We start from the raw sequence: 144,179 nt of genomic DNA on the forward strand, positions 1-144,179 counted from the left end.
TTTTTTCCAAACACTCGACCTTTATTATAAGACATCTATCCAATGGGTTTCCTTTACAGATTATCATGTACTGGGAGTGACGAACCTCATAGCAGACCATTTGTTCTAGCTGTATCGTGTTATTCCTATCAAACGGTCGCATCATTCACAAGTTTTCTGATGGGTATGCTTTTTTTGAGAACTTACGACTTCTTTTCTCGTCAATAATGAGTTTCGTGAGTGGATCAGTATAGAGGGAGCTAGAAAACAGGAAGTTGATGTCGCTATCCTGTTGAGAGGTTTATTACTGCACAATGACATAAATCACGATAAATCACATGATTTGACCACGGAGTTGCATAAAAGCTAGTGTTGTGGAAATATTCAAGGCAGTTTCCCAGAGAAAATAGAATATCTGTTTGAAATGGTAAGTATTTGTTGGAAAGAAATTTTCACGTAGGAAAAAATGTTACAATGTAACTCTCCAAAACCAGCATTCTTACGAACTAACTAGCAGAAGATAATAGAATGGGGTTCCCATTTCCACTTCTTTATTTGGCACTTTCGTTTTATGATATGTTAAAAACTTCCTTTCCTGATTTTATTTTAACGTTTTTCATGCTGATAATTAGTTATTTTTCCCTTTATTAAACTATACTGACAAACACCACACCAGCATTAATTATAAAATACAATGTGATAACTGCCACGACTTCTATATTAGAAAAACAAGTAGAAAAATGGAAACCAGATTCAAAGAACATAAAAAGTCACCTTCACACGTTTTCGAACACTGCAAGTCAAATAAACACAACATAACCATAAAAAACACTCAAATACTAAATAAAGAAACAAACATAAACAAACGCAAAATTAAAGAAGCCTTACTTATACAACAACTCAAGCCCAAATTAAACCAATATAAAGGGACACCTTTATACCTATATTAATAAATATAATCAAACATGAAGCACGCCATCTGCGTTCCTACACTCAATTACACAACCACCTTCAAACATGTGGTCAGCTACCGGCCAGTTACCCTTTGAGAACCTGACGATGACAGAAGAAAGTCGAAACGTTGTTTGCTCCTCTATTAGTACTTTCTCTACCCATACCAGCCGTTTTTAAATATATAAATAAGTTTCTAAATATTTAATATGTGTGTGATCTTACCTGATTCATCCAATATTAAAATACGATTTCACAGAAACTGAGCAAGAAAACAATTCTACTTTTTCTGAAATATTTAAATTGATCATGCTGATAATTTAATACCATCACATTTTATATTTTGTAAGTAGTATAGAAAGGATTTAGCCCCCCGCTGGTACAGCGGTAAGTCCACGGATTTAAAACGTTTAACTCAGGAGTTCGATTTCTCTCGGTAGATTCAGCAGATAGCCAGATTTGACTTTGCTATAAGAAAACACACATATAAAGGATTTAGAATGTTATATTAAAATAATTTTGATTGGTTTGTTTTGAATTTCGCGCAAAGCTACTCGAGCGCTAGCCATCCATAATTTAGCAGTTTAAAACTAGAGGGAAAGCAACTAGTCATCACTACTCATTTACCAACGAATAGTGGGATTGACCATCACATTATAACTCCCCTACAGCTTAAAGGCCGAGCATGTTTGGTGCGACGGGGATGCAAACCCACGACCCTGAGATTTCGAATTGAGTGCCTAAACCACGTGGCCTTGTCGGGCCAAATAATTTTGAATAACCAAATCAACATCTCGAATGACAACCATAGTTGCAGTGATACAGCAGCACAAAGCAACATTTCAACATCATTCGGCATTTCGTGTATAGTTGTGATGTCACCAAGGTTTCGTCACACTTGGGACAGTATGTGATGTCCATGAAAAATAATCATATACATGGATTATGAAGATGTGTTAATATTATGGACTTTTAAAGATAGAGATAGCCCTTAAACTTAGTTGAATTGAGAAACAAAGCAACATTCATCAACTTGGAACAAAATAATAATTATTAAACTTATTTCTATATCAACTATTACACTGACTTCCAGTTAGTAATTATCACTTGATGTTTTATACGATGGATATTACCTTCAGTTATATCAATACTATGTGTTTTTTGACAATTTCAACAACCTTCACTAATACCACATTTGTCTGACATGGCCGAATGAATAGAAGCGCTACACTCCCAGTCTGAAAGTCGCGGTTTTAGTCCCCGTTCCACAAAACATGCTTGCTCTTTCAGCTATTGAGGCGTTATAAATTGATGGTCAGTCCCACTATTCGTTAGTAAAAGAGCAGCCCAAGGGTAGCTACGTTAGTGACGGAGAGCGCAGATAACCTTCGTGTAGCTTTTAGCGAAATTCAAACTAAACCAAACCAATTAACACTATGTCATTGGTATACCTTATTCTTGAAGGGGTTTACTTGATTTTCATTTCAATATACTTTCTTTACTGTGATAATATCGCGTTTACGAAATTCATAACAATAACAGTCTCGCTTCAGTCACACTGACACCTAGAGAGGTGACCTGACTGAAAAAAACTAGTTTATCTATCTGCCATTTTGAATGTAAACACGACGACTTCCTGTAAAGTTTACTCTGTACAGTAAAACTCTGTGTTTATAGTTTTGACCGAAGATGTAAAATGCTACTATACATATTTGTATTTTATAGACCATATAGTAAAGTTTTTAAATAATGATTTTATCCAAATATTCATATTTTTCATGAAACAAGCGCCACCTACAGGCTACTAAATATACTTACAGATAATATAATGTGTTTCTACGTATTTGGATATATGTGTAATCAATAGCAGTTTAATATGTTATAATGATTTAACAGTGACAATTTATAGCAAAAGTTATATTTTAACATTAGTGAAGTACTGATCTTGTTAAAAACATATGGACCAACATGGTTATTAAATTACCAGTAGTTCACATATTAGCCAAAAGTTTGTGTATTAATAATATATGTCAGATACTAGCCTATACTATATATATATGTATGTATTCATACTTGTGGGCTGGGATGGAGTATTATTTGAAGTGGGCTTGGTTGAGGTTGTATCAAAAACTCTTTCCTGTTCAAGCCCATAGCTGATGCTTTTGTGGTTCTATTATTAATATTCATGACGAACGTATCTTCACAAATAACTCAATACATTTAGGTGAGCAATAATTACTTCAAATATTCAGTAAATAACCTGAGGGTCGTGGGTTCGAATACCTGTCCCGCCAAACATGCTCGTCATTTCAGCCGTTGGGGTGTTATGATGTGACGGTTAATAACAATAATAACAACGATTATAGTCCAGATAATTGTAAAGAGGTCGTTTTATTTTAATAACGTTTTGCCTATCTGGGTCATACGTATATAACACTATAAGACACTTATTTATTCTAAAGATAACTACGAAATTAACTGTAACAGTAACCCCATCTACTGTTTAGTATTTAAAGTATTAAGAGGTTTTGGTTAATTATATTACCAAAACGTATAAATATTGTTCCATTTTCATTGATAATCATAAAGTTTTTACTTTAAATAAACATTATAATCAGCGTGGAAATATCTTATTGTCGAAGTACTTCTGTTCTTTGGTATAGACATTAAACAAGTGATTAGGGCGAGACTACTTTTTGTGTAAATGTGACTGTTGCAGGACCATTATAACTGTCAGTGTGACTAGTGTGGTTATATTATGTAATCATAACTGGTGTGAAACATTTTTAGTGTCAAAATAACTGTTGCAAAACTACTGAGGGGGACCAACGTGACTAGTAAAAGACTATGATGGTTATCGGTATAAGTAACAGTATTATATTCGTCAATGTGACTGGTTTGATTATTTTAAGGGTTTCAATCCCACTATTCATTGGTAAAAGTTCGGGTTAGTTAGTTAGTTATCACCATTAGATTCCATCTAGGAATATAGGGCAGCAATCGCTTGCGGATTCTTCAACAGGTATTTAAGTGAGGAGGTTGTTAGCCCACTGCACCGAGCCGTCCCTTATTTAGCAGTGTAAGACTAGAGGGAAGGCAGCTAGTCATCACCACCCACCGCCAACTCTTGGGCTACTCTTTTACCAACGAATAGTGGGATTGACCGTAACATTATAACGCCCCCACGGCTGGGAGGGCGAGCATGTTTGGCGCGACGCGGGCGCGAACCCGCGACCCTCGGATTACGAGTCGCACGCCTTTCGCGCTTGGCCATGCCAGGCCAAAAGTTCGGGTGGGTGGTGATAACTAGCTGCCTTCCCTCTCGTCTTACACTACTAAATTATGGACGGCTAGCGCAGATAGTCCTCGTGTAGCTTTGCATGAAATTCCAAAAACAAACAAACCTTGCAGACACAGCTGAGACCTACGTCATTTACACAACGAGCCATCCGAGCTCGCCTGTCAAGTCTAACCAAGACAATTCCAAAACTATAGGAGGGGGTTAATATGAACAATTTTACAGATATTTATTGAAATCTCAGCAAAGTGTTCATGGGATCCCTTAGGGTGGGGTGAAGAAGAAATATACAATTGGATAAAAGATTTGGGCTCACTGTCCCTGAAAACTTATTTTAATATGTCCATAATTCGTGGGTAATCTATCAGAGACGTTTTAACCTCTCTTTCTAGAAGGTTCTCTTCCTCCATCCTCTGGCAGCTTCAGAAGAGTAGAAGGAATTTAATGAAGAGGTATGAACAAAAGCTACGAGATTAATTAATGTAGGATAATAATAATAAAGTTTGTTTGAAGTGTCGCACAAAGCTACTCTAGGGCTAGCTGTCTATAATTTACTAAAGTTAGCAATGAATCATTAGAAACCTTGACCTGAACGTACGTTACACATTACGTTTAGTTTGTATTATATTTTAGGTTTTCTTTACGTTATACGTTAAATTTACTTTAAGTTATATGTCGTGTTTAATTTCTGTATTATTGTTACTGGAAATTTTGGTTTGGTATGTTTGGAATTTCGCACAAAGCTACTCGAGGGCTATCTGCGCTAGCCGTCCCTAATTCAGTGTAAGACTAGAAGGAAGGCAGCTAGTCATCACCATCCACCGCCAACTCTCGGACTACTCTTATCAATGAATAGTGAGATTGACCATCACTGTATAACACCCCCACGGTTGAAAAGGTGAGCATGTTTGCTGTGACAGGGATTTGAATCCGCAATCCTCAGATTACGAGTTAAGCATCTTAACCACCTGGCCATGCCGGGCCTACCATGAAGAAGGAACAAAGTTATTACAATATTGGTATTACTTATTGGTAGTATTGTTCCAAAACATGTATTCATAAGCAATTCATATATTTTCAAGCTTAAAAACTGATCATACTACACAAGAATAATCCTCAATGCTGATTCAATGGTTTGACAAAAGCTGCAATTTTAAACGTTCCGGAAAATTATTTCACTTGAAAAGATTTATTCAGAAGCATGAATATTTAAAATATATGAAATTGACTTCAAGAAAGATTTTTCTTTTGTTTCTCTGTCAGTATTTTTTTTATTATTGGTTTTAATGTCTTGTGTTTAACGCCTTAAAGATACAACGTTGTCTTCCTATGTTATTGATCTACAACATCTTGGATCTACTTCAGTCTACAAAACCTTTAATGTACTTTGTCTAAAACTAGTCACGTATTTTCCTTCAAGAATGTTCGATCCTTGATCTGTGCTAACCTTGTTAAATTTTCTACACGAAATTTTCACGCCGCCTGGCGGTACACTTCTTCACCCTGTCTTTCAAAAAAAAAAAAAATATTATCACATCTGCAGTAAATTGTATTGTTCATAACATACAAAAATCTATATTAATGGATTAATTTATGGATTATAAAACCTTAATGACTGAATATCTCATAAATTAACATTTCACACAGCTTTATAATTTATTGTATATTAAAACGTTTTCAATCATAAATCACGATAATGGTTTATAATAGGGTTCGCAAGAAACTGCGCAAAACCCTAATGGAACTTTCGAGCAATAATCACCTTAAACAGTACAGATTTAATTCAACACTTTAGAACCTCTACTGTTGACTGCTGAGGCTCTACACATTACAATGTTATTATTATTATTTTTCTCTTACCAGCCGACGATGAAAATTGCTTTGTACATTACCCAAACCATTCACAGAACACTAAATAACGTATCGCTAAGGTCGTAGGGGTATTGAAAAGTCGAATGATTTCTTTCTAATTTTACAACATCGTAATTCTAACATAAGCGATGTTTTCATTATCCTTAAAGTTAGCTTTCTTACTGATATCTAGTGTTCCTTTGTAAAACTTAAGTATAGGGCGAAACAGTAATTCCTAACCAGTTTATAGATGAACATTAAATTGTTCGATTGTTTAAAGTCAAGTAGAAAGATTTTAGTTTGTTTCAGTTGTTTTAAATTTCGCCCAAAACTACACGAGGACTAGCCGTCCTTAATTTAGCACTCTAAGACTAGAGGGAAAACAGCTAGTCATCACCACCCACCGCCAACTCTTGGGCTACTCTTTTACCAGCGAATAGTAGGATTGACTGTATTATTATAACGCCCCCACGGCTTAAAGGACGAGCACGTTTGGTGCGACGGGGAGGTTAAACAATTGTAATAATGAGCTCTTTTCACTAGATTTGGGGGTTACAGGGAAAACTGTACTCTCAACTCCAGAGAAACACTCCATGTTTTACCACTGACCCCTGCAGGTAATATTTCACAGAGAAGAGAGTAGCTTGAACATGGATTAGATACGAGGCTATGATTAAAAAATACAACAAAATTAAACTATAAAATACAACTATATTGTTTAGTCATCAAAGTTATCGAAGCAAAAGAAGACCTAATTTTTCTTAAATTACGTAAATACATTTTAGTTTTTCCTACACGCCTTCGATACTCAATCAGTAACAGTCAAATAGAGATTCAAAGCAAATAAATTGTACGTTAGAAAGAATTTACATAAACTCTCCATCATAATCAAACTCAATAACAATAGAAAATTACTGTGTAGAAACTATTGACAGAATGCTATTTTGAATATGTCCTATAAAGCTTTATGGATACGAAATAACTGTGACTAACAAAGTTGTAAAGTTTTACAAGTAGTTGTATGTAATGTATAAATGACCAAACACCTGGATCACAAAGCTGACTAAACAAAATCATTGTAACTAACAACGTTGAAAAGTGTTATAAGTAACTGTATGTAATGTATAAATTACGAGAGATTTAGATCACAAATTTGACTAAACAAAATCATTGTGGCTAACAATGTTGTGAAGCGTTACAAGTAACTGTGTGCAATATATAAATTACTAAAGACCTTGGTCTCAAAGTTGATATCATAGCAAGAGTTTTAAGACACGGATACTCGGTAATTAATCCTTACACAACTACACGTTAAATGATTTGACAGTTCATTTAATTTTAAAAGCAGAACAGTAGACTTTGACATTTCGTGTCATCTGTTTTTTAAATAAAAATATATTGTTTTAATTATTTGATGTGTCTTTGTATACATATTTTTAATAAATTTGCTACAAAAATAAGATTTCATTAAAAATACGCTTTATATTCAAATAAATATTGCCCATATATTTAACTAGCATATTTATATAACTAAGGTTTGTGGCTATTAATGTAATTACAAGAACCTTTCTGTAATCCTTTCTGTTCTTGATAGGTTTCTCCTACTTTCTTTGGTGTGGTCATACCATGAATGAAGTATTAGTATAAGTTTATTATAATAAAATACACACTGTTGATAAGTATTGTTATGACGTGTTGATACCAGTGAATATTAAAACTCTCAAATTACTGAGGGGTGAAAACGAAATCGTTAACTATTATGAATATAAAAAAATGTTTGTTTGTTTTGTGAAATATGCCAGTTAAAATATAAAGGTTGAAAGTTTGTTTATTTGTTTTTCTTATAGCAAAGCCATATCGGGTTACCTGTTCAGCACACCGAGGTGAATCGAACGCCTGATTTTAGCGTTGTAAATCCCGAGGCATACCGCTGTACTAGCGGGGGGCAGGGTGAAAGTGCATACGAATAAACTTATTCTTGTCCACTGGGTCTGTTTATTTAATATTTTAATTTTTACTTTAGTTTTTTATTTTAACAATAAACATTAAGTGACAGGTGACATAAGAACATCTAACTTAACGTAAGTGTATCTGTCTTAGGAGTGTGTGTGTGAAACAGAAATCACTCAAATGATTGATGGGATTTGAAAACAAAACCCAGTTGTAGAAGTAATGTTTCACCAGCTATGAATACAAATAGTGTTTCTATGTTAGTGTCCTAAATATGCCTTTAATGATGAAAAGAACACAGGCTGTATGTACACCCTCTGACATGGAAAAAGAAAACCATGCGAATCTATTCAATATCTCTTTAGCCGATCTATATTTAGCAAACACTGAGATTATGAAATATATGCATTTTAGCTTTAAAATAACTTCATACCTCCTGAACCAATTCTAATTTATTAAACTGTATTTAACCGGAGGAGTTAAATGAGAAACAAACAAACTTCGCTCAGATTACAGTAGGATTTACAACACTTTAGTGAAACTGATAACATAAGATTGGGCTTTGTTTGATTAACATCACTAGTTGGTTAACCCTGCCACCACTTTAGTATGGCTCGTTATCCAAGGATTAATAGCGCTCTTATATGTGATGTATACAACGCGGTATATGTTGTTATGATGTATACAACGCGGTATATGTTGTTATGATGTATACAACGCAGTATATGTTGTTGTGATGTATACAACGCAGTATATGTTGTTGTGATGTATACAACACAGTATATGTTGTTGTGATGTATACAACGCAGTATATGTTGTTGTGATGTATACAACGCAGTATATGTTGTTTACGGAACACGTACAATCCGGTTATTCTGATAATTTTTACAGTTAAATATTAACAACAATTATGTAAGAAGTCTAACTAACCATACAAATACTTATTACTGGAGGTCCTATCAAGCTGACAAGTGAAGAACAGCCTTAACTGGTGACTCTTTTAAAGTTGGTCTGTCATGACATAGTGGTTAGGTCACCCAACATTCTCGTCCATTCAATCTTGAGAGTGTTACAGTGTTATAACCTTATCTACTTATATTAAACACAGCCTCATCTACATGTACAGCCTATCTACGTATAAAGTACAGTCTTATGTACATATAAAGAAAAGCTTTATCTGCATGTAAAGATAAACCCCATCTACATGTAAAGTACAGTCTTATCTCATGAAAAGAACAGCCTTACCTACATCTAAGGTACAGCTTTATCTACATATAAAGTACAGTCTTATATACATATAAAGAACAGCCTTATATACATGTAAAAATAAACCCTATCTACATGTAAAGTACAGTCTTATCTCATGAAAAGAACAGCCTTACCTATATCTAAAATACAGCTTTATCTACATATAAAGTACAGTCTTATATATATATAAAGAACAGCCTTATCTACATGTAAAGATAAACCCCATCTACATGTAAAGTACAGTCTTATCTCATGAAAGAACAGCCTTACCTACATCTAAGGTACAGCTTTATCTACATATAAAGTACAGTCTTATATACATATAAAGAACAGCCTTATATACATGTAAAAATAAACCCTATCTACATGTAAAGTACAGTCTTATCTCATGAAAAGAACAGCCTTACCTATATCTAAAATACAGCTTTATCTACATATAAAGTACAGTCTTATATATATATAAAGAACAGCCTTATCTACATGTAAAGATAAACCCCATCTACATGTAAAGTACAGTCTTATCTCATGAAAAGAACAGCCTTACCTACATCTAAGGTACAGCTTTATCTACATATAAAGTACAGTCTTATATACATATAAAGAACAGCCTTATATACATGTAAAATAAACCCTATCTACATGTAAAGTACAGTCTTATCTCATGAAAAGAACAGCCTTACCTATATCTAAAATACAGCTTTATCTACATATAAAGTACAGTCTTATATATATATAAAGAACAGCCTTATCTACATGTAAAGTACAGCCTTATCTACATGTAAAGTACAGCCTTATCCAAGAAAAATGTTGCAGTTCTTTGTTATGTTTATGAAAAATGAGCATAGTTATAACTGGTCTCAACTTTCCTTCATCCTTGTTTGAAAAGTTGTCTTATATTTTTAATAAATGAAAAATAAACTAACTTTACCAGTTGATGCCAAATGGTTAAGTTATATGGCTTACCTTGTTTTAGAAAAAAATTAAACTTTTAAGACTTTTTTCGTTAAACTTTCATTTCACAAAGTGTTTCATACAAAATTGAACGCCCGCCATGGCCAGGTGGTTAAAGCACTTGACTCGTAATTTGATGTTCGCGGGATCGAATCCCTGTCACACCTAACATACTCGGCCTTTTAGCCGTCAGGACGTTATAATGTTACGGTCAATCCCACTCTTCTTTGGTAAAAGAGTAGCCCAAGAGTTGGCGGTGAGTACTGATGACTAGCTGTCTTTCCTCCAGTCTTAATACTGCTAAATTAGGCACGGCTAGCGCAGTTAGCCCTCGTGTAGCTTTGTGCGGAATTCAAAACAAACAAAACCATATAACATTTAAATACTTGTGAGCCGTTTGTTAAAGTCTCTGTTCATAAGCGTTTTCCATTCAACAATAAGCTATAAATACAATCATCTAGAGTAGGGTACATTCATGTCTAAATTATTTCTTCTCATCAGAATATATTTTTTCGTTATATGACGTATTTGATGCTGTATACAGTAAACGTAACTTAGGTTGTTACCAGAAACGAATTTTTATACAGCAAGACAACATGATGATTGTTAAATTTTTTTTAAGAGTTTGTGGCTTTTATTACACTATGTAACACAAATTTTGTTCCTGAATAGTGTGTGTTATTTCTTAATTTCTTACGTTGTAAAAGTATAGAAAATGGCCATTATTCACTTCAAACTTTGCTTTTGTGACCCGGATAATGAAATTTAGAAATTAACCTATTTTCTATGTAAAAAGGGGCAAATTTGCACATTTTCATTTACATCAGGTCTGAATAAAACAACATATGAATCAAGGTTTACATATATTTATACTAAAGTTATATAAAAATGAACAAACATGTTTAGAAGTGAGTAGTTTTTCGAGATTTGCGACTGTAATTTAAATCACTTTCATGTATCAGCCCCCAAATATAGTTTCCTATCATGTTTTCATTATACGCTTCTTGGTAGCGGCGTTTGAAGTTCAGTATATCTTAGAGAAAGCACTCGCCTTGCTCCTCTGAGTGTGCTCCCATGTTCTCCTTGAATTTATCAAGATGAGCGTCAAGGATGTGGACTTTCAGGGACATCCTGTAGCCCATTTTGCTGTAGTTCTTCACAAGAATCTCAACCATTTCCACATAATTTTTGGTCTTGTGATTGCCCAAGAAGCCCAGAACTAATGCGACAAAGCTGCTCTAAGCTTTTTTTTTCTTTTCTCCTGAGCTTCTTGGGTAATTCTGTGCCTTAACACGTGTAACATCACATACTCTGAGTTTGTAACGTTATTACATATATGTCTCTTTAAAATTAAAATAAAATATCTCTGTTGCGTTTCATGTTTTAAAGAGTATATTATTATGGAAAGTATTAGAAAGTTCTAAAACGTTCTTGAAAATTCTTGTAAGTTCGAGAAAATTCGATATCAGCTACTCAGCACTGAATCTACCTGGAATGTTCTGGAAAATGGGTAAATTTGAAAATTTCATTACCCAGGTTACAAAAGCAAAGTTTGAAGAGAAAAATAGGTCTTTTCCATTTACTCTAGGCATAAGCAATTGGGAAATAACACTTTCTGCCCAGGAACAAGAAAAAGTAAAAATTTTGTTACATAGTGTTATTAATAAATGGCGTTCGTTAAACTGATAAACGCATATTTTGTCGTAAAACTATGCATAATAAAACCACGTAAATCTTTACACGATGCAACAACAAACAAAATTTTTTTTGTTAACCTGAAGATGACCTACGGAGGTCAAAACGTTGTTCAGTACGTTATTTTAATTAAAGTTTTAATACCATATCAGCCCTATTGAGAATACATTTTTACTTCAAGTGGGTTCCTCGTCATCAAGAGACAAAATTTCTTTGACTAATTCTTCATCCCAGGACGGTAAATGGTGAAAAGGGAACATTGACTTATAATAAAAACAGATGAACAAAATATAAATTTTTACGGTTTAACGTAGCACTATTAAGCTATCATTCACTGGCTTGAGCTAGTTAATTGTATTGATGCATATTTCCTGTACGTTTATTGAAGTTCATACAAAGCTATTCAAGGGCAATATGAACTAGCTGTCACCAGTTTTGAAGTAATGGGTTAGCGAGAAGGCACAAACTAATTTTATTAATTATTTAACTTTTAATCATAATAGATGAATACATTTAATAATTAAAAAGACAACAAATCGACTTCTTAAATAATTCAAAGTTTACTGCAAAATATAATACGTTTGAATTTAAAGTTGAAAGTTCATTTTGACTTCTTAGATATTTTTTATTTCGTATGTTTCAAATTTAGAGCTAAACTTCATGAGTTATCCGAACTGATAAACTAAAAGGAATCTATGGAGCTTTGTAGAATGGACGGCAACTGCCTGTTGTGGAGACACATGTGTAGAGGACGACGTTTCGAAAGTCTTCCGCCTTTTCGTCTTGAAAGTTGCCATCCATTCTACAACCCCACAACAGGCAGTTGCCATCCATTCTACAAAGTTCCATTATGAATACTCTGCCTAAACAATCTATCAGAGAACAGAAGGAATGTAGTCAATGAACAGCCACGTATGATGACCAATGATGTCTGGTACATAAGTATAGTGAAAATTGCAGCGGGAAATAGAACTAAACAACATTACCTGATCATGTTCCAACCAAGACTTATCGGAACTACTAGTAATAGGCATAAGTACCACACAGCTAGCTAACGTTGAAAAGATACGAACCCCTACTTAAGACTTCTTAAGGATGTATTTCCCTCGTCCCAATCTCTGTGTACTACACCCCCAGTCTCACCAGTATTACGAAGCACTAACAGCGCTTACAAGCAAAATTATTCATCGTTTACTTGAGTCTCACAGTGTAAAGTTTTTGTTTTTTTGGAATTTCGCGCAAAGCTACACGAGGGCTATCTGCGCTAGCCGTCCCTAATTTAGCAGTGTAAGACTATAGGGAAGGCAGCTAGTCATCTCCTCCCACCACCAACTCTTGGGCTACTCTTTTACCAACGAACAGTTGGATTGACCGTCACATTATAACGTCTCCATGGCTGAAAGGGCGAGCATGTTTGGTGCGACGGAGATTCGAACCCGCGACCCTCAGACTACGAGTCGAACGTCTTAGCCTACCTGGCCATTCCGGGCTTACATTGTAAAGACCATGCATCCTGCTACTTTCCTTTTTAAACAGATATTCCAGCTCCACAACAACACCTCATACATAGTGTTATCAGGTGACTGCCTGAAATGTGCTTTGCGGAACAATCGTGGTGGAAAGGTGCTGTACAGCCACAACCGAAAAAATTAGTTTCCCTAACGTTTCGTAAGGAATAAACATCTGAGGCCTCTTAAGATCTGTGGACATTAGCCTAACCAGAAAATGTAGCGATTGGTTTGAAAATAACTCAAAAAAAAGCCACTCAGTTCTTGTTTGAAAACCACAGTAGATGATCACCTATCATCAAAACTACACCGTAGTTCATACACCACACATGGTAAAAGGGGATGGTTGAGAATTCATCATCCCACTGAATAACAACATTTAAAACATAAGGCTGGTGGAGCACGGGAGAACAACAGTAAAAACCGTGAGTAAACAGGCCACCATTGATTTGCAGGCTGATACTTTATACATTTTATAATAGCTATTCCGCAGACAGATGACATAAATCAAAGAAACTGAATGATCAGACCATAACCTGGAAATATATGCCCATCCACTCAGGGGTAAAGCAACACGAAGAAACTAACGAGCTTGCATCAAATCCGGTTCAACTCTATATAACAAATACCGAGGAATGCAGCAGTATCGAAGATAGATTGACAGAAATATTGCTGAATTCAAACAGAATATTGACTTTTATGGCTATTCAGTGGCTTTCAGTGACATAGAATGATGGCTGCAAAGTTTTATGTGTTTTTTTTTTTTGTATGATATGATTTAAAGTATATAATATTTAGAAAAATGGTAAGTTTGTTATTTTAATTATTGACCAATAATTGTTTAAAGAGCAACACGTGATGATCCCCTGAACAGTGACATCTATTCTTTACAACCGCTGATGACGTAATTAAAACGACATTATCATTATTGTTTGCGCATACGTGATCATCTTTGACACAAGTTTAAGACCGCATAAATCTTTGTTTTTTTGCTATTTTGAATTTCGCGCAAAGCTACTCGAGGGCTATCTGTGCTAGCCGTCCCTAATTTAGTAGTGTAAAACTATAGGGAAGGCAGCTAGTCATCACCACCCACCGCCAACTCTTGGGTTACTCTTTTACCAACGAATAGTGGGATTGACCGTTACATTATAACGCCCCCACGGCTGAAAGGGCGAGCATGTTTGGTGCCACCGGGATTCGAACCCGCAACCCTCGGATTACGAGGCAAACGCCTTAACACGCTTGGCCATGCTGGGCCCTCGCATAAATCTACGCATAAGTTTCAAAATGATTCATGAAATTTTAATAGAAACAGTAAATAATTCATTTATTATTTTAGTTGTAGTAATTAATTAAAAGATTGTTTGTTTTGAATTTCGCACAAAGCAACTCGAGAGCTATCTGTGCTAGCCGTCCCTAATTTAGCAGTGTAAGACTAGAAGGAAGGTAGCTAGTCATCACCACCCACCGCCAACTCTTGAACTACTCTTTTACCAACGAATAATGGGATTGACCGTCACATTATAACGCCCCCACGGCTGAAATGGCGAGCATGTTTGGTGCCACCGGGATTCGAACCCGCAACCCTCGGATTACGAGGCAAACGCCTTAACACGCTTGGCCATGCTGGGCCCTCGCATAAATCTACGCATAAGTTTCAAAATGATTCATGAAATTTTAATAGAAACAGTAAATAATTCATTTATTATTTTAGTTGTAGTAATTAATTAAAAGATTGTTTGTTTTGATTTGCTTGTTTGTTTTGAATTTCGCACAAAGCAACTCGAGAGCTATCTGTGCTAGCCGTCCCTAATTTAGCAGTGTAAGACTAGAAGGAAGGTAGCTAGTCATCACCACCCACCGCCAACTCTTGAACTACTCTTTTACCAACGAATAATGGGATTGACCGTCACATTATAACGCCCCCACGGCTGAAATGGCGAGCATGTTTGGTGCGACCGGGATTCGTACCCGCAACCCTCAGAGTACGAGTCGAACGCCTTAACACGCTTGGCCATGCCGGACCTAATTAAAGATAAATCACATAAAAGTGAAATAGTATGTTTTTTTTGTATAATTAACATGATTATTTGTGCTTTTAAAGATATTTCAGACAATTAGTATGTTCTGTGAGTCATTGTAATAAATCCTGATGGAAATATTTGTGCAAATAAAGCCTTTGTCGTATTAGATAGATCAAAGCTGGCCACGGTCGATGCTTTTAAATCTACGTCTAACATACAGCAACAATGTTTTTATAAATGAAACGATTAAAGTAATCTCACAAATGTAAGTAGAGCCTTTTGTTCTAAGCCGACTAATGGTATTAGTAATACAGTCATACATAATTAGTGTATTGTATGGCTGTATAATAGGAACTGACAATGGTTCATCATTGATAATTACATTTTAGAAACATACAGCTTAAGTGAATACAAGAATGAGATTGACAGTGAACCATCTATTTTAAATATATTGTACATATATTTACATAGACAGCGACAGTGTATTATATTTGACTTTTATTTTCGTAGAAGTTTTCCTATAAACATTAAATATATTGTAAATATATATATATATTTATTGTATATATATTGCATATACATATATGTAAATATATATATATTCACAATATGTTATAATAAACTTTTATTTTAGTAAGTTTCCTTTAAATATAAATGTCGTAAGTTTGAGTATAATTTTCACTTTGTTCTAAGTGGACTGAAACCCTCTGGATGTTTTCGTAATAATCTGAGCTGAATAATAAATTAATCATTTTAACCTTACGTAAAAAAATTCAGTAATTAAAGCATAATATAAATATGTAGAGTTCATTATTAAATATATTATGTATTATAATTACAGTATAACTGTTTGTTTGTTTTTGTTTTTGGAATTTCGCACAAAGCTACTCGAGGGCTATCTGTGTTAGCCGTCCCTAATTTAGCAGTGTAAGACTAGAGGGAAGGCAGCTAGTCATCACCACCCACCGCCAACTCTTGGGTTACTCTTTTACCAACGAATAGTGGGATTAACCGTCACATTATACGCCCCCACGGCTGGGAGGGCGAGCATGTTTAGCGCGACGCGGGCTCGAACCCGCGACCCTCGGATTACGAGTCGCACGCCTTACGCGCTTGGCCATGCCAGGCCCCAGTATAACTCATAATATCAGTAATTTGGAAAAATTAATATTAATATTTTAAAAGTGTTATAGTATCTGATTTTAAGTATGTATATGCCAAACACTGAATTGTATAGTTCATGTTACCTAAAACTTTAATTACTTGGTACCTGGAATAACTAGCCAATTATTGTGTAATATAGATTTGGTAATCCTATGATTTTTCTCATTTTGTACATTTTCAAAACCAAGATGTTTGTGGTACGTCAGACTGTTATGCTTTATTCGTAAGAACTCTGCTCTGTTTCTAATTGCAACACAATACTTACATAGTCTTAATATAGCTAATTTTAAGTCTGCATAACTTTTGAAAAATGTAGAATGGAATATACGATGTTCTTTACAATGTGACTAAGGAGCAAAGGTCATTAAATGAAATATCTCACAGCCTACAATGAATGTGTGACCACCCTCAAAACAGTCTTTTCTTGACGACAGTGTCCACAGTTATTGTAGCTGACAGATTGTATGCGTGCGATTTTCTGGTAGTGTCTTAACTTTAGACAATCTAAGTAAAAGTACTAAATAATGGGCTTAATAATTTGTCCGTGTGTATGGGTTAATGATACCGTTACTTCCAACGGCCCGGCATGGCCAAGCGTGTTAAGGCGCGCGATTCGTAATCTGAGGGTCGCGGGTTCGAATCCCGTCGAAAACATGCACGCAATTTCAGCCGTGGGTATGTTATAATGTGACGGTCAATCCCACTATTCGTTGGTAAAAGAATAGCCCAAGTGGTGGCGGTGGGTGGTGATGACTAGCTACCTGCCCTCTAGTCATACACTGCTTAATTAGAGACGGCTAGCACAGATAGCCCTCGAGTATCTTTGCGCGAAATTCAAAACAACCAATTACTTCCAAGCTCTATATTTAATGTGGTGTCGCAGTTATGAGATATCGATTCATTAGTTTTATGAACTTAGAAACATGTCGAAATCTGAATGGTATGTTTAGTGAGAGACAGTCTGAAAGTTCTGTTATTTTAATTATCAGTGATCGTTAAATCTATCATTTATCTGTAAGGCGATCGTTAGTTAGTTATGATTTGTGAAACAGTATCCTACATTGTATGAAAGAAACTATGAACAAGTTTTGTGTCCAATTGGAGATGGTCAATGATTAGTTAGACAATAGATGAATACAGTAAATCAATCATTTATTATTATTAGTAGATACTATAAATTTTAACGTAAGTACACCTAGACGTTGACAATAACTCATCCTGTCACAGTTTATTGGTGTATAAAGTAAAATCAATAAGTTTTATTTCACAATAAACGTTTTATTGACGATGAAAAATTGTGTATAGAATAAAATTAATAAGTTTTATTGATGAGGAAAAACTGTGTGTGGTGTCAAATTAATAAGTTTTATTGATGATAAAAAGTGCATATAGTGTCAAATTAATAAGTTTTATTGATGATAAAAAGTGCATATAGTGTCAAATTAATAAGTTTTATTGATGATAAAAAAGTGCATATAGTGTCAAATTAATATATTTTATTGTATGATGAGATTGAGTGATATAGTGTCAAATTAATAAGTTTTATTGATGATAAAAAAGTGCATATAGTGTCAAATTAATAAGTTTTATTGATGATGAAAAACTGTGTGTGGTGTCAAATTAATAAGTTTTATTGATGATGAAAAACTGTGTGTGGTGTCAAATTAATAAGTTTTATTGATGATAAAAAGTGCATATAGTGTCAAATTAATAAGTTTTATTGATGATAAAAAGTGCATATAGTGTCAAATTAATAAGTTTTATTGATGACGAAAAACTGTGTGTGGTGTCAAATTAATAAGTTTTATTGATGATAAAAAGTGCATATAGTGTCAAATTAATAAGTTTTATTGATGATAAAAAAGTGCATATAGTGTCAAATTAATAATTTTTATTGATGATGAAAAAGTGCATATAGTGTCAAATTAATAAGTTTTATTGATGATAAAAAAGTGCATATAGTGTCAAATTAATAAGTTTTATTGATGATAAAAAACTGTGTGTGGTGTCAAATTAATAAGTTTTATTGATGATAAAAAGTGCATATAGTGTCAAATTAATAAGTTTTATTGATGATGAAAAACTGTGTGTGGTGTCAAATTAATAAGTTTTATTGATGATGAAAAACTGTGTGTGGTGTCAAATTAATAAGTTTTATTGATGATAAAAAAGTGCATATAGTGTCAAATTAATAAGTTTTATTGATGATGAAAAGGTGCATATAGTGTCAAATTAATAAGTTTTATTGATGATAAAAAAGTGCATATAGTGTCAAATTAATAAGTTTTATTGATGATGAAAAACTGTGTATAGTGTCAAAGTAATAAGTTTTATTGATGATGAAAAACTGTGTATAGTGTCAAATTAATAAGTTTTATTGATGATAAAAAAGTGCATATAGTGTCAAATTAATGTTTTATTGATGATGAAAAAGTGCATATAGTATCAAATTAATAAGTTTTATTGATGATAAAAAACTGTGTATAGTGTCAAATTAGTAAAAGCATAGGTTTAATTATAGTATGATATTACCCTTTTTAGAGTGATTTAAACCTGTTTTCATATATTGTATGTGCATGGTAAAAAATTATATAATTGCAATTATGTTACATTAAATATCATGTAATTGAAAACACTTTTGATAATTAAAAGGGTTAGTTTTACTTAAGTTATCGTCCTTTCACAACAGGGAATATAATTAACTGGTGAATTAATGTTAGTCCTTTTTGGGAATAATTAATAAAAAATAAGTGGAACTTAATGACATCACGAGACATGTATTGCACGAGTCATAGCCACCTACAAACAAGTTCGAAGATTCGAGTTAGGATGATTTAATTATTAATGAACTGGCAGTTACTCTCCTTTTTATGACAATTTAGTTATAAATGGTTTAATTATCGAGTTCCCCGCCGGTACAGCGGTAAGTCTATGGATTTACAACGCCAAAATCAGGGGTTCGATTTCCTTCTGTGGACTCTGCAGATAACCTGATGTGGCTTTGCTATGACAAAACACACCCTTTAATTATCGAATTTGTTTGTGTTTGTTTTTTAAATTTCGCGCAAAGCTACTCGAGGGCTATCTGCGCTAGCCGTCCCTAATTTAGCAGTGTAAGATTAGAGGGAAGGCAGCTTGTCATCACCACCCACCGCCAACTCTTGGGCTACTCTTTTACCAACGAATAGTGGGACTGACCGTCACATTACAACGCTCCTAGTCGTCACCACCCACCGCCCTCTTGGCTAATTTTTTACCAACGAATAGTGGGATTTATCGTAACATTATAACGCCCCACGGCTGAAAGGGCAAGCATGTTTTGGATGACCGGGATTCGAGACCGCGACCCTCGGATTACGAGTCGAACGCCTTAACACGCTTGGCCATGCCGGGCCTTATCAAATTAGTGAATAATCATATTCGCGTTGAGACATGCGTAGTATGAATCATGTTTACCTAGGAATATGTCCTCTACTTTTGGTAGGATGAATTTCATTATTAATAAGTGAATTAACATTCACTGTCCTTTTCACGATTGAATAATTACTGTCCTTTTTCGTATATATTAATTATAAATGAATTGGTGATGTGCATACTTTCTCTGCTAATTTAATTAGTTAATTATATTCTTTTGAGACGTGTATTGTTTAAGTAATGGCAGCATAGCAACGCGTCTCTGACGATCCGCCTTCTGGCGACAACTGTTGGAACCATGACATCTTTGATGACATCGCTCTCCCTCTCCAGAAGCAGCCAATCAGCATAAAGCGGCATCCTTTGGACAGTAAAGTGCCAATCTATTAGAACTACACATGGATTATTTGTGCTCTTCTCACCCGGGAATCAAAACCCGATTTTTAACGTTATAAGTTCTAAGACTTGCAACTAGCCACCGGTAGGGGGCTATAGAGGTGTAAATTGTACTTTCCAAGCAACTTTATGGTTTGCTGAATTTCTTACGAAGCTACTAGAGAGCTATCTGCGCCAGTCATCCTTAATTATTAAATTATAGACTTGAAGACTGCCACTTAACATCACCAATCACCAACAATTGAACTATTCTAATCGAATAATAGAATTTACCGTCATGTTATAACGCTCCCACAACTGAAAGAATGAGCACATTCTTTGATGGGATTCAAAGTTTCTACTTTATTTATTAGTGTTTGATAATAAATTTACTCAGAAAGTTGTAAATAAAACATACTGATTTTTTTTACGCACAGGATTATCTGGAAAATAGTGTCAAACTGTTACTTCATAGTAGTCCCTATTGACAAAGTTGGATATGACAAACTGGGAACTTATTTTAGACACAGCGCCATCCTTTCAGAACGATTGGTTAAATAAAAGATTTGATACCAATTACGAACCCGTTGCACATATAGAGGTCGCAATTACTTTGGAATATCATTTTACTTTTTGGCATCCAAGATCGTAATATTATGATTAATTTGTGTTCTAATCTTCGTAAGTAACAACGTAACAAGAGTTTATTTAATTAGCTATACTTTATACATTAAAAGGTTTGTTGTATGTGTTGATCTAAGTACCTTGCTTTGGTCGGAAAATAATGTTCTGATAAAGAAGTCACACGTCGTGAAAAATAGTGATTATACAGAAGTGTACAGGTTTTGAAACTGCATTACCAAAAACATGCAGTGTAACACTGCACGTAAAATAGACTACATATTAAGTTTCTTATGGTCGTTTTCATTTTTCGCGAGTTTTTAAAATGATCAACTCGGAGAGAGAGACTAATAAAAGGAAGGGGTGTTGTTATGATAAAAGGCTTCTTATGTTTGTTCTGAATTTCGAGCAAAGCTACACGAGGCCTACCAGCGTTAGCCGTCCTTAATTTAGCAATGAAGGCAACTAGTCATCACCACCCACTGCCAACTCTTGGGCTACTCTTTTACCAACGAATAGTGGGATTGACCGTCACATTATAACGCCCCCACAGCTGAAAGGGCGAGCATGTTTGGTGTTTTACTGGGATTCGAACCTGAGACCCTCAGATTACGAGTTGCGTGCCTTAACCACCTGGCCATGCCGGGCTGTACTTGTGTAAGCAATTTCCCACCAGTTTTGTTGTAAATACGAAACTGACAACAATTTTCTGTTAAAACGTTATTTTATTTAAATGACAAAAAAAAAACGTCTCTCACTGGAGCACCTTCCGAAGTCGAGACATACAATAATGACTATTTCCTATCGTTCTCTCTTATTAATGAGAACATTTATAATAATACATGAGGTGAGCATTTATAGAAGTCAAGGCAGTCTGAAAACGGAATCAAGAGACGCGTGTATTTACACAGTAAGAGCCTTAACTAGCGATATACATGCAGATACAATGTATAAACAGGAAAAATTCACTCTCGACCAAGAGGAAAGTTTAAGAATATAACAAATGGTTAAACATCGCGTGAAGAATAACTTAAAATCAAATTTATTTAATTAACGTTCATTAAAATTACTAAGTAAGGAATATCATATTGAAATCCACGTAATCACATCCTCCCATTGCTATCCATTAAAACCCGTACTCTGGAAAAACAAAACAAAAAACATTATCACATTTCGTCTTTTCCACACACGTTATCAGTTCTGTACAGAAAATTTTATCAACAAATTAACAAAAATGAATGCGAAGACATCTACAGTAACGTACTATATCCATTTATGATACCTACCATATTTACGTGTCCACTATTATTTTAAAACATGCACGTTCTAAACGAAGACTGAAGTTAAAGTTCAAAATACTCTTTATGGTCCATGTGTGAAAAAAATTCAATTATAAGTGAGAAATATTATTCACTATTCAATGAAATCGCTTAGGAACAATAGGTACAAATAGAACAAGAGAAAACAGTATCAGTATTTTTGTTTACTGGATATATTTAACCACTTCATAAATACGTTTATATTAACAAAAACAGCGAGTTATCGAAAGCATACACTACAGTATAAAAACATTCTACTAACGTGAAATACATTGTCAAATTACTAGTTATTTTACTTCCTGCATATCCAAACAGTCATTATTTATCTTATTTTAAATTACACACGAAAGCAACTAGGTTAATCATAAACTCACATCTTATTCACAAACCACCAGCTATTTTCTCTGCCGATATTTAAAAGAATATTCTTTATTAATTAACAAATTATGTTTGTTCTATTAAATGTTTCCTTTTTGAATGAAGGTTTCTAATTTTCAAACAAAGGCTGAGATCAAATTGTATTATTCTCTGTACTCGTTCATAAATATTGATACCTTGAACCCACGACTTCCACTAACAAACTACACTATCCTTTACGAGGAAACTACTGGGAGAACAACCAGCATTATAATTTATGCAGTTCTGGGGCACTTATGAATTTATATTTACAATTGCTACTCGCAAAATACGCTCAACAAGTCCGTAATAATAATAACAATAAAGAAAAAAAACATTCGATAAGTTGTTTTTGAGTAGGACTTAAACAACTAATTTCATACTTTCATATTCTATGAAACGTTTTAGATGTATCTGACTATTAAGAAAAGAACACCTGTGTGGAACGTTGTAGAAATGGACAGCGCGTCTTCTGACTTAAGGAACGTCGTCCGACCACGAGTTATATAAACAACTATCAACTTTAATCACCTTTGAACTATCTTTGATGTTATTTTATTAACAAAAACTAAATAAATAAATAAAACAAATAATTTGTATAAAGAAATATGTTTATCATGGAACTGGTCTTTTTACTCAAAAATCAAATATCTTTAAATTTTAGTTTTTTTTTTATTTTGTATTTTGTTTATCATGGAATTGGACTAGTCAAAAACAAATTTTTAATTCTAGTTTGATTTTTTAATCTTTATATAGAAAATTTTACCATGGAATTGGACTGGTCAAAAATCAAATATTTGTAATTCTAGTTTGATTTTTTAATCTGTATAAATAAAATGTTTGTCATGGAATTGGTCTCTTTACTCAAAAATCAAATATATTTAAACTCTTGTTCATTTTTAAACCCCTTCAGACTTCTTTAATCATTTAACACAAAAATCAAATGTAACGAATTTGTATAACGGTATTAGATATTCAAACTTCGGAAGGAAATGAAAAAAAAAAGAACATCTTAATTATGACAAAAACAATTAGTATAATTACAAAAACGTTTTAACTACAGCAAAAAAATAAGTGTAATGAAAAACACGTTTTGATTACAGTAAAAAAACAATTTATACAATTCGGTTTAATCCGTGTGTGTTTTAGAATTCAAGTACACATTGAATATCCTAAGCCAAACATAAGAGTAAACTTATGAAATATTTTTGAAACCGTACATGTGAAAACTTGTTCCAACACATCAAATAGAGACCACTTATGAATATATTATTACTTATCTAAACAATTTTACGGTTCAGAAAGTTTGGAAAACTGTCAGGTGTTATAAAGGAATTTTTTAATAATAAAAACCACAACATTCTAAAATTCTTACATTGAAAACTTATTTTGTATTTTAGGATAAAATAAAAGAAATCACTTCTAAGACTAGAGAAGGCTAAGTATATTTATGTTCCAAAAATGCTTTACATAAAATGCAAGGAACATCAGGGAAACTCTTCGTACGATACAAGTATCTAAAGGGATTGTTAATTTATGAACTTGCACATTTTTGATGGCATGGAACACTTTAGTTGTAAAGGTAATAAAAAGTATTTCAGGCTCTAATTAGTTTCTTAGTGTAAGTTTTATGTGAGACTCAGTTCCATTCCATCTCAAACAACTTTAAATATCAGTTATAGGAAGCATATAAAATAAAATAATGTATTTTTATTTTGTATTTATGTCAAAGCATATACCCACCGCCAACTCTTGAGCTATTTTTTTTACCAACAAATAGTGGGATTGACTGTCACATTATAATGCACCAATAATTAAAGTGCAATGAATGTTCGTGGTATCTCCATGGATTCTAAATCAGTTCAGTATCTTCTACACCCAGAGCTCTTTCATAGGGCTGGCATGCATCCTACCCTACGGCTCATGAAGAAATACTGTAAATTGGTATCCAAATTTAAACTATCTTTTATTTAATTATCACAATTTTTTTCAAAACTGTTCCACTTCCAGAAAGTAGTGTTCAAGTTAAATTCACCAAATATGTACGTTCATGTAATAGAAATATTAATCATTCTCTGAAGGTATTCTTCTTTGTTTTGTACTTCTCTTACTGCCTCTCAGTGGAACGTGATGGTTACTAGTCCTGTAGCAACCTCTGTATTATAATTTCATATTAATAAACCTGCAGGTAAATGTTACTAAGAAACAACGAGGTTAATATTTGAAACTAAAAATTAATTTTCTTCCTAAATATTCAGAAGAAACCCTCAAGGATACATCAATTGCAAACTATCTGTGCAAAAAGAAATATTTAGATGAAATGTCAACTATAAATCCATTATACTACTAAAAATCTACTACTCGAAAGTTCTAAAGTTCTGCTACATTTGATATAAATATTTAAAATCGTGACAATTAGCAAATAGTTTTTTTATAATTTTTTTATGAAGGTGATTAGGGAAATACCTCCCACATAAATACATTTTTCACAAGGTGACTTGTGAATAAAATTGAAATATACAGTGTAAAATCAAAGTATATGGAAATCAATCACTGTGAGGACATCATTACATGACTGTTAGCTGATTAAAATTAAGACCTACATTTACAAAAGCTATCAGGAACATGTCATTCCAATCACGTTAATTTTATCAGAAAAAAAAAGGTGTAAACACACATGTTAAACGAATCAACCTTCCACAAATAAAAGTTTGATACTTACAGACATGTACTGACATACACAAATGTGGACATGGACATTTTGACAGGATTGGAATGAAACACAAAGTATTTAAACATTGGAAAAGTGGTAAAGCATCACACATTATGTTAGTATGAAGACATCTAATAACCAACATGAATCTCTTCTATTCTCTAGTTTCATTACTTGACTTGTAACAGGCCACTGCTATCATCTGACATTTTATATAAATTATTATTATTTTCCAGTTGATGCACTACTGGAGTTCTGCACATTACAGTGATAACACAATGAAAACAGTCCACACAATTAAACAAATATACTTTCGCTAGTCACAACTTCTTCTCTTGTAAACTTCAATATGACTTACTGATTGGTTGCACACTTGTACATCCCCTTAATTCTAAAAGAAAAGGACAATATATTTACCACACACTGCTACTTTCATTTTTATAGCAAATTTTCACACAATTCTGAGAAATTAGATTCTGTGAAAAAGAACAATCACTGGGTCTAAGAAAATTTCAAATTCCACCAAAAAAATAATTTGTTCAAATACAAGTTAAAGCAAAGTTATCTTACGAATCTTTAATTAGATCAAAAATATTAAAGTTAAACTTCAGTGATGAAGACAAAAAAATTTTACATTTGACACAGACAATCATAAACACATGTATAGATTAAGATTTCATTTACCACTGGAATCTTTAAACATGTTTTGAAATGTATTTTATCACACATTTTATCATCTATTTCATTCAGACTCAGATGTTCTTCAGTGGTTACCACTGTCAATTTCTCATGTCTTTTCCTTCCAGGATTCACGTTAATTAGATTTCACAGAGATCACTGAATCAAAATTACTTTGGTTTTATCAAATATTTTCATTACATAGAACTAATGCCTTTATATTTTTATATATTACTGAATAATATATTGTACAAAATAATAAACAAATGTACTTTACTTTCAAGAGAAGTTAGATTGTGTAAAGGTATTATTTTATATCTGAAAACTATTTTAAATATTTAATACTGAAAACGTAATAAGAGATAAATTGGGCTTTAGAAAAAAAATTGTATAAAAAGTACCACCTCAAATAAATAAATAAAGATAATAATCCAATTAGACTGAAAAGTATGACAATAAATTACATTGTTGATTTTCACGTAAGTATAAAATACAAAAAGAAAACAAACTGTTTAATGGTAAATAAACAGTGAGCTGAAGCCTTTTTTCTACACTGATTTTAGTTCTTATTTAATCAGATAGGAGAATGAAATAGAAACTAATATGTAAAACCTGAGGTACCTACTCAAATAACTTGGAACTTGGTCAGGAGATCACACTTACTTTCAATTAACATACTAAAACTGAGATTAGATATAACAATTTTACCACTCTTCCCAAAAGATATATCAATTATGTCTTTCAAAATAAACTAAAACATACAAAATTTCTGTATACGATGAGTATTTAAAAAAAAACAAAAAAAACGAGAAAAACATTCTACACAATTTTACACAGCTTATACAGAAAGATTATTTAGTATCAGTAACTTAAAAACAAAGTTAAAAATCATAAAATAATTTATATTAACCGAGTTAAACATAAGCATATTCTACTGACGTTTTCAATAAGTCAACTTATTTAAAAGATGTAATCACACAAATCCTTCTGTCACTCATAAATTTACTTGCCAAAGGCTCATACGTATTTCGTATGCACTACTTTATTCTTATAAGAACAGTTTTAGGTATCGGCACAGCTCTATCTCTAAACAAAGCTTCACCTCAAGGTACAATATCTCTAATACATTCTAGCTACCACTCCTACCTACACAGATAATTAAGTTTTATAACAACTTTCATACACTACTTTCAAAAAGTTGGACGAATTTCTTCACTCGATTGAACCATACATCATCATCACAGTTTATGTGGAGAAAATAAAATTTCATACAAAAATCTAACAAGTCAAATGACAAAGGATACTGTTTGAACAGTGAGGGTTAAAGGCAGTTATGACATCTAGCATCCTGATTATCACTGTAATGGTGACTTCTAGATTACATTCACTGTGTGTCCAGGATGCTTCTGTCCTCTGTGAGCGAAGTGGTGGTTTTTGTCACCACGGCGATGTTGTTCATAATCTCTCAAGTCTCGCATCTCTCTCATTTCACAAGGTTGAATACTGGCCTCCTTTCTGTGCATTGGCATTCTCTCACTCGATTCGTACTCATTGTAGTAATGATCAGCATCATGTGCCCATTTTTGTTCCTTGAGATCCATACAGTTTTGATGATTACCTCGTGGAGCATAGGAAACATGATAACCATTGCTCCTTTGGCTTCCTGATGCAAGATGGTTATCTCTGAAGTTTTTGGTACCATAATACTTGGTCTGTACTTGATCCAAGTCTGAAGAAACCAGCTACACCGAATAATTAAAATTTGTGAAAATGCTGTGAGGACTATAATGGGACATTCCAACACAATTTCCACCATAATATGCAAGACATAAATTAAAACAATTTCAAAAATTTTAGATGTTATAATGTAAATTAAATATATTGTAAACCAAAAAAAACTAATAGAAGTGAATGTCATTTGAATTTTTTTTTTTAATAAGCATTCAATAGATATAAGGAAAAACAAGTGAAAAATAAAATAAGTTTTTATGAATTTAACAATTCAAAACACTTTAGCTTCAACTTGTTAAACAGGTACAGTAATATTTAACTGGATAACTGTTTGTTCTATGAAACATTCCATTACCTTTACAGTTAATAAGTATTGTTTTTCTTACCATAAAACTGCTCAATGATCTACCACTAAGGAGAATCATACACTAACTTCTAGCACTGTATGTAAGTAAAATAATCAATGACCTTATCCCATAAAATGGTACGTTGTTTAAAACTAAATATTTATGGAAAAAAAGGTGTGAATAGTATAAACAATTTTAAAATGTCAAAAATAATAAATATATTCTATAATGTTTGGACTAATTAATACTTTTACATTAGAAAATACATTCTTTAAATTTTGATGTTTTTTTGTCCAATATAAAGGAATATATATGACCTTCCGTTTAACTGGTTACAATTCATTTTATATATTAATTAACAAACAGAATTTGCAACAAATCACTAGTTAATACTATAACTACCAACATACGATATCACTATTAATTTATACTGCAGACTTCAACAGGTTACACATGTGTGCCTTCAGTTCAAATGCAGTTGTTATAAAAAAAACATCAAAACTTGGATAAATTTTTCATACAACAATCATAGGAAATTAATTTAAAAGAAGAACTTGTAACATGAAAACAGAAATTTTGTTTGCAAATAAAACAATTAACATGTTTTTAAAAACTTAGTTTAAAAACAATACTGAACTTCCTGAAGCTTATCTGTCACAATCATTTGTTACAACTTAAATAAGTGTTTGAAAAAAAATTTGTTTTATCCACAATGAGAAACATCTTTGGATGCTGTGCTCCTAAGATTACTGATAAATGAAGAACATTCACATTTTCAAAGTTTTCAATCAACACAGTAAGTTTGCAACTGTCTGTCTTTAAAACAAAGAAAAAACAACTTACTTCTTCTGATGGTTGTGAGTGTAGCTTGTCAGCTTGTGTTCTGTCAGCTCCTCTAGTATCACTTTCCACTCCAGCAGTGTGTTTAGGTGATGGGAATGGTTTCTGGATGGTGGTGGATGGTGGATGGGTAGTTTGCCAATAGGCTTCAAGATACTCGTAGAGATGTTCACATGCTTCTTCCAACTGATTCTCATCAAGTATCAAATCAAACATTTCCTAAAAGTCAAAGAATGAGACAGAACATCAAATACTGAACTGTCCTGTAACCAATACTAAGTAATAAAATATCTGTTTGGTGGCCATCATTAGTTATACTTACCATCAATTTAGCCTCTTACTAGTTATTGCAAACTGCATAATAGTACTAAGTATGTTACAGCATTACACAATTAGTTATATTAATTTCTGTTAATTATTTTGTTATAATTATCATTGTGGTCACTTTCCATTTTAACCTTATTATTACAGTTGTGTTTCTTGTATCTTATCATCACCTAGACATCTTGGTTACTTCTCAGAACTTTTATTATTACTTCCAACTGTCCAATGTGAATGGACAGTCTGTTTAGGGGATAGCTAAAGTTTGATTAACAGTGTTGACCACAGATCATAACAAGATTAGTAGATTATTTTTCATTTTCATTATGTGCAAGTTTTATTTTAATTAAATAATTAATATTTTAATTACATATTGCATGATTCTAATATTCCTCAGGTTTTGCTGTACTATTTGTACCACCCAACCTACTATGTATTCTATATTTAAACAGTAATTTATTATCACATGTTAAACGACTTGAAAGTTTAACAGCATTGACAGTGACAAGTCTTCATTGGTGACTACACAAGTTTCTCAAAGGACTGGAAATAGTAAGATGCATGAAAAAAGTTTGTGCTTTATAAATTGTATTATTTTGTTTCTTAATATTAGTATATTTAACAGTGTTGATTAAAATGTTTAATATTTTCCTTACTAAAAGGATCAGTTGAAATTAACTCTGTATATTAGCTTATTTTCAGAAATATTATTGAAGTATTACAGCCAAATGTTTCCATACTAATCACACACTTGAGTAACAGAATGTGACCCAGAAATGTGTACAATCCATTTTTAATGTGATGAAACTCTACAAAAAAGAAATATATACATAATTCATGAACCACCTGAACAGACAATATATGGCAATTAAATTTGTGCTAGAAAATGAATACCATGATCACTATGACATATACAAATTATATATCACAAGAATGGTTATTCAAGCCCACAAGTACTGTTTCAACACCTTGACTGCTCAAGTAAGTCTACAACCAGTCTCCAACACAAATATTTAAACAAGGTTTGTTTTTTAAATCTGAAGCTTTCTCGTGAGATTTTCATGTCTGTCTTTATCCTTTTGTTTTATTTCATGGTGGCTACGAAATAAATGGAACAGTGAAACTGTAAGAAGCAAAACAGAAACACTTAAGACACTTTCTTATTGAGTCAAACCAGCAAAGAAGGTAGAAAAAGTTTTAAATTTCCTTGTTAAAAAATTCAAATCATTAAGTCCAGATAAAGCTGAAATTATTAGACAGCACATTCTAACAAAAACAAACAAGTTAAAATCCCAGGTCTTGCCATCAAGGAGCATAAAGTTTAGGAACAACAAGGGACCCACTGATCTATCCTCTAAACCAAATTAAAACTACAAAAAGAAATGTTAAATCTAGCCCTTATCACTCATATAGTTGTCACCTTTAGTCTTAAGTCCACTTAAATTTATTGTTTTCACAATATTTAAAAGAAGCTCATTCCAGGAGCCAATTACCTTTAAGAAAAATAAAACTTTCTCAGCTGTAGATGACTCCTACCTTGCCAAAATTTATATTTGTATCCCCTGAAGTAGCAGTTAAAGACATTATATCAGGCATGTGTTTAACACTAAGGTGGACTGTAGTCACATGTCAACTTTTCAGTTGTACAAAATAATTATACCATTGCTTAACAACAAATTACAGATACAAATTACATTAGATGTAACAGAGAATTTACAGGTAAGAATGTAACATTATTTAAAAGGTGTTTTAAAAGCACAACTTATAAAACCTCATTAACAATATAATAATAGTCCACTAAAAATTCTACAAAATGGTAAGTTTTTCAAAAAATAATTAAGTACTTACAGAAGGGCATTGCAATAATTTATCAGCTGCTACCATCTGCACATTCAGATATCGACTCTGTGATTTTCCTCGAGACTTTATCAGTCGTTGTAGCACCTATAAATTACATTTGTGGGCAAGCATATTTTAATATAAAAAAGTAATTAGATTACATTATGATTAAAATAACAAAAATGAATCACACATATCTATCAAACAGTACATAAAATATCAAACAACAGTTATGAAAGCATAATTAAGGAAGCAATTGAGCTATTTAAGAATTTTTTTCAGCACATGTACTCTATTCTCAGGAACTTATTAATATAAGGAAGTATCTCACAACAAATTGTCTAATATTCCTCACACGAAAAATGCTTCTATCAGCAAGATATGCATTTCTTACTTTAGATATAATTTCCTTACAACTTTAACATATAATATCAATAGTAACAATGGCATTTATTCATACAATCTTATCATAATGACTTTGAAAGATTTTATATATTTGAATAATTCTATGTTATACATATGTAAAAACGGCTCATTTGGGTTGAGAAAATATTTTACGTAGAGTGGGTTTTCTACAAGTGGGTTTTCTCGACATCACTGAATTCTATGTTATGTTTTTATTAAACCCTACACAAATTGAACATGCATAGTCTAAAAATAATTAAGACAAGAATATTCCTTATAGGAGAAAAAAAGGTTGCAACAAGCAAAAAAAACAGGTTACTTTATAAACCGGTAAAAACGGACAAACTAAAGTTTAAATTCACTACTATGATTGAAAAGTTCAAGAACTGCAGAAGATTGAGAGTTATATCAGTGGGAAATAAGGAAATAAAAAAACTATATGGAAGAAAAGCTGGCTGAATGTGTAAAAATTACTACTAAAGATTTCTTTGAATACACAAGGAACAAGTAAAACATTAGGATGGGAGTGGGAAAATAAGTCCTTTACTCAGACCTTATGTAAATGAAAATGTGCAAATTTGCCCATTTTTATATAGAAAATAGGTTAATTTCTAAATTTCATTATCCAGGTCACAAAAGCAAAGTTTGAAGGGAATAATGGCCAGTTTCTGTACTTTTACAACATAAGCAATTAAGAAAGAACACATACTATCCAGGAACAAGATTTGTGTTACATAGTGTAATGATTACTATTATTAGAGTGTTCTCATGCCAAATTTCTGTAACAACTGATTTCTATTACCATTTAAATATACTTCTTACTACGTTTTGAATAACACTACCTCACCTCAATTTATTAAAAGCTTTTATTTTTCCCTTGGATATATTGTATTTTACTTTCTTATAACATACACATAATATTTTTTATTTTCTTACACAGCAAACCTAATTCGAAATTGATTCACCCCATAATAATTTAAAGTCTATTCAACAAAGTAAGTAAAGTATTTGAATACAGTAATAGGTTTACCATTAATGTTTAAAAATATATTAATGTTAATGTTAGTTTACACACTTTTTAATTAGGTTTTAACTGGTTTTACTTTCAAACATCTTTTAAATTTAAATTTATTACTTTTCAAAGTGTTTTTATTCTGGAGAACAGTTAATGATAAAACAAACCAGTTAAAATATTCAATACATGATGAAAAAGTTGTTAAAAAATTCAAAAACATTTTCTTAGAAACACACATCTTGAAGTAAAATTACTTTGAATTATATATAGTTTACACACCCACACACTTACATATGCACACAAACACATTTGCGTAAAAACAGAAATAATATATATATATAAATACACATACACAAACATCTATACATGGTTATACTTGAAACAATTCAAACCAATTTTAGTAAAGCTACAGATTAATTGGACTGTACTAATATAAATATGACGACTGTAATTTGTCTTCATGAAATTTAATACATAACAATTACAGCTTTTTGCAACTCCGTTACTTTGTGATAATTAATCATACACATTATGACATTAACGTCTATCACTTCTGTGCCTGTGCAGACTCAACAGTTAATGTTATAAGATATACTGGTTTTATGAAATCCTGTTAGCACACTTTGAATAGAACTGTAGGTCATACGAGAGATTTTGTTTCTATTCCACTGCATACTGCTTTCAAGCAATTCAAACTCATTTTAATATACATCTATCATGCAATATCTAACTTTGACTAACCTTTGTAGGATTATTATGAAATTTAAAAGCATTCGCTCTATTTATGTAAAAAAAACAAAAAAGTATTTCTGGTTTTTTTTAGTCACCTTCCTTGCATAAATAACAAAATTTTAACTTAAAATCTCAGACACCTCAAAAAATGAGCTCAAGTAACTTGACCATCTTACAAGCTGAAAAGATCCTCTAACAAAAACCTCAAGTATGTATATTTTTCAGAAAACAAAGAATCTGCTTTTAACATTTTGGCCACAAGTGACCTTCAACAAATGAACCACTGAATGCAAGACTTCCATGAAAGATAGCAAAGTTTTCATAGCTTTTTCTTTGGGGTACTGCCAAGAATTAATTGCAAGAATGAAATTACATGTAGGTCGCTAGAGCTAAATGTTAGGCTTAGGTCAATATGTGAGGATGAGGAGATTGGCCTAATGGGCTTGTGGGATCAATTTAATGGAAAAAGTAAGATATTTCGAATGAATGATTTACATATAAATAAGGTAAGGACTTGCTTGTTTAATAGGACTATTAACTGAGCTGTAAAAGGAAGTTTTAAATTTGGACTAGACAGTGGTGAAGGCAAGGATAACTGCAAAATATACAAGATGTATAAAAAGTTTAGCATAGGAAATGAGCTTAGAAGCAATTCAGAAAGTAGGCTTAGTTGTCATTGTTATAAAGCTAGAATTGTAAGAAATAAATTGCTGGTAAGAATAAACAATTTTGAAATAATGGGAATAATGTAAACATGGTTAAATGTAGATGATTTTGATGACTTTTAAGATTCTGAATTGGATATTTAATAAAGATAGAATAGAGGGGAGGAGTGACTTAAGTAAAATGTCTGTTACATCCAATTGATGTTGAGGATAATATCAAAAAACAATAGCAAAGAGACTGAATCCATACGAGTTTCTTTTATCAGATAAGGGCTTTTAGTATGAATTTGTTACAGATCATCAGATGATGACGATGAAATATTGGAGAAACTTTACAGAGAGATTAAAACTTCAACTGTTAATGAAGTCATAATTATGGGCGATTTTAATTTTAGACATTGAGAAATACTAGAGTCGAACTACTATGGAGAAAGGTTTCTGGAAACTGTTCAGAATGGATTTCTTCAACATTTGGTCAAGAAACCTACCTGATATAATGCAATACAGAAATAGTTGAGAGGATGGAAATAGGGGAACATCTAGTTACAAGTGATCACTGCCCAATTAAATTAGATGTTTTGCTACATATGGAGACAAGGAATAATGATATTTTAGTTACAACTTTTGAAGGATACAACAAAAATTGTTTGTTGTGAACTGGGTAGCTGAGTTATTTTGAGATACTGATCATTTAATCAAGATAAGCATATTCCTTAGGAAGAAAATGGAAGTTGCAAGTAAAAAACAGATTGGCCCACAAAGAGTTTAAGAGATAAAATTAAAGAAAAGCATCATAAATTTAAGAATTTTAAACTTACTGTTTTATCAGAGAATTAGAAGGTCAAGAAAGTCGATGGAACAGGAATACAAGACATCAAAATCAATGTGAAAAAAAAAAGGTTGGTTGAAAAATGCAAAAATTAATAGTAAGAATTTCTTTACATACAAAATGTTAGGATGGGGGAAGCTCATATCTGATAATTATGAGATGGCTCGGTTGTTAACTTCTGCTTTTTCTTCAGTTTTTACTACAGATGATTTAGGCTGTATTCTACATCTTGAACAGTTTACAGATGGAAACAAAACAGAACAGACATTACAATAATACTGAAGTGGTTAAGAAAAACTGGGATGTTTAAAGAACAATAAGGCTCCTGGGACAGATAATATATCCCCAAGGATTTTGAAGGAGGTTAAAGATTAGATATGCAAGTCACTTGCTACTGTTTGTGTGTGTGTGTGCGTGTGTTTATTAATAACAAGTAGGTGCCAGTGAATTGGAAGTTAGCTAATATAACTCTTCTTTTCAAGGTAAGTGAAACACTGTCCCAGTAATCATAAATCCATTAGTCTCACATCAGTTGTGGGAAAAGGTTTGAAAAGTCTATTAAAAGATGCTTTGAAAAGTCATTTAACAAAGTTTACAACTTTACTGAATAGTCAACATGGTTTCACTTGGGAAAAAACCTTGCATTACAGATCTTTTTACATTGTTATAAAAGGATACTGCTTGTGTAGATGAGGGTAAGGATATAAATTTGATGTATCTGGATTAGAAGATGGTATTTGGCAAGGTATAAAGTATCTTTATAAGTGTTGAAGATAAATTAACTTATTGGATAAAAGAGTGGCTACATAGAAGAAAACAGACATTTATAAATGGAGTTCAGAGTAGTTCACTTCAGGGTTTAGTCTTAGGACCCATGTTCTTTTCCATTTAAATTAATGATATAGATGAAGGGACAGTCAATAAATTACACAAGTGTGCTGATGTTAAGGTCTTGGGTGTTGCTAGCTGTGACAATGATCATGTATGTGGGTTATAATAATTTAAACTGTAAGTTTAGTTTTGATAGGAATAACCTTAACATGTTATGAAAAAAAGGGAACTTGGTGTAATAGCTGATCACTCTCTTAAACCACCTAACTTGTGTGCTGTTACTAATGTTAGGGTAAATAAGATTTTATGTTGTATCTAACAAAAACTGTATACAAATCTAAAGAGTATAAAAAATTAATTGTATGGGTCATTTATTAATTAAGCCACAAGAGAAATATTAAATTCAATCTTAGAAAGGACATTGAATAGTTGTAAAAGGTTCAAAGAAGGGTTACTAGAATGGTGCCTATGATGGAGGGGCTGCCATACAAGTAGAAGATCTCCATTTTATTTTTCTCTTGAGAAAAGACGAGTTGGAGGGAATCCAACAGAAGTGTTTAAAACTGTTAAAGGAACTGATAGTGTTATTGCACAATATTTTGTCACAGTAAATGGTTAGAATGATAGGACTAAACAACACATAAATTTTGATATGGTAGAAATCATCTTCAGCAAAGACAATTCTATTTTTCCAACATGGGTTTTGTCGTTTGGAACAGGTTGCTTGCAGGTGTTGTGGAAGTAGTAAATTTAAGTGAGCTTAAGACAGAACTTTATAACTATATGAATAATAAGGGCTGATTTTGAGGTTGTTATTGTTTTGTTGTTGTTGTTTTTAATAGTTTTAGTTTAGTTTAATGGATGGCACAAAAGGCCCATTCTTTTCCCTAAGCATTGCTATATTATGCTGTTAAACACATGACTGCTTTAAATGCAAATATTTTTTCACAAACTATAATGCATTCTAGGAAGCTTATGCTATATGAAATATATAAAAACTCACCTTATGTGAAGATATTTTCACATAAACTACGATAGGTGCTAGTGATGTTTTTAGTAGCTGAGATGGATGATTAATTGTGTCACAATCGAGCAGAACTATCTGTAATGTCCTGGCTAGTTCAAATATCCTTTCTATCTCACCTTGTACTTCAGCTGTGAAATATAAACAATTTGAAGTATATTTTACACTACTTAATTCTGAAGAAAGATAAGCAAGTAATTAGAAAATTAATAACAAATGTTACCTGCAAAAAGTCATGATAAACAAATATGCAAACATTACATACCTTATTTTACATATTTTCTCAATACTTGTCAATTTTAAAATTGATCAATTCAGTCAAACTGAGAGCTCCCTAAAATCTCCATTTCTGAAGCCCTTTTAAAATTTAATATCTTCTTCTGTTCGTATTCTATGTAAGGGTGAATGAACTACAAGAGAGACTTCAAACTGCTGGGGTTTAAAATTTAAATAAGAGATACACATACAAGTTTCTTCATTTGTAGTTAAGCACAAAACTGTACAAAATGGGCTATCCATAAAGTGCTCTCTGTGGGTATCAAAACTACTTGAGACAGTCCAATGGGTGATCACAAAACCCTATTTAAAAGTATACCATCCCAATTTATTTAACCAGGTATAGAATAGATGGGCAGCTATTTGCTTCTGCTTCACCCATGAAGTCCATGGGTGGTATGGTCCAGAACAGACAAGTTTGTAAAGCAAACACTACAAGGTTATTCACCTTCAAGCACTCTTGTGAAACACCCTATCTCTATGGTAAGCACTGCTAAACCATGGAATGGAAAGTGTAAGTCAATATGGCTGTAGAGCAGAGATTTTCAATTGCAAAATATCTGGCCAGGCACCACTCTCCCCAGAACAAGACCCACATAATGAAAGTAAAAAGGATAGGCCTCTGAGATAAAACAAAGCATTAATATAGATTTGCTCAATCTTATAGTTGCACCAAACCTTGAGGAACAGCCACAGGTGAAGGCAAAAACCCAAGAAAGCTGAAACTGCAATGCGGCATAAACAATAGAAGATGAATGTGTTAGGTATGGTCCACATACCTGATTGCAAGATTTCCTCCAATGGCCAACAAAGAAAAAAAGTGAAGGGAAGTGGAGGGGTCAGATTTAATGAGAAGTTGCTCTGAACAAATTCCCGTGGGAAGAGGACAATGAGAAATAAACCAAATGGATCAAACAACAAATTGAAGTGGTGAGTGTAGAAGGGGATATATGTGGATGGAGAAGACTGCCATGTGATTAAAAGTGAGGAATGGGAACCACAGAAGGAAGCTGTGCAGGCAATATAGTAACAAAGGGTATGAGGATGGTGGTAGATGTGAAAGATACAGGAAAGGGAAATATGTTAAAAGAAGGAGCTACCCTCACAGACACCAAAATGTTTGGGAGGAAGGAATGATCCAGGTAAAGATAGATATTGTGGTCAAGTGTGCATGTAACATTGATGATAAACAACTTAAACCATCATCAACCATAGGCCAAGAGGAAAAAGAAGAATGCTTTAAGGGATATGGGAAACATAGAACATCAGGAAAGAGGTTCAAACTGAAGTAAAAGAATAGAGGACCACATTAACATACCAGTCTAGAAGAATGGGTTATCAGGAATGATGACAAATACAGAAGGAAAGGATTAATATAGCAATAACAGGTGAAGCAAAGGCTCTACTATAACAAGAAAGATGACAGGTATGGAACAAGGCTACCCAATAACCCAAAATCAAAGTGATCAATGAACCATGATAGAAAAGTCACATCAAAAGTCAGACACCATTCACTTCTGTTCATATACCTACATGGAAGGACATACGGACAAAGCTATGCATTTGGAGAAACCTTATCTCCATGCCAAGAACCACACAAAAGCCAGGTATGAAGGCAAAGAATGTTAACTATGAAATGTAGAACCAGTGACTGAGATTGACAAAGGAGGGTAGGGAATATGGAAGGGGTGGAGGAGGGAATAATTGAAGTTGATGTAAACAAGGAAACAAAGAGTGAGCTAGCCAACAGCTATAAGACACAATATGGAGTGATATGGATTAGGGAACCACCAAATGACACAAATGGATAGGAAGATAAATATATTTGAATTTATGGGACTAATCTTGACTGAAGGCATCAATAACTAAAGACTGAGAATGAGAGACCAAGGACCAAAAGAGGAGTAATTTGTATTTCAGAGTGGTAGCAAATGCATAGATATGAGGAAACCCTACCTATTGCAAAACCAGTGGAAAACGAAAAGATCAACAAACCAATCTGTCAAATAAATCTTGTTGGAGCAAGAAAGACAATCTACCATAAATGGAAAGCACCCAAATTATACAAATGTGGTGCATGCAGATGCAGAGGAGATAGTATGTATGAAAACAGATTTCGACCAGGTGCCATCTCAGTGTTTGATAAATATGCCACCACCGTTGAACTGTTCAAATGAATCAGTGTCTTGGTAGAGGTAAGAAGTAATCCAAAGATCAATGGATGGCTAGAAGCTTGAGGACATTGATGTGTATGGGCTGCTTGTCAAAAAACCAATGAACCAAAGCTTCCTCATGATCAATCCATGCACCCCAGTCTTGAAGGGATGTGTATACAAACAGATGTAAATTTGGATGAAGAGGAAGAAGTGAGATGCTTACTCTTGCCCAATCACCAAAGCAGATCATCCACTAGGGAAGGAGGAAGTGTAACAAAAGCAGATCATCCACTAGGGAAGGAGGACCTTCTTCGTCTGACCTCTTTCTTTGTGAACCTGACGATGACGAAGAAGCTCTTCTATGCCAAACGAGCATATAAATTCTCAACAAGTGGGTTTCTCGACATCACTGAGTAAGATTCCATTTTCATGCAAATTCCAGTATATGGGATGCAAATGTGCATAACCTAGGGAGACAAGCAGTATCATGAAAAATCACATCCATGAAAATAATAGAACCTTACTTAGAAGTGAGAGAGGCATGGCAAACTACAACTCCATGGAATAAAGTCAAAGAAGATAAGGTTGAGACTGACCAAGGTAAGTGTTGGAAAGATATCTAAATGGACAAAGTATTGGGTAGGATAGAGGTAGGCCTTCTCCTTTATGATTAAACTTACCCACCCAAGCAGCCCCTTGAAAAAAAAAGTTGACAAGTATGGCTGACTAACTCCTGTTCAGAATGGGCTAGAGAAAGTCAGTTGTCCATATAATAATGAAAATGCACCCTTATGGTATTAAGATGAATAGCAAAAACCCTGGGCATCCTGGGAAGAAAACAAAAGGTGCAAAACTGAGCCCAAAGTATAGGGCATGTAATATATACAAAACCCGTGATGGATGAATTGTAAATATGGATGGAACTGTTCTGAGATGGGAATGCGCAGGTAAGTATTGGCAATGTCCAACTTGGTCATCCAGAAACCTGGATAAAATGCCCACCAGAGGGTAAGATAGAACCACTTTTTCAAAGTGACTGAAAAAAAACAAAATCAACAAGAATCCTCTAGTCCCAGTTTTCTTGGAAACAACAAATAATCAGAAGTAAACACAAGGCAACTGATGGGGAACAGGTCTGATAGCCTGTTTAGTGAGGAGGTCCTGAACAACCACTGGCAGATGATGACAAACAATAGGTTACTGAGATGGAAGGAAGGAAGTGAGCACTGGAGACAGGGGACGTGTAACAAGAAATAGGATCTCAAATCCTTCCAACAAAATTTGAAGAACCCAACTATCATTGATGAAAGAGCAATACTGATGAAGAAATGCCACAAGTCAAGCTCCTACTGGACCATAGCCCACCAGGTAATCACCAGTATTGTTGGTGACATGGCATATGTCATGAAGGAAAACAATGAGCAGCACACTGAGAAAGAGGGAAAGATAAGGGTTGTGAAGATAAAGGCAGAGATGCCAACTTTTTCAAATAACTGAGCATAATGATTGTAGACAGAGCCCTTTATAATTTGCAGCTACTAGGCCTGGCCAATGTCTCTAAGCAGTTTATTATTATATTATTATTATAACTATTATTATTTATTACTGCTATAGATTGGTCATTTGTGACTGTGTTTTGTGTATTTAATAAATAAATTTAAAAAAAATTATTTTGGAATTATGTCTTATTTAGTTCAGAGTAATAAACATACTGGTAAAACACTGAACATGCACAAACAGTAAGCAGAAAAACAGAAAAAAATGTACAAACTAGTTTATATCATATTTATGACACTTATTGTAATAGTTTTGCAGCTGTTGAAACCTTTACTTTCATGAGAAAGTCTCTGGATGGTTGGAAGTTATAACAACATTGTCCATTTAACTGCATACACATCTTGTGTGTTATAATACTACTCACAGCTGAGGTGCTCAAGTTTGGTCTGAACTTGCTTTTGTTTTCAGTCACTAAATTAAATATCCTTTCACTGTCAGCATGGAAGATTGTAAGAATTCCAAGCATGACCCTACACAGAATGTCATAATTCTGGTTGCCATTTCCATCCTTAACTGTAGACAGCTGAACCCAAAACTTGTCAGCATTCAACTGAAGGACAGTTTCTGAGAAAGTATCAAATTTGATAGTTCAAATATTGCCCTTCCAACTTGTCAATAGTGTTGTGCTCATGTGTATTGACAAGGACAGGATACTTGTCTGTGAAGAAGTGAAGAGAAGAGAAATCTTTGCTGACTTTCAGTTTTGGATCAGCAACCTCTGCATAAATCAAAAGTCCATCATTTAGAGGGAAATGTTTCTTCATGTTATTTGTAGCTGCAACATAGTATTTCTTGATATTTGTGTAGAAGCTGATCAGGTCCAGGTCCTTTTCATATTTAACAATGTATTCCTCGACAGCATTTCCAATAGTAACTGCCTCATCAGATTTGTGTAAGGATTCATTGTTGTAGTCAAGTTCAGTGATGTTGTCTTCAAGATATTCTGGCTTGATGTATCTGACAAGTATATTTTTAACTTGTGTAATCAGAGTTCTATGTATAATGTGTATGCAAGGTTCTTCTCTTTGCAATATCAAATTGGCTTGCTCAAACAGAGTAATTTCAGACTGAAGAAAATGACAAAATAACAAGTTCATTTTGTTGTCCAAGAAAACTGTTAACTTATCTAACTTGCTCTGTGCATAACTTTTCTTGGTTACTTCCTTGCTAGCTTTCGTTTTCTTCTCTATTTTCATTGATTGTTTCTTCTTTAGTTCAAGGTCAGATTGCCTAAACATATATTGAGTTATATCAAATGTTTCTTTGTCTGCTTTTGGAAACTGTTGTCTTGTGTCCCTGTGTGGCTGAGAGGATGTCTTGACAGTGTGTTCCTATGTGGCTGAGAGGATATCCTGACTGTATCCCTGCCCTGTGTGGCTGAGAGGATATTCTGACTATTAAGCCTGATTGAGCTACATGTTTAGATCCTTTTGAATCTAGTTTTTCCTTTTCACAGTGAAAATACTTCAATGGCTTCCACATGTCCAATATTCTGTTGAGGCACACCCCAAGTGATAGCCATCTTGTGTTTACAAGTTGTAGAATTTTTCTTGTTTCTTTGCCATACAATCCTTGAAACTCTTTGAAATGTTCTTTTCTGCTAGCACTTTTTTCCAGAAAATAGTAGATATCTGTCAATATATCAGAAACTGGGGAGGGCAGTTCTCTGGAAGCTTTCTGGGCAGCAATATTCATGAGGTGACAAGCACAGCCCATGAAGTAAATGCTAGGCTGTCATCTTGAGATGTGTTCCATCACACCTTTACCTATACTAGACATAACTAAGACAGTTTTCCCATGCAATTTTCCTCTTTGTCAGTTCATGATCCAAAAGCTTGAAAATATTCTCTCCCATTGAAGCTTCTTTCCATTTCACCATTGTCAAAAGAGAACAGACACTTTTTCCAAGTAAAGGGTCAAAATATCGTAAAATCACTAAATACAGTTTTGAGTCATCCATGTCTGTCAATTCACTTGTGGCTAAACTGTAAACACTGTTAGTAAGTATGCTTGACATTTTGTCATCTTCACAACCCAACATTTGTAAAATGGCTGTAGTTTTGGTTCTAGCACAGCCATATTTTTTCATTATATCAGAGTCTGGGAACATGTTTCTGAATATATGTCCTGCATGATCGGCTACAGGTAGGGATAAATTATGAGCAATGACAAATTGCGTGAACATTACTTCTGCATTTATGGTTTCATATTCTGAATTCTTACTCATAAATGTTGTTATCTGCAGCGTTTTTGTCTTCACCTTAGCCTTTTGTTTGTGAGATGCTGATTTTGTATGTCTGGAACAAACGTTTATCCCACCATGCACCACAGAAAAATCAATGTGACAAACTGTACAAAACGCATGACTGTCACTGACTTTTGATGCAATGACCAGATATTTTGCACTATACTCTTTCCTAAATTTTTGATTTACAGTTTTAGTCCTTTTATATTTGCCAGAAACAAGACAATCTGGTGAACAAGGCCTCGTTTAACTGAGAAGCATACTGTTCAACATGGACCCAACTGTCAGTAGGGGGTGGACCAAATAAGGTTGAGAAGAATCTTCATGTAGTAAAGATGGACTTGGGTCTCAAGAAATAGAGGAAAGGAATAAAATACCAAGAGGCATGCTAATGTTATTGTTTAACTGGAAAGCATACTGTTCACCATGCACCCAACTTTCAGTAGGGGGTGGACAAAATTGGGTCGAGAAGAATCTTCATGTAGTAAAGATGAACTTGGGTCTTAAGAAATAGGGGCAAAGAATAAAATACCATATACCTAAGATATGCAGTCCAGAAACCATGGAGGACCAACCTGAATCCTCAAGATTGAGAAAGCACTGCAAAATCAGAAGGAAAGAGATGATCAAAGTCGTCATTAGTCTGAGCAAGTTCAACATGTTCAAAAGAAAGCAGGGCAATGTCTAGAGATAGAAACTGACCCATGTATTGTTCAATCTTCTTGTGAACAAACACAGACAAATCTCTCATCCAGTTGCCCACAACTGATATCTGAGATAAAGACCTCTCAACATGGAGACACCCAAAGTAATGTTATTGACTTTGGAACTTGTGCTTCAAGAAAACTGAGTAGTGTATAAAGTAAAACCTCTTCTTGAAGAAACTATCTAAAACTGAAATAAAAAAAAGGTCAAAAAAGAAAAAAATATCTGAGTAAAAGCACTGCCAAGCTTTGAAGTGATGATTTAGTAGAGGTGCATAATGGGAGTTGCATGCATCATGAGAGTTACTACTGGTGGAGGGGTGACATGTGCTGATTTACATGAGGCATGTTGGAATCACTTGATACTAGTAAGAGGAAGCAAAATGCTTGTAGCATGCACAGAGAAAGGTCTGCATTCAGAGTGCAGCAATGAAGGAAAATAGCTAATTGTCTGAGAATAACTGTATCAGAAGCAATTACTTTACTGAGAACATTAGGAGGGAAGTCCTTATATAAAACTGAAATCTAAAGTTGTCACTTTTTTTCGAAACAAATAACGAAACTCAATTTTATTTACAAAGGTAGTATCTTTTAAAGTACCTAGCTTTAGGCATTAATCATGAAGGTAATTCCATGGAACATAAAGTCCAATTTCTTACAAATTACAGAAGTTTAGAAGTCAGTCTGTCTTTTTAACATAAACATTTAGAAATGACAACTTGTCATCAACTTTGTTGTGAATAAAAAGTTTTACCATGTACAACTGATAAAAACTTGACATTTTAAATCTATAGCATTACCTCAACAGAATATAAACATTTAAAGGAACTTATTTTGAAATTATGCTAAAGAATTTTTCTAAGAATTTTTTTTGCTGAAGATAAAACTACACAAATATTTTTATTAAAACTTAAAAAGAAATTTGAAAAATCACACATCCAAGTTTCAATTTATTTCAAGAACAACTAGTTATGCTAGTTATTCTCTGATAACATATATGTTTTAGCTTCACGATGACACATACTAGTTTAATATGAAATTACCTAAACTTATTGATCGATTATTTGCCTTCTCCAAGATTGCTCTTTTAGATGGGTTGTTTAAAAGAGACCGCTTGGATAATGATATGTCAACAGTAACTCTAGTGATGATTATTCTGAAAAAAACATAGTAAATAGTTGCGTTTTATTTGACAATCAACAATTATAACAGGTAAATTAAACCAAAATGTCTTTCACTTTCAGATCATAATAAACACAACTGTGACTGATAGAAAAGGAGGTTATAAAAAAGCAAACACAATTAGTTTGGTTCTTTGCAAACTATATATAATAAATTTGATATTACTTTTTCTAATTTAAGTAATTAGCTTCTCTGTTATAAAAAATAGTTTTATCTACAGTTTATCATTCACTTCTACATTTATCGCAACACGAAAAAAATCACATTACACTTTTTATTCATCTTTAATTTTTTAGAATGTATCAACATTCTTAAGTCATGTTAGGTTACTTCATAAAGAAAAGTTATTGCATATTCACTTCCAATTTAACAGGAAGGTAGACTATTTAAGCATAAGGTAAAAACTTTCAATGAAGGAAGTTTATGCTTTGACAGCAAACCTGAAGACGACAGACAAACGTTCTGTTGAAACATGTATTATGTTCCACTATCAATAAGTTTTTCTTATACTTATCAATCATTGGCTGCCTACCTATTATTATATTAGTGTAATGTGATTCCTTTCTCAAGTAGTTTTACCATGTTATGTGTTAAAAAAATTACTGCTTTAAAAAAAAATTAAGAAAGTTTCAATATTTTGATTCTCATTTGCACTTCAGTAACAATTTCAAAATAACTTTAGTTCACTCTGTTCAATATAAAATATATATAACTGTACATATAAACTACTTTAACCCTTTCACAATGGGTCAGGGTTCAAAGCCTATGTCATCATGTTTGTTGACTTGCATTGAAAATTTTATTTAACTTCTATTTCATGAATATATGTCAATAAGCTTGGAATCAAATTGTAGATTATAATATTTTAACATTATACATGAATTATTTTTAAAAGTAGATATTAAAGGAAGACACCTAAATATAAATTTTAATGAGTCACATGGTATGTTCAATGCAGTGTTGTTTAAAATTAGATGTTTGTATGTCAAAATACTGTCTATAATTTTCCACAAATTAGGAACTCATATTATTAATATTGACAAACTGGAATATAAAATAAAAACCTCATGACTTTTCATTTTGCTGAGATATGGCTTATTTGCAGAATCAAAGAATGTTTTGAAATTATCCCTTATGTACTCTTACTATAGCATATGACATATGAATAACCAATCAACAGCTTAGAATGTCCCAATGGTTTTATCAGCCATTTTTATCTTTGAAAATGGTTCAACATTCTTTCAATCCAAGTCTTCGAGGAGGTAAGTCGTGTCTTTAGTCTGCTCAAAGATTCATATTTTTTAAAATCTAAATAAATATTAATTAGTAAGCTTAATAAATTATTGTGGAATTCTATGACATCATTGTAGTTATTTGTGATTTTTTGGTCATTCAACTGTATATATAAAACGTAAATAAAATTTTGTTTGATATTCTCCATGTGCAAAATTTTAAAAGGCTTAGCAACCTATGTCCAGCAGGAACCACGTTCAAAGATTATAGTGAGAAGAGATAATTGTTTGCTTTACTCTTTTATTTATTGTTTTATATTTTCAGAAAAAAAGACAAGTTTAACAGTTTATTTCTATGTAATAATAATCTACACACACACACTATATATATGTATAATAACTGAAATGTGACTGCATATTACAAAATACTTGTCCACTAAAACACAGCTAAGACAAGGAAGAGCAAAAGTCAATTTTATGTTACTTGATATGTAACATGAGTGGAAGTTATGTAATGTTAGTTAGGCATGGCTGGAAAGCCAATATAATAAAAAAATAAATAAATATATAATGTTATGAGACTTGAGCTACTTAGGCTAAACATCTGTATTTTCGTGTTATAATATGTAGTCATCGTAGCACAAACAAAACATGATATATATTTATTTCCCAATTCTTTTACAATAGCAATGAAATTGTTCAAGAGACAGACCCCACATAATTAAAGTACAGAAAATATCAAAATATAAAGTCTTCCTAAAAACAAACATTTGAAATGTATTTAGTACATATTAGAAATCACACAAATAATAATTTAATAATAATTAATGTGTGCAGATGTGTAGATGAACTCATGCATATTATACCAAGCCTGTTACAAAAGAGTTAATTAGTACATCGTTTGTTTTTTTTTAACTGCAGTCTGTTACTAAAGTCATAACTACACAGGCTCACCTACCTTCCTTCTAGCTTATGTTTTAGATAATCAAAGAGAGCTTTCTGCATCATGTCTGTAACCTCATAGCCTTTAAGGGATGGGCCCACAAGGACTACTGGTCGCATTGAAGGCACTACATCATACGGGGGAACACTCTCAGACTGGAAAGTACAAGTGTTATTTGTCATGAAATATTCAAGTATTATCTACTCAATAAAATAAATGTTACTTGAAGGAACTAACATATTTAAGTAAATGAGAGACAGTCTCACTGATAAGTTTTTGTTACCTCCTATGACTTCAATAATTTAATTTCAATTGACTTAGGCTGGTGACGTTTCACACCCAGTAACACAACACTTTCAAACCGTTTTGTTGTTTACAGACAAATATTTGTAACTGAGAAACTAAGTCAGTGTTTTAAATCAGGAAACTGGATGGTAATTATTAGTCAATTCAGACTAGCAAGAAGAGTTTTGTGAATTTGATTGTGACCCTAGTTGCATTTCTTGAACTACTTTCTACATGACTCAAAGCTACAAGGGCTACCATATTAATTGGAAGTTATTGTAATTCAGTGGATCTCTGTTAACACGTCTCAGTTTAGCTAGTGAAATTCTATTTTGTTAATAGAAAAACAGAACAATTTTTTCAATACAAATTAACTCTCACTGTCTGATTTTGTAAAAAATACAAACAGAATCAAGAAATGGCATTGACCCACTAACAGCCCCTCCCCCTGTGGACCATTTAGCAGGGACTATTTACATGTAGGATTGCTACATGTATAACAATTCTCTTATTTCATGGGTAAAGTATCTTTCTTAATTGTACAGAGCAACTATACAAAAGAATCCTTTCCTCTTCCTTGTTTTAAATCTTGGTAACATGAAAAGTTTCACAGCTATTAGAAAAGATATAACTCACTGTAGCTTGCTTAAAAAGGTAGGATAACACTTTTTGGAGGCCTTGAAATGTTACTGCATTTCTTTTACCTTCAAAACATAATTTCAGTCATTTTCATATTCTAAAAATCGAAACAGGTTCCTTTGAGGAACATCATTTAATACCTTACAGTACCAGATATCTGATTGAATAATTCCAGTTTTAAAAATGCAAGTAAATGCAAAATAAAAATTGTAGACTTGTGACCAGTATATTCAGATGAAAATAAAATGAATATATAATATAAACCAGGAATTCACTCCATCGTATTCTAGATTTTGAAATAGGTATTCTTTCAATACATGTTCTAAAACTGTATACACAATTCACCCTAAAGTAAATATTGCAATTATTAAATAAAATTAGAAAAAAACAATATAATTTACAATAATTATTTATAATACTAAAAGTATCTGAAAAAACAACAACAATCAGTTAACACTAAAATGTGTTATTTACATATTGTTGTGTAGCCTATTTTGTGGAAGGGAATAACTTTAACAGTGTTATGAAGGAAAGGGATCTTGGAATAACAGTCAATTACTGTCTAAAGTCATCCAAGTAGTGTGCTATTGTTAGTGGTAGGGCAAATAGGATTTTAGGTTGTATCTACATAAATACTGAATACAAGTTTAAAGGTTATAATTTCATTATATAGGTCACTGTTTAGGCCACATTTGGAATACTGTGTTCAATGTTGAGATTCTTACCTTAAGAAAGACAATGAATTGATGGAAACGTTTCAGAGGAGGATTATGAGAATGGTACTGGATGGAGGGGCTGTCATATGAAAAGATACTGAAATCTCTTAAATTGTTTTCTCTTGAAAAACGAACAGTTAGGGGGGATCTGACTGAGTTGTTTAAGATTGTAAATGGAATTGATAGTGTTAATATATCACCTTTTTTTTTCGTATTTAGTTTTGCAAATAGTGGGACATGACTGAAGCTTAACAAGATAGAAGTAATCTTCAGCAAAGACAGTTTCATTTTTCTGACACAGTGATTGGCCTCTGGAATGGGTTGCCTTTAAATGTTGTGGAGGCAGTAAATTTAAGTATGTTAAAGAAAAAGTTTGTCAATTATATTAATGCTAAGGACTGGTTTTAAGATTTTTTATTTATACTTTTAATGATTTTAGTTTAAAGAATGGAACAGCCAAGATAGACCAAAATGTTATATTGAAAATATTTATTGACTAACTTAGAAATATTGTTTTAATAATAAAGTAGGATGTTAGGTATGCCATTAAGATCTAACAATATATTAGTATTAAACTTTCTGTAAAGTAGTAAAAGCCTTAATTTACAAACCCTTTTGAAAAAAGGCTTTTTCTTCTCTTTAGCTGGAGGTGTTGTAACGATTGATTTGCCCAGTTTAGCAGTGTTGATATTGTCACTGTCTTCACCAAGGTTAGCATCAAGTCCATTCTGATCAACATCAAAACCTGAATGGATAAATTTAACTATTAATAAGTTAGTGTCTAATTTTAAATTTGTATATCACAAGATATTACATGGAAGTCCCATAGCACAGAGAATGTTATCCAGACTCCTAAGTTAGAAGTATATCTTTGTGGTCAGATTTGCAAGATTCTGTAATTAGTAACACAGGACTAGATAACATGATATGTGCAACCTCAAAACAATCCTAGATCGATACAGTGAACTCAACTATTTGTAAGGAGAAACTTACTACAACTGCAATACCTGCCTAATGTTAAACACTTAAGGGAGTACTGATCCTTAAAACTGCACAAATTTACATACTGAGGAAGCTGTTGAACATTTTTCATGATCTTCAAGTTCAGTTCAACACAAATGTATAATGTTCCAATCTCTAAAAATACACTTTCAGTAATATATGTCATATGCATAATTAACATGGTAAGTATAAAGAAATACATAACAAACTGTTTTAACAAATTAACAGCACTTAGGAATGATAAAAACGTGAAAATTGATACACATGCTCGTTGCAAGTTCTTTACCAATTGTCTTGTTACAAATCTAATTACCACTGATAAAGACATTAATTAAAATTGATTGCCCATAGCTCATTAATATTTCAAAATATTTGTATCAAAGATTTTAATTCAAGCTATGAGGATGTTCACAAAAAGAATGTATATCAATTTTAACATCTGTATCATTCCTAAATAAAATTATGGTGTATATGATATATATATATATATATATATGACTGAATTATATTTTAAAAAAATCTTAATATTACAAATGTGGTATGTTTGGTTAATCAAAAATATTTACATGTAACATCAATTTTGTACAATGATCCTTCAAATACGTTTATTTAACTAAAATAGTCAAATTTCAGTTTCCACAGTTAAATGACAGCTACTCAGGTAACTAATGTTTATTTTTAAATAGATGAAACTTATCTACAGTAGTTCATGGCTAAATTTTACATGTACTCAACATATTTTCTTAGATAATACACACAATCAGCATTTAGTTTGGTTTCTTCAACAAACAGTGGCAAATACCTGTAAAATTGGAGGACTGATAATGAACTTTTATCAATTTAAAGTGATGCCTTATGAGTAAGGCTTTAGAAGGAGCAACTTAATGTTCCAAGGCTTATACTGATGATGTTGTAGTGTTTAGACCAATATTTGAACATCTGAAATACCTTGAATTGGTTCTCTACAAGCTTCTTACAGTTAATCTTATAGAGAAAAATTACTAAAAATAGCTTTGTTAACCAGAAGCCTCACATTTAAGATTTAAACTTACTTCTGAGGAAATATGCACAAATTGTATTAAAGTGACGGTTAAAAAGACTTACCAATTCCAAAGAACTGTATATTTACTGTGATCACTGATCATGCTGTCTTAAAATGGTTAAAAACAGTTCAAAAGTTAACTGGTGGATGATATGTTGGCCCTTAAAGTTACAAAACTTAACATTTAAAGTACTGCACAGAAAAAAAACAAAAAAACATTTACCTGGTACCTATCTATACATCCTACTTTCCCAGAAGAAATTCCAGATTTGGTTATCAGAAAGCTATTACCTAAATTTATTGCCTGTGTCAACGTCAGTACTAGAGGACGTTTGGCTACTAGAGAAGATACAATTGACCAGTATAAGCACATTTACTTCTACCTGTAAATGGGACAGTTTCAGATGATTCCACTGTATTAACAGAAATTGTAAATAAATTCAAACACTATATGTTGAATGGCAATGTACTTTATTACACAGAAAGGGTTGCCAGCAGTGGTGAATGCAAACTAATTATTCCCAGAACAATGAGACCACAGATGTTAAGAGAAATGTACAACAATCCTAAAGCTGGTCATGTACAGGTGTTAGAAAACCCATAGAAAACAAAGTATTCAAATGTGGTTATTGGGCTGATATTGTGTTATCACTTCTGTCAAACCACTAAAAATGATCAGAAATGGCCAACAGGATTTTTGCAAAGCACTAAACTAATGGAACTTCATGAAATAAGCATAGATATCAGAGGATTTTAACAATTCCTGGAAGTGGATATAGGATATTTGTTGGTTGTAACAGAGTATTTCACTAAATGGGTTGCGTTATATCCTTTTAAACAAACTACTAAGGTGATAGTGAAAACAACTATAATATGAATGCTTCTGTACATATCATATTCTAGCTGTTTGAAAAGTTTTGTTTAGGATTTCTGTGGTTGTTAAAGTGTTATAAATTCTTATTTTTTGTTTGCCCCTGGCAGTTGCAATATTTTGTTAGAACTGTTTCACTATTTCAGCAGACATGAAGCTAAAACACTTGTCTAAGATGTAATACAAGCACTCGCAGGGATTACCAGCACCTGCAAGCATGGAAAGAAAGAGCAAATTTCATGATGTCCAGGTTTCTGATAACTGGCACTGATTCCATCAATGTTGAAAACTAATTGAGTAGCTACAAGTCAACAGGAGAAAACAAACAATTGCCTTTACCTCCAAGTTTTCAAAACATTGTATTTGATCCCTAGTCTTCTACAAGCAAAGATATGTAGGATTTTTGTTCATCAAAAATAATTAACTACAATAAATGATTAATGAAACTTCAAAATAGTTATAATACAACTAACAAACTGCAGTAACAACAAGAATTTTCATCAATGCATAACAGAGTGATATAAATCCTTTTCCTTTATATCAACTTTTAATTAATGCACTAACTTTATGCCAGAAAATAAATACATTAAAAGATAACCATTATTAAAGCAAGCAAAATATACAAATAAGTACTTAGATCAGGAGATATTTCATACTAATTAATGAACGGAAAATGATACACTGGGAAACCTGTCCACTTGTGTCACATGTTTGTATAATAAAAGGTTGTTTTGTCTCTTCGGGCTTACTGGATAATTGGAGTGAATACCCATGAGTAATTTAAGTCTGCACCATCACAGAGAAGAGATGGGAGAATGCAGGTACCCAAAGTATCACACTTACTTTAATTTTCCTGCAAAGAATATTTAAAATAAAAATATTAATCAGAAACCAGATTTTTTTTTGTCAAAGTGATACTAAAATCTGGACTAAGAGGACCTCAAGAATTTATAATTCCAGGCTTAGCTAAGAATTTAAAGATTTTCTGAGATATCTTGAAATGGTATGGTGATCTAATTAGATCAATTCACAAGGCTTAGTGTTCAATTAACAATGTTGATGTTGTATTCCTTAAGTTTCTGGAACCACCTTGATACATAACATTCTGGATTGTAGATGACCTGTGTGAAATGTAAAACTTGGTCCACATAGGCAAGGATGTGAATGATTTAAACTCAAACACTTAGTTGTTGTTTCAAGGATATTAGTTCTTAGAGAATTGTGCAATATCTCCACTGCATCATTCATTGCTTTACTATAATATGTAATAACATTATTTGCACAGCACTGCTCCCACTCATAACTACTACCATTTGTAACCACTATAACCGAATGTTCTAAAGTGGAATAATGTAAGTTAGTAAAGTAAGTAGTCAGTTTGCACTCCAATTGTTAAACGACTTTTCACACTCATCAGTTCAACAAAACATGTTTGATTTGTTCAATAGTTTGTGTAGAGGGCAAGCTAAATCAGATAACTATTTTACAATGGCAACAGTAAGTGTAAAGTCCAAGAAATCCTCTTGCATCATGCAAGTTTTATAATGTTGACCAATTCTAAACAGATTCAGTCTTGGTTGACTGTGTAGATGCTCCATCTCCATTGACTACGTGTTCTGGGAAACTCACCTGTTCATCAAACAACTCACATTTTTTGAAATTCAGCTGAAGTTTCTGTTCCCTCAATCACTCCATTAGTTTTCTTAGTCAGTTATAAACATCATTAAAGTTCTTCCATTGTGCAGTTATATCATATTAGTAGATAAATATAAACTCTACATTTCATTAGTTTTTCTAATTTACCAAATTATTACCAAATCTCATCAACTTACATTAAAGTTCTTCAAGTGTACAATTATATCAGTATATATATGAATATAAATTCCACATTGTATTAGTCTTTCAAATTTACCAAACGTTTTATGTAATCTAAATAACAGATTGTCAAATCTCATCAACTTGCATTTCCCAGCTTTCAATACTCAGATCCATTGTTAAAAACTATCCTGACCCAGATAAAGCAACAAAAGTAGAATAAGTCCTTATAAATGGGTATATGATTGCACCACATCCTAGTCACTAAATTTAAGGTTGTTCATATTAAGTGCTTGTTTGAGTAGTTTACTAATAAAGTGGTGTTTTAACTGCCATTCTTGTTATTACTGGAAGCATAATCTCAATCAATTACACATTATTTTCTGTAGAAAATCTTCCTACGACGAGGTTCATTTCCAACTTCGATCTTGGTGGAACTCCACAACTCCTTCCCATTTGCACCAATCCATCGTTTTGCTTCCTTTCTATATAGGCAATGTTCCACTTCTCATTATCAGATAGGGTTGAACAATAGTAACTGTAGAACCAATGTTGACCAAAATGTTGCAAGGCTTCCTATCAATCAATTCATTAGTTTGTGAACTGATTTCTTCACATAATGTATCTCAAGTCAAAGAGATACAGTGTTTTCAGCCAAATTTCACAATTTACATCTAGCTAATTCTTGTTTTACAATGTTTGGTTAGCTTTCTCCTGCCCCTTTAGCCCAGTATATCATCTCCTTGATTTATGGTTTGGGTCTAATTCACATATCTTCATCCACTATTGCATCTACTTGTTGTATACCAACAAATTGACCACTTGCTGTGAAACACACGGATAAGGTAAGGAGGCAAGTTTTTCACAATACCTTATACATATTAATTTCTTGTTTTTCTTCTTACTCTGTTCCTAAACTTTGTTTTATAAACTTCCTTCTAATGTAATACTTAATTTGACCTTCAGTAGTGTATGAAGTTTGGTAAACATTGGATCATAAAGCCTTCAAAAATTCCTCTTTTGGCATAATTTTCAGTTTCATATATAAGTTTGGTTGATTTTCATTAATTTTATAATCAAAATTCCTTATGTAGAGTAAAATAAAATTAATTACTTGACGTTTGCAACATCTCTATGTTCTGCAGTCTTGTTAAGCTCAAAAATCCAATAGTACATAGAAATGTTACAGTTCTTTTATACTATATAGATCAGGACACTTATTGTAGTTGTTGTACCTGGTGATGCCAGGTTAACCTGGTGAAATGATGTAACTGTGTATCTGAGAAGATAAATTTTAAATAAAAATTATTCTTTACTACTTTAAGATTATGCACATATGTTTATATTTCTTCTGAAGCAATAAAACTTGAAGTTTATTCAAATAACACTTGGTGTAATTGTCTCTTAGATACAGATTATGTGCAATTTTGAAAGACAAAAAAATTAGATTATCACATAAAAACTGAGGCCTAACTGAGATATGAAGACAGGCCTGGAATGTGATAGTTTGAACTCTTAAAAAACTGCCTTACAATGAATAGTTTAATTGGAAGTTTCAATTCCAAGTCAAGGAAGTGTAGAAATGGGTTAAAATAGAATGTATGCTGTGTGTCTGTGTGAGGTAGATATACTGAAAGCTCCAAGTAACAGTAATAAAATCATCATCTCCTACCTGGAGTTGGAGGTGTTGAGCCACGAGAATTTGAAGGTTTTGAATTTGTGAGTACATCATTCACCATACTACCCAAGTTTCCTGATGAACTAGGCCTACTTTAGTGTATTTAAAAAAAAAAAAAAAGATAATTTTATATATACACATTAATAATAAGTTACTGAAATATCCAAACAAGTATAATTATTTATAAAATTTAAGAAGAACCACTTAAGTATTTCAACTAAAATAACAATTTCAAAAATTATTACTACCTATTGTGCACATTACCACACTTAAATGTCCAGTGCATAAATTTAAATATTTGTTACTTTAAGATTATGCATATATCATGTTTATGTCTCTTCTGAAGCAACAAAACTTAGACATTTATTCAAACATCATATACTGTTAGTACCTTTAAGAAACAGATTACGTGCACTGTTACAATTAATAACAGTGCTGTGAATGAATGTTACTTCATTTAAAACGGTAAAAAAAGCTCATTTTGCGTTATTCAACTTCAATATATGTTATTCATCACAGATTCATTATTCACATATGTAGTTTAAGTGGGTTAAAATTATATAACCTTGATGGCAAAAATGGACAAAATATCTAATGCTAGAAACTGTAAACAGACAAACATCCTATTATATTGCATAAATTCAGAAAATACTCAATCCTACTATACATATTTGGCATTTTTAAAATAACATTACTTTTTAATGATCTTGTGTTCTTCTCTCTTCTAAAAAAAATAGGCTTAATTAAAAAAATTAAGTAATTTTAAGACAGTAACAAGTGAAATAAATAAATCAAAATTTATTATTCTCTAAACCACTGAAAACAAAACCATCAACCTCTAATAATTAAACACATTATCAATGTCAGGACTTTTATGGAATTATAATTTACGATTCTTGAAGGCTCCAACGAAATCAACTACTTTACTCAATCAAAAATAGTCTACATTTTGGAGTATGAACTTCAATCAGTTTTAAAATCTACATGCGTTACGATTGTAAATGACATGCTTTCATATATATTTAAATAACACCATTGTTCACAAATTAACTCTTTACAATGGAAGATCCTCTATATCCAACTAAAATGAATTGTGTAAAATATTGTTGGAAAAGTGTGAAAAGTTCTCTAACATTATAATTATAGCTATGATTGATCAATCACTGGTCCTTCATAAATAATTATTAAATTACTTTGGTTCACATATTCCTCATATCATACAGTTTACATTGTTACTTACATTCCATTCTATTTTGAACTGACAGTGGCCAGTACTATATATGCAAAACAATTCATTCATTAAAAATTTTAAAAAGATTCATACATGATTAACCTATTTCAAAATTTCTTTTAAGCACATTACTATAAAAAAACAAGCTCTAAACTACAGACCTAGTATAGAGTTTACCAGTGCGAGAGTGAGAATGCTGTATCCTCAGGTTTTCTAGTTTTGCGGGACTTGGAATGAATCCAATATCACATCCTTCCTTAACAAGCCTTCCAATCCACCAGTCATCATTGTATTTCTGTAATAATCAAAAATAAGTTACTTAAATATCATAAAATATGAAATATCTTTACTAAATCTTAATATTTAGTGTCATAAAACTCCCTCTAGTGTAAAAAATTATTTCTGCTAAAGTAAACCCAGCAACATAAAAAACTGGGCCATATACTTACTAACACATGCATCACACCAACCAATATAACTTGCATACAACTCTATCAAATACGGGTGGAGTAAATCATTATGGTTTGATCTCTTCAAACACTCGCTAAGACATACTATGTGGTTAAAGATGGTTGATATACTTCTGTGCATATTTCTTTGAAATTAAACACTTACTTCTTTAATGTGAAGAAAATTTTTAACATCAAAAGATATTGCACATCCATGCACAGGGCTATCATCGTCCAGAGTTCCGTCGTAAGCAACATTAGTACGAACAGCAAATGTTACTGGCTTTGTCTGTGGAGAATGATTAAAATTTCTTAATTCTAGATATTTTGTTCTCAGAAACAATATTTAAAATAAGAAACTATGTAAATAAAAAACGTCTTTTTTAAATGTAAAATAGTTTCTGGGGTACTTAAAGAAATGAAACAAAAACTTAGCCTCAAGTATATTTTTACTTAAATCAAAATAGTAGCCTCCAGATCTGGTGAGGATCTCTCAGTTCATTGTGCAAGTTTCTCTCAAAATTTCAAAATTAAACAAATTCGTTCACTTCCTCCTATTAACGTTGTAAATGACTTTGCAATATTTCTACTTTAAATCAACAAATAAAAGTTTAGTTTCCTTTAAGAATTAAGATAGCACTTAATTTATATAGCCAGCTATAACTTATTGTCTATTCTTTACCTTTGCCTTTTCAAGCTTTCTAAGAGCTTGCTTCTCTGTCTCTCGGCGAAGCGCTTCTCTCTCCTCATCGAGGGACAGGTCTGAAGATGGTTGACTATAGTTTGAATCTGCAGATCCCTAAGTGAGAGCAAATGTAACATGCATTTTTTATGTTTGGTATTTAGAAAAATTCCAGTTTCTAACTGAACCTGTCCAGAATATCATTATACTTTATTTTGCATGCATGAGTATAAAAACTTTCTTCCCCCAACTTAATATTTTAAGATTCCTCTTGGTCACTTTTTAATTAGTATTTACATTTCTTTCTTCGTTAATTTAACCTTTAATTTGTTTTTCAGAAATACAGTTTCAACTAGTAAAACTCTCACCATCAGGAACATGTTTTGTGTGTATTCAGTATTAATTAATTATTTGAATAAAGTGGCTAATAAAACACAAGAAAAAGGTTAAGAAGGTCATAAAACTATAATCATTTTATACAAATAACAAAACAAGAGATCAAACACGTTACAAAAATGCCAACTGTTAAATATATAGATGAAATGAAAAATTATATACGAGTCCACGAGATCAATGATGTTTTAAAGTATAACTCTTACTTTGAAAATGACAACTTCATATATTTAATTTCATTAAAGATATAAAAAATAAATGCCATATAGTGTGTTTGATAATTTCAAAATAAGCGTTTTGTTGCTGTTGCTTACAACTTACTGGCTCTTAAGTTATTTTTCAAACGAATTAACTAATGCTGAGCAAAAGTGAAACTATCACCTCATCCTGGAACCAGCATGGCCAGATGGGTTAAGACGTTCGACTCGTAATCTGAGGGTCGTGGGTTCGAAACCCCGTCACATCAAACATGCTTGCCCTTTCATCCGTGGGTGCGTTATAATGTTACGATCAATCTTACTATTCGTTGGTAAAAGATTAGCTCATGATGATTAGCGGCCTTCCCTCTAGTTTTACACTGCTAAATAATAGGAACGGCTAGCGCAGATAGCTCTCGTGTAGCTTTGCGCGAAATCCAAAACAAACTGAACATCTCTTAGTGAGGAGCGAGTTCAGCTACATATATTAAAATCTAATCTCTGACCTCTCGATCTCCAGTAGTACAAGTTAGTTACTAGACCCCAAACGGTCAATGTCTACAACTACCTGGGTAGTAAGCACTTGAATTAACTTGTATTCACCCTCAATTTTCATTATTTAAAAAAAAAAAAAAAACTGTTTAGTCGTGGTTTACGCTTTTAGAGAAAGCTCTTTTTCATTGAATAAAATCAGGTTTTTCACAGAAATACTCTCATACGCTGCATCTACAAAAAAAAAAAAAAAAAAGCTTTAAAATAGGGTATTACTTAATTATGTACTATTACCGTTAAAGGTTTGTTTTAGATTTTGCAATACAGAAAGAAACAAACTGGGTAAATTCTACTAGTACACATCGTCACCGACTACCAGAACTTATTTACCAAAGTGGTACATACCAGCACCAGAACATATTTAACTTGTTTCGCCGTTGTTTCATGTTTCCATATAAATAGGCCCGGCATGGCCAAGCGCGTTGGCCCGGCATGGCCTAGCGCGTAAGGCGTGCGACTCGTAATCCGAGGGTCGCGGGTTCGCGCCCCCGTCGCGCTAAACATGCTCGCCCTCCCAGCCGTGGGGGTGTATAATGTGACGGTCAATCCCACTATTCGTTGGTAAAAGAGTAGCCCAAGAGTTGGCGGTGGGTGGTTATGACTAGCTGCCTTCTCTCTACTCTTACACTGCTAAATTAGGGACGGCTAGCACAGATAGCCCTCGAGTAGCTTTGTGCGAAATTCCAAAACAAACAAACAAACAAACAAGCCAAGCGCGTTAAAAAAAAAAACAAAAAAAACATCTCATCTTAAATCAAATATATTGTCCTGACTAGAAATGTTTCACCCAAATACCATTTAGGCCTCTAGAGGAGATGTGATGAGCGTCCCTATGCCCCCCACCCACCCACAAAAGAATCATGCCACTGGTACAAATCTTTTTTCTACAATCGCTGGTGTCCAATGCAATGACCTGTGTGACTTGTGTTCTACAGTGCAAATCCACTTCAGGGGCTTTTTTTTTACGCAATACAAAGAAGTCATTTTTCTTCTCGCCTTGTGTGTGTGTGTGTGTGTGTGTGTGTGTGTGTGTGTGTGTGTGTGTGTGCGCGCGCGCGCACTCTTTCAAAGCCTATCAGACACGTACGGACGATGACTTGAGTACCTGGCAAATCGAAGGTGTAAAAGTCCAAATGAAATGTTTGTGAATGTGACAGCATCAATAAGAAGGTTCCGAGTCAAAAGCACATATTCAGCATTCAGTGGTGATAAATTCCGGTCAATCACGCTCAGAATAAACTTCAGCCCAACAGAGTTACTTCAAATAGCGAAGTATTGTTCTTTTCACGCAGAAAAGAAAAAGGATAATTAGACTCGGGCATACCAGTTTATTTACGTAATATAAACATGTATCAGTTTAAACATTCAAGTACTCGTATACTTTGTCTAATGTGACGACATACTTCAATTTGTCACATGCCAGACTGTTTGTGCAGCTCCCAAGAGTTGATCTTTCGTTTACTTTGGGTAATTATAAAGCTCGTGAACTCAATACTTGTACGTTTTTTAAGACCTGCACCTTTGTAAGTTATTTTCTTTACATCAGAGGGAGGTTTTTACTTTAGGTACAACGACTGCTGCATTCTTGAGTTATTTTCAGGTGACAAGCTGTTTAATATGTTACATATTTTAAATTTAAATATTTGTTTATTAGAGAGCATATAGTGTTATAATTTGGAAAATTGGTTTAGCGAGTAGAAGGCGAGTACAACACATATACGAAAACAGTGAAGGAGTGAATTCATAAGTACTTAATGAGTAAATGAGTATTCAAAGATTGATTCAGTTCAGTGTCAGTAGCAAGAATCATTTGAGCTAATCAGTTAATCAATTAACCGAAGAATTATACAAGTTCATGAGACTGATTTGAATTTCACGCAATGCTAAATGAGAATCTGTGCCACTGTCTCTAATTTAGCAATGAAAGACAAGAGGGAAAGCAACTAGTCATCACCATCCACAGCCAACTCGTAGGCTATTCTTTTACCAACGAATACTTATATTAGCATTAGCCATCATATAATAACGCCCCCACAGCTAAAAGGCCGAGTATGTTTGGTGGGACAGAGATTCGAGCCCATAACTCGCAGATTGCGGGTCGAGCATCCTAACCACCCGCCATACTAGCCCCAAGATCATAAGCTCCATTATTATCAGAAATTCTGTTGAAACGTTGTTTTTAAACCTAGGCTGTAAGAAACCTTACTGGTAAAACAAATTAATTCGTTATTGTACGTACACTGAACTTGGCATCCTTTTACAGCATTGGCATCAGAAGTAGGGATATTTTGGCGAAAATAGAGTAAAACTTGGATTAACGTTTAAAATGACAACCTAAACAACATAGGCAATCTTACCTATTGGGTAAACTGGGCAATTGCCCTAGGTCCCACACATGGAAGAGCTTCTGGTGTTATGCCTTTTAATTAATGTACTCCTGAGTTTTCTAATCATTATGGAGCCCCTTTTACTAAATTCTCGCCCGGGGCTCCAGGATGACTAAGACCATCCCTGCTAGTGACGAAGTGAGATCGTAACTTTACTAGAAATAATGAAACGATTAAAAGTAGGTAAAGAAGAAAAGAAGCGTTTGTGTGTTTTCTTATAGCAAAGCCACATCGGGCTATCTGCTGAGTCCACTGAGGGGAATCGGCCCCTGATTTTAGCATTGTAAATCCTTAGACTTACCACTGTACCAGTGGAGGACAAAAAGAGGCAGAAAAGTAAGATAGCAAAAGAAGAAATAGAAAATTTGAAAAAGATCAATAGAAAAGTGGCCGAAAATTAGAAGAACGAGACATAAAACAGATTATTTATGATAAGTTTACATAAAGGAACCCAAAAGAAATTTATAGAAAATTAAAAGTTTGGTTTTTGAATTTCGCTCACAGCTACACAAGGGCTAATTTAGCAGCGCAAGACTTGAGAGAAGGCAGCTAGTCATCACTACCCACCGTCAACTCTTAGGGTACTCTTTTACCAACGAATAGTGGGACTGACCGCACATTATAACGCCCCCACAGCTGAAAGGGCGAACATGTTCGGTTTGATGGTGATTTGAGCCCGCGATCCTCAGATTACAAGTCGAGCACCTTAACTACCTGGCCATGCCGGACGTTGAAAACGAAAAGATTAAGAGACGGAAATTTAAAAATGAAGTTAAAGGAAAGAGGCATTATTCAATTTAAAGAACAAGTAAAAACAAAAATATTACTGGAGAGAAAATCAACGGAGTAATTAAAATATGTATAGAGGGAATACAATAACTATTTACAAATAGGCATAAAAAATACGTCTGCAACATATAAAAATAGTATAATACCGAGATCAAAGACGCAGAAAAGAACATCAATGAATAAACCTATTGGGAAAAATAACGGTTAATGTAAAAATGTGCAAACAATTCTAATATGAAACATCATTTTAACTAGTAAACATAGAGCAGAAAGTGTTTGTTTTACAACTGTTATAACTACTATTGTGCCATATGTAAACGCGGGAACATTCCTGAACTATTCTAACTACGTCACTGTCATTTACATTTCCAGATTTAACTGATAACTTCAGTAATATTACCCCAAGGGAAAACCAATGGACTATAATGGGAAGGAGTCATGTGAAGAATATCGGGCTCTGTGCTAAATAATTTACAGGGTGAATCGGAGGAACAGTGAACTATTCATCTACACCAATGCAAAGTTCTGAAGTCGGGCATGAAGGACAGAACAGACCTAAGCCAAACTTGTGAACGCTTTAGAAAGGCATACTCAATTATCTTACACACATACTCTGTGAGACACAAAGGATTTATTGCCATGTTATTAATTTGAATATGACATAACAGATGAGTGTATGAAAACTACACAAAGTAGATGTGCCTTTTAAAGAAAGCTCTCCACTTTACAATCTCATCTGAATCCATTGAAATGTTTATAGTGTTAATGCTCATAAGACTGTATTCCATAATGACATTGGTATGTTTGTACAATTCCAGTTGCAGTAAAGGGCGAACGCCAAGGTGTTGGGAATGGTTATACGGTATGACTTGCGGAACCCAGAAGTCATCATGACCATCTTTTGAGGTAAAATGGTAGGGAAAAAAGTGAGCTAAGTAGCATTAGTTTATAGCAATGTTTTATTTATGTATTAAGATTGTTTAATGGACCTCACTACAAGGATGGTGTTGTAAGTTTTATCTTTTTAATATTGCATTTCAGATCTTTCTTTGCTAGATGGCATATGATGTTATAATGTTGAAAATTGACATAATAAGTAAAGATCAAGTAGGGTACAAATACGAATAAAGTAAAAAGTGGATCAAGTAACAGTTAATGGATTCATGAGCATTCAATGAGTGATGCAGTCCAGATTTCGAATAGCAATTACTGTGTCTATTCTGTCTCGCGATTGATTAGCCAAGGAATTATAAAAGTAAGTAACGTTAATTCTCGGAATTTCTGTTAAACACTGATTGTGAGATTAGAACTACAACCTGAAGCAAATATTACTGACAAAATAAATTAAGTCATTATTATTACGTGCATTAAACTTTGAGTTACTTTTACTATATCCAAAAGAATCCATCGAATGGTAGAAAATGTTTCAAAGATATTACTTTACTATAGTTATTTCCCTGGAGGATTATTTTAAATTATTTAGCAAAATAATGGAAATTCTAGAGCAAATAATGATAATATTTTATTTTACTTCTTTTACATTTATTTAACTTTGAAGACTTGTACACTTCCATAAATTTGCCTAATTTTCAGTTCAGAAAAATGTGAAAAAGGTGCGTCTTAAATTCGAAGTAATACGGCATGATGTGTTTACCTTTTTTTAAAATCTGTATGTATTTATCAAAATATCAACAGCGGATATCCACAGGTCAGTTAAGCAAACTGGATAAATCTTTCATTGATCGTCTAAGCCATGTAAGGGTCAGCTCCACTGATGTGATAAATTGGTAGCCAGTAGAGGGAAAAGTTGCCATTTTAGAATTTTTTGGATTGTTATACCGAAAATATTAGCGACCTTTTCATCATATTATTGGTATATATACACATAATATATCGTAGCCAATATTTTTAATGGTCGGTTTTCTCACTTAGGAATTTAATAGGGAGATTTTTCGTCGCGTCAGTTATTTGTAAACCTTGTCAATCTCTAGTATTAAGTATTGTCGTACTTAATAATACGCCCAACGTTGGCATAATTGTCGTAAGAATATTTTATTCACATCGTAAAGGTAGAATATAAAAAGTCCTATTATCATAACTCTCCCCATTTGCAAGAAAAATAGGAGATGTACAGTGTTTCCCCAGAGGCTGTTCAGTATTTCGTACAGATGAGAAATGTCGATTTCCAGTATTTCATACTTTTAAAACCGATGTAAAATAGTTCCAACTCATTTCTAGATCTACACATTTTACGGGCTTTGATGCTTCTCTCTACGTGTTTCACACGTTCCCTGGAGAATATTTTTATTAAAGGTTAAATGTGCATTCCTTATTTACGAATAGAATTTGAACAGAACTATGTATGGACTAGCTGTTTACGTGCTTCCATTACTTATTTATTATTATTCACTACAAAATTGATCTCGAAATACAAACTACATTGCCTCCTAGTGTTTTTAACACAGATATGATTGAAGTTTTAAATCAGTGTAATATTTTGTTAATTACGTTATAGATTTTAACTAAAATAATGGCATAAATAAACGTAAAATCTTAAATGCACGCATGTTTCTCGTCAGAAAACGAATCGAGTCCGTACAGTATGGGAATACTTGTATACATGTTAAGAATATCTTCACGATATGTTTCTTTCATATACATTGATTTAGCATCATTGAAAGAAACGTTAGTGTCATAATTCTAGATTACTTTCGCTACAATATAGAAATATGCATGTGCAACCGCGTAATTTGTTTAGTTTGTTGTTCAGAAATAACAAACACTAATGAAAACAAAAAAATATTGCCCCTCACAACTAAACAACATCCCTAGCTTAAACTAGAAGAAATAATTTTGAAGCTTTTATTAAAGAAATGATGGTTACATATAAAGGTACGAAAAATATTCACCCGGATGTTAAACTCTGATCTACCGTCTTGTTTCAATCAAACCTACCAGACCTTCCGCTAACGCCACAGAACATTTATCGTGACAGCATCAATAAATATATTTTAAAAGCACTAATGTATAGATAAACTAAAACACCGTAACGTAGAAGTGAGGACCTAGATATATTAAAACAGTTGTATTATCTAAACAAAGAAATTATGGTAATAAGAGAGGTTCTTAACGGCAGCAACTATGTCTCGCAGTGGTTCAGTGGACAGATATTCAAAGAATAATTCCAAATCATCGTAAATAAAAGTTGCTTAACGAATCAGCATTAAGTAAACGATGACGTAGCAGCTAAGTGAAGAAAGTGTAGTACCAATCAGGTTATTTCATGGTATAACATAGAACAATCCCATTCATTTGCAAACAAATATATGAAGCTTCTTAGATCAAACATCTAATACTCTAGAACCACCTATAACATAATTGTTGCAGCCTTCTACAGTATATCTTCCCGTCTATGGGTATTTGTAGTTATATAGCTGTTACTTAAATCCTGATAGAGCTTTGTCTTTACATTTGACAGGACGAGTACAACTATATTTTGTCTTATTTTTTAATCAGCCTGGCAATTGTCATGAACTAAATAGTATTTGTCCCCCATTCTTACACTCAATACAAATCGTTTACTGCACATCGCAGTTTTACCTTAGCTAATTATTTTACGCTTATGGATTTGTAGCTTGGTAACTTACGTTCCAGTGACTGTAAATATTACTGCATTTGGTTTCTCACGGATTATTTGTAATTTTATGCTTATTAAACTGTCAATTTAATTGTTAACAACTAACGTATAAGAACTATTTCTTTTAAACTGTATTAACCACTGGATTTTCGGTCTTGTCTGGCTTTATGGCCACGTTGTTACTTGACTGTTACCTAGGAAACGTCAAATGAAAGTTGTGTATCAAACATAAAAAATATTTATACAAGATAGCTTAACCTCCTGAATATTTCCTGAATGGTAGTGATACTTTAATAAAGTTCAAAATAATTTTACGTTTTAACACATTTTTGAAGTACTTTCTCTCACTATAATAATACATTAAGGTTACGATGCGCTTTTAATCTGTCAGTGCTTCAACTGAATTCCCAAACGTTTTAGGCCCGGCATGGCCAGGTGGGTTAAGGCGTTGACTCGTGATCCGAGGGTCGCGGGTTCGAATCCCCGTCACACCAAACATGCTCGCCCTTTCAGCCGTGGGGGCGTTATAATGTGACGGTCAATCGCACTATTCGTTGGTAAAAGAATAGCGCAAGAGTTGGCGGTGGGTGGTGATGACTGGTTGCCTTTCCTCTTGTCTTACACTGCAAAATTAGGGAAGGCTAGCGCAGATAGCCCTAGTTTAGCTTTGCGCGAAATTCAAAACAAACCAAAAAACCCAAACGTTTTATATCGTTCAACACCAATTTACATCAATCTGTCTCAAACCATTAATTCTTTTAATTATAAACGTTCATTTTTTACAGCAATGTACAACTCTTAACATCAACTTACTTAAATGGAGTTTGGAACATTTTTACAAACTTCACTTTCGAAAAAATGTGGACCTTTTGACTATAACTTAAACTATTTGTAAACACCAGCAACGGATTCATGAAGGAGAAACCGAAGTTTAATAATAAAGAAGACGATTGGCAAAACATGCATCTTATTCAAGTTTTAACGTTTCAAAATAACTTATTTCGTCATCCACAAAACCTGAAAAATTATGTTAAAAGATTATTATTATTGAAATTATAACATAATCATTAGTTTACTTAGTTATTAGGAAAAGCGTAAGTGGATGGAAAAAACAATGTTTATATATTAGTTTGTTATAAAACTTAAAAATAAGCCGAAACAAAAATAAATTAAACAAAAAACCCTGGACTAATTATAAAGATCCCACCCAGGGTACAAAGTATTATGTAGGATTATAAGATGTACCCTAGGTTTTGGAGGTGGCTAAATAAATAGCATCCACATTGCAGTGGGGATACACCGTCTATCAGTCTTAATCTCCATTCATCAGTCTCGCATAAGAAATGAAAAGCAGCAATAAATATAGGAATAAGGAGAGCGAGATGTGGGTGCTGAGTCCCACAACGTCTCGCACCTATATCACCCTTCACTGCCTGCAGATAATTTTGGGAAGATAACTGCTCTCCAAATTAAAGAGAAAAATAATTGAAATAAAAATAAGAAAATAAAGTACTACCATTTGAGGGTAAGTAAGTTCAAAACTTATCTTTTGAAGTTATCATTCCAGCCCTAATATAGTAGAAAGGCACTAATTGACAGCACAGCAAACGAACTATACCAGCATGAAGCGTCAAATCCAGCTATCCAAACAAACTAGTACAGCTCCCAACTACCATCCACTCACCAAGTCTACTGTGACTATTATGTTCAAAACAAGCCTTTACATGCGGCAAGGTGTACATCTGTATAAAGTAGTGGCAAGCTGTTAAATTACCTATTACCTAATAACTATTTTTAGTTATGAATAAGGTCATTTAACAACTTGGCACTATTTTATGTTTCTATCCTATTTAATTTAGATAACTAGTATAGTTATTCACTGGGCTACCAGTTAGTGCCTTTCTACCACAATGGGGCTGGAATGCTAACTTCAAGAGGTAAGTTACAACTTATTTACCCCAAATACCTTATTTTTCTTCTTTAATTTGGAGAGCAGTCACCTTCCTAAAACTGTATACAGACAGAAGGGTGATATAGATGTGGGCTTAAGCACCCACATCTCGCTCTTCTAATTTCTATTGCTACTCGTATTTCTCATGTGAGACCGGCGAATGCAGGTTAAGACTGATAGGCGATGTACTCCCACTGCAATGTGGGTCCTACTTCTTCAGCCACCTCCAAAACTAGGACACATTTTATAATTCCACATTATAACTTGTACCCTGGAATCTTTTCAATTAATGCAACAATTTTATGTTTAATTTATCCTTGTCTTGGCTTGTTTTATAGGTTATAACAAACTCATATAATTAGTCAGAGGTTTGTATTTGCTGTTTCTAAGGCAGTCCTTCCTTGTGATTTTGTTTACTCAACTTCATTAAACTATATTTTCACTCAAATATATTTTACATGTGCAGTAATAAAACTACTATAATCAGCTCTCTTGGCTAAATTATAGTTTCACAATGTCATTAGTTAAAGCTGTTACACTTAACTTCATAAAGATTGAACAGTGCGACATAGTCAACAAATCACATACGTACTTCTGACAGAGATTTGGACTTGCCGTTTTTTAAAGCAGTCCTTCATTTTGATTTTGTTTTAATTTACTTAAGTCCATCAGTATTAATGTTCTATAAATATGTATATTACATAGTGGCTGAGTTGTGTGAAATTTGGAACTATTTTAGACCCAAAGTTCTTGATGTTGGAACAAGTTATTTCAAAACATTTGTAAAAAGTTTACAGTTTTTCAGAAGACTTGAAATATTCAGCTGCTTTGGACTTTTGTTTTAATAGAGTTTCAAACTCATATGTTGTATAATCTTTCTCTCAGCATTTTTTAAAGTCGTATACTTTCTTCAAAACAGTTTAATTAGAGCATCTAAGTTACCAAGATATAAAATCCATTCAAAACCGAGATGTCTTGCTCTAAGAAAATAGTGATATTTTGTAAATCAAATGTTTTATTTGTTGTTGCTTTTTCAAAATAGAAAGTGAAGGAAAAAAAAGTGTAAGAGAACAATACTGCAGGAAGAAATTAAACTGACGGAAATATCTGATAGTTGGAAACGAAAGGCGTAGTATAAAAAAAAAACGAAAAAAGAGAAAAGAAGAGAGAAGCTTACCAGAACCGTGTACTTGGACATAACAGAACACTGGGGCCAAACTGGAAGACCGACACTGCTCAGTCACGCACCAGGCATGCAATGAAAGGTAAGCACAAACTTGTAAGTTCCTCTGGAGAACAAAACAATTGCTTTCTATAAAATTGCGTTTTCTTTCCCTTTAGTAGTACGTTCAGGTCTTGACAACATCTTGAAGGGTAAGTATTTAAGACAAGTGTTACATTAGCTTCTCGCATGCATTAAACATTGTCACGTTCTCAAAATAAAGTACATCACTCCGGCACATAGAATGTACTTAGTACAGTTTATGAAGTTTACTTTTTCATATTTTAACCATATTTAAAACATAAAATGTTCGTTCAAGCTCTAGAACAAAGAAATGGAATGGTTTTAAAAATAATATATTAATGATTATGAAACTTTAGATACATAAGGAAATGGTTAATATCATAAATTTCAAAGTTGGATTATTTATAATAAAAGATGAATATCCTCCATAATAATAATATATAAATGGAAATTTTGATATTAATACTAGACTAAATACATGAAGATAATTATAATATATAATATCATAAGCACAGGTAATCAAACTAAATTTACAAGCAAAAAATACACACACCAATATATTTTTATCATACACGACAGAGAATTATTATATTTGCGTGGATCTAGAACAGTTCAGTACACAACTGCTGGAAATACTACTTTCGTTGGAAATGCCGTGAGATAAGAAAACAATGGCTGAAAAGACAAATAAATTATTAGTCATTTTTCTCACTTCGAATGTTTGCCACCTCGAAGTAAGCTTTCATTACAAATACTTCAGCTCAAGAAGCGGTTTTCAATTAAAAGTAAAAAGTGCCCCCTGTGTTTCATGAAATTTAAAATAACTGTAATAATCGACATAAATACAATGGTACTGTCAGCTTTCTGTTGTACGTCCATATAACTACTTCGCATAAAGTGGATGGATCTTCACAAAATTTGACATGAAAATTTGTTGGGTCTCAGTAAAGATACATACGTAATTTCGGTTTCACATTTAGCAGTTTTTATGGGCGTTTTAGGGTGTGTTTTTTTCACAAATACACATCAGGGAAGCAATTTTACATTTCCTAAGACGACCTTTTACTACTCATGTATTTACATAACTTCCCTCCAGAGAACGAATACTCTAGCTAGTATAGAATAATTTATCTGAGAGGTTCTCCAACAGCGTCTTTATTTTCTATCATTTTTCTAGTTGTTTTATCATAACTTTAATGGTTTTTAGGTTAACCTTCTAACAAAGCTATATTTCTTACTCTAGAGTTCACTGAGAAAGCAATTACCAAAATCATAACTAAAAAAAAACAAACCTGTTTCTCTTTGTTAATTTGTTGAATTTAGCGCAAAATTACACGAAGGCTGTTTTAGCCTTTAAATTTCAACTAATAGACTAGGCCTAAGAGAACGCCGCTAGTCAACAGCATTTACCACTAACTTTTTGGACACTTAAATTGATTAGTTGGGTTTATCAACCTATTTATAATACTCAGTACTTTCCTATTCTGAAAATGCGTGCTCACCTTACTATCTAAATGTGAACACACACTTCATTTCAATGGATGTAAATATACCTCAGTAGACATTTAATAAAACAATACATTAAAAGCTTAAAGTAGACTCATAATTTTCGGTGTCTGAAGCGATCACAATTATTTTGTATTATCCTGGAACTTCTGTATTTAAAAAAGCGTTATTATGGTAAAGATACCAGTCTGACTTGTCTTCTAGTCTTTCAAGGCCCTAAAAGATTGTTGCGCGATATTCAGACAACAAGACTCCCTCAAATCTCCAGTTTGGAGCGCTCTTTCAAACTTGTTCCCTCAAAACATTTGACATTTTTCTACTTACATTAAATATTTGTCTTTTAAAAACACATTTAAAAACTTTGTTTGAAATTATTTCTTTATAAAGGGAATTTCTTTGCGTAAATATCTGCGTACATTTATAGCATTGCATATTAGCTAAAATTCAATATGTCCACGTATATTGCGCGCACGGTCTTTCTAACAGCTGATAGGCCCTTTTGTAGGGAGTGGTGTATTATGATGACTAGTGTTACCATTACTAATTAATAGCATTATATAAGAAACAAACAAAGGGTTAACTTATGACCACCTTTAATTTGTATACATGTTTTTAAACAATGCCCTTTAGATAAAGCACAGCAGAGTGAATGTATTTTAATGTTATTGTTAATGCATTGGTCAGTTTTAATTGCATTAATTATGACACTTTTAAATGTCAAACTATGCCCGAAGGCAACATTCGTACTGAAAATGTCACCTGAAAAATACTGTTCTCTCATATGGTGCGCACTTTATGTTTGAGCCCGAATATATTAGAGAAATTCGCGCTCTGTACAGGGGTATTTGCAGTATTTTCAAAATATATTTGTCTCCTAATCCAGGAATATGTACGATTATAAATTCGTATCGTAAATTTAATCTATTGAACTCATATTAGCTTTTAATACAGGAGACCTCGAACGTCGTGTGTGTTCTCCAACACTACTAATACATTTTCTATAGCATTCGTAAAATCAAACAATTTATAAGTAAGGATACCAATACTTATAGGATGGCTACTTTTGTCGTTCCAAAAAGTCTAAAAACAAATTATGTTTTACTATGAAAAAAAAGATTTGTTGTATTCAATCATTTTCTTAGAGAACACTTTGAACTAAGGGGTATAAACTACAAACAATCAAAAAGGCATTTAATATAGTAATTTTATCAAATCTTATTACACTTATAATTTCATTTCTGTGATTGTAAGCCAAGTCCGCGAGTGTAGCAGAAAAACATTACATTAGTTTCTAAATATTCGATTTATCTTAAAAGTCGCAGAATCAGTTTTATTGCTATCCTCAGTTGATTTTGAAACAAACTGAGAAATTCGTGGAATCTACTTGTTGTTTTTGTTAACGATACATAAATAGTATCTTTCACAATATATAGCTTAAATTGCAGACAGGCCAAGGTCCCTTTATATGCCACATTGTTTACAACTGTTGGCCAGAGGAAGGACGACAGGTCAGCAGCATCCATCGCCTAAACAGCTACACTTAACCCAATAGTGAGATTGACAGTCATTTCTATAACGCTTCCACGTCTCGAATCCTCTCCTCACTGAGCATGCTCGTCCTTTCAGCCGCAGGAGTGTTATAATGTTACGATCAATCTTACTATTCGTTGGTAAAAAATTAGTTCATGATGATTAGCTGCCTTCCCCTAGTTTTACACTGCTAAATAATAGGAACGGCTAGCGCAGATAGCTCTCGTGTAGCTTTGCGCGAAGTTCGAAACAAACTAAACATCTCTAAGTGAGGTGCGAGGTCAGCTACATATATTAAAATCTAATCTCCGATCTTCCGATCTCCAGTACTACAAGTTAGTTACTAGACCCCAAACGGTCAATGTCTACAACTACCTGGGTAGTAAGCACTTGAATCAACTTGTATTCACCCTCAATTTTCATTATTTTAAAGAAAAACTGTTTAGTCGTGGTTTACGCTTTTGGAGAAAGCTCTTTTTCATTGAATAAAATCAGGTTTTTAACAGAAATACTCTTATACGCTGCATCTACAAAAAAAAAAAAAAAGCTTTAAAATAGGGTATTACTTAATTATGTACTATTACCGTTAAAGGTTTGTTTTAGATTTTGCAATACAGAAGAAACAAACTGGGTAAATTATACTAGTACACATCGTCACCGACTACCAGAACATATTTATCAAAGTGGTACATACCAGCACCAGAACATATTTAACTTGTTTCGCCGTTGTTTCATGTTTCCATATAAATAAGTTTTTCTTTCTGAAAATCAATTTCACTTCTGTCATCTGAGTACGTCTAATTTTTATGTTTTAAGAATTTCACTCCTGGAAACAAGTATATCATTGTGAAATTCTTAGATATATCGTTCAACGAATAGCATAGTTCAGCGAACAAATGGAGAAATAATTTGAATATGAATCAAAGTGCAATTGTCATATTACTAAATTAATTAGCTCATAATTAAAATGAGATTAGGTAACCCTGATTTAATTAGTTTAATAGCAAATTCGTTGAAAAATAAAAATTGAATGATTGGCACAATTAACTAAATATTAGAAGCACGACTGTGAAAATATTTATTGTGGATTTCGTTTCGATAAACTAGGTGATCGATTTCAATTAAAAATTAATTGGTTGCCCTAATTGATACCTGAAACTAAATTTAAATAGTCTATGTTTTCACACTGTTACCAAAATAAATAGAATTTTCTAACCAATTACTAGTAAAAGGTAATGAATGGTTTGTTTGTTTTTAATTTCGCTAGCCGTCCCTAATTTAGCAGTGTAAGACGAAAGGGAAGTCAGCTCGTCATCACCACCCACCGCCAACTCTTGGGTTACCCTTTTACCAACGAATAGTAGGATTGACCGTCACATTATAACGCCTTAAAGGCTGAAAGGGAGAGCATGTTTGGTGTGAAGAGGATTCGAACCCGCGAGCCTCAGATTACGTGTCGAGTGTCTTAACCATCGAAAGATAATTAAAGTATATAGATTTGTGAAAGTATTGTGTTACATTTCACAAATAATGAAATAAGTTTTAAGTATTACGTTTTGTTGTGTGTTTTTTTCATGAAACAGCAGCTCAACAAACAAAGGTTTCAAGATTATATTAAAAAAAAAACATAACGTAATTTGGTGAAAGGGTAATTTTAAGAAGTTTAACATAATTTCATACAAAATTAAATTTAATCATCAAATGGGAAGAAATTTGGCGTTTAAAATCAATAGTTCGAACGTGGGTAGAGATGAACATGCTATAAGAAAAGTCGTCATCAACTTACTTATTCAACTTTACGTAATACACTGAAAAATAAAGATTTGTCAGGACTTGCAATATTACGGATACAACAAGGCAAAATTCGTTGTTATAAATTAGTCAGTCATCATTCAGTTCAGTATTAATAAACTTCTAACCATAGAAAGCCACATAAATAGATTAGAACTAAACATTAACCCAGCAATTAATGTAGATATTTCAATATTCCGGTCGCACAAGTAAATAGAAGTGTCTTAAAATAAAATATTCTAATGATTAGAATGTATTGATTCATTCGTTGGGTACACTCGCTCTTTTCACTGTCAAGCAAATATGGCATATGCCAATCGGTCACGTGATTGAAATTGCAAATGACTGGTCATTAAGTTCATATCTAGTAGTCTCTGGTCATGTCTTAATTTTCGCTCTGAAGTGAATCATAGAGTTTAGAGTATTCTAAACTGATTATGACCCATGGTTAGGCCTCACAGAAAGCACTTGAATGTTTAAATATAGTGGAGACAAGAGAATCATTCGACAAAGGGAAGCCATCCAATCACAGTAGGCTTTTGGTATTATTAGAAAAACGTGGAACCGCTTCCAGACCAATGCTACAGTTTTCGGACACCTGGACAAAGCAGACAATTATCCACAACACATGCAGATGACAGCTATCTTTCAATTCTTGTTCGTTGCTATCGTAGGGTGCCTGCTCCAAGATCAGTTCAGATGTTCGCAGACGCAAAATAGACGTCATTTCAGTGAATATATGGTTAGAAACAGTCTTCAGAGAGGTAGTCTGCACGACAAATGCCCAACAAGACTCGCTGTTCTCACAGCAAGGCACATGCAGCTCGCATACAACGATGCTAAAAACATGTCCACTGAGTCAAAGACAAAGGGATCGTTTTTTCTTAACGAACTGTATTTTTACTTTACAGCCACACAACAAGTATGTACTTATTTGGAGGGAATCTGATCCGAGATCAAACTGCACTTTCATAGTTATACACCAATGGGAAAATTGTGGTATAGATTTGTAACAGTACCATTAATACCACACATTGTAGTGACTATCGTATAAGACTAATTGATGATAATGGCTGCTCCTACACTTGTGATAAAACGATCGACACATTATCTTCAGAAGTTGTTAAACAAAGTGACTAGTACTAAACATCAAGCATTTAGGTAATGCTATAAAGAGACATTAGTTATCTCATAACAAATTACTCCAGACATTGAAGGTACTCTTGGAATGGAGCTTATCAATATTTTAATTTTAACCTTGTAGAACTTGTGCTAAGGTACCCTTCATGGCAGTAATAAACATTCTACATACAAGTGATTCCCAAACTGAAGTCCGTGGATCTTTTCAGTGAAATGTCCGTAGATGTGAAAATATTATATTTAATTGTATTAAAATTCCCCTGACACTTAATTTTACAGTATTTCTAAAGATAACTTGACTTGCTACTATAATTATCATTACCACTTTATTTATGATTGAGCTTCTCTCAAGTCCCAAATTGTGATGGATTGGTTTGTTTTTGAATTTCGCGCAAAGTTACACAAGAGCTATCTGCGATAGCCGTCCCTAATTTAGTAGTGTAAGACTAAAGGGAAGGCGGTTAGTCATCACCACCACCCACTGCCAATTCTTGGGCTATTCTTTTACTAACGAAGAGTGGGATTGACCGTCACATAATAACGCCCCCACAGCTGAAAGGGTCAGCATATTTGGTCTGGCTGTCGTTCAGAAACTATGCTACAAAAAACTATTGGAGTAGTGTGGTATTTTAATTTTAGAAATGTGTATACTTTGAATTAAAAAGTGTTTTTTTTCAAGATAATAATTAGAAAATTATGTATTATGAAAATATTAATTACAAATTTGAGAATAGCCTGCACCGTTTTAAATTGTTATTGATCTGTGGGTCCAACGTTCGTGTCCCGTTACTCTTAGAGATATATAAATAATCTCGCTCTGTAATTTGAAGGCGTTGAGTGCGTCAACCAAATCCAACTGCTCACTCAGACTTAGTCACAGGTGGTGTCAAATAGTTCCCTTCCCTCTAGAGTAACAGTCCAAAATTACGGATGGCTAGCAGAGATAGTCTTCGAGTAGCTCCGAGCAAAACTCAAACAAATAATCAGCAAATGCATTATGAAATTTTTAATGTAAACAATAATTACTTTAATGAATTTTTGTTTGTATACGAAATAGTCTGTGCTCTGCCCACAACGGATAACGAAACCTCGTATCTAGAGTTTTAAGCCCACAGACATACTGTTGTGCCACTGGGAGGCGTGAACTTTTTCCATGCAAACAATAAATGATACAACAGATGGTCCTTACAATCTCTGACTAATTACCTCGTTTTTTAAGCCTTTCTAACATCTACTATTATAAAACATTACCGTGAAGAAACATCGTTTTTAAGAACGTGCTAGATATAACCCATAAGTCGTTCATATGTGAATAGGCATCTTAAGACAACATAAAACAGATACACAGTTATTCTTATGTAGGCATGTTTCAATGAATATCTTTGTCAAGGTCGTTGTTGCCATGATTACCTTCTTTTCGTAATGAATTACAAAATTATAGAAGGATAGAATAGAACTTAGAGAGCGCTGCTGTTTTTCTAGGTCTTCATTGTGGACTAAAATATCATTAAAATATTATTTTTGGAATATAAAGTTAAAATGTATCTATATAAAGCTGCTTTATTTCATATACCAAAATTATACTGAAAGCCAATCTCTTAATAATGGTAAAACGTAATGTTTAAAGTTGTAAACTAAAAACTTGAGCACAACTTAAAAAAAAAGTTAATTTTCTCTCATCTACATAAAAGACGAAACGCGTGTTTCTTTGCACCCTAACTCCTTCGATCCTATTGGGCCAATTTCAACCAATGTTACCACACAAAAAAGTACCTGAAAACCTGTAGCTATGGGAAGCACATACTTTCTAAGCCACAATAAGGAATACACGGAGGTAAGGAGTATTTTAGTGTTAAAATCATCAATAAAATACTGATGTTGTACATCTTTTCTTTGCTTGTTAGAAGCTAAGCACATAGCTACACAAATATGCTATCAGTTCTCTGCCTGCCACCGGTATCGAACCTTAATTTCTAGCGTTGTAAAACCACAGACGTACCGCTGTTACATAAAGTAGGATGTTGTTTCAAATCTCTTATTATTTTAGTAAAAAGTAAAAGTTTAATTTATATGCAAAAACGGCTCGTTTGGGTTGAAAAAATATTTTACATAGAAGAGCGAACAACGTTTCGACCTTCTTCGGTCATCGTCAGGTTCACAAAGAAAGGTAACTGACCGGAAGCTGACCACATGTTTGAAGGGGTTGTGTAACTGAGTGTCGGAATGTAGAGGGCGGTGTTAGATGTTTGAATATATAATTTTATTTATTTTATTATATTAATATAGGTAAAAAGGCGTTCCTTCATATTGGTTTATTTTGGGTTTAAGTTGTTGTATAAGTAAGGTTTTTTTAATTTTGCGTTTGTTTATGTTTGTTTCTTTATTTAGTATTTGAGTGTTTTCTATGGTTATGTTGTGTTTATTTGACTTGCAGTGTTTGAAAACGTGTAAAGGTGACTTTTTATGTTCTTTGAATCTGGTTTCCATTTTTCTACTTGTTTCTCCAATATTGAAGTCGTGGCAGTTATCACATTGTATTTTATAGATAATGTTGGTGTGGTGTTTGTCAGTATAGTTTTTACATAGTATAGACCTCAGTTTTATGCCTGGTTTTTGAATAAATTTGGTATTAACTGGAATGTCATATTTTATTACTAGTTTTTGCCAAATGTTGGTTATTTGTCTGCTGATGTCAGGAATATATGGTATACAGCAGTATATGGTTTCGTGATTTTTTTTATTCGTGACATATATATACTTTTGTTGGTTGATTTTGCTTTCTGTCTAGGTGTGTGCGTATAATGTTTTCTACGGTTTGTGAAGGAAACTTATTGATGTTGATGAAGTATTGTTTTATTTTGTCTAATTCATCGTTAATTTTATCTGGTGAGCATAGTTTTATGGCTGTGTTTATTTGGCTTCTTAGTATGTTGAGTTTTTGTTTTGTTTCATGTGCTGAGTCCCAAGGAATGTAAAGTCCAGTATGGGTGATTTTTCGGTGGATTTCTGTTTTGAATTGTGTGTCGGTTCTTGTAATTTTGAGGTTAAGAAATGATATTTGATTGCTTTCTTCCTGTTCACATGTGAAGTTAATGTTGGGATGTATAGAGTTAATGTGATTGAAAAAATTAAGTATATGTTCTGTAGATTTGAATCCCGCAACCGTGTCATCTACATATCTCTACTAGTATAGTGGTGGATGTAATGCTGTGTTAATTGCTTGTGTTTCAACTTGTGTCATAAAAATATTGGCTAGAAAAGTTTAATTTGTAACAATTTTTTTTTGAAAAATAGAATTTATCCCAAAAGTATGCACAAGTGGTATTAACATGTTGGGCCCGGCATGGCCAAGCGTGTTAAGACGTGCGACTCGTAATCTGAAGGTCGCGGGTTCGCATCCCCGTCGCGCCAAACATGCTCGCCCTTTTAGCCGTGAGGGCGTTATAAATTGACGGTCAATCCCACTATTCGTTGGTAAAAGAGTAGCCCAATAGTTGGCGGTGGGTGGTGATGACTAGCTGCCTTTCCTCTAGTCTTATACTACTAAATTAGGGACGGCCAGCGCAGATAGCCCTCGTGTCGCTGTGCGCGAAATTCAAAAAACAAACAAACAAATTAACATGTCCTTTTTTGCATCTTATAAATTGAAAAAATGAATGAAAACCTAATTTAAAAAAAAATGTTTTCCAAACTATTCTCGACCAAAACGATGAGGTCGTTCACCGAGATAAAATACTTAGCACATATTGTTCAAAAATTCCCCAGGAGACGATTAGAACATTATCAACCAGGAAGTATACTCTTCAAAAAAAGAAACGCAAAAGGCAAAATATGAGACAAATTGTTAACAAGTTTATTCCGGGTAGTTCTGTATGACATGTGTGAACCTTTGCACATTCACTGCTGAACATCCAAAGTCTGCAAAGGCGAAGTCCACGCTCACTAGGTGAAGTTTAACGTCACTCAACGTCAATAACTAGTATGCCCCCCGTGAGCATCAATAACTGCTTGGCATCTCCTGCCCATGGAAGCGATGAGATGACGAATCACATCCTGTGGAATGGCTGTCCACTCAGCCTGCAAAGCTGCTGCAAGCTGAGGTAGAGTCTGCGGTTGAGGTTGTCGCCGTCGCAGACGTCGGTCCAACTCGTCCCAAAGATGTTCGATAGGGTTTAAATCTGGTGATCTGGAGGGCCAGGGAAGAACGTTGATGTTATGATGTCTCAAGAAGGCAGTGGTGAGTCGGGCTGTGTGAGGACGGGCGTTGTCATGTTGAAAAACATCGTTGACGTTCACCATGATGGGTTGCACATGGGGCCTAATAATCTCGTCGACGGTTGCGTACGGTCTGATCGGAAATCCTACGCAGCCCTGGTATGGTTGAGGCAGTAGACGTCGCAGTGGTGGTCCTATCCCGAAGGTGACGTAACCGGATGTTGCGATCTTATGCGGGCGTGGTCACACGAGGTCTGCCAGATCGTGGACGGTCACGAGTTGATCCATGTTGTTGGTGACGATTCCATAACCTTGTGATGGTGCTTGGGTGGACATTCACAGCTCTGGCAACATCTGATCGAGATTCGCCTGCTTCCAAGCGACCAATGACATTGTTGCGTTATGCTTCAGTCAGTCTTAGCGTAACTGTATTGCGTGTCGGTGACTTAACACTGAGCTATGGAAACCGAGAACCGTCACTTTTATAGGGATTTTGCACATGTTGCACTTGCAGAACATGCAAATCTCTCAATCAAATTTATTGGACACGCATGCGTTTTGGCGAAAAATCCGATGTTTTCCTCCGTTTTCAAAGTGCACAACTTTTATTGTCATTGTGGTCTGACAATCAGTGCCTTAACACGTGTAACGTCACATACTCTGAGCTTGTAACGTTATTACATATATTTCTCTTTAAAATAACAAAAATATCCCTTTTGCGTTTCTTGTTTTGAAGAGTATATATATACACTGCTCAAAAAAAATTAAAAGATTGTTGTTATTTTGAATCACGCACAAAGCTACACAATGGGCTATCTGTGCTATGCCCACCACGGGTATCGAAACCCAGTTTTAAGCGTTGTAAGTCCACGGACATACCGCTGAGCCACTGGGGGGCAAAATTAAAGGAAAAAGTACGTTTTCTTATATAATTTATCTCAGTGTTCAAAATGTGATATTTTTATTTTTGTGGGCAATTTGCCTCATTTCAGTTCCATCTGTATCCATTTTCTAAAGTGTAATGAACGGTAAAACATGAAGAAATAGACTGATTCGAAGTGTGCCAAGTCGGTGTCAGGAGTTTATTCCCTTCCACTCGTCTACCAGGACTTGTCGGAGTTCCTATACATTCTGAGGAGAGCGCTGGCGTTCACTAACACGCCTCGACAACATATCCCAACAATGTTCAATTGGATTTATAAATCTGGAGAACTGGCGGGTCACTCAAGTCTATTCTTTCCTCGTCAAAATTCTTGAAAGAATAATCAGTAACAAACTCTCCAGATTCTTGGAAATAACATCAAAATTACCAGAAGAACAAAATAGAATCAGGAAATTTAGACAAACAACTGACCAGTTAGTCAGACTAACAGAAGAAATAATAGATATCTTTAACAAAAACTATGCACTGTCGCCTTCTTTCTTAACATTTGGAAAGCATTTGACACTGTATGGCACAATGGTCTGAGGTTCCGTATGAATAAAATGGGACTACCGCGCGGAATTGTTCGCTGGTTATCTAACTTTTTGGAAAATAGAAAATGTAGAGGATACCCTTTCTGAGTACTTTACTCCAGAAGCTGGTGTCCCTCAGGGAGGGGTGGTTAGCCCAATACTCCTCATCATGTATGTAAACAATATGCCATTGAAGGATTCTGTTCACAGTTCGCTGATGATGTGGCAGTATGAAAAAGTGCCACAACACCAACAATACCAGCCACAAACATACAACCGCAACTAAATAGAAGAAGCGAATACTGTCAAAAATACACAATAAAAATAAATACAGCAAAAGCACAACTTGTCGTCTTTACAAAATTGACAAAATACAAAAACTACAGCCTGAAATATATATGAATGGAACACTACTTCAGACTGCCACATGGGCAAACTTTCTTGGTCTGACATAGGATTCAAAATTAACACGGATTAACCATGAAAACGAAATTACAAATAAAGTCTAGCGAAGAACCAACTATGCTAGAGACTAACTGGCAAGAACAGTGGAGCATCAACAGACAGCATACTAAAAATTTACAAAACAAACATTAGACCAGTAATCAATCAACTATACAGCTCCAGCATGGAAAACTGTAAGTGGCAAAACAGTTAAAACCAAACTAGAAACAATCCAAAACACACTCCTCACAACAGCATACAGAGTTCGCGGAGGAACATCATCTTAATTTGTACATAAATATTCAAACATACCAGATAGACTCCTACATAATACAATAACGTACTTTGATAAAAATTGGATGAAAAACGAATTACTATGCGAACTAGATAGGTACCTCATACAAGATGAAGTTAGTCCTAAACACCTCTCCTTGATCAATATATTTTTAAACATAAAAAATAATAATAAATAAATAATGAAAAGAAATATATATAAAATAATTTTAATATTATTTAGCATCTAGCATCTACTATAAACCATATATCTAGATGTAACGAACTTGAACATAGACCAAATACTTTTCTGCTGGTTTAAGGACCTACAAATTTAAACAGAAGTGGTCGACCTTGAGGATGTTTATGAAAAAGAGCTTAGCTCTTTCACAAAGAGCGAAAAAAAAAAAGTTGTTTTCAACTGCGAGTGACGTCCGTATCTAACTTCATACTGAAAATACAATATGTACAAACGACCGCTAGTCTCTTTACAAAGAAAGAAAAAACTAAAATAAAATATACCTTCTTCATAGCTCGATATCCTGAAGTGACGCACGTTCTGTTTTAAGTCTCTAGTTTTACGCCTTTAAGTGATTGATATAAATATATTTTACCAATCCTGTTACAGCTCTGCACTTGAGATATCTAGTATTAATACTTCTGTTTTACACACAAACACCTATATATATATATATACACACACACACACACACACACACATAACTGTGAGATAAGTCACTTCTACACTTCTAAGGTCCTTTAAAATGGCGCAGATAGCCTAGTTGCTTAGCGCCATAAAACACTAAACCAATCAACAATTAAAATGAATTACTGAAAATAAAATAATAAAAGTTTGGTGGTTTAAAAGGTAGTGCGGCTACCAATACAACTCCACACTTTTGTAAATATTTATATTATTTCAGCCACTTATTTAGTAATGAAATAATGTATACGATCAGAGGTAATTGTCTCCATAATGAGGGTTCTCGTATAAGACAGGAAATCTTTCAAGAGCGTACGTGGTAATAAAATTACAAATTTAATTTTTAATTGTTTTGCTTGGCTATTAGTTAATTTCTAAGTAATAACTTTGTGTAAACTAAAGATAAAGCAGATAAATAATATACTATGTTCTGTCTCTTTCACACTTCTACAAGTACGACACTCAATAAATCACTCATTGAGCGCTTTGATATCGAGTTAACAAGGGATTCTTATTAATTGCTGAATTTTTTTCACACCCTAGCAACGAAAGAAAACGACATTAAAACACACAAAGTGTAATTCTGTAAGTTCATAAGCAGCGATGAGAAACCTTATACGTATGGTAATACTTGAAATAAACGACCTCGTAACACCAAAATGTTGTTTTCATTGAATTAGACACACAAAGCTTCAAGGTTGCTACTGTCAGTTTTGGTTTGCGTTTCAGTGAACGCTGATGAATAAGCTCTAACGCTAAACGTTGAATATAAACAAAAATATTTGGGTGTTATAACTGTTTATTTCCAATGTTAATATGTTTTCTATACACCAATATGCACTACAGGAACCAAGTTATATGCGTTATGTTTTTAGTTGCTTTTAAAACTGTTCAGTGATTAAAATAACATTCACGCTTTCACACATAGATAAAAGTTTATATATATACACACACTATAAACATACTACACGTATATAACATGATATACAGTTTACTATTGTACTACCATTACTCTTATTTGTCCTTGTCCAAGGTTATTGTTGGTGTGCAATTACTTAGAACGAATATAACCTATGTACAAGTGGTGAATCGAATAACATCTGTCTTAATATTTATATTACAATCACTTTTAAACATGTTTTACGATGTTAAAACATGTTGAATAGTTTCCGAAATATTCGAGGAAATAGACATAACTTGTCTGTCTACACTGTCACATTAAGTGTGCTGGTCAGTGGAAAAGTATTGGCTAAGTAGCTCTTGAGTCACATTTTGCTGTCTGCAATAGTCCCGTGATGTCTGTTGGAAGTGAGGGGTTATCTGATATGTTAACAAGTAAGGAGCGAAATAAGACAGTACGTAATGGTATAATAAGCTACAAATTATAATACTGTGGTGCATATGCATTAATCGGGAACAGGAACATTATTTGCCATTCCGCACTTCTACCATCAGGTACGTGACAGGATGTAGCACATGCTATTCTCCAATTCTACCATCAGGTACGTGACAGGATGTAGCACATGCTATTCTCCAATTCTACCATCAGGTACGTGACAGGATGTAGCCCATGCTATTCTCCACTTCTACCATCAGGTACGTGACAGGATGTAGCACATGCTATTATCCACTTCTACCATCAGGTACGTGACAGGATGTAGCACATGCTATTATCCACTTCTACCATCAGGTACGTGACAGGATGTAGCACATGCTATTATCCACTTCTACCATCAGGTACGTGACAGGATGTAGCACATGCTATTATCCACTTCTACCATCAGGTACGTGACAGGATGTAGCACATGCTATTATCCACTTCTACCATCAGGTACGTGACAGGATGTAGCACATGCTATTCTCCAATTCTACCATCAGGTACGTGACAGGATGTAGCACATGCTATTCTCCACTTCTACCATCAGGTACGTGACAGGATGTAGCCCATGCTATTCTCCACTTCTACCATCAGGTACGTGACAGGATGTAGCACATGCTATTCTCCACTTCTACCATCAGGTACGTGACAGGATGTAGCCCATGCTATTCTCCACTTCTACCATCAGGTACGTGACAGGATGTAGCACATGCTATTCTCCAATTCTACCATCAGGTACGTGACAGGATGTAGCACATGCTATTCTCCAATTCTACCATCAGGTACGTGACAGGATGTAGCCCATGCTATTCTCCACTTCTACCATCAGGTACGTGACAGGATGTAGCACATGCTATTCTCCACTTCTACCATCAGGTACGTGACAGGATGTAGCACATGCTATTCTCCACTTCTACCATCAGGTACGTGACAGGATGTAGCACATGCTATTCTCCACTTCTACCATCAGGTACGTGACAGGATGTAGCACATGCTATTCTCCACTTCTACCATCAGGTACGTGACAGGATGTAGCACATGCTATTCTGTACTTCTACCTAAAGTTTACACGTGGTGACCATCATATAAGCTGGGATATAAATGTACATTTTACTTCGTTTCCACCAAGAGTTTACACAAAGATCATTAGGTAGTCTAGTACATAGATTAATGCATTCTACACTCGTACCAAAGATTTAGAAGTAATATTCTAATTACAGCTCTGCTATTCAACTGAACACTGAAAAAAAAATCTAAAAAAAACACCTACCTGCTAATGAAGACAAATCTTGGTAACTTCTAGTTTCACATTGTTTTTAGCTCGGTGTCATAAGAATGAAAAATGTGTACAGAAGTAGCTACAAAGGCCAAAGTCATTTCATTGTTTATGGAATGTAGACATGCAAATGTCAATGTTATGCTTTAGAAAGCGTTACTACTGGTTTATCATAAGATGAACATACTACACTTAACCGCCAAACTCTTGTATGGTTTTCTATGCGACACTAAGTTAGGATTGCTTAAGTTTCTTGTAATTTATCGCATGCAATTTCTTTAAATATGCATTTTCTAACATTATAACGTGGTTATAAGAGAGGCTGCCGAAATACAACGGTAACACCTACTTATTATCAAATTTCGTATCGAAAGATTACGAAAGCGTTGACTGACAATGATGTATCGAATACGACAGTAAACGTCAGCATGATTAGAAGGTGCTATTAACACAAAAATGTTATTAAAGACCCTTTTTTACTAGTAAAAAAGCGCGTATTTTAGTCTGAGAAAACAAAACACTGTCAAATATACCTGTACTGTATTTTTTTTGTATAAAGCATAGTGAAAAGGAATGTTTTAATGTTTGATATTTAATGCTGAAATTACAGTTCACTGTGTATACGTGTAGAAATCGTGATCTATTACAGCTTTCGTTTTACCTTAAGTTTAAAGTGTAAATTCTAATATGCTATCCTTAGCGTACAAAACACAATCTATTGTGCTACTGTAAGTGTCCACAACACAAGTTACTGAAGCTACAGTGGTCTTTAACTTATGGTGAACAAGGTGGCTCCTAGGAAGGAAATTTTACACAAGTGTATAGAAATCGAAGTGTTAGCTAAAGGCAGCTGCTATCATCCATAAACCGTAAGTTGAGTTAACGTTTCAAAACAGTGCTATATCCAGAAACATGAAGAGAGCTATTTTGACAATCGAAGTGTTCGAGGAAGAAAACCAACGTCACTCAAAAGTATATTCGCTGTGTAACAGATGACGATGCGGTACAAACCTTGCGAATTATCTTACTGCAAGTACAGCTATTAATATTCCTTCAATGATAGTAAGATAACATTAAACTAAAATGTGCTGAAAGCCTTTGCCAAGGAGAGACAGCAAAGACTTACAACAAATGATACAGTGGGTTCCTCAGGTATGGGGAAAAGGTAATCCTTACAGACGAGTTAAGGTTTGAACTGTGCATATGGAAGCTAGTGTATTACAACTACTGTAGAACAGGAGATGGAACAATACTCCTACGAAAATGCATTTTAACAAGTAGTTTCGGAGATTTACGTAAAATCAAAAAGGTGCCTTGACTGCCGACAAGTACAGATAGGTTCTGATCCACCATATCATATCCCAGGGACGTGTCTCAAGCGTATTGCCAACGTAGTGAAATACCTATTTGAAGCGTAAAGATGCTGACGGAACACCCACAATGGTGCTGTAGTCTTAACAAGGTTGAACATTTCTCGGGTTATGTAAGGTTGACTGAATGCTGAGAGAGTGATATAACAACCGAAAAACATAATAAATTGTAGAAAGTATTACAGAACATGTGGAATAGTATTTCAAAGTCCTTCACTGTTAAACTGTTTAGAAATGTCGTGTGATCACACTGTCCTGCTTTATATAATGCAAAGGGCTCACATACCAAATACTGATGTTCCGAACAATGTATTTATTTGTATATTTTATAATTAAAAACAGAAAATGGCATAAAACCAATGTTGACATCCAGTCTACAAAGTTCTAAAGGACTTCCTCTAGCAGAATGGTAATGATCATAACCCACCAGGAAGACTAATAGGTAAGTACAAGAACCACCACCAGTCACCTGAAGTTGGTCTTTCCAGTCCTGGTTCCAGATTATGTGTCATTATGGCTATTATCTACTGCTATTTCGTTCGTACATATTTGCTTAATATAATTTGTATTATATAATCTTTGTCCATTGCTTCTCTAATTACTTCCAACACTTATATACCTATATTACATACACGTTTCCTGTGAGAATAAATGAAGTGTTACCACAACTACAATTGATTTCGTTAACTACTATTCAATCTGTACAATAAAAATATCCAGGTCTTGAAAGACACGAAACATTCAAAGCTTCAGACAAAATATAAGTTGTTTCAGAATTTTGTACAAAGCTACACACAGGATTATCTCAGCTCTCTCACTTTGAACTTGTATAGCAGAGGTAAGAAAGATACAATCAACAGCAACCAGTTCCATTTGTTGGGCTATTCTGTCTGACCAAATACTTGGATTTCAAAATCACTCCTACCTCTTACGTGCAAAAATCTTTTTCTTTTTTCAGCAGCTGGCATGTACTCCCGGCCTCGTAGTCAAAGAAAGTCCGACTTTGTAGATCATGGAGTACAGAACGCGATTTATGTTAAGAATGAATGGGTAGAATTATATATGCCACTCCTGTCACTATTTTAAAGGGTTTGTTAAGTTAGTTAACTGATGGACTATAACTGGTGAAATTAAAATACATGGATAATTTAATATGCTCATTCCATTTCATATTTGGGATTAATTAAAAATTTAACCTGCGTAATTTTGCTAGGACAAATACTTATTGTAATCGATGTGAAAATATTGTATACAAGCTACAACAATGCTGTTTATACAAAAAACAAACCACCTATTTGACAACAGCTACACGATTCGATTTTTTTTTTCACACATATACAAAACAGTTGAATCATTAGCAAATACAGGAAAACCATCCAAGTTCAGTACACACTTTCTCTGTCCGCAAGCTAACATGGAGTAATGAAATGTTTGCCAACTTTGAAATATTGTTTGTTACAATACCTGTTGATTTTACAGTTTTCAAAGTCAAAATCACAGCATTAGTATTCGATGCGTAAGCATTAAAAATATCAAATGAGTAACGGTTATCAAACAAAATGAGGTACATGGATTGGTCCTTTAACCCTTAAACGGCGGCCATCATCAGCTGATGCTGCTACCTACAACAGTTCCGCTGTTTAAGGGTTAAGTCCTGAAAACGGGATACTTTGAGATCCGATGTTTGATATATTCAACCTGAACGAAACCTTATGCATTTTGACTTAAAAGGCTTGCTCAGAAACTCCTAAGGTCCAGTCACAGCCATGCCTCATTTAGACTTGTCGACCTATGCAGCTACTCTTAATCAAATAGCAAGATTTAATGTCATTTATACAGTTCCCACAGCTAAATGTGCAAAGTATGTTCGGTAGCATATTGAAGCCTTAAACCTGGACCTTGTCGTCCACATTAAGGCACATTTATCGCTAGGAAACGATCAGAAAATTGTAACTTAAAAACCGTCATGTGTCAAAATCAAATGATTTAACGTAATCGATTCCCCTTCTACTGTGGCGATCACTGTAAAATTAACAACAACAATAGTTATGGGGAAACCTCTTGCACTGAATATATCACACGTTCTAGTCGACCGTAGAGGGCGTACAGCATTTGTTTGAATATAATTTCGTTTGTTTATTGCTTTGCTGATAGTTTATAGTCTGCAACTTGTTTACGTTCGAATAATAAAAAATGTCAAATGTATATTACAATGTAAAATAATGTTGCTGTTTACCTTCTTATCTTAATATTGTATTTCTTACATAAAAGTACAACTGCATACCGTTATTCAAATGAGTGGACACTACATTTTTAGAAAAAATACAATTCAAAAAACATACCAACCTACCTGTAATTTCCGTTTCTTTCTGTCGAATTTCTTAAGTTTTCCTAGAATTAAGTTTTTGTTCATGACCTGGGAGAACACAGGCACGTTTCGTATTTATAGGCAGCAAGTAAGCAAACGTATCCGATAGTTCATGTACCGTAAAAGACGTTCTAAACGTGGTGCTATTTATTTATCGTCTGACAGGTATTGTCTGAACGCAAGAAAAGCTTCGCATGCGCAGTGTTTAGATAACGAACACGTAGAAAATCTTCAAGTATGAAAATTGCACACCTGCAGTTTTAAGTAAGATTATCTAATAACAATGCTCAAGGCAATGTATTTCACCAGTATTCCAGACCTCCATCATACGAATGTACGTGAATCTACCCTGGAGGCTACATGCACATATTAATACCAGTTTTACGAGTAGTTATTCAGCAAATTAAGTCAAAAACAGAAAGAGTCGTTCTAAGCCTAATTAACTAAATTAACCTATTTATTTATTTATTCTGACAAAGCTAACATAACTGACAAATAAATACAATGAACCATACCTAAAGGGTTCTTTGGAGTGTAACTTCATTCTTTGTACTGTTATTTACACTGGTAGTGGCAAAATCCACCTGCTTTAAGTTTAATACAACACTTAATTTATGAAAGGATTCTAATGTAAACCCGTCAATTGTCAGTGTACAAGTCACATTGTTAAATTTGTCGTTAAAATTTGACAAATTTAACGCTTGTCTCTAAGTTATGAAAAACATAATGTTTTGAAAGACCATTGGCACATTTTTTTCGAAATCCTTAAATTTAAACATAAGTAATATAATAAATTCATAAGAAAGAACACGATAATTTTTTACACAGCAACCTATCTATTGCCTCTTCCATTTCAGATGTAACAGCCCACTCGTTTTCTCTAGAATGATACAGGAACACAACTGACATCTACAGGGCAGCTGTCTGTAAAACCTTAAAATATGTATTTAAATATGTTGACTTTGTTTTTGAGGGCACTTATTACAATGAAGTCAAAGTCACAACATTAGTATTTGATGCACAAATATTATAAATTGCAAATAAGTAACGGTTATCAAAATGAGGTTTGTGGAAAATATTTTTATTGCACAATCATGCTAAATCAGGCTAAAAATTTGTACTGATATAGTTTATGAGTCATATTAAGTAGAATTTTGTGAAAATACACAATAGAATTAAGGTATTATTTTCATAAAATTGCTAAAAAATATAAATTATGATTATTAATATTAATAACAATATAGTAAGCTGTTTTATAACGTATTATTTTTTAAAAACTTGTTTAAAAATAAAAATCATAAATAATAATAATGTAGTGGGTCATTATTATTATATTTAGAGTTTTGAGTGGTTTTTCGCCAAAGGAAGTTTTGGGCGCTCTTTATGCAGCTTGGCACAAGAATTCTAAAACACATATTGATGTAACATACACCTAACACTGCTGAAGTGGATTCCTTTTACTACTGTTCTTGAAAAAAATGCATAATATGTATTGACTCGGTCACGTCAAGTACTGAACCATTCAGCGTCGTTGTACTGACTGTCTCTTCCTTAATTCATTCATTATAGACAGTTATTTAAACGAAATTTTTAATGAAGTGGTCCCAATCTGAGGGTCGCAGGTTCGAATATCTGTCACACCAAACATGTTCACCTTTTCAGCCATGAGGGCGTTATAGAGTGATGGTCAATCCTACTATTCGTTGGTAAAAGAGTAGCCAAAGAGTTGGCGGTGGGTAGTGATGATTAGCTGCCTTTTCTCTAGTTTTACACTGCTAAATTAAGGATAGAAGCGCAGCTAGCTCTCGTGCAACATTGCACGAAATTCAAAACAAAACAAACTATACCTTCCTTGGCTATACCTGCTTAGCATCATTTAGAGAAATTATAAGGGTAGCATAAACCTTTCTCCCATAGATTCTTCGCCAACAACAGACGTAAACATCTTGAATATTCGAGATGCATTGGTGTGAGAAAATGCAAAAATCCCTAAATTTAGACAGGTGTTAGGTTCCTACCCTTCGGTTGCAAAATGGCTATTTACCAGAAGTGGTTCACCAACTGGCTATACAAGACCACAGTTTTCTCTGTCGCTCATGAGGTCATCCTAACAGTTTATCCCCTTCAATGAAAAGGCTCGACGCTGATTCACAGATCAACAATTCATGCTCAGTGTCCTTCCTCCCGGTAAAATAGTTCTAACTAGCAGATGTCATCCACCTGGTAGCACCTTCATCTTTTCTCGGTCAGTTATAAGTAGCATCAGTCACAGCTGTGGCTGATCTACTTTGTTGTATCAATGCCTGAAGGTCTTGTAGAAACTGTTACATTCAGACTCGTACTCCCCAGACCACACACTTGCAACAATCTTCAGTGTCCCATGCCACTTGCATTGTTGAGATTGTACCTGAGAGGGAGAAACTAATTGGCCATTCTGAATGCACCAGGCCTTGAGATTGTACCTGAGAGGGAGAAACTAATTAGCCATTCTGGATGCACCAGGCTAGCAGTTCTTCTCAGGTATGTGGTCACAACAATAATTTTATATACCCAGCAGTTTTCTTTCCCAAGTATGTGGTCACAACAATAATTTTATATACCCAGCAGTTTTCTTTCCCAAGTATGTGGTCACAACAATAAATAATTTTTATACCTTTGCATCATTGACAAAAGATTGACTTTCAGAAGAAGACTTCTCCTAAACCAAAGAACCCTTTATAACAGCTATACTCCTCAGTGTCTACCTACTACCCCTTATTAAAAGCTTTCCAATTTGTGAAAAATGCAATTTCATCAAATTTAAAACTTCAATCCAATAATACAAGAGCTCAGAAACGCACAATCAAATATACTTATTGGGAGAAAACAGATAATAATAATAAAACAAATGCTGTGATCACGGAACAAAACGTTTTCATTCTTTCCTATTATGGAGTATTCTTCAGGTTCACTGATTGTGTTTTTAATAACTGAGTAGAAATAACTAGATATGTGACAGAAAATGCTTATGAAATGGTTTTATATCATATTAACATCAACTGAGTTTAAAGCAAGGAGAGAGACTGGATATAAGTTAAAAACAAAAAATAATTTTTACTTACATAAACAACAATCAAAGTTTAAAAAGAAAAATACGTTGGTGACGCCTTTCCTGGTGAGCTCTTGTTTGAAACCATTACATATGTTGAAATCATTCAATATGTTCAATTTTAATTTTTAATATTCTTTTAGACTGATAAAACATAGCATTATTATACATAGGACAAAAATGTCATCATTCTCAAAGTGCAGGCACTAATCACGTGACCGATGTTATTCTCACTATAAAATAAAGAGTGTTCATCCTTCAAGTGTCACCTCTTTAACATAAAATATCACTGTGATTCTGTGTTACAGAAATATTTCCCAAAACAATGGGGAATGTACAACTTTAGCCGAATGACCTACTTCTGTGAGTGAGTAAGGCAGTATGAACTGGCTGGATGCATTGTCCAATATTCTTCACTAAGACTACATACAACACATTGAGATATTTTTGAAAAATGTTTTATAAAGTAAAGGAATCCGAAACATAGTATTTGTACATACCATAAAGATAACTAAAGTTTACGTCTATTTGCTCTGTTTTACAGTGTTTTGTTTGTTTTTTGAAGTTTGCGAAAAGCTACACGAATACTATCCGCGCTAGCCATCCCTAAATAAGCAGCGTAACACTAGAGGGAAGGCAGCTAGTAATTACCACTCACCGCCAATTCTTGGGCTACTCTTTTACCAACGAATGGTGGTATTGACCGTAATATTATAACGCCCCCACGGCTGAAAAAGCGAGCATGTTTGGTGCGACGGGGATTCAAACCCATGAGCCTCACGTTACGAATCGAACACCTTAATCCACCTGGCCATAGTTTTACAGTGTAGAGCAGATAATAAACAGTAATCCTTTACTATAGTATCGATCAGGTACGTTGCACAATATTTTTTAGGCTTACTCGTTAACTGTTATAACGCTAACATATGGAAACAAGAGAAAACGAACAACGGTATTATAATTCCAATTCCTATTAAGTAGAATACTTAACTCCATTGTCTTCAAAAATTATATTAAATATAAAAAATATCAGTGTTGTTATTACTGTCTTATAAATATTCTTATTAGTTTTTGTCATTTAAAGAATACAGCTTGAATAAATTTGTTTAGTTTTTGTAATCATATGCCAAGTGTTTAACTCCAGATTGATCTTGTCCTTTCGTTTGGTCTGTGACTGTGGTGTCAAAAAGCGATAGTCAGTCTAATCTTGGTCTACACCTCTTTATATTAATAGCACAATTCCCTCTTATGCACATTGAGAACGTAATGCAAATAAATTATATGTAGCAATAATAAATAAAGTGGAAAAATAGAGAATCACTCACTAGGGGGAGTAACTCCATCACGCAGATTTGATCATATTCGGCTGTCAAAAAATGCGGAAATGTGTCCGTGTGTTAGTCGTTGTCAACGATGAGAAATAATGTTCTACATGTGTCCACCAAGATTCATCAAAAGCCAATGATTTTTGGCTGAATTATACAGTAAAAACTGTGTGAAAAACCGCTTCCTGTGTTAGCAGATAGGGATATTTATTTTATTATTTTCGTGTGCTTGCTGTGACTTAACCTCCAAATTATAAACACTTCTAAGCTGGGTTATATCCTAAATATATAGCAGCTTTCGTCCAAGTCTAACTAGATGTTTTTGTGAAAACTTGTTGACAAAACACATGCAGAGGTGGAAACTTCAACTCTTTCACCTTCAATGTGCAGGTAACGATTAATAAGTAAGATACGTAAATATATATGAAATGGTACCAAGTGTTTCGAAATTATGTTTGTTTGTTTTTGAATTTCGCGCAAAGCTACACGAGAGCTATCTGCGCTAGCCGTCCCTAATTTAGCAGTGTAATACTAGAAGGAAGGCAGCTAGTCATCGCCACCCACCGCCAACTCTTTTACCAAGGAATAGTGGTAGTGACCGTGACATTATAACGCCCCACCGCTGAAAGGGCGAGAATTTTTGGTGTGACAGGGATTCGAACCCGCGACCCTCGGATTACGAGTCGAGCGCCTTAAACACCTGGCCATGCCAGACCATGTTTCAAAATTATGGAAGAATAATCCATATTGTTACGTATTATAATTTATCTCGGACGAGTCTCTGATTTATTATCTTACGTACGTTACGTCTTACAATTTCAAACAGCCGGAAATTGTACTTAAAAGTCAACTGATTTTTTTGTAATTAAGCACAAAGCTACACAGTGGACTATTTGTGCTTTGCCCACCAGAGGAATCAAAACCCAATAAGTCCTAAGACATATCACTGTGCCAATGCGGAGCAGAAATCAAGCGAATGTCAATATCTATCAGATTTATTTTATTTCCCAACAAGTTTGAGATACACAGTTTATTTCTTAAAATAAATATATTTTAATATACAAACAATAATACAATTTATAATAACGCTCATCACAAATAGTTGTTACAAATAATAATTTGTATACGAGAGTTTTACAAACCAAACTTACAAACAATAATGAGTCTTCTATCAGGTCTAGAACTGAAACTTTTATCGACGGTTCACGAAGTGTGAATTAATTCTATGTTGAGACAGAGGTACACTTCTTTTGTAGGGAAAACTACATAGCTCTAGTCTTAACTAGCCTCATACTGTCTATCAGCTAAATATATATGCAAAAACGGCTCGTTTGGGTTGAGAAAATATTTTACATAGAAGAGCGAACAACGTTTCGACCTTCTATGTAAAATATTTTCTCAATCCCAAACGAGCCATTTTTGCATATATATTTCTCTAAAAGTGGGTTTTCTCGACATCACTGAGTCTACCAGCTAATTGTTTTTACCGAGGAAGATACCTAATGTCCTCGTAGAAATATTAACGTAAGAAGTTATTTCTCAGAAGTTGAGTGGTTTGTAACATTCGAAATCTATAAACGTCTTTGGTCAATTGTCTGTAGTCTTCCGATTAATAAGCGTTTATCATAATTGTAGCTTCCGAGGTTTATCGTATACTAACTGAAGCAAACCAACAATATTAAAACTGTATCTCCGTGTGTTGCGCTGGCTGCTACCTTATATACTCATCAGGCGAGATTCTCGAAAATTCAGCTGCCAACAATACTGGTATTTTACATGTGCACTTAGTACTTTGTTGATTCTAACGCTCGAGGGCCTTCTACAATAGTAGAGAACAGGCGGGATTTTCGCAATACATATGTAACAATATACGTTATATGCATTTATAAATAAGTATTAAACTGAAAGAAGCATATATATTAAAATAAATGTATAATAGTAAATCCGTGACATCTCTTTCCTTAGAGAAGTAAAAATTGGCTTTAGACAATTTTTAACTGAGATATAATACATTAATATATACATTGCCAAAGAATTATACAACTTCAATAATCCTGACAATATATAACACAATTAATACAAATAACATTATGATAATATAATTACATAGAACGTCAAAGTGCTCAAACACAAATGTTATCTTTTTGGCTTAACACAATGGATTGCCACACGACTGAGGTGTTCTTTGAGAACTGAGATAGGCTTCACAGAAGCACCAGAAATTTACTGGTTAGATTTTCCAAGTAGTTGACATGTTTTATAAAACTGAGAAACACCTTGCCTAATTTTTAGCCAAAATAAATGTCTCATAATTTTGTCACGTCTTGTTGACACCAAAATGACCTCTTATGGGAAGTTTATGGCCAACCTTCAATATTTCAGAATGATATGCTTTTGAAACAACACTTTGATAAACTACAGCCCAGTCCTCTGAAGCTGGTACATTTGGTGGTCTCAGTTTTCTCATGAGCGCACCACTTTTAAAAAATAACCATTTATAACTTTCTCCAGTTCATTCTTTGGAAGAGCACATTTAAATAGAGAAGAAATCTATGGATCCTTTTCTTGCTCGGCAATCACTTTACATCTAGCAAACAGAATTCATTAGGCGAACCAGATCCCTCATATTCGTTATTGTCACTCATCAATAAATTGTCAGTCGGACAATTATTCACAAGATCCTGTCTAATTCAAAAATGTCTGATACAAATCTATAATGTCGTCTTCCGAATATATGTCTGTTATCTCTTTTTGGATTAATTTCTTAGCCTGAGCTCAAGTCATAGTATATGAGGGAAGCACATCCAGATTAACCCTAATGACAACATCATCCTCAAATGAAACAGTGATCGACTTGCTACCCAAATAGGGTTCGACAACAGCTTTTTCCCAGTCAAATCATTTACCAACCATAATAAAACACCCTTAAATGACAGAATAAGTGTCATTCCAACCACAACTTGTCCCAAAATTTGGTCTGAAGCTAAATAAATGTTATGAAGAAAACATTTACAAAGTCACCCTTAATACCCTGAGCAATAACAGAGTGGCAGAACTCGAATCTAAGTCAATACCATTCTAACAACAATTACTGAGTCACCCCAGAATCACGTATAATAAGTATGGGTATGGGATTAGCAGTATCATTTGTCAAAAACACAAAACCAACAAACACCTTTTTTCATCAATGGCCAAATGAACAACATCGAGTGATCTGGTAAAACTACGTTCGTGGGAACACGAACTACAAAAGGTGCTGCCTCCTTTTTTTTTTCAAACAGCAACAATCCGACATGACATGACCAGTTTTTTTTCACAAAAATAACAGACAGGCTTTAATGAAATTGTATCCTGTCTATAATACGATTTCGAATCAGAGGAGCTGGGTTTTCAGAAGTATCGTGAACTCAATTGGAGCGAAGGGATACAGGTTTTTGTCGATGTGGTTGGAATATTTTTTATGTAAAGTGGTTTTATATGTTAACGTGTAATCATCGGAAACAAAAGCTGCTTCTTGTGGTGTTTCAACTTCCTTTTCATCCGAGTAAATTTTAGGTTATCACTTGTATAGTGTTTAAATTTATCAATTAGACGTAACTATCTTAATTTGTCGAAACTGTAACCAATATGTACAGAACAATACGATCGATCACATAAGCCTATTTTTCGTGAGCGTATGCCATGTAAGTTTGACTATTTTGCGATAAGCCTCTGGTATTAATTCGCACGCTCATAATTCGTACAATCTTCTAGAGAGAGACATAAGTTTCTTGTGATTTACCAGTTAAAACACTGTAATAATTAGACGATGGTACCTTAATATGTCGACTGAGTTCAAAGTTGTCATTTTGCCTTGGTCGATAGGAGTTGAGTCTAATTTCCATTTCTTTTAGCCTAATTTCTTTCTCAGCTTCCACGCGAGCTTGTTCGGCTTCAAAACATTTACCTTCTCTTTCAGTTTTGATACAAGCTTGCTCTTTCTTAGCTTTAATACGGACTTTTTCAATCTCGATTTGTTTGAACTCATCTGGATTTCTAACTTATCTTTATCACTCAACTCTGATTGGCTACTTGAGACACATGCGTATTCCCCTAATGTTTCCTCAGAAAACAAATTGTTAATGACTAATATTTCAATAATACACTTTTCAGCTCATTTTGTTCTCATCGACTTCTTAACTTCTGATTCTAAAATTTTGGCAATTTGTTCTTCTTATATCTTTTAAACTGTTCGAGGGTGATAAAAAAACCTTTTATAATAAAACATGATCAAATGTTGTTGGCACTGATAAATATAAATTTAATTACGATTTTAATTTTGATTTAGAACGAATTTTCTCACTGATTCAGATCTCGAACACAAGCCCCCAATTTATTATGTTGCGTATTACAAATTATCTCGGATGAGTCTCAATTTATTATGTTACGTACAATTTATTTGAATTATAGGTTAATTGACTGTCAATATATATGTATCAAATTTATTATATTTGCCAACAAGATCGATACGCCCAATTTTCTTTTTTAATACAAATAACAATAAAATTTATAATAATGATTATTACAATTAATGAAAGATATGTAATGTCTTTGTAGAAACACTAACGTGCGAAGTTATTTCTCTGGAGGTGAACAATTTCCAATGTTCGAAATCTATAAACGTTCCTGATTAAATATCTATAGTTTCCAATTAATAAGAGTTTATCATAATTGTAGCTTCCGAAACTTATAGTATATTGACTGTAGCAGACCAATAATATCATACTGTTTTCTTCACCTACCAACAATACTGGCATTTTACATATGCACATAGTACATTGTTGATTCTTACGCTCGAAAATCTACAAATTAAGAGAACAGACGGGATTTTAGCAATACACATTTAACAATACGCGTTACATAGATTTATACCTATATATTTAACTGAAACAAACATAGATATTAAAATAAATATATAATATTAAATCCGTTACAATGTGTTAATCTAGAATACGATGCAATGATCATGCGTTCTCTGATTAATGTTAACCACAATTTTAAAACATGAAAACGGATATCTGACGCCTTTCTCTGAATAAAATTATTCCCCACATGAACATCTACAGTAGAATGGATCTTACTTTTACAAAGGAATTTTATGGGCGGAACGTTATAAATCAACCATAGAAGCATTTTTATATAACTATAGGTTGTAATGCTGTTTTCTTCGTTTCACAGACATTTTTACCAAAGGTAATTATTTACTGTGGAACAAGTTATCAAAAAGTTGTAAAGGGATTATGTATTGACGAGACTGCCGAGTTTCGAAGAAAACAAAATAAATCAAATATCTCTAATAATATTTACGTGTACGTTTTTCTTAATAAAATAAATATAATAAAACATTAGAAGATTTTCTCTGTGTTATTTAAGAAACTTTGCTGTTTTTACAATATTCCAACAAATATTTCGCATACTAAGTTTTCAACTCTGAACGTTTGATGAAGTCCTCCGCTAGCGCAGTGGTATGTCTCCAGATTTACAACCCTCAAATGAGAGGTTCGATTCCCCTCGATGGGTTCAGCAGATAGCCCGATAAGCACACACGTGTTATATTAACAGTTAGAAATTAAAAGTTAAAAACAAAGATAAATAATTCCTACAAACCATAATACTTACATTTATTATAAACTGCTTTACTTAGTTTTTGTAATTCATTACAAAGTAAACTTTGATACATAGGTCATAAGAAATAGTGTTATAACTAGTTATATCAAATATATATAATAATGCAAAACGTAAGAAACTTAAGTTAAAAACATGTTGGAATTAATTCTTTTCATGTTTCATTAAAGTAATCCCCTTCGCTTGGCTCACTGTGAATCGTAAGAGATTATAACCTTAAGAATTGTGTAGTTTTTCCACTAAAACATAAGCACAGTTTCGCTTAGGTAACATACATTTCAAATAATACTCTAGAAGACTTGTTTACAACATGGAGTTAGGAGAGCTTATAAACAGCGCAGAAGAAAAAAATGCATTCACCTGGATGTTTTGATTTTCTCTGAAAAATCATTTGACCGAATACTCTTCAGGAAGAGTAGTTCTTGCCATTATGTACGACATAAAGAGTCGAAGATCGAAATATCGATTTATATTTGATTGGTGTGTTTTCTTAGTTCTACTAATACCTTGTTAAGTAAGAAGTGCTCAACCATAGGTAAAAGTTGATTACAATGCTTTATCTGTTCAGGTAAAAGCCGTATTGTTGACTGTTGGAATACAAATGAAGACAACCTTTGACCAGCATACTAGTGAATTAGTTTGTTTGTTTGTTTTGAATTTCGCGCAGAGCTACTCGAGGGCTATCTGCGCTAGCCGTCCCTAATTTAGCAGTGTAAGACTAGAGGGAAGGCAGCTAGTCATCACACCCATCGCTTACTCTTGGGCTACTCTTTTACCAACGAATAGTGAGATTGACCGTCACATTATAACGCCCCCACAGCTGAAAGGGCGAGCATGTTTGGTGCGACCGGGATGCGAACCCGCGACCCTCAGATTACGAGTCGCACGCCTTAACACGCTTGGCCATGCAGGGCCAGTGAATTAGTAAAGTACTGTATATCACACACTAAAAATAGTTTATAATTTCTAATTGTTTATCTTAGAGCCAATTTAATGTCTGTAAGAACATTTCTTTCGATGCCCCTTCCCTTGTAAAATAGATAAGAACTGCTCATTTCAATACTGATTTTAGCGCCCTGTATGAAAGCACATGTCACTGAATGAAGGACTCAGTCATGTAACCAAAAATATGTTTCTAACAATCCAAACAAAGGATAATACGGTAATTTATTAAGTAGATTTATCCGGGTAAATTTGTTTTAAATTAATTTGGAAAGTGAGTGTGATTGAAATTACTAGGTAGTTTGGATGGTATACGTTATAAACCAGTTATTGGACATAATTCAAATGAGTTATTTAGATTATGTCTGATAAACGAAATTTCTCCAATGCTTTTGGAAACTGTTGCTTTTATTGGTTTTAAATTTTAAATTTTTAAGTTTTATAAATTCCTAAAAAGTGGCATATTTTTTGTTATTGGCGCGGTTTCCCTCATACATCTGCAGTTTTGTATTCACTCATCAATATTATATAATGATGAATATTCGTTGACATACGACTGAAGTAAACATATAAAACTGATTATATTTACATACAACTTCCGCAAGCACTCAACCCCAGTGGCACTGCGATATGCCTACGGGCTCACACTGCTAAAAACCAATTTCAATACCCATGGGAGGCAAAGCACAGAAAGCCCATTGAGTAGCTATGTACTTTATTCGAAATAACACGATGTAACAAAATTTTTACTTTTTCTTGTTTCTGGGCAGAAAGTGTTATTTCCCAATTGCTAATGCCCAAAGTAAATGGAAAAGACCTATTTTTCTCTTCAAACTTTACTTTTGTTACCTGGGTAATGAAATTTTCAAATTTACCCATTTTCCAGAGCATTCCAGGTAAATTCATTGCTGAGTAGCTGATAGAGAATTTTCTCGAAGTTACAAGAATTTTCTAGAATGTTCTAGAACTTTCCATAGTGATATCCAGGAGCTCACCACTCACCACTTAAGTTTAGCTCTTGCTGCCTAAGTGAACACGTAGACCATTCTGATTTTATCAGAGATGGCATCAAGAAGCTGTAAGCATTCTCCAGACGCATTCTGCTATGTATGTGGCCAATTTATCAAAACAAAAGCGAAAAGGTACTCTGTGACAGCATCTGCTAAAATGTGGTAAACCTACAAGGTATATTTCAACATGTCTATCGGAGATCAAGACAAACCCTGGGCACCTCATTTTACCTACGAGCACTGCAAAAAAAACTCTAGAAGGTAAAACGGACAATTTTTGCTTGCTGGAATAACAACATTTTATATTATACAACTTTTAGACCTTTTAAAATTCGGTGCATTTCAAAAAGGAATACAACAGCGTCAAGACCTTGCTAGAAGCCTTGAAGTATGATGAGTATAACTGGGAGGTTATCGGAGACTTCAAGATGGTGACATTCCTGATGGGTCTTCAAGAAGGCTTTACCAAATTTCCCTGTTATCTTTGCCTTTGAGACAGTAGGGACACCGCAGCACACTACAACAGGAACCACTGGCCACAACTGACCTAGTACTCTGTGGGGAAGCACAATGTCAAGTGTGAGCCACAAGTGGATATCCAGAAACTGTTGTTCCCACCATTGCACATAAAATTGGGTTTTATCAAACAATTTGTCACAGCTCTTGATAAGGAGTCTGCAGCCTTCAAGTACCTTCGAAACTTCTTCCCTAAGCTATCTGAGGCAGTGGTCTTCGTTGGACCACAAATAAAGAAAATCCTGGAGTGCACAGAATTACCCAAGAAGCTCAGGAGAAAAGAAAAAAAAGCTTAGAGCAGCTTTGTCGCAGTAGTTCTGGGCTTCTTGGGCAATCACAAGACCGAAAATTATGTGGAACTGGTTGAGGTTCTGGTGAAGAACTAATGCAAAATGGGCTGCAGGATATCCCTGAAAGTCCTTATCCTTAACGCTCATCTTGATAAATTTAAGAACATGGGAGCATACTCAGAGGAGCAAGACGAGCGCTTCCACCAAGATACACTGGACTTTGAACGCCGTTACCAAAGAGCATATAACGAAAACATGATAGGAGACTATACTTAGGGGCTGATACGTGAAAGTGATTTACATTAAAGTCGCAAATCTCGAAAATTACTCACTTCTAAACATTTTTGTTTAACTTTAGTATAAATACATGTAGATCTTGATTCATATGTTGTTTCATTCAAACCTTATGTAAATGAAAATGTGCAAATTTGCCCGTTTTTACAAAGAAATTAGGTTAATTTCTAAATTTCATTATCCAAGTCACAAAAGCAAAGTTTGAAGGGAATAATGGTTATTTTCTGTACTTTTACAACATAAGTAATTAAGAAAAAACATACTATCCAGGAACAAAATTTGTGTTACATTGTGTTATTAAATCGATCTAAACTTTGAATAAACTCTTTGGGGACTTTGGGTTTCTCTGTGATATGTTAGTTTTACCTACATTAATTCGTAGTACCATGAATGGCCGCTAGGACTGGTAAAATAGCTTGCGAACGAAATAATTACAGTTAACCACGAAACATTTTCTGAATAAATTTTTGGCTATGGAAACAAATGGCAACTTAATTTTAAAATATTATCTAAAATTATACTTCGAATATACGGGACTGTGAACTTAACAAAATTACGGTTATTCGTACATTAGTTTTAAAATAATTAATACATTCTAGCTGGTAGTGGCCTAGTTAATTATGAAATTTAAGGTTAATTGTTATCTTCAAAAAACACAAAAGACGCGTTGAGTACGATATACAAATCCCACTAGTTACTGAGAGAAAAGTTGTCCAAAAGTTGGCGGTGAATGCTGCCTTCCCTCTAATCTGTGTAGTGTAGCTTTGCGCGAAAATTCTAAAATAAGCAACCACACAAACATTAAATATATTCCTACCACTTCGCAAGTATTTTATTCTATTACTTCACAGATGTAACAACCGATATTTGTTTGTTGATTATTCAACACATTTCAATTTTGATGAACTGAGTTTTATTACCCTTCTAAATATCTTATTTGTTTCTTTATAATTTTCGTGAAAATCTACAATGGGACTATATGTGCACAGCCACCCGTACTTTTAGACCGATATATCAAACACAAATCAACAACTCTTGCCTTTTAGAATTGTGGGATTTAACCGTTACTCATTCCGGAAATACATGGCACCAGAGCGCGAAGCGCTTTCTTTCAACAACGGGACATAAACTCTGAACCATCTGATTCACACATTTCAAAATAAACGTTCCATTTGATTTTCACTTATACACAAGGCACTTTACCAAGCCTTTCGCGTCTAAAGAAGAGAGAGCTTATTTCCTAAAGAGGAAAGTTTGGACGCAAAACAGTAACCAGCACGTCACAGTGACGTCATAGGCAGCTATGCATTATCGACCGCAAACAATTTCCTCAGCTCGACATACAGTCGTATAGGACAGGAATTTCGACTCTCGCACCTTTTACCACGTTATATTTTGTTTCTCCACGTCAGCTTTCTCGAAAGCTTATTATTTTTCACGTATAGTTAAAATGTCTTCCTATTACTGTGTATTCTTATTTTGGTTGTTGTTGTTTTTTAAATACACTAAGAAATGCTGCGTTAAAGGTAACAATCGCCCATATTTCCATATAAATAATCATATAATGTTGGTAGTAACAATATTTTTCTATAAAATATGGATTTGTCTTGGAGCAGAACATATACTGTCGTTCTAACGTTGATTTCAGTTGTGTATCCCAGATTAAAATAGTTTCTTATAGGAAATATACAGTAATAGCGACTTCATCAGAGGCATACTTACAGGAAATATACAGTAATAGCGACTACATCAGAAGTATTCTTTACAGTTTTCGTAGTATAATCACACAAAATAGTACCCCGATGGTACAGCGGAATGTCTACGGATTTACAAAACTAAAATCACGGTTTCGATTCCTTTCGGTGGACTCCGGAAATAGCCCGATATAGTTTTGCTATAAAAAAAAAAAAAACACAAACTCACTGTACAGTAGAGGCTTTACTGTAAAATAGATATCCAAACACGGAAACAGAATAATAACGTTATTTTATGGTATCTCCAGCTCCGAATATCAAATGTTTGTCAAAGGGACAACCTGCACTCTTATCGATGTGATATTTCTTTCAATAAAAGGGTCCGCAGAAGTCACTTATGAATACGAACATTTTTAAATAAAAAAGTCATTTCTCAAATTTTTTGTCCCATCAGTGATAATTTATAAACGCGCCTTCCTCGAGACGTTACCTATGCAGATAAATCACTTGATAGGAATGTATTATTTCAGTTGATTTATCAACAAGGTTTGTTTTCGATAAATGGATTTTTTTTTCCTTAGGTGATTTCTTCCATACAAATTTTATATGGTTCTGAATAAAAGAATTTTTAGAAATGGTTATGAATACTGGTACTAAAAAAACAACATAATATGGCAGTCAAACAAATAATTGCGTTTTTTATTTGTTTGTTACTTGTCTTGTTCCTGTTTGAAGTTTACTCAAAGTCACACAATGTGCTATCTCTTTTCTGCCCACCAGGGGTATGTGTGTGTCTTCATATAGCAAAGTCACATCGGGCTATCTGCTGAGTCCACCGAAGATAATCGAACCCCTGATTTTAGCGTTGTAAATCCGTAAACTCACTGGTGTACCAACGGGGGATCCCACCATGGGCATCAAAACCCGCTTTCTATCGTTGTAAGTCCGCATACATACCGCTGTGCCACTGTTAATTGCCTCGGGTGATTTATCCGTAATAATGTTTTCCAACAAAAGTTTTCAGTTTCACGAACTTTACCCCTATGTAGCTTTTTTAATGTCTTTACGTATATGTTGTTAATCACAAAATTACGTAATAGGTTCATCAATGGTGTCGAAGACTAGTTTTCAGAGTTACAAGCCATCAGAGTTACTACTGAGTCACTGTGAAACGGTGTGTGGATATGTAATATTTAACCGTGCAAATCGTTTTAAATTGAGAGACAGAGTTTGGTGGTTCGAGTAATAACTGTTACTCGAAAATGTAAAAGCTTAAACAAATGAAATAATCAATAATACTTCCAGTGGTTTAGTTACTTCTTGGAATAATGTTTCTTTGAACATAGATGATTCAGTTACTCTTTGGAGTATGGTTAGTTCGAACACACATAATTTTCTAACTCTTCTTTGCACACTGTTTAAATACACATGGTTTATTTATTCCATAACGCACAGTTTAGTTGAAGACACACGTTTTAGTTATTCTATATCACACAGTTTAGTTGAAAACACATGGTTTAGTTATTTCATATCACACAGTTTAATTGAATACACATGGTTTAGTTATTTCATATCACACAGTTTAGTTGAATACACATGGTTTAGTTATTTCATATCACACAGTTTAATTGAATACACATGGTTTAGTTATTTCATATCACACAGTTTAGTTGAATACACGTGGTTTAGTTATTTCATATCACACAGTTTAGTTGAATACACGTGGTTTAGTTATTTCATATCACACAGTTTAGTTGAATACACATAGTTTAGTTATTTTATATCACACAGTTTAGTTGAATACACATGGTTTAGTTATTTTATATCACACAGTTTAGTTGAATACACATGGTTTAATTATTTTATATCATACAGTTTAGTTGAATACACATGGTTTAATTATTTTATATCACACAGTTTAGTTGAATACACATGGTTTAATTATTTTATATCATACAGTTTAGTTGAATACACATGGTTTAATTATTTTATATCATACAGTTTAGTTGAATACACATGGTTTAATTATTTTATATCACACAGTTTAGTTGAATACACATGGTTTAATTATTTTATATCATACAGTTTAGTTGAATACACATGGTTTAATTATTTTATATCACACAGTTTAGTTGAATACACATGGTTTAATTATTTTATATCATACAGTTTAGTTGAATACACATGGTTTAATTATTTTATATCACACAGTTTAGTTGAATACACATGGTTTAATTATTTTATATCACACAGTTTAGTTGAATACACATGGTTTAATTATTTTATATCATACAGTTTAGTTGAATACACATGGTTTAATTATTTTATATCACACAGTTTAGTTGAATACACATGGTTTAATTATTTTATATCACACAGTTTAGTTGAATACACATGGTTTAGTTATTTCATATCACACAGTTTAATTGAATACACATGGTTTAGTTATTTCATATCACACAGTTTAGTTGAATACACGTGGTTTAGTTATTTCATATCACACAGTTTAGTTGAATACACGTGGTTTAGTTATTTCATATCACACAGTTTAGTTGAATACACATAGTTTAGTTATTTTATATCACACAGTTTAGTTGAATACACATGGTTTAGTTATTTTATATCACACAGTTTAGTTGAATACACATGGTTTAATTATTTTATATCATACAGTTTAGTTGAATACACATGGTTTAATTATTTTATATCACACAGTTTAGTTGAATACACATGGTTTAATTATTTTATATCATACAGTTTAGTTGAATACACATGGTTTAATTATTTTATATCATACAGTTTAGTTGAATACACATGGTTTAATTATTTTATATCACACAGTTTAGTTGAATACACATGGTTTAATTATTTTATATCATACAGTTTAGTTGAATACACATGGTTTAATTATTTTATATCACACAGTTTAGTTGAATACACATGGTTTAATTATTTTATATCATACAGTTTAGTTGAATACACATGGTTTAATTATTTTATATCATACAGTTTAGTTGAATACACATGGTTTAATTATTTTATATCACACAGTTTAGTTGAATACACATGGTTTAATTATTTTATATCATACAGTTTAGTTGAATACACATGGTTTAATTATTTTATATCACACAGTTTAGTTGAATACACATGGTTTAATTATTTTATATCACACAGTTTAGTTGAATACACATGGTTTAATTATTTTATATCATACAGTTTAGTTGAATACACATGGTTTAATTATTTCATATCATACAGTTTAGTTGAATACACATGGTGTACTTATTCCGTGGCACACAGTTTACTTACACTGTTATCTTCTAGTGAAATAAATATGTTAAAACAATATAGTTTTACACTGACATAGAACATTTGGGTTTTGTTCAGCTAGAAATGATACAATTTGCAATACAGACACGAGTGTTCCTGTTAGATAACTGCTTTGTTGTAGAAATGTACAAAGGTATAATTTTAACTCGAATTCACATTAAGATGTTCAAACTGCCCTCTAGAGGTATGAAACTCGTTTAGACAACTTTCTCCTCTCTATCACCGATTTAGCTGAATTAATGGAAACTGATACAACTGGATATTACAGGTTTTGTATGGTTATGGTACAGGATTTGTTATTAAATACAGCTAACTGTACTTCATTATTTAATTATTCCATATCCACAAGTAAATGTCTTACGTTTATTTGTTTTTTGAATTTCGCACAAAACTACTCGAGGGCTATCTCCGTTAGCCGTCCCAAATTGGGCAGTTTATGACCAGAGGGAAGGCAGCTAGTCATCACCACCCACTGCCAACTCTTGGGCTACTCTTTTAGCAACAAATAGTGGGATTGATCGTAACATTATAACGTTCCCCTGAAAGGACGAGCATGTTTGGTGCGAGGGGATTACGAGTAGAACGCCTTAACACACCTGGCCATGCCGGACCATATATGTTGAGCAAACTAAACATTATTTTCACATAAGCAATCGAAATTGTAAAGGACCTTAACAGACAACAGCAGATAAGTCAAAATTGCTGTAAGTTCAATAAATCTTGTAATGACTAGCTTCAAAATAAAACTAAATTCTAAACCAGTCAGACGAACTCACTAAGAGAGACATCTTAAAGCTTAAATACATAACGATAAAGCAAGATCAGAGACAAATATAAGCGCATTATAATTGGTTATAGCGAAAAAGATTATAACAAACAGCTAAGTATTAAATACAAGCTGTCAAATACATTGATATGGATATAATAGCAACCTCAACTGAAGGACACGATGCCTGATGAAGACTGTCTAACGTCAATTCGAGAAAACTCTTAAAATAAAAAACAATTCATTGAAACTTCTCTGATTTTTAACACAAATTGCACAAAACAGTGGATAGGAGAATGACATTCCTCGATAAGAAAGAATATGACAATAATTTCAATGATGTATCAATTTAACTTACAGCATGTAACCATTTTGTCTCTTAAGTTTGCCCTTGTACACCCACTGTTTAAAAATTAATGATTTACACTCGTCCTTAATTTAAAGAAATCGCATCTTCTCTTCTTAAAGTTTTATGAAATGCCTCGCTTTAACTAATGGCTTAAAAAATAAAACTGTTTTAACTAAAGTTTGGCCAAACATCAATCACGCCTCCTCTCGTGCTCTTGTTTTTAAAATATAGAACAATAACGTCAAAAACTCTTATCCTGTTATTATTCTTTTCCATTATTTGGCTGTCTAACACTACATTCTTTTTACAGTATGTTAAGAATTAAGTAACACTACACTCTACTTACGCTGTGTTATGAGTTAACTAATGCAACACTATACTTACACAATGTTAGGAATTAACTTACACGACATTCTACTTACACTGTGTTATGAATTAACTTATACAACGCTCTACTTACACAGAGTTAGGAATTAACTTACACGACATTCTACTTACACTGTGTTACGAATTAACTAACACAACACTCTACTTACACTGTGTTATGAATTAACTTATACAACGCTCTACTTACACAGTGTTAGGAATTAACTAACACAACACTCTACTTACACAGTGTTAGGTATTAACTAACACAACACTCTACTTACACTATGTTAGAAATTAACTTACACGACATTCTACTTACACTGTGTTATGAATTAACTTATACAACGCTCTACTTACACAGAGTTAGGAATTAACTTACACGACATTCTACTTACACTGTGTTACGAATTAACTAACACAACACTCTACTTACACTGTGTTATGAATTAACTTATACAACGCTCTACTTACACAGTGTTAGGAATTAACTAACACAACACTCTGCTTACACTATGTTATGAGTTAACTAATACAACACTCTACTTACACAATGTTAGGAATTAACTTACACGACATTCTACTTACACTGTGTTATGAGTTAAATTATACAACACTACTTACACAGTGTTAGGAATTAACTAACACGACATTCTACTTACACTGTGTTACGAATTAACTAACACGACATTCTACTTACACTGTGTTACGAATTAACTAATACAACACTCTACTTACACAGTGTTAGGTATTAACTAACACAACACTCCACTTACACTGTGTTACGAATTAACTAATACAACACTACTTACACAGTGTTAGGAATTAGCTAACACGACATTCTACTTACACTATGTTACGAGTTAACTAATACAACGGCTAAAAAGGCGAACATATTTGGTGCGAGGGGGGGATTCAAACCCTCGACCCTCAGATTATGACTCAAGTACCTTAACCACTGGGCCATGCTGGGCCTCCTAGTAGGTCAGCTGTAAATCTGTAGACTTAAGATAATAAAATCAGGGTTTTGATACCCTCGGATTACGAGTCGAACGCCTTAACCCACCTGGTCATGCCGGGCGTACGTATAACAAGCGTTAGTAAAGTGAAGTAAAATCGTATGAGGAAAGAATTTCAGGAAAGTATTTATTGAAATGTAACGAACCTGTTTCACCTCTTACGGTTCCTTATTTTTTCCTATTTACTCTTCAGGAATTTATAAAATAACATTCAATTTTTTTAACTTTATTACTAATGACCCAATCACGAATACGACGAAAAACCCTAATTGTTTTTACTGTAGAAAAACATACATTACAAAACGTGAACTTCTACGATAGTATAACAAAGGAAGTCTTTTAATACAAACTATTACGTTTGGATACACGTTGATTTCATGGCATGATTTATACTCATTTGGAAGTTTTTATTTATTAAACTCGTTTACCCCTTAGTTTCGAACAGTAGTCCTGATTTAAACCCCAACTTTAATGAATAATAACAGATCACGTATACATGAAGAGTTCTATTCTAAATACTTCTTATGACAAAACACAGAAGAAAGTCTTTGTACAGCTTCTATAATCCAGAAATAATAACCTACAACTGATGTAACATCATATCCGAAGTTGTATCTAGTTGAATAATGTTAGTGGTTTCTTATTCTGCGAATAGCTCTTCATTTTATCCACACATAAAAAATGTACAAAGAAAATCAGTCATACGTTAGTAAACGTTAGCCCTAATTACAATAGAAAGGTCAATATCAGACTAGTGTTTTTTTTTGGAACTACTTATTGAACTTTAATTTAAAAAACCTTCTATCCTTCCCGTCATTCACGTTCCGTCCGTAATGAGACGTAGTTTATTTCCTATATTTTTGTCAGAATTATCTCCTACGTATAAGTTAAAAATACTAAGATATAATAAATATTTTTAAACTATGTAAATGAACTAATAATGCTATTTCAATAAGAAAATTATTATGAGCTCTTGTTTATAGACAGAATAGGTTCTCTATAAGCGTAAGAGCAGTCCCCCGCTAGTACAGCGGTATATCTACGGATTTACAATGCTAAAATCAGGGGTTCGATTCCCCGCGGTGGGCTCGGCAGATAGCCCAACGTGGCTTTGTTATAAGAAAAACACTCACACACACACATACGTAATTGCAACACAACTGTCTCCCAGTGGCATAATGATATGTCTGCGGACTTATAACCCGTGAAACCAGTTTTCGATATTTGAGGTGGACAGAGCACAGATAGCCCTTTGTGTAGCTTTGTGCATAGTATCAAACCAATAGCGGCCCGGCATGGCCGGGTGGGTTAAGACGTTCGACTCGTAATCCGAGGGTCGCGGTTTTGAATCCCGGTCGCACCAAACATGCTCGCCCTTTCAGCCGTGGGGGCGTTATAATGTGACGGTAAATCACACTATTCGTTGGTAAAAGAGTAGCCCAAGAGTTGTCGGTGGGTGGTGATGACTAGCTGCCTTCCTTCTAGTCTTACACTGCTAAATTAGGGACGACTAGAGCAGATAGCCCTCGAGTAGCTTTGCGCAAAAATTCAAAACAAACAAACAATCAAACCAATATAACTATACTTATTTTTCAGAATGTATATGCAACAATTACACCAGGGAAAAAGTGAAAAAAAAAACAAAAACGTAACGGTTAGCATTATTAAGGTGATCTGAAAAAAATACTAAATTTTTTTGCATTTTATTATTTCTTGTTGACTTTCGAGATCTGTTTAGCAAAGTAATCGGTATTTTGCGATTAAAATTTGTAAAGGTTTTAGCATAAGTTTTACCGAAACCATTACAACAGTCTGTAAAATAGTGACGGTAAAACACGTCTTCATTCGTTGCTCGTGATTTCACATGTTCCGAATAATAATCAATACAAAACATTAAACCTGGAGTTCAGAAGAAGACACTCCACATATCAGAAATAATAACTCTTTAATATAGAATTTTAATAATAAACCCGAATCATTCGATTGTATAAATCGTTAAACATAAACTGAAGATACTAAAGCCACTGGTAAACGTATTTACAGTTTATGTAAGCACAGAACTGTATATGGGCATTTTACTGCCCTTGGTAATGTTTTAAGACGCGTCACCCACGCAACCCTATACCATGATCACCTGTAAACGTATAACATTGTCTGAACATAATAGTTAGTTGTACATTATTTAGCGCAAAACTACACCAAGGACTATTTGTGCTTTTCCCACCACGGGTATCGAAACCCGATTTCTAGTGATATGAGTCCGTTCCATTGGGAGGCTAGGTGAACATAATTTCTAGTAAATATTTACGTCAACGGGTCTTACGTCGAATTATTTATAACGTAACTTTCCTTTCTTCAGCTACTATTGTATAAAGCACAGTGGCGTAGCTAGGGGAGGGGGGGGGCAAGAGGGTGCATCTGTCACCGGGCGCAGCATCGGGGGTGGGGGGCACCAAACTGATGTTACATAATTGAGAATTATGGCTTACATTTTGTCACGAGGGGGCGCGAAAACTGACTTTGCCCCCGGACGCTAAAATCCTAGCTTCGCCTTTGATAAAGCATTTCTTTCTGGAACTAAGAAGACATTTATATTCAAATTGGTTACCTAATAGTGTTTTGCATCCATGAACATGATTTCCAGGCAAGTAAGAGATTAATTAAGATCAAAGTAGCCACCTCTATTGAAATAAAATTAATATAAAAAACTTTTATTGATTTTTCCCTCCCCAACAATTACTTGCTTCCCTACACTCAGGCTTTAAGCCTGGCCAAGTAAACAAACAACATTTGCCGCGCAGGAACATCGCATAGTCTCAAGTTATGTCAAGCAACGACTGCTTCAAAATTACTGAAATGTAAGAATGAAAACCTCATTTAAAAAATACAGTTTGGTGATAATTCTTCTTAATGATTTACAGACCAGCCGATATGTTCAAAGCATAATTAGTTGCTAAAAACTTCGAAGCTTTAAACAAGTTTTAAAAATAGTAAAAACTGATTATTATTATTTTTTCGATGGTTGGCGTGGCGGGCATTGGTAACGTGGTTGGCGCCCATTTTTTTACCCCTCATGTGTACGAAACGCAATCATTAAGTGAACCACATGACACATTGGCAGAAGGTACGTAATCGGTTCAACCAGTTTGTTAAAAAGTAATAATAATGTTCATTTAACTATTGTTATTTATGTTACCTTTCTTCACATTTTCACGTTTTTATTTACACAGTAATCACAACGTTGTTTTATGATCGAATAATTTATATTTGTGAAGAACATACCATCCTCGTTGTTCAAGTTTTAGGCCCGGCATGGCCTAACGCGTTAAGGCGTGCGCTTCGTAATCTGAGGGTCGCGGGTTCGCGCCCGAGTCGCGCAAAACATGCTCGCCCTTTCAGCCATAGGGGCGTTATAATGTAACGGTCAATCCCACTATTCGTTGGTAAAAGAGTAGCCCAAGAGTTGGCGGTGAGTGGTAATTACTAGCTGCCTTCCCTCTAGTGTTACGCTGCTAAATTAGGGACGGCTAGCACAGATAGCCCTCGAGTAGCTTTGTGCGAAATTCCAAAACTAACAGACAAGAATAACATACACTTGAAATATACGTGTATGTGTCAAATGATTCTCTGGATTTCCCTGCTTCTTAATAAAAATTACTATAATTTTTACTTGATATTAAGTGATCGCACATGTTTGATAAAGAAAGATGTCATACATATTTGCAAGATTTTCAAACATAACTCGAGCACATTAACATCAAAAAAGTGAACATAGATACGTGTTTTCTGTTTCTGAATATCTTGTGTTTGATCTTAAATTACACCCGTTTAGTGGAGCTTTTTTTACATTAGCAAGCTAATACTCTTCTCTGATTAGTTGGATAATCAAATTGGCCTATTATTTACCTATGCATCATTTCAAGACAGTTCAAGTACAAAAATGCATCATATCATATTCCAAACCACCGATGTCATCAATTGTTGATCCATAACCACTTTACTTCATTTCAGAAACTGGTTTATAATATGTTTATCTCACAAGATTCGTTTATAGAATAACACCTAAACAAGTAGAGACTGCAATTCTCACAAATAAAACTGTAGCGTTGTTCAAACGGCACCTCAAGAAGGTAAATTTAAAACAAATTATTTTGATCTACAATAAAAAAAACAAACTGGTAACTTTGACATTTTGATTGTTTGCATGAGTTTTCCCCGTTTTACTGCACATAAAACAAAGTTTTCCAAAGAATTCATTGCTTAAACACTGACAAATGTTAATAAACGCAACAAGAATATGGCATAATATAATAATATGTTTTCGGATATAAAATAAATATGTACTTACAGTTTTCTGTGTGAGTTTCATGGAAACCGTGGTAACGGCTGCCCTAGAAACTAAGCTTTCTTACAGTTCCACGGAAACCGTAATGACGGCTGCCCTAGAAACAAGCTATCTTACCGATCCTCCTCTACAGACTATAACAACGACACTCCCTCGTGAAGCTTACACTGATCTGGAAGAACACATGCTGTGTTCCCTCGGTTTGTCTTCCAGCCAATAGAGAGAGCTGATGCAAAAAGTATTTTCAACAAATAAGCGTCTCGTTACCATATGCAACGATCGCGTGCTTGCAGTTGTACTGCTACGTGTCTGTATATTGTCTCCAGCCTTCACCATTGTATTAGAACCAATACGAATAATATAACGCACACGAAAGTTGGTCATCTGTGGCGCCATACTAACATTCAGTCACGTTTTATCACTTTTATCATCATAACTGGTACAGACCTGAAGAACACCATAAACATGAAATTCGGCCATCTGTAGCCTTGTCAGCAAAATAACGTAACTCAACACTACCAACGCCAATTCTGCTATTATTAATATAAACAAAAACTGAAAAATTTTGATAGAGTTTGAACAATGAAGACCGGTAAAAAAAACTTTAATATAACCTCATTCGTGATAAAATGTAATGGGACACTTGTTTGTATTTGAACAGTGTCGTAAATAAGTTTGTATACATGAAAACGAAAACTCGAATTTTTTCTTAAACATGATAATAGGCCCTATATGTAATAGTTGTCGTCCTGAATACAAATTATCTTTAACATTTAGTAGAGTATCAAACGTCTCTTTAGAATTAATAACAATCTTATAAATATATACCATCGAATGACTATTTGTGGCATGTAAACACTTCGCAAATACGAAAACCATTTATTTTCTTTCAGTGGATGGCACCAAGTGTAATACATTATTTCGAATGAATTCACAATCAGGCAACAGTAGAAAATGTGTCGGCTCGGCATGGCCAGGTGGGTTAAGGCGTTCGACTCGTAATCTGAGGGTCACGGGTTCGAATCCTCCTCGCACCAAACATACTCGCCCTTTCATCCGTGGAGGCGTTGTAATGTGACAGTCAATCCCACTATTCGTTGGTAAAAGAGTAGCCCAAGAGTCGTCAGTGGGTGGTGATGACTAACTGCCTTCCCTCCAGCCTTACACTGCTAAATTAGGGACGGCTAGCGCAGATAACGCTAGTGTAGCTTTGCGCCAAATTCAAAACAGCAAACAGAAAATATGTTGCAAAAATTTAGATTGATGTTTTTCAAAAGCTTTTCTTCGGGATATATGATTGAACACTGTTACATTTCCTGATATTTTTCACCATTCTTCGTAATTTGTGGAGCTATCTTCTTTAAATGTTTCAAATAAAACATAGCAGGCGTCTTTAAGATAAGTTTCTGAAATTCAAGCGTAGATCTTCAAAGGTCTAAGTATATTTATACTGGACCTTCGTGGAAAATGTTAAATATAGGAATGTTATTCGGATACAAGAAAACCATTACCTTTTGAAGTTATAGAAAATTATTTTTCAATTAGAGAAAAACAGAAGCTAGAATTAAAACAATGGGTTGTTTCTTTTATGAACTTAGTGCGAAAAAGTCGAACAAATCCATCTTCTCTTAGAACAGAGTTTTTTATTATTATTCAGGAAAATATATTTCAAAGTCCACCTAAAAGATGTTTTACTTCTTTTATCACAGCTTCTACAAGTTTAAGGCGTAATGGGTCTAATCTATATGAATATACATATGTCTGTTTCTTTGTTGAATTTTGCGCAAAGCGTTTAAGACGAGAGAGAAAGCAGTCAGTCATCACCACCAACTGCCAACTCGTGGGCTACTCTTTTACCAACGAATAGTGGGATTGACCATTATATTATAACGACCCCACGGCTGAAAGGGAGAGCATGTTTGGTGCGACGGGAATTCGAACCCGGGACCCTCAGATTACGAATCGAAAAACTTTAACCCAACTAGCCATGCTGGGCCTCAGGATCTTGTAGCGAAGGTTCAGAGTTGTATTAAATAAAAAACATTTGTACATTCTGTACGTTGCTGGCGATTGCTAAAATCATACTTTCAGTATTATGTATTCTTTGTTTGTTTCAAAGCTACTGAAAGTAAAGTTTTGTGCATTAATGTGTTAATGGAAAATTAAAGTATGGCCTACAATAATTACAACTATAAGAAAGTGATAAAATATGGAAGTATAAATAATGGGGTGAAGTTTATAAGATGTCATAAGTTCAGTTTGATGCAAAACCTTAGAATTAAAATGAAATTTAAAAACCTTTTACTTCGAGCTTTGAAAACAACGAAACTTCATAACACCTACCTAGTACCTTTGGTTTGCAGAGTACAAATAGCCCATTTTGTAGCTTTAGGCTTAACTATAAACAGACAAACTAATTTGTATGAGTTAATATAAATTCGTTAAAAATAATATTTAGATAAATTATTATCAAAGTACACTGTAAGATTCCTAAAATACAGTAATTTCTACAAAACCCAAATGACTATTTAATTTTTTCTTTCTGTTATATCGGAAAATTTTATTAATTTATTTGTTACGTCGCAATTTGATCGATCCTTCATATTAATTAAAAGTAGGGAATTTCAACGTATATGTCTTTTTTTTTCCTTGTTCGTAACCATCCTTTAACATCTTTTGCTTTTTTGCCGTAAAGTAACATATGTTAATTAATTTAGTAGTAACCTGTCATTGTTTACTAGGTGTTAGCATCAGATGTTCAAACATAATTAATATTGTCATGAATTAATGTTATCTTATACTGTTTTGAAAGACTTTTATAAGTAACTTTAATATTGGAAACTTATTTAAAGTCATGAATAAAATATAAATAAGATGATGTGTTGAGAAACGTCGAGACGTGTCGAGTGTATTTGAGACTGTAATTCTGTCTCAGATAGAAACGTTTTTTTAGAATTTAAACGAAAATAGGTTGTTGTTTATTACTGTGTTTATTTTCCCTTACAGTCACATTTCCATTGTTACAAGTGCTATACGAGCCTGGCAAAAGCGTGTACATCCAGGTGAAATTTACAAAAACAGGTCAACAAATTAGATTTTAAGTAAGAAGTGCAACCCACCACAGGATAGCGCTCCGAAGTTTAGCGTTATCAGCCTTCAAGCTTTTTGGTGAGCCAAGAACTCTACGAAATTTTGAAACTCGAATTCTACATTTTAAATAATTAAGACTCTCTATGCAAGATCTAAATACAAGTTTGTTTGTAAAAAGTTTTCAGTTTCTTGCTACAAAGATAAAATTATGCCATATTCAAATAAACGGCTATTATACCTATGATGTCTTTTTTTCCCTATTTATTAATCCACCCTCATAGAGAGAGTTTAACAAAAATACATTAGTGATTCAAGACATCTTATGAAAATGAGTATACTATCTGTATATTAAAGAAATATTTATTAAGGATAATTACTTTCAATACATACACAGAACATTAATAGTAAGAAAACAAATAATAAAATAAAATTATTACTAAACATATTAATAATAAGATGAACTAAAATAAGTTTAAAATAATTAAAAATCAAACAAAATTATCATTCCAAATCTTTGAATAACATATAGCCCTTAAAACTCTCCCTTAACAAGTACCCAGAGTCGCGATACATACTATAGAAATCTAGCAGTCTCGTAATCGATATCACAAGAAATCGAAATGAATTCTGACGTTAAGATGAGCTTTAAAGATATTCACAAAATGAACCAAAACCAAGCGATAGAAGCTTATTACGGGTAGAATACATAGCTATAACCGCACACAAACATAACAGCTTGATGACAACTCAGCTGAGGTTAACATCCAACTAAATCTACCTGTCCTTTTTCATGACCCGTGACTCTGGTGCTGACTTCTCAATCATTCCACATAAACACTGTTGCTTTGTTTTCGGTTACCATTAATCCTTTGTACTGTAAAGGCGCAAACATGGCCAAGTGGTTTAGGCATTCGACTCGTAATCTCAGGGTCGTGGGTTCGAATCCCTGTCACACCAAACATGTTCGCCCTTTCAGTCGTGGGGGCGTTATAATGTTTCTATCAATCCCACTATTCGTTGGTAAAATAGTAGTCCAAGAGTTGGCGGTGGGTGGTGATGACTAGCTACCTTCTCTATAGGGTTACGCTGTTAAATTAGGGACGGTTAGCGCAGATAGCCCTTGTCTAGCTTTGCGCGAAATTCGAAAACAAACAATTCTACTCCAATGCAAATTCATTCACGGAACAGTTTTCACGTATAGTATTTGAATTTCAACAATATTAAATTAGCCAAACTAGTTTGTCTACTTTTTAATTTCTCGTAAAGCTTTGTTTGTTTTGAAACAAGCACAAAGCTACACAATGGGCTATCTGTGCTCTGCCCACCACGGGTATCGAAACCCGGTTTTTGGTGCGTAAGTTCGCAGACATACCACTGTGCCACTGGGGATCTCACGTAAAGCTACAGGAGAGCTATTTGAACAGTGTAATATTAGAGGGAAAGCAGCTAGTCATTACAACCTAGCACCAACTCTTGGGCTACTCTTTTACAACCGAATAGTGCGGTTGACTGTAACATTATAACGCCCCCACGGCTGAAAGAGCGAACATATTTGGTGTGACGAGATTTCAAACCCACAACCCTCATATTCGCGCCATAATCGCATAATGGCAAACAAATGTCAAGAGTATTCGATAAACGATTTTCATTTTATTTTCTCATATAACAGATAAAAATCTGATGAACATAGTAAGCTCAAATGTAATGTTTATATCAATCATATTCTAAAGCAAATTTCATGCTTGATACTGTGAAGAGATTAAAATATGTTTTAAGTATCATGAGACCATAATTCAGGTAAGACTAAAAAAATCGAACAACAATGAAATATTCCCGCGTTTATAGCAAATGTCATCAACAGGTTTCTGTCAACAAATGGTGGTTCACTATCTCCAACTGGCGTAACTAAAAAAACGAAGACAGAGTTCTGTTGATACCTTCATCGGAGTTAATTACCCACTGAACGATCAGTTGAAAGAAAAACTTCTAAAAATATCTCGGTAAATTCACTTTTAGAACACTTTCTTTCAGCAAGCTAAGAGAATTGATCGCGTGTCCTGGAGAAGATATATACAAAGAGAAACTCCTCCAAATCTATCGCTCAACCATCACACACGTCTTCATTACAATGAAAAGACGTCTAGATGGAAAACTATTGTTAATGTGTGTGATTAAGTCTTTTAAGATATGTCTCCATGCACTAAGCCTTTTCCAAAATTGAAATAATGTATATACTTACAATGTAATACTATCTGTTTGTTTAACTTAGTGCCATCATTAAAATTTAGAGATTTATTAAACTATATCTCGCCATGAGATATTGCATCATTTAATAACAAAATGAATCGTAAGCATTAACCCTAGTGTTCACCAGAACAGCAACATGTTAACAGTGCTTTCACGAGCCAGGCATTCAGGATTTGGCAGACATTAATATGTAATATTATTTCGGAATGAGATTAAATTATATTTTTAGTGTTCTCAGGTTGACCTCTGGGCTTAAACCGTTGCATCCACATTGATATCTATGGCATTTCCAAGTACGACACTTTTGTACTTTGCACGTACAAGCCATTTTCATCTTTTCATGTTTACCAAAGATGTTTACCAATACAAGATAAGTACACTTGCTCACTGAATGTCAATATCTGTTTCGTGGCCAGCCGTGGATCTGGTTTTCACAAAGGGTGCGACAATAGTCTGCTTTTTGTCCGATCATGTTTGGTAAAAGTACTAATTAATAAACAAATAATCCGGAATGACTTGAAAAATTCGGTTCTGCAAAACCCTGGGTGCCTGGCCTGTAGATACACTATTAAAATTCACGTAAGCGATTTTTGTTTGTTTGATTATCGGAAAAGTCCATAAGTCTTTAATATATTATTCAACAAAGAATCGAACCCGAAAAAAAAAAGTTTATTTAATGTTTATAATTTGTGTTTTGCGTGTTGTTTTACGTATTTTTTATAAAACAATCTACCAAATGAAATTCGAGAAAATGGCAAACAAAAATCGAAAAGTTTCAGAAAAGCTCAACCAACTATTGAGGTAAAGTTCTATATACATTTAAATAATTTTAAAATTTAAAATCGAAGGCAGGTTGGTATTCATGGTTTAATCTTCACAAACACGCATATTAGTAACTTTTCGAGTTGGCTGGGCATTTTCCGCTCTACATTAACATGTAATTTCAAAATATTTGTTAATCACTACACTACATTGACCGGAAGCTGACTAAAGGAACGCCTTTATACCTATATTAATATAATAAAATAAATAAAATTATATATTCAAACATCTAATACCGCCCTCTACATTTCGACACACAGTTATACAACTACACTACATTGTCACAGCAGTACGCCTGAGAGCTCACAACGCTAGAAACTGTGTTTCTATACCCGTGATGGGCAGTGCACACACGTGTAGCTTTGTGCTTAATGTAAAAAAAATGCATTGCTGTCTTTTAATTTTTCCGATAACACTGACCACCTTCAATCTTTTTATTCAAACCTGTTTTCATAACACTCTACAACTTTCGAATTTATAGTTAAAAGTTATTTACATCTATTCAAACCTTTACCTTGATAATGATTCATGTTTTCCCAACATGTTCAACATTTATCTGTTCCCCAGCATTTCCTCCAACGCCATACTTTCAGAGTCATTGCACTCTACACTTTATTTTTCTAGTTTCCACACACGTACGTTTTTTGCTTTTATCATCGGAAGCTTTAAAATGCCCTTGCTAAGCTTCCTGGTTATTACAGCACAGAAACTGCACTTTTTAATGGGCTTTGATAAAATACCAAAAGTAGAAAAATTAAATTTTTAAATAGCTTAATTTACATTTGTGAAACGAGTTGAATAAACTTTATTAATATTTGTTTCAAAGCGGTGTGTTATGTTAAGCTTTGAAATATTATATTTGTAAAGTAATATTGTCTGTTGGTTCTGGCCCGGCATGGCCTAGCGCGTAAGGCGTGCGACTCGTAATCTGAGGGTCGCGAGTTCGCGCCCGCGTCGCGCTAAACATGCGCGCCCTCCCAGCCGTGGGGGTGTATAATGTGACGGTCAATCCCACTATTCGTTGGTAAAAGAGTAGCCCAAGAGTTGGCGGTGGGTGGTGATGACTAGCTGCCTTTCCTCTAGTCTTACACTACTAAATTAGGGACGGCTAGCACAGATAGCCCTCGAGTAGCTTTGTGCGAAATTTCCAAACAAACAAACAAAAACTGTTGGTTCTATTGAGAAGTATTACTTAAGTTCTTCAAAAGATAAATTCCAGTTGTTTTTTGTTTATTTTACAATACATTTCAACATTTATTATTCATGTAAACTGAAGACTATTTCAGAGATATATGTCCTAATTGAGATGATAAAATGGTTCTACCTATAAATAACAGGCCAAACTATGTCCAATTCTTCTAGTTTTTAAAGTAAAGTAAACCTATTTTTTCTATGATATCTATTTAACCAAGATGTTGAAAATCGCTTCACCAGAGCGCTATAAGTTCTTATAAAATGCCTGTTTACCTGTTGTCACTATTTTGTTTCCAAACAAAACCATTTATTCTGGTAACGTTATGTATGTCACAAAATATTTAACTTGACGTAATAAAAGACATTTGAAAACATGTTTTAAACAACTAGATATTGAAACAAAACTCCATTTGGGAATTTCGTGCACTCATCGCTTTCACATTCTCTTTCACATTTCAGATGAATTATAGACACTGCTAATTCCTTCCTGGAATTCAACAGTATATCACATGCCTCCTGAGTATGTTACAAGACTATATACATACAGCTACACTGAAGTGTTTACGAGCGATTTCATGCAGACATTCAACAAATGCATAGGAACGAGAATATTTTTACAACAACCCAGCAGTCTGTTTATTGTGTTAGGAGTGTATTATGAGTGTACTCGGAGCAAGAAATTCCATTCTTTATAAGCGGGGGTGGACAAGTAGTATACTATACAATGCGTACGACTTATATAAATGTTACACAGCATAAGTCTCATGTATATGTTAACGAGGTTAATAGTTATCGTTACTAAATGAAATAATCTGTGTTATTATGTGTTGTTTGTGTTTTAGCGATATTTTTTTATTACTTAACCTGTCCTAGACTTACTACAGCAGACATTAAAGAGCCGAATGGTGAACCTGCTGGAAAAATTTTATTATCTTAAATATTTCTCAATAATCTCATTGTTTTTAGTGTTTCTTTGTTTGTTTTTGAATTTCGCACAAAGCTACTCGAGGGCTGTCTGTGCTAGCCGTCCCTAATTTAGCAGTGTAAGACAAGAGGGAAGGCAGCTAGTCATCACCACCCACCGCCAACTCTTGGGCTACTCTTTTACCAACGAATATTGGGATTGACCGTCACGTTATAACGCTTTCCATGGCTAAAAGGGCGAGCATGTTTGGCGTGACGGGGATGCGAACCCGCGACCCTCAGATTACGAGTCGCACGCCTTAACGCGCTTGGCCATGCCGGGCCAGATTGTTTTTAGTGAGCTCGCGTGTTTTTTCTTATAGCAAAGTCACATCAGGCTATCTGCTGAGCCCACCGAGAGGAATCGAACCCCTGATTTGAGCTTTGTAAATCCGTAGACTTACCGCTGTACTAGCGGGGGGGCCTTTAGTGAGCTCGACTTTAATAAGTACTTCTGGTAGTACAAAGTTTAATATTTCCTTAGGTTTTATCTTACAGAATATCGAGTTTCCATTTTCAAGGTGTCATCAAAACTATTAAAATGTAATGGATTCTAAAACTAACCCGCCTATTCTGAGTTTTTAACATAATCCACTAAGTCATTAACTGATCTATAAAATATTCCGTGCTTGAGGAAAAACAAAAGTTATATTTTCTGTAGGTTGTTTGTCAGTGTTCTTTATGCACAGCTACACAGTAGGCTATTTGTACTCTGCTCACTGCGAGGAATGGAACCCCAAATTTTAACATTTTGTAAACTTACAGCTGACCCACTGGGGAACTTTGTAGGTTGTAAAAAACAATGAAGAATTCGGTTTAATTAGTGCAAGAGAAAAAATAATAGCTTAATTTGTTAATTTGCTGTAAAATATGGTTTTCAGTTCTATTTATAAAATATCAGTTAAATAAAAATACGTCTGTTGTAAACGTAATCTTATTATATTTTAAATTAACCCAAGCAGACGAAATTCACATCTCATCTAGAAAACATCTTTAGGACTAAGATATCACACCACTATTTAAATTTACACAATACCCCTTTTTTAAAAATAAAGATTCAATTTTCAGTCATATAATTTAGAGTGAAAGACTTGATTTTGTTTGGTTTTCGAATTTCGCGCAAAGCTATACGAGTGCTATCTGCGCTAGCCGTCCCTAATTTAGCAGTGTAAGGCTAGAGTGAAGGCAACTAGTCATCACTACCTACCGCCGAGCCTTGTAGGCCTTGAAACGCCCTCTAATAGTCGTTTGGGATTGTCCTACATACTGATGATAGTATATTTACACTATACAAGGTAAAAAGGGTATTTTGTTCGAATAATATTCAAGTAGTTTTTGTCACATTTGTTGGAAAGAGAGTTAGTGTAATTCAATTTTGCATAAACAAGAATATCTTCAATACTTCAATTCTTTCAGAAGAAGACAACAGGAACTTCAGTAAGAATGTGTCTCAGGCCATCATTCAGTTATGATTGATAGAATGTTATTTTCTGGATAAGAGAAAATTTTCTTAACTTAATTTTTTCTGCATAGCTCAGTGAATAAAAGTTAGTATAAAAAAACAGTGACGTAAAAAAAGTCTATTTAAGTTGTGGAGCAACCATATGTAAACATGGTTGTTCTGTATAAAGCACTTACATAAGAAGATGGCCCGGCATGGCTAAGCGTGTTAAGGCGTGCGACTCGTAATCTTAGGGTTGTTGGTTCGCATCCCCGTCGCGCAAAACATGCTCGCCCTTTCAGCCATAGGGGTGTTAGAATGTGACGGCCAATCCCACTATTCGTTAGTAAAAGAGCAGCCCAAGAGTTGGTGGTGGGTGGTGATGACTAGTTGCCTTCCCTCTAGTCTTACACTGTTAAATTAGGGACGGCTAGCACAGATAGCCCTCGAGAAGTTTTGTGCGAAATTCAAAACAAAACAAACAAACATAAGAAGATTTGTATTTAAGTTAATAGGAAATAGATGCCCACGTAAAAATGTGTAATCTATGAACGTTTCCAAGTGTGAAGTGTCACAGGGCTTTGCTGGATTTCAATAAGGTCCAGAAATATGTTTGTATTTATAGGATCCATTTTCGTATTAACTGCACTTCCATTCATCTGAAGGTAATGTTTATTGTTGATTTAAAATTGTTCAGAATAAGATAAGATTAGCGGCACAATTTGTTACTTTTTGTTATTCTAGGTGTTTGGAAAGATTTCTTAATGACTCACAACTTCAAGTCCTTCATAGTGTGGGTATTATTGTACAAGAAAGAAAAATTTATTGCATACAAATCGCTGTTGGGGATTACATGTCAGTTAACAATGATTTTCTCTGTGGTGTTCAAAAAGTGAATTGTGCCCTTTATAAAAAAAAAAAAAAAAGGCAGTAGAGCAAATATATTTTATGTGGTAGTCAACTAAAACAGAAAGCTTCTCAGTAGTAATTTTCATGTTATAAGTTATGAGTTTGTATATTTGTTTGCAAGAGGTGAAATCTGACTCCCTGGGTGTCAAGTTTTGAAAGGTACCTTCCCTTTTCGTGTTTAGAGGGAATTCTTTAAGCCCATCACTGATGGTTTTAGGAAACCGAGTTTTAGAGCCCTGTGCGAGTTTGTTATAGAATTCAAGGTCTTCACGTCGGCGGTTAGTTTCACTGATGTGATAACCATTCTTAAGAACAGAAACAGTCCTATTCTTTTATGAAGGTTTTATTGTGATACTGTTGCTGGACTGAAAATCATTTAGAATAGCTCTTGTTGGCTCAGATTATTTTGACACTACTTGAAAGATTTTAAGGTTTATGTCATATCATTTTCTAAATATTTAATATAACTCTCCAAATGTACAGTTCAATATGGGGGATTTTTCTGTGAATTTATGTTTTGAGTTTTGTATGGGTGTTTGTGATATTGAGGTTGAGAAATGCTATTTATAACCAAATAGACTGGGCTATACATTCCTGGGACTCAGCACATGAAACAAAGCAAAAAACTCAACATATTAATAAACCAAATAAACACAGCCACAAAACTATATTCACTCGATAAAATTAACAATGAAATCAACAAAATAAAACAACACTTCATCAACATCAACAAATTTCCCCAAAAAACCGTTGAAAAAATTATATCCACACATCTAAACCAGTAACAAACAAACAATAATAAACCCCAAGATACAACAAACTATAAAAACCTAACACTGCTGCATAATACCATATGTTCCTGACATCAGCTAAAAATAATCAACATTTGGAAAAACTTATAACAAAACACAACATTCCAGCAAACACCACATTTATTCAAAACCAGGTACAAAACTAAAGTCCATACCATGTAGAAACTACACTGACAAATACAACACCAACATTATTTATAAAATACAATGTAACAACTGCCGCAACTTCCATATTGTAAAAAAGAAGCAGAAAAATGGAAACCAGATTCAAAGAACAAAAAAAAACACCTTCACACGTTTTTCAACACTGCAAATCAAATAAACACAACATAACCATATAAGACACCTAGATACAAAGTAGGAAAACAAATGTTAACAAACGTAAAATCAAAGAAGCCCTACTTATGCAACAACTAAAACCAAAATTAAGCCAGTATAAAGGAACACCTTTATGCCTAGCCCGGCATGGCCAGATTGGTTAAGGCGTGCGACTCGTAACCTGAGAGTCGCGGGTTCGAATCCCCGTCGCTCCAAACATGCTCGCCCTTTCAGCCGTGGGGGTGTTATAATGTGACGGTCAATCCAACTATTCGTTGGTAAAAGAGTAGCCCAAGAGTTGGCGGTGAGTGGTGATGACTATCTGCCTTCCCTCTAGTCTTACACTACAAAATTAGTGACGGCTAGCGCAGATAGCCCTCGAGTAGCTTTGCGCGAATTTCAAGAGAAAAACAAACCTTTATGCTGATATTGACTAATAACCTAATATCTAACTGCAACACTCACTACAATCCCGTATCCGTTTAACATTCTCGTCTCGAAGACTTTGTTCTCTACTTTATTTTAATAAAGTTTCAATACCCATATCAGCCATCTTCAGATACATTTTACTTCAAGTGGGTTTCTCATCATAACAGATTCCCTGTATATGTTTAAAGGAAGCTGACAACAGAACTGAAGAAATATGTTTTACGTTGCTTTTCGAAGCATGTGATATACTTTTCTATTGTCTGTACTTTTCAAAATTCATGTAATTGTGAACAAGTAGTTACTTAATACTTACTTACTTACACAAAGCGTTTATTGAATTACATGGAAATCTAAGTTACTAGACCGTTAATTTAGTATTCATAAGTTTCAAACATTTTTTAAATCATATCATAATAGACCTTTGTTTCATTGGACATTTTGTGTTAATTTAGTATTCACAAGTGTCAAACATTTTTTAAGGCATGTCAAAGTTCTACTGCTTAAATAAACACGAACAAATCATGGAACGTATTATTTACGTAAATTATGCAAAATATCTACAGGTCAAGTAAAATTTATATTTGAGCTATAAAAGCATAAAAACAAAATAATCTGGTATGGTTTGGTTTGAATTTCACGCAAAGCTACTCGAGGATTACTTGTGCTAGCCGTTCCTAATTTAGCAGTGTAAGACTAGAGGGAAGGCAGCTAGTCATCACCACCCACCGCCAACTCTTGGGCTACTCTTTTACCAACGAATAGTGCGATTGACTGTAACAATATAACACCCTCATGGCTGAAAGAGCGAGCTAGTTTGAAGTGACGGGGATTCGAACCCGTGACCCTCAAATTACGAGTCGAGTGCTTTGACCACCTGGCCATGTCGGGCCCAAAATAATCTGGAATACTCTTCATCTACCACAGTTAATTTTTATACAATTGTGGGTGGATTGTGTGTTATATGACAATAAATAATAATTTTTCATTCAGATTACTCTCGTAAATGAACCTTTGATAGAAGCTTACTGCTGTCAAGTGAAAGTGTTTTTTAACATGTCATACCCAATTCTGCAATATTTTTAACTGATGTCAAATGTGGTTGATATTCAAAGAACCACTGCAGGTAATGTTTTTAATTTATATATTTTTTATTGCCGTCGTGTGGTTAGGGCGCCCAACTCTCAATCTGAGGGTCGCGGGTTTGAATCTTCGTTAAATCAAACATGCTCGCCCTTTCAGCCGTGGGAGCGTTTTTAACGCGACAGTCAATCCACTGTTCGTTGGTAAAAGAGTGGCCCAAGAGTTGGCAGTGGGTGGTGATGACTAGCTGCCTTCCCTCTAGTCTTATACTGTTAAATTAGAGACGACCATCGAAGATATCTCTCGTGCAGCTTTGCGCGAACTTCGAAACAAACGAAATCTATTGCTGTTTAGCCAGAGGAAAGTTTGATGTCTCGTGATGACTATAACTCAATGACTCAAACCTTCTTGAAAAGTTCAGAAAACTATTTAAACAAGTAAAAGTGCAATCTAGTGTAAATGAGGATTGGTTAGTCAATTAGTAAGTTTGTTATTCAGTCTGCTGTCAGCTAATTACGCAGCCATTTCAGTTTTATTTAATACTGAGTTTGTTCTTCCAAAAGAGAGTAATTAAAGATACACTGTGCATTTTGTACAAATGGAAGAATTAGTCAGTTAGTGGAATTATCGTTTCATTTGTAGTAGAAAAAATTTAAAGTTTTTTGTTATCGTTAAATGGGACTGGATTTTATGTTATTATTTTACTAAACATTTTTTTTTAATCTGCCCAACACCAGAATTCGTCAAATACTATATAAGAAGTGGAATTATTCTAGGGACAAAACACAAAACCAAAACCTCACATTAAACGTGTTCAAAAGGAAATCACAAATTTGATGTAAATGACTGAGCAGTGGGGAAGTCTTTGAAAGGAAAAATGAGGCAATTTCAAAAGGAGGCCAAAAAGAGAAAGTAAAAAAAAAACACTAGAAGAAAGAAGCAGAAAGTTGTAAGAAGATCAGGAAATAAGAGACGGCAACTTAAAAGAATTAACAGACTGAGATATAAGATTTAAAGAAGAATTACCAACAAAATAAATTTGATTGAATAAAAAAAATAAAAAACGGAGGATAGGAGAAAAAATATTATGACATCAGAATAGAAGTAGCCAAATATAAGATCAATAACTCTTGAATAATATACCTAGAAAATGAATTGAAAAATCCAAAGATGAAACTAACCATACTTCTCTCTTTCTCTGCATCTTTTCAAGAATTTTAACCTCAGAGATCAATAACTATGATGCATGGAATAGGAAACCCCAATTTACCTATCCATACTAGCATTACGGTTTTGCTAGATGTGACAGCAGGACCTTTATGAGCTACTATAACTACGTCCTTACCCAATGAGTTTGAAAAGCTATGAACATTGTCCAGTCACATAAACAACAGACTATGATAGAAAGGCACTATGAAGTCATATTAAACACAGTTTCAAATTAATTTCAAAGGGAATGGGTGGAAGAGTAAAGTGCAAACTATTCATGTCGCTGCTCATTTAAAAGGAAAACAACTATAATGATATTAAATAAACTTCCAACAGAAAGTTGTAACAACTATCAGCCATTGATGGCAACCTTACCAAATTGGTTTGGAGTGTTTCTAAAGTAAAATTCAACACCAAAGTGAGGAAGTTGGATGTGATCAAATGCCTCAAGATGGAAGAATATGTGCTCATTTACCTTATCCAGGCAACACCAGATAACCTGGTGACAAGAATCAACGTTCTAGTTTGGAGACTTTCATTTATACAATGCTAGTTACAATGAAGTTTCACTGTCAAAACATTATCTTAATGTATTGTTTAGCTTCGATTGTTACTATAGTAACCTTAAAACGAGGCAAAACAGTTGTGAGGGCAGTAGATGTTGTTTTCAATAGTTTTAAATGTCATGTTTTATACGTATGGTTTCCTTGTCAAATGATACTAAAAATTAAAACACCACTCTTTTAAGTAAACTGAAGTAGCTCTAATAATATTGCATATTATTGTAACACATTACTGTTGGAGTTTTATAAGTAAATGCCCGAGACTAGTGAATAAAACCTTCAGCACGTTTGGATATGCAGAGAATATCACAGTTATTACCGTCCGTACAAAACCTCGCATGGCCAGGTGGTTTAGCCGTTCGACTCATAATCTGAGGGTCGCAGGTTCGAATCCCCGTTGCACCAAACATTCCAGCCCTTTCAGCCATGGGATGTTATAATGTTCGGTCAATCCCACTATTCGTTGGTAAAATAGTAGCCAAAGAGTTGGCGGTGGGTGGTGATGACTAGCTGCGTTCCTATTAATCTTATACTACTAAATTAGGGGCGGCTACTGCAGATAGCCCTCATGTAGCTTTGTGCGAAATCAAACGATAACAACAACAACACTTAAACTTGCCTTGCCTCGGGCTATCCGCTGTGTCTACCCAAGGAGAATCGAATCCCTGATTTTAGCATTGTAAATCCAAAGACCGCTGTTCCTGCGGGGGACGCATTATATAGGCGTTTTCATAATGTCTAAGGTGTTGTTATATCACAGTCTGTTTGTCTTCTTCTCTACGAAAGGAATGCGAACTGTGGCACCATTTCAGACATACCGTTTACTCCTGAAACTGAGCTGTGAATGTCATTGGCAGTGGTGACACTGTACAACTAGAATATGGTTTTATACTTTTGCGAGCTCTAAGCATCTTTAATTTTTATTTGTGATTTCATCTGATTCTTAGACATTGTTTATAGCTTTTAATTTGTTTCCTCTTTGCCTTCTTTTATTGAATTTTACTTTATGTTTTATTTTCATACCGGTTGTTTGGAGCACATAACAAGCCATGTTGCTTCGCGCCAATAAACCTAAAAAAATCAAAAAAATCAGCGGTGTTATCGTTTTTGTAGACAATTAACAAGCACATCTTCAACACAATCCTCAACTGAAAACGCTATTCCAAGACGTGCATTAATTTAATTATTGGCCCGACATGGCCAAGCGTGTTAAGGCGTTCGACTCGTAATCCGAGGGTCACAGGTTCGAATCCCGGTTGCACCAAACATGGCCGCTCTTTCAGCCGTTGGGGCGTTATAATGTGACGGTCAATCCCACTATTCGTTGGTAAAAGAGTAGCCCAAGAATTGGCGGTGGGTGGTGATGACTAGCTGCCTTCCCTCTAGTCTTACACTGCTAAATTAGGGACGGCTAGCACAGATAGCCCTCGAGTAGCTTTGCGCAAAATTCAAAAACAAACAAACAAAACAATCATGAATGACGTATGGCCTGGCATGACCAGATTGTTATGGCACTCGATGTGGAGGAAGAGGGCTCGGTGAACCAAACCCTCCTGGGTATAAAAATTGTATATACCCTAATATCAGAGAGATGAATGACGTCTATTACAAAATTCTTTTTAAAAGCTCAAACAGTTTAAGAATTTAAAGACTAAATGCATTACGAAAAACGTAATCTTATTATATTTTAAATAGATCCAACCAGACGAAATTCATGTCTCATTTAGAAAACATCTCTAGCACTACGATCTCACCTCACTATTTAAATTTACAAAATACCCCTATCAAAATAAAGATTCAATGTTCAGTCATATAATTTAGAGTGAAAGACTTGATTTAGCTTGGTTTTCGAATTTCGCGTAAAACTACACGAGGGCTATCTGCGCTAGCCGTCCCTAATTTAGCAATGTAAGACTAGAGGGAAGGCAGCTAGTCATTACCCCTCACCACCAACTCTTATGCTACTCTTTTACCAACGAATAGTGGGATTGACCGTTACATTATACGTCATCACGACTGAAACAGCGAGCTTGTTTGGAGTGACGGGGATTCAAACGCGCAACTCTCAGATTACTAGTCGAGCGCCCTAACCACCTGGCCATGCTGGGCCTAGAATGAAAGGACAGGTCAACAAACGGTAGGTCCTGAGTGACCAATTCCATTATATTTTGCTCCCCCGCCCTTACATTTCATCTGGTTGGGTCAGCTTAGAATATATTTATTTCTTAATTAGGTCATTTTTGTCATATAGTTAGTACCTAACTTCTTGTCCCCCGCTGGCACAGTGGTAAGACTATGGATTTACAAAGCTAAAATCAGGGGTTAGATTCCCCTTGGTGGACTCAGCAGATAGCCCGATGTGGCTTTGCAATAAAGAACACATAAACACAACACATCTCCAGTCAACTGGCACATAAATCGCTTTACACTTTGGACCACTCGACTCGCACTCTGTGTATAAAATGTTCGTATGTAAATCATTTTAATAATCTTTATTACGAATTGCGCTATTTTTGTATGTTAAAAGAATGGTTTTAAAAAAGAACAAAATACGTGTGTAAGTTTAGTTCTTCCTATTTTAAATTAGCTTCATCATAAACTATTTCAAATTCTACGATGAAATCGTATCATTAATACGCACTAACTTAAAATATCAAATTCACATGTGAATTGAAGAACGAGAAACCTGCTTAGTTTGATCTAGAATCCTGTTATGAATTGATAGCTTTTATCTAGAAATATAATAAAATATTTTAAACAGCTGAGCTACTTTCTAAATTAGCTCTGTCAAACTTTATTTTACATTTTTTCTTTCTCATATTTTGTTAATGGTATAACCTAACGTTTTAATGGTTTACTGTCACGTTCGAACCTCATTACCAAACGTGTTCGCATCTTTCGACTTCGGGTCAATTCTACTTTTCATCAGTAAATGAGTTAGTATTTACTAGTTGCCTTCCCTTTAGTCCATAACTTCTAAATTAGGGACGGCTGGCACAAATACTCCTAGAGACACAGATACTCTTAGAGTAGCTTTGTACGAAAACAGAAAACAGCGAAATGACGAAAACCATGTGCGTACTCGTGCTTTCAATGGGACCTCGCTGTGGTGAAATAAAGGTAACTTTTAAAACTAAAGTGTATTAGTTTTTTTATCTTTTACAAAAATGCAACAATGTTATATTTAATCTCATAAGTTTGTAGCTTAACGCCAGGTTTCAACCTTAGTTTAAAAACATAAAACAGCCATTCCCCCTAAATAGCCAAGCATGGCCTGGTGGTGAGGACTCTCGACTCACAATCTGAGAGCCGCAAGTTTGAATCTCCTTCCCACCAAATATACCCGCCTTTTCAGCCGTGGGAGCGTTATTAAATAAAGGTCAATCCCACTATTCCTGAGTAAAATGGTGACCCGTGAGTTGGCGGAGAAGTGTGATGATCTGTTTTTTCCCTCTATCATTTCACCGGTCAATGAAGAACGGCTAGTGCAGATTGCCTTCGTCTAGCTTTGTGCGAAATTTTAAACAAACCAAACCACACCCTAAATCTCCTGTCAGCGATTTTCTTTACTAATGGTGAACTTTATCATCTCACTATCCTGTTGCTTGTATACTTGTGTTTTCTGCGTTTCGCACTTGGTTCTCGAAAATTAACTGTCAACTTTAAATAATTACAACATATTCAAGCAACAAAATGAAAAAAAATAATTTAAACAGTTATTATGATTTTGGTGTTCCACTACAGTGACTCCTAGTGGTTTAATTCTAAGCGGTTATAACACTAAAAATTGGGTTTCTATACCATCTGTGAGAGGAGCACAGAGAGCCCACTGTGCAGCTATGTGTTTGAAGTCAACAAACAAAAGAAACAAACCGTTATAGTTGGTTGATATATAAATATCGGGAAAATAAAAATTAACATATTGAAATAAAAATTACATTCAGTCTTTTAATTGGTATTTAATATACTGTTCAGAATATTTCTTCATGTGATGTTTGTTTGTTTATTTTTGAAATTCGCCCAAAACTACACGAGGGCTACCTATGGTAGCCGTCCATAATTTAGCAGCGTAAGACTAGAGGGAAGGCAGCTAATCATTACCACCCACCGCCAACCCTTGGTCTAATCTTTTACCAACAAATTGTGGGATTAACCGTCACATTATAACGTACCCACAGCCAAAAGGGCGTGCATTGGTGTGACGGGCATTCGAACACACAACCCTCGATTGCCAGGCCATGCCAGGCTTTTTCATATGAACACCACCATTAAGAATTTGTTCATGTTGCCATCAGAAGGATATTAGAAAAACTGAGTGAATTACAAGTTAGAATTTTCATTATTTAACGGGATAGACGTAAGTTTACGAATTTACAACGCTATAATCAGGGATTTGATTCTCTCGAGGGACACAACAGCTGGTCCTTAGGTAAAGAACCACTAGGAGGCATTTAACACCAGCTGAGTTATAAAATATTGCTACATGTTCCGTATTAAATAAATCTTTTAATAACGTGGTTTCAATTGCTAAGATATATAGGTGTAAAAACACAGTTTTTTATATCATTTACAAATATTTTAATGATTCATTAAATTTCACAAATGCGAAATAAAAATTATGTAAAAAACAATATTATGTATACCACTTTTGCAAATAAAATATATTACCTGAAAAACAAAATAAAATCACTGTTAACCAGAAAAAGGTTTCTTTAACGAACAGTTATCAAATCAGGAGTCAAAAAAGTAAAAAGCAAGTGTTAGAGCATTTAACACAGCGAAAAAAAGGCATCCAGACAAGTCGTTTTAATTAATTAGAGGTAATGGAGTCTAGTTTCAGGTAGTGACAACGCATTCGGATAAAATTCGTACTTTATTGTAGTTTTTCAACAGTTTTTTTTAACAAGGACTATAAAATAATAGCGCATTTTCTGTTAACACTGTTGTTTGAGATGGTTTAAAGGCAAACTCGAAGTTGAAATTTTACTCGGCTCGTAAATGCAGCTACTGAAAAGGTATTTCAATCTATATGCGTTATTAAGCAAAAAATAATAATCGAAGATTCTAATTTTTTTCTCTTTCAGAACTTGAATTTTAGTTTAATATAAAATCAGTAGTGACAGCTATGGGCCTTGCATGGCCTAGCGCGTTAAGGTGTGCGCTTCGTAATCTGAGGGTCACGGGTTCGCGCCCGAGTCGCGTCGAACATGCTCGCCCTCCCAGCGGTGGGGGCGTTATAATGTTACAATCAATTCCATTTTTCGTTGGTAAAAGAGAAGCCCAAGAGTTGGCGGTGGGTGGTGATGACTAGCTGCCTTCCCTCTAGTGTTACACTACTAAATTAGGGACGGCTCGGTGCAGTGGGCTAACAACCTACTCACTTAAAATACCTGTTCATGAAACCGCAAGTGATTGCGGCCCTATGTTCCTTGACGGAATCGAGTGGCAGATGAAGATGATGAAGAAGTGACACCTATAAATACCCACCAGTGGCTCAGCGGTATGTCTGCGGACTTACAATGCCAAAAACCGGCTTTCGATACCCGTCATGGGCAGAGCACAGATAGCTCATTGTGTAGCTTTGTGCTTAATTCAGAACAAAACATCTACAAATAAATTAGTACATACTTATTAAAACGAAAAGTTAACTTTTCAAATATAGAAGTAATATTAGGCCTGTATTTCTTCTTATTTTTATATTGCGAGCACACTTTCAATCAAACTTTTTTTTTTCAAATTACTAAATAGGATGGTAAAAGGTATTATAAAACGATGGGTGGGATATATAAGAATGTTGGGATTTATAGTTTCCAGAATCTCTCCTCGCCAGATTATTGCCTTCATCGACCAGCATAAACCCAACGTCTCAGTTGATTCTAGGAAAACAATAATACTTTGTCGAAGAGATATATTACTACAATCTTCAACATTTCAGGACCATGCCTACCTATGTAAACCATAGAATGCAAATATCAACGTCCAGTGCTCTCCCACCAAAAGTTCCAGTAGCCTGTACTCAGTATTCGTAAAGAACGTTCATCTTTCCACAACCCCAGTCGAAATACAACAATCTCTGGAAACAACCACTTCCTAGAAACTCCATGCACCCCACAGAATCCACTCCGAGAGTACAGGCCTACCGACTCATTTTGTAAAAGTTGGGACTCAGCATAAACAGGTAGCTGATTATATACCCAACCACAGATGCACCCTAGATTATTTTCATTTTAGTGCTGAACGTCCCCGGCCTCGACCAACTCCACTTCAACATGTCAAGTCTGTCAATCAGAGTACCCTCGTCCAGTAAGCTTTTCAACATTATTGATGCTTACTATCTCTGCTGCCAGCAGCATATCCACAATCAAGTCCAAGAAGAAAGACATGGATACTCTGACCGACGTTCGCATTAATCTTCAACAGCGACCTAATTCGAAGAATACAGCCACAAGCCAGAGACTCAACGCACGCAAGTTAAGACCAAAGACACGTCAGTCGCAACAGACATCAACGTCGCGTCCAGTAAAAAGACACAAACCAGATTCGCAAGAAGACACAAATCGTCCCAGACAGAAATAGAACGACTCAGCGATACGGATAGAATCGATCCCTTAGTTTTATATCCACGAACACCCTATCTATATCCTTTTGGTGCCTTAGACCGGTCTTATGATCTAATTCATGTTTTGTAGTTGTGTTTCTTCCCCCTGAAAGTTTCATTATGATTCCCTTCTCAGCATCTTCCGGGCACGGTAAGGGTAGATTTTTCGGCGCCCTGGTCTTGAAAGTGGGTTTTCTCGGGGCACTCCCGTTTCCTCTCACGAAGGAAATTTATGAGAAAAGTATGAGGCTTTTGGATTTACAAATCCCTATCCTCTTGTGTGTTGTTTTTCTGTTTTGGTCAATATTTAACCTCTCGCAGACCACCAACGGACCTTTGTCACCAGCCTGCAGTATAATCTGGTATACTTAAAATTATTTCAGTTTAGCTCTTCATCACTAGTCCAGCGAAATTTAACATCATGAGTAGGACGAAAAGAAGGTCTCTCCTGAGCGCCCTCTATTGCTTTGTGTTTGTTTCTGAGGGGCAAAATGTTAAATCGGAATACCTGCCACAAATTTGATTTGAATTTCCAGGAGTAGAAAAAAAATTGAAAAATTGAATTGAGAAATGTGCACCAAAATGTGAGAAAACAAAGTAGGAATGTTATAAAATAATCTCATAAGGGAGCGTATCTGTTTGTTACACAACTAGAAGTGTTAAACGATTTCAGTCAGTTACTGAGAAATTTGTGGTTTGGTGAACTTTATTTGTATCTGCCCTGCTAATTTTTTTAGATGGGTTTATGGCTTGTAATTATGTTTATCACCTAAGGGTGTCTCTAAAGTACTTTTGAAGATTTATTGTATGGTTATTAAAGGTGTGTGTGAATAAATAGTTTGTATCTCACGTATTGTGTAGCAGCCCTATTCCTTTTATAAATACTACCATACCTGATTATTTACAATCTTCGCACGTGAAATTTAATAGACGACGTTCTTTGTTTTTGAATTTCTCGCAAAGTTACACGAGGGCTATCTGCGCTAGCCGTCCCTAATTTAGCAGTGTAAGACTGGATGGAAGGCAGCTAGTCATCATCACCCACCGCCAACTCTTGGACTACTCTTTTACCAACGAATAGTGGAATTGACCGTAACATTATAATGCCCCCACGACTGAAAGGGCGAGTATGTTTGGTGTGACGGGGATTCGAGCCCGTGATCCTCGGATTACGAGTCGGGTACCCCTAACCACTCGGCCATGCCAGGCCTGCCGGACTACACTTTTACCTCGAATTACAAGTCGGGTGCCCCTAACCACTTGGCCATGCCGGACCTGCCGGACTACACTGTTAAAACTAAAAGTATTTATTTCGTGATTGTAAAAACTGTAATTATTAGCCTTTGTATTTTACCTCAATTTTCCTGATCATATACATTCGTGATTATTATGGATCATTATCTTAAATGTTTTATCATTGATTTGTTTAAATAACGTTTTGCTGATATAGCTCTTCTTCCGTTTATTTATAAGGAGAACTTTTTAAAACTGAGTGAAAATATCAAATGTTAATATCAGATTGTGTGTATATCTATTTGTTTGTTTGTTGTTGAAGTTTGAGCAAAGCTACATCAGAACTATCTGTGCTAGTCGTCCCTAATTTATTAGTGTGATACTAGGGGGAAGGCAACTAGTCATCATCACTCCCTGCCAACTCTTTGGCTACTATGTTACCAACGAATAGTGGAATTGACGTCACATTATAATGCTCCTACGGCTGAAAGGACGAGCGTATTTGATGTGACGTGGATTCGAATCCGCGATCTTGAGATTGCGAGTCGAGAGCCCTAACTGCCTATGCCAGTGAAGCATGTATATCTGATTTCAAGTTTTAAGTTATATATTTGCGTCCCAGTTTTACTTCGTGTGCATGTGGGACTTACAAATACGTGGTATATCTCGCCACTATGTAAGATATATTTTCTTATAATTTAAAACAATATGTGGCATTAAAGTTTATCTCACACTTTTTAAGCCTTGTGTATCAGCATACACTAGCAGGTGTCCGTTGAAATAATTCAAAGGTAAGTTTCCTAAAATAGTGGCAAATACATTTGAATTGCAAAGTCAACTCAGTGTCTTGGTTCCAAGCGTATATTCAATATAATTGTCTAGTGGACCATTTATAATCTCTTTTGTCCATATGTAATTTCAATAAGAAAAATTGAATTGTGTTTATCTTTAATCAAAGGGAACTGAATACAATGCTGTGCTTTGAAAAATTATTTTTGATGCAATTGGTGCATTTAACATATTAGAGCAAATTCTCAGATTTTTTTCCCGCTCGATGCCACAGTTCTTCTTAGTACCAGAAATGGCCGCTACGGAATTGTGCGCTTTTTAGACAAGTATCATTTCTATAAGAAGTGCCGAGGGTAGATATTCAATTTTAATCAAATAAATTTATTTCACATCGTGCACTTATATAACACCCACGGTGGGCGGGTCAAAGCTTTGTGTGGCTTTGTGCTTAGTAATAATAGACAGTCCCCCGGTTGGGCAGCGGTAAGTCTACGGATTTATAACGCTAAGTTCAGCGCTTCGATTCTCCTCAGTAGACACAGCTGACGATCCGATGTGGTTTTGCGATACAAGCACATAATAACAAACAACAACTGTTTGTGTGTTTTCTCTCTCTCTTCGAAATACTTCCACATGTGAAACTTCCTTTTGTTGTTAAAAATAAAATAAAAGTTGTGTTCTTAATCTTTTTCTATGTTCTCATGTCAACCGTTCAGCCAAAAATTAAGAATCTTTTGTAATATACTCTAGAAAATAAATATTTTGAGTGTGTGTGTTTTCTTATAACAAAGCCACATCGGGTGACCTGCGCAGCTCAGAGAGAGGAATCGATCCCCCTGATTTTAGTGCTGTAAATTCGTATACATTTTTTTTTTTTTTTTTGCGATTAACCGTTTGGGAAGTACAGTGCGTGATTGACAGGCAGAGATTTGGCTGTTACATATTGTTACGTATTATAATTTATTTCGGACAAATATCCGATTTATTATGTTATGTACTTTACGAATTACATTTTCAAATATATGAAAATTTTCATTTTAGAAATTAATTGAGTGTAAATATGAATTAAACTTATGATATTTGCCAACAAGGTTGATTGTTGCTTTTGAATTTCGCACAAAGCTACTCGAGGGCTATCTGTGTTAGCCATCCCTAATTTAGCAGTGTAAGACTAGAGGGAAGCCAGCTCGTCATCACCACCCACCGCCAACTCTTGGGCTACTCTTTTACCAATGAATAGTGGTCTTGACCGTCACATTATAACGCCCCCACGGCTGAAAGGGCGAGCATGTTTAGTGCGACCGAGATTCGAACCCGCGACCCTCAAATTACGAGTCGAACGCCTTAACCCACCTGGACATGCCGGGCCTCAATAAGGTTGAACACACAATTTTCTTTCTTAACACAAATATATTTTAATATACAAACAACAATAGAATTTATAACAACGGTTATTACAAACAATTAGTTATTTAGAAAACTTTAAAACTCACGAACAATATTCAGTCTTCTGTCCGGTCTGGAACTGAATGTTCTATCGACGGTCCAAATCCACGATGCGCAAATTAGTTTTATGTTGATACACTGATACACTTTACTTAACGAGAATGCTAGCTAGCTCTATTCTTGTTTTGTCTAACGCGATTTACAGTCTTACTTTTCACAAAGGAAGATATATTTCTGACGTCCTCATAGAAGTGCAAACGTCCGAAGTTAGTTCACTAAAGTTGGACGGTTCGCAATGTCCATAATTTAGCAGTGTAAGACTACAGGGAAGGCAGCTAGCCCACCATCAACTCTTGGGCTACTCTTTTTTACCAACGAATAGTGGGATTTACCGTAATATTATAACGCACCCAGGATTGAAAGGGCGAGCATGTTTGGTGTGACTGGAATTTGAACCCACGACCCTCGGATTACGAGTCGAGCACCCTAACCATCTGGCCATGCTCAGCCTCAGTCCTATTGAAAGTCGTGTTCTTGTTGTGAGAAGAGTGTTTTGATTTAAAACTGTGTTCTGTTGTAAAGAAATGGTTGTTGTACATACTGTAGATATTTTTATAATTATTGGAATTCCCAAAGTGGGAAAATTATTATAGATTTAACAGATAACGAGAGAATTTTGGTTGCATACATAGATACTGACATACACAATATATCCATTATCGTAAGATAAATTAAGGCCTGGCGTGGCCAAATGGTGAAACAACTCGACTTGTAATCCGAAGGTCACGGGTTCGGGTCCCCATCACACCAAACATGCTCGCCCTTTCAGCCGTGGGAGCGTTATAATGTGTCGGTCAATCCCACTATTTGTTGGTAAAAAAGTAGCCCAAGAGTTGGGAAGTGATGATTAGCTGCCTTTCCTCTAGAGTCTAGTCTTACTCTGCAAAATTAGAAACGGCTAGCGCAGATAGCCCTCGTGTAGCTTTCCGCGAAATTCCAAATAAACCAAACCAAGGTCGATTAAAACAGTGCATAGATATTGATAAACCAACACTTAATTAACACATCAACAAATCGCACATTCATTTTTATGTAATCATAATGTAAAAGATAAAAAAATGGAGATTGTTGGAGGTATTGAACCGAAATAAAATTTATTTTAAAAGGAATGATCTACAAATGTTTTGTTTTATTTTCATGTGTTATGTAATCTGGAGCTTTACAAATGAAAATAAATGTTTAACATGAGCATTTACTTTACTGGTTTAAATATTGAAAAAAATCTTTCATTCTTCCAAGCTACTTTTTTCACAATCTTTATCGTAACAAACGAAATATTTAAAGAAGAAAAAAATTGTCTCAAATTCTAAAGAATATAGGCTTTGTTACCATCGTATTCTGCAATATCAACATCGTCTTAAGCTTTGTTATCGTTGTCAAACTAACTGTTGTATTCACAATTAGAAGCTATAAAGTTTATTACATTTCAAAACGAATGTGGCGTATCTATGGCAACGGTACAATTCTTTGTCAATATAAAACAACATAAGAAAACACCAACTGTGTATCGTGTAGTAAAGACACGCCTTCAGAACAAACCATTTATCGTAATTAAACATAGAGCAAGCTTAAGCTAACAAAAAATCATTTTGCCAGTATATGTGACGGATATAAAAAAAGCGCAGATTAACACCCACCCTCATAATTCTACAGACAAATTTACGGCAAATTAAGTTAGTAGATTGGTCTATAACGTATTGAAGTAAACATTTATTTTGATTCAATTTTGGATGCTAAAAATAATTCAGTATTTCGAGACAACCAAATATTTCACAGAAATAATACGAAACTTTGCTCACAACATAACACATTTTATAATGGTGAAATAGATAATTTCATGGACGCTACGATTAAGAAATAAAAGTTTTAAATTGCAAGAACGTGTTAAACACATTTTATCACCTCGTCTGCAAATCAGGAACACATTTTTGTGAGTTGTTTCCCAAACAAACATTTGCAGTACTCTTTTATGAATTCTGAATTTTGAATAAAATTATACTATCAAACATTAACACCTCTTTGAATAAAATTTTTGCGCAAAACAAAAGTATTAATTGCATTTTCAAGATTAAGTAATCACACACGTATACCAACTTATTATATTGCAAAACATATTTAAGTAGCCACCTCCAGATAATCAATTGCATGATATACTGATATATACTGGTACATATTTGCTGCTCTAAATGTCTCGTTCGACGCCAGGACGAAAGTGCTCATGGACATTTTAATATTATGGCCATTGGAAACAGCATGGGGATGTGAGATTGCATACAAATTCAGGCCATCTACGCATGTCTATTCGGTGTAAGTTGCATCTGTGAAACAGAAAAAAAAAACATTACCTGTGACAGGAAATACCAGCTTGGTATCCCAAAATATTGTCCCAAAATAATCTTTCTGATTGTTTAATATTGGAAAAATCACTTGCTGTGTATGCGAAGTTGGATTGTAATGCTTTTACGAAATGTCTGCAACCTATAAACCACTTATCACATCTACATTTGGAAGATATAGACTCTTGTGACGTCTTAAACGTCAAAACTAAGGTAGAGGCCAATGGAAAGCCACGATTCGGAGAGAGACAAATCCTATTACTCGTTGTTTGGTCCAGTTGATAGTCTTGAATTTGACTGTGTTTTTACAGCTATGAGGAATGGTGAAAGTAGTACCAGTTCGTGAACCTGTATGAGTGTTCTTCATTTGATATACTGAGATTGCCTTGCTTTTATGAATGATATTGTAAGACCACGAATCATGTTCTTTAAGCGTAATGGCATAACGTACATCACGCTTAGAATTAGTTAGAAAGTTAGAAAATTTCCAAAATCGATTTAGACAAGTTCAGTGCTTCATTTTAAGCCCAAAGTACTTTCGAATATTTTAAAATGCTATATGAAAGACAGGGAAAGGAAGGGCAAATCCTGATATTTAGCCATATTTTGTATTCAGCAAAATACAATGAAAGAAGCAAATACTAGTGACAAAGTCTAGACTGTAAGTAACGACAAAGATGGGTCCTCTCTGATGAAATTGAACCCAGTCGGGAGATATGATTTCCTCCTCTCTTGGACTGATGACGAAATAATTAACTTTCATAACCATCACTGAAAATTCAGGGTAAAAACATAATCCGTGATGACGAAAAAACCCACTTGAAGAAAAAATTATATATTTAAAAACGGCTGGTATGGGTGAAGAAAGTACCAGTAGAAAAGCGAACAGCGTTTCGAAGAAGGTAGAAACGCTGTTCGCTCCTCTACTGGTGCTTTCTTTATCTATACCAGCCGTTTTTAAATATATAAGGGTAAAAACGTATTGATAAAAACTATGAACTAGCTTTTGAAGTAATAAACATTTTACTTGTTTTATGAATATATTTTGCATATATTTCTTAGTTCTTGTTGTTTTACATTTTCAAAACATAAATTTCCCATTGTAAGTGTGTAGTATGATATTTTCCTTACAGCAGGAACAGTTTGTTTGTTTTTGAATTTCGCACAAAGCTACTCGAGGGCTATCTGTGGGATAGTGGGATTGACCGTGACATTATAACGCCCCCATGGCTGAAAGGGCGAGCATGTTTGGCGCGATGGGGATGCAAACCCGCGACCCTCAGATTACGAGTCGAACGCCTTAACACGCTTGGCCATGCCCGGCCCAGACTGAAAGGTAAACAGCTAGTTAACACAACCCACCGCCTATTTTAAAGATACACTTTTATCAACAAAAAGTTGGATTGACTGTGACGTTAGGACGTCTCCATTACTGAAAGATCGAATAAGCCAGACCCCTTTTTGGTGTTTGTTTGTTTTTCAATATCGTGCAAAGCTACACGAGAGCTATCTGCGCTAGCTAGTTTGTTTTAATTTTGCGCAAAGCTACACGAGGGCTATATGCGCTAGCCGTCCCCAATTTAGCATTGTAAGACGAGAGGAAAGGCAACTAGTCATCACCACCCACTGCTAACTCTTGGGCTATTCTTTATCAACGAGTAGTGAAACTGACCGTTATAATATAACGCCCCTACGGCTGAAAGGGCGGAATGTTTGGTGTGACGGGGATTCGAACTCGTCACGCTTAGATTACGAGTAGAGTATCTTAACCACCTGGCCATGCCGGGCCAAATTAATTTCGGATTTTTCGTAACAAAGTTGTTAATGAATTTAGATTATGTGGGCTTACAATTTATTTCACATTTACGTAACGTGTAGAAACATTATAGAATAAACTAATTCGTAATAATTACTAAATAATCCAAAGTAACCAATCCATCGATAGAACACGTTATAACAATAGCAAGAACTTTTGAAATGGAAGCAAATGAAAAGACAAGATTTAAGTTCAAAATTAATAAAAGAACACGATGAGAGTTGTTAGGGCACATAAATTCAAAAATAAAGACAAATTATCGAATTTATAATGGTTTGTAAAAGCCGAAAGAAAATGTGCCTTAGTGCTACCTAATATATCACAATTGAACTCCTTTGAACTACTTTCGTTTTTGGTTACAAACAACTACAGCAGTACTCAATTATATTAAGGCTCAAAATTTATTTGATCCAATAGTTAGTCAAAATGTCTACTACTGTCTTATTTCGCATGTTTTCCGTAATAACGGTATGTATCAAAAACAAATATCTCTTAATCCATCATTATTCTGTCCAGTTATTTGTATATCCAAATATCATATACACAGGGAAATTCAAAGCTGCTTGTGCAATATTCGTTTCGTAATAAATGTATGTTTTAGATTCATTAATGGAGAATATTCATGTATTACACTACATCCAATATATGGCTTTAGAAAAAATTACAAATGATTTTCGATAAGAAAGCATGTTGTAATACTTTTCTGTTTCATCAAATGATGTTGGAATGGTGAAAGAATCCATCACTGTGAACTTATAATGAAAAAACAGAAAGATTTTTTCTCAGAGTTACCCACGTAAGATTCCAATTACTATAGATGTATAATGAAGGTCAAGAAATGTGATTTTGTCGATTTTGTTTCACCTGCCAAGTACTCTCAAATATTAAAACTTTCGAAAATGCGACTGTAAACACGTTCGAACGAAATTATTGAGTGTCCATAGAAATAACTGCTAATCGGGTAACTTCTTCGATAAACATCTTTGTATCGACATTTTCGCGTATTATTGGTAGGCTTGGATAGTCTTGGAACCGAAGGGTTCAGGAAAAGCTAAAAGTTTCTTTTTTAGGTTTTTGGAGAGCTAACAGTAAGATATTTGTTTGTTTTTGAATTTTGTGCAAAGCTACACGAAGGCTATCTACGCTAGCCGTCCCTCGTTTAACAGTGCAAGACCAAAGGGAAGGCAGCTAGTCATCACTACTCACCACCAACTCGTTGGCTTATATTTTACCAACGAATAGTGGGACTGACAGTCGCATTATCATGCCCAACGTCATGTTTGGTGTGACGGAGATTCGAACTCGCGATCCTCAGATTTCGAGTCTAGCGCCCTAACCACCTGACGATTCCGGGCCCAGTAAGGTGATTTCTAAGGAACGTGTTTCCAAGCTACAATTGCCTATATTACTGTCGCGTTAATGGGATATTTTCAAATAGTACAGACAGGTAATGACTTCAATTTACCAGCAGGTAAATGTGTTTGTTTTTGAATTTCGCGCAAAACTACACGAAGGCAGTTAGTAATCATCACTCACCGCCAACTCTTGGATTACTTTTTTACCAACGAATAGTGGGATTGGCCGCATGTTATAACGCCTGCACGGCTTAAAGGGCGAGCATGTTTGGTGTGACGGGGATTCAATCACGCGGCCCTCGGATTGCGATTCGAGAGCCTTAACCACTTGGCCACTAAGCCACCAGCAGGTAGAACGTAAGCAAAGCGCCTTAAAGCTACAGTGAACATCTGTATTTGCAAAACATTGGCCTTTCCGGTTACAAGAGCTTTCCTGATTCGAAGA

General features: G+C 34.3%; 1 protein-coding gene across 5 annotated transcripts; it reads right to left on the reverse strand.

Moving 5' to 3' along the window:
• Positions 1-21,743: 21,743 nt before the first annotated feature.
• LOC143244300 (voltage-dependent L-type calcium channel subunit beta-1-like) lies at positions 21,744-113,201 on the reverse strand. 5 transcript variants are annotated; one of them, XM_076488737.1, is made up of 13 exons: positions 113,028-113,190; positions 68,506-68,560; positions 57,423-57,539; positions 56,907-57,029; positions 56,453-56,586; positions 55,055-55,152; positions 49,264-49,397; positions 47,028-47,167; positions 44,699-44,811; positions 36,697-36,848; positions 31,226-31,321; positions 29,060-29,275; positions 21,744-27,880 (listed from the first exon to the last, which is right to left on the reverse strand). In XM_076488737.1, exons 2-13 carry the CDS (start codon positions 68,524-68,526, stop codon positions 27,512-27,514), a joined length of 1,713 nt encoding a protein of 570 aa, XP_076344852.1. In that variant the 5' UTR covers positions 68,527-68,560; positions 113,028-113,190; the 3' UTR covers positions 21,744-27,511. The 5 variants fall into 5 exon arrangements, with proteins under 5 accessions (XP_076344852.1, XP_076344860.1, XP_076344843.1 ...); XM_076488745.1 differs by having other exon boundaries at positions 68,506-68,617; XM_076488728.1 differs by lacking the exon at positions 68,506-68,560 and having other exon boundaries at positions 113,028-113,201.
• Between the last annotated feature and the right edge of the window lie 30,978 nt (positions 113,202-144,179).

This window comes from Tachypleus tridentatus, chromosome 1 (assembly GCF_004210375.1).
Source record: "Tachypleus tridentatus isolate NWPU-2018 chromosome 1, ASM421037v1, whole genome shotgun sequence".
Classification (NCBI taxonomy): Eukaryota; Metazoa; Arthropoda; class Merostomata; order Xiphosura; family Limulidae; genus Tachypleus; species Tachypleus tridentatus.

Excerpts from the sequence above, each read along its gene's own strand:
- LOC143244300 (XM_076488711.1), bottom strand. The coding sequence starts at position 88,068 with ATGAACAAAAACTTAATTCTAGGAAAACTTAAGAAATTCGACAGAAAG. Across the intron at positions 57,030-57,422 it reads GAAAGCTTGAAAAGGCAAAG|ACAAAGCCAGTAACATTTGC; the intron begins GTAAAGAATAGA and ends CATTCTCCACAG. Across the intron at positions 49,398-55,054 it reads CTCAACACCTCCAACTCCAG|GTTTTGATGTTGATCAGAAT; the intron begins GTAGGAGATGAT and ends TTATCCATTCAG.